General features: G+C 26.8%; 12 protein-coding genes and 1 long non-coding RNA gene across 27 annotated transcripts in view; 5 read left to right on the top strand and 8 right to left on the bottom strand.

Annotated features, from left to right (window-relative positions):
* Window positions 1-6,030, bottom strand: part of LOC113554656 — a 7,141-nt gene extending 1,111 nt beyond the window's left edge. The window contains exons 1-4 of the mRNA XM_028188586.1: window positions 5,807-6,030; window positions 516-666; window positions 174-310; window positions 1-114 (exon numbers count right to left, since the gene is read on the bottom strand). The exon at window positions 1-114 is cut by the window's left edge and continues 18 nt beyond it. Coding sequence (XP_028044387.1) covers window positions 1-114; window positions 174-310; window positions 516-666; window positions 5,807-6,013 — 609 coding nt within the window. The 5' untranslated portion in view covers window positions 6,014-6,030. The remainder of the gene's footprint in view (window positions 115-173; window positions 311-515; window positions 667-5,806) is intronic.
* A 6,533-nt stretch (window positions 6,031-12,563) lies between these two features.
* LOC113549614 lies at window positions 12,564-17,364 on the bottom strand. The gene is made up of 2 exons (XM_026951001.1): window positions 12,712-17,364; window positions 12,564-12,622 (listed from the first exon to the last, which is right to left on the bottom strand). The coding sequence occupies exon 1, from the start codon at window positions 17,297-17,299 to the stop codon at window positions 12,725-12,727; it is 4,575 nt and encodes a 1,524-aa protein (XP_026806802.1). The 5' UTR covers window positions 17,300-17,364; the 3' UTR covers window positions 12,564-12,622; window positions 12,712-12,724.
* A 151-nt stretch (window positions 17,365-17,515) lies between these two features.
* On the bottom strand, window positions 17,516-24,230 carry LOC113549615. 2 transcript variants are annotated; one of them, XR_003404936.1, is made up of 10 exons: window positions 24,021-24,230; window positions 23,427-23,814; window positions 23,147-23,367; window positions 23,010-23,079; window positions 22,361-22,922; window positions 22,153-22,296; window positions 21,776-22,081; window positions 21,033-21,425; window positions 19,588-19,633; window positions 17,516-17,686 (listed from the first exon to the last, which is right to left on the bottom strand). XR_003404936.1 is itself a non-coding variant. In XM_026951002.1 (9 exons), the coding sequence occupies exons 2-8, from the start codon at window positions 23,768-23,770 to the stop codon at window positions 21,051-21,053; spliced, it is 2,022 nt and encodes a 673-aa protein (XP_026806803.1). In that variant the 5' UTR covers window positions 23,771-23,814; window positions 24,021-24,230; the 3' UTR covers window positions 19,271-19,633; window positions 21,033-21,050. The 2 variants fall into 2 exon arrangements, 1 of the variants encoding a protein (XP_026806803.1); XM_026951002.1 differs by lacking the exon at window positions 17,516-17,686 and having other exon boundaries at window positions 19,271-19,633.
* Window positions 24,231-24,391: 161 nt separating this feature from the next.
* Window positions 24,392-26,949, top strand: LOC113561356 (pre-mRNA-splicing factor Syf2). Of its 3 annotated transcripts, none has more exons than XM_026967716.1 (5): window positions 24,392-24,546; window positions 24,651-24,721; window positions 25,930-26,070; window positions 26,141-26,433; window positions 26,500-26,949. In XM_026967716.1, the coding sequence occupies exons 2-5, from the start codon at window positions 24,653-24,655 to the stop codon at window positions 26,663-26,665; spliced, it is 669 nt and encodes a 222-aa protein (XP_026823517.1). In that variant the 5' UTR covers window positions 24,392-24,546; window positions 24,651-24,652; the 3' UTR covers window positions 26,666-26,949. The 3 variants fall into 3 exon arrangements, with proteins under 3 accessions (XP_026823517.1, XP_026823515.1, XP_026823516.1); XM_026967714.1 differs by having other exon boundaries at window positions 24,619-24,721; XM_026967715.1 differs by having other exon boundaries at window positions 24,398-24,546; window positions 24,630-24,721.
* A 76-nt stretch (window positions 26,950-27,025) lies between these two features.
* On the bottom strand, window positions 27,026-35,881 carry LOC113560663. Of its 4 annotated transcripts, none has more exons than XR_003406129.1 (9): window positions 35,627-35,874; window positions 32,167-32,323; window positions 31,410-32,091; window positions 31,142-31,281; window positions 30,993-31,080; window positions 28,568-28,660; window positions 28,269-28,480; window positions 27,567-27,629; window positions 27,026-27,454 (listed from the first exon to the last, which is right to left on the bottom strand). XR_003406129.1 is itself a non-coding variant. In XM_026966675.1 (9 exons), the coding sequence occupies exons 2-9, from the start codon at window positions 32,275-32,277 to the stop codon at window positions 27,432-27,434; spliced, it is 1,299 nt and encodes a 432-aa protein (XP_026822476.1). In that variant the 5' UTR covers window positions 32,278-32,323; window positions 35,627-35,881; the 3' UTR covers window positions 27,101-27,431. The 4 variants fall into 4 exon arrangements, 3 of the variants coding, with proteins under 3 accessions (XP_026822476.1, XP_026822474.1, XP_026822475.1); XM_026966675.1 differs by having other exon boundaries at window positions 27,101-27,454; window positions 28,379-28,480; window positions 28,568-28,657; window positions 35,627-35,881; XM_026966673.1 differs by having other exon boundaries at window positions 27,101-27,454; window positions 28,379-28,480; window positions 35,627-35,877.
* Window positions 35,882-40,844: 4,963 nt separating this feature from the next.
* Window positions 40,845-41,845, bottom strand: LOC113549076. The gene is made up of 2 exons (XR_003404908.1): window positions 41,515-41,845; window positions 40,845-41,411 (listed from the first exon to the last, which is right to left on the bottom strand). It is a non-coding gene; the product is annotated as an uncharacterized LOC113549076 (long non-coding RNA).
* A 193-nt stretch (window positions 41,846-42,038) lies between these two features.
* LOC113548938 (proteasome inhibitor PI31 subunit) lies at window positions 42,039-44,513 on the top strand. Its single transcript, XM_026950046.1, has 5 exons — window positions 42,039-42,339; window positions 42,985-43,134; window positions 43,793-44,004; window positions 44,067-44,243; window positions 44,308-44,513. The coding sequence occupies exons 1-5, from the start codon at window positions 42,196-42,198 to the stop codon at window positions 44,435-44,437; spliced, it is 813 nt and encodes a 270-aa protein (XP_026805847.1). The 5' UTR covers window positions 42,039-42,195; the 3' UTR covers window positions 44,438-44,513.
* Window positions 44,514-47,220: 2,707 nt separating this feature from the next.
* Window positions 47,221-58,639, bottom strand: LOC113548947 (Golgi-specific brefeldin A-resistance guanine nucleotide exchange factor 1). Of its 3 annotated transcripts, none has more exons than XM_026950057.1 (35): window positions 58,442-58,639; window positions 58,281-58,367; window positions 56,851-56,950; window positions 56,600-56,704; window positions 56,308-56,535; window positions 56,148-56,248; window positions 55,950-56,078; window positions 55,418-55,523; window positions 55,249-55,356; window positions 54,965-55,173; window positions 54,719-54,896; window positions 54,519-54,634; window positions 54,300-54,441; window positions 54,126-54,238; window positions 53,733-53,935; window positions 53,529-53,652; window positions 53,253-53,461; window positions 52,088-52,324; window positions 51,878-51,977; window positions 51,543-51,719; window positions 51,351-51,474; window positions 50,566-50,708; window positions 50,386-50,501; window positions 50,168-50,327; window positions 49,895-50,093; window positions 49,676-49,806; window positions 49,416-49,608; window positions 49,212-49,351; window positions 48,985-49,143; window positions 48,721-48,918; window positions 48,335-48,448; window positions 48,039-48,234; window positions 47,730-47,967; window positions 47,561-47,655; window positions 47,221-47,360 (listed from the first exon to the last, which is right to left on the bottom strand). In XM_026950057.1, exons 2-35 carry the CDS (start codon window positions 58,365-58,367, stop codon window positions 47,320-47,322), a joined length of 5,019 nt encoding a protein of 1,672 aa, XP_026805858.1. In that variant the 5' UTR covers window positions 58,442-58,639; the 3' UTR covers window positions 47,221-47,319. The 3 variants fall into 3 exon arrangements, with proteins under 3 accessions (XP_026805858.1, XP_026805857.1, XP_026805859.1); XM_026950056.1 differs by having other exon boundaries at window positions 49,212-49,354; window positions 58,442-58,638; XM_026950058.1 differs by having other exon boundaries at window positions 49,212-49,354; window positions 55,249-55,344; window positions 58,442-58,638.
* Window positions 58,640-61,009: 2,370 nt separating this feature from the next.
* LOC113547802 (glutaredoxin-2, mitochondrial) lies at window positions 61,010-66,148 on the top strand. 3 transcript variants are annotated; one of them, XM_026948309.1, is made up of 4 exons: window positions 61,010-61,228; window positions 65,373-65,599; window positions 65,676-65,780; window positions 65,862-66,148. In XM_026948309.1, exons 2-4 carry the CDS (start codon window positions 65,459-65,461, stop codon window positions 65,958-65,960), a joined length of 345 nt encoding a protein of 114 aa, XP_026804110.1. In that variant the 5' UTR covers window positions 61,010-61,228; window positions 65,373-65,458; the 3' UTR covers window positions 65,961-66,148. The 3 variants fall into 3 exon arrangements, with proteins under 3 accessions (XP_026804110.1, XP_026804112.1, XP_026804111.1); XM_026948311.1 differs by having other exon boundaries at window positions 61,013-61,228; window positions 65,479-65,599; XM_026948310.1 differs by having other exon boundaries at window positions 61,021-61,228; window positions 65,476-65,599.
* Window positions 66,143-75,764, bottom strand: LOC113547800 (SUN domain-containing protein 2-like). 4 transcript variants are annotated; one of them, XM_026948305.1, is made up of 6 exons: window positions 75,532-75,764; window positions 69,849-70,151; window positions 68,907-69,094; window positions 68,767-68,845; window positions 66,699-66,890; window positions 66,143-66,634 (listed from the first exon to the last, which is right to left on the bottom strand). In XM_026948305.1, the coding sequence occupies exons 2-6, from the start codon at window positions 70,140-70,142 to the stop codon at window positions 66,227-66,229; spliced, it is 1,161 nt and encodes a 386-aa protein (XP_026804106.1). In that variant the 5' UTR covers window positions 70,143-70,151; window positions 75,532-75,764; the 3' UTR covers window positions 66,143-66,226. The 4 variants fall into 4 exon arrangements, with proteins under 4 accessions (XP_026804106.1, XP_026804107.1, XP_026804108.1 ...); XM_026948306.1 differs by having other exon boundaries at window positions 66,699-66,887; XM_026948307.1 differs by having other exon boundaries at window positions 66,699-66,884.
* A 244-nt stretch (window positions 75,765-76,008) lies between these two features.
* On the top strand, window positions 76,009-79,610 carry LOC113548035 (60S ribosomal export protein NMD3). The gene is made up of 9 exons (XM_026948681.1): window positions 76,009-76,149; window positions 76,236-76,521; window positions 76,582-76,716; window positions 76,898-77,006; window positions 77,086-77,236; window positions 78,098-78,240; window positions 78,313-78,464; window positions 78,985-79,280; window positions 79,347-79,610. Exons 1-9 carry the CDS (start codon window positions 76,106-76,108, stop codon window positions 79,546-79,548), a joined length of 1,518 nt encoding a protein of 505 aa, XP_026804482.1. The 5' UTR covers window positions 76,009-76,105; the 3' UTR covers window positions 79,549-79,610.
* A 2,749-nt stretch (window positions 79,611-82,359) lies between these two features.
* Window positions 82,360-127,125, bottom strand: LOC113548977 (protein CBFA2T1). 2 transcript variants are annotated; one of them, XM_026950102.1, is made up of 9 exons: window positions 126,967-127,125; window positions 117,425-117,542; window positions 101,547-101,669; window positions 100,273-100,406; window positions 99,636-99,782; window positions 96,571-97,047; window positions 94,863-95,043; window positions 91,490-91,668; window positions 82,360-87,189 (listed from the first exon to the last, which is right to left on the bottom strand). In XM_026950102.1, the coding sequence occupies exons 2-9, from the start codon at window positions 117,537-117,539 to the stop codon at window positions 86,716-86,718; spliced, it is 1,830 nt and encodes a 609-aa protein (XP_026805903.1). In that variant the 5' UTR covers window positions 117,540-117,542; window positions 126,967-127,125; the 3' UTR covers window positions 82,360-86,715. The 2 variants fall into 2 exon arrangements, with proteins under 2 accessions (XP_026805903.1, XP_026805902.1); XM_026950101.1 differs by lacking the exon at window positions 126,967-127,125 and adding an exon at window positions 126,185-126,401.
* A 16,555-nt stretch (window positions 127,126-143,680) lies between these two features.
* Window positions 143,681-144,179, top strand: part of LOC113548318 (enoyl-[acyl-carrier-protein] reductase, mitochondrial) — a 1,693-nt gene continuing 1,194 nt past the window's right edge. Inside the window, exons 1-2 of the mRNA XM_026949130.1 lie at window positions 143,681-144,034; window positions 144,091-144,179. The exon at window positions 144,091-144,179 is cut by the window's right edge and continues 145 nt beyond it. Of these exons, the coding sequence (XP_026804931.1) occupies window positions 143,849-144,034; window positions 144,091-144,179 (275 nt within the window). The 5' untranslated portion in view covers window positions 143,681-143,848. The remainder of the gene's footprint in view (window positions 144,035-144,090) is intronic.

Raw genomic sequence — 144,179 nt, 5'->3', positions numbered from 1 at the left:
ACATGGTATAAAATATTTTTCAAATTTTTTTGTTACTGAAGGATTTATTGAAAATTCGAAATAAACTTTATCCCTTGCAATGCTTGATCCATCAAAAGCAGCTTTGAATTTAGTCTGTAATAATAATAATATTTTTAATCTTAATTTTGACTCAAGATTTATACACATCTTACTAAGGTGTTAATGCTTGGATCTGTTGAATTCAAAGGTACAACTCCACCATTTAATAAATAAAAAGTGCATTCATTAAATCTATCAAATCCAATTATATAGTTATCCATAACTTTGTTTAATACTGTAAAATCAAACCCTTTAACAAAAGACGTAATATATAATATATGTATTTATTTATGACTATTGATGTAAAATATCGATTTTAAAGTTATAATTTATAAATCATAACTACTACATGTGTCACTGATATAGTAATAAATATTGTCTCACTAATACGCATTCGAATTTCGAATTAAATGTTTATTGCTATCTTAGTACTTAGTGGTAATTAATCAACTTACAATCTGGAGATTTTGGATCTTTACTATAAAACATCATACTGAGTGCTTCCAGATACAACCCAATTTTCAAATTGGGAATTTCAATTTTCATTGTCTCGACATAAGCTTTTAATTTTACGTAAAAGTCGTTAGGAACATGATAATCTGGATGCTATGAATACAAAAAAAATAATTATTATATAATCATATAATTTTAACTATCAATATAAAGATGTGGATGTACTATTGTATGTATTAGGTAATTATATTTAATATTAATAAATTAATACATTAGTAGTTTAAGTATTTAAGATTAATATATATTATATACACATAAATTGATTTATATGATTGAAAAATTAAAAGAGGAAAGCATGATACTTTGTTTGGCACAAGTCTAATTATTAGGGTTCGGATTTGAAGGCAATATAATCAATAAAAAAAGCATTTAAAATGTGAAAAAAGGCAAAAAAATGCCTTTAATTTATATAAAAAGTAATTAAAAAATGTATTACAAAATTAAATATATCAACTAGTTGATATTAAAAAAAAAATTCACTACCGTGTACTTTAATAAGTTGTCTTCAGTAAAACGTTGACGATTTGGACAAAAGGCATTTATATGTAAAAAAAGCAAAAAGAAATACATCCATCGTCTTATAAATTAAATGAAACACATTTTTATAAAAAAATTATTTTTCTATTGTTATTATTAAAAAAAAAGGCTTTTGCCTTCAAATCCGAATCCTACTAATTATGAATGTAATATCTACTCATTTGTAGTTTAATTTGTGACATACACTTAGGAGGATGTCAGCGCATGGTTTGTTTTCTCTCTCTAGTCCACGTGCAACATAGACAAAACGCATTTACGCAGTCTGAGTAGAACACGCTCAATTTTGATTCTAGAGTAAATATACCTATTATAAAATTTAATTTTGATAATATTTCTGAGTACAACACGATGAGTATTTTCCATTATTCTCAATACAACGTTAATTTTATCGTTTAGCTATAAATTATAACATTTTTAAATAACCTTTAACTTTTCAAAATTTTATTTTTTTTAAAAAAACTCACCGTCTTGTACTCAGAAATATTATCAAAATTTAATTTTATAATAAGTATATTTACTCTAGAACCAAAATTGAGCAAGTTCTATTCAGACTGCGTAAATACGTTTTGTGTATGTTACGCGTGGGCTATAGAGAGGAAACAAACCATGCGCTGACACCCTCTTAATTATTAGTAATGAAAACTCATGTAATGAATACACACCTTAGAAAAGATATAATTATTAAATATAATAAAATCAGTAAGATACGTAAAATACAAAATGTATTTTTTCTATTTTCATCTTTTATTTTTAATATTCGTCCAAATCCGAAGTTATGAGATCCTAAGCGTGGAGTAACTATGACAACTATGTTAGACATATTTTTATAGATGCATTCAATCAATATGTTATTTAGTAATTTTATTGAATTGTATAATATCTTCTAATAAATAGTATGCAAGACTAGTCTATTTTTCAGTGAACTTGGGGCTTATTTAATTTCTTCTAATTTATAAATAATAAAAATAATAATTTATGGCAATTAATATGCAGTTATTAACAGTAAATATTATAAAATTGTTATTTATTTTTTGTAATTTTCATCTGATAATGTTTCAACTAAATGTCTTAGACCTAAATTTAATTTTGAGCTTTTGCCGCAAATATTCCATTTATTATATTATTAATATTTTATTTTAATATAGGTACCTATATATTTATATCCAGTACTTGAATAAGGGGGTGCTTAGGCGGGGTTTAGTAAGTTCCCACAAGAAACATAACAGGTAAGTAGGTACATATGTAAGTTCCCACACGAAAAAAAATTATACCAAACACAAACTTTATTGAGACTTAGGAATGACAACTTAAATGAAATTGGTGTGGTTAACATTTAAACAGTTTTTATTACAATTTATAAAAATGGACCTAATTATTGATTGCATGTTGAGTGAAAAGGGAAAAATTCTTTTAGTCCATAATAATTATAAATTTTATAAGAAACATACCGCTAAAACAAATATATGTACGTGGATGTGTGTAAATAATAAGTGCCGTGCTAAATGTTACACCGATAGTGAAAAATTAATTAAAAATAAAAATACATGTTATGTACATACCCATGAGGAAGAAACTACTTTAAATCGGCAGAAAAATAAATAATTATTGTAAAAGAAAAGCAGTAGACAGCGCTTTGATTTTTTTCTATTATTATATTTATTTTATATATATACAAATATTATACACATTATATTATTAATTTTTATTATATATTATACGGACTAGATTCAATTAAAAATTGAATTGAATGTTTTTTTATGCAATACAAAAACAAAACAAATTTTAACCACACCAACTACGTTTAAGTTGTCAGTCCTAAGTCTGAATAAAGTGGAAAGGAAGTTTGCGTTTGGCAAGGCTGAGCATTAATGAATTAAAAGTTAAAATTATAAATAATTTATATAAACATTATTATGTGTCTGAAATTTTTTATTTTGAAAATTAGAAAATTTTAACTTTAAATTAAGTTAAGTTGCTTTTCTTTGCCCAGCCTTGGTGTTTGGTTTTTTTTTTTTCGTGTGGGAACTTACGTATATCCAGGGGTAATTTTTACCTGCTATATCTCGTGTGGGAACTTACATTCACCCGCGCAGGCAGGGGGGCGGAGTTCCTTTATATATATATTCAAATAACACTAAAAAAACTCTAGCGTCAATAAAAAAAAAGTTTTATGAGCATATGAAATTTATTTTTTTACAAAATCAAATAAAATAACGATATATTACAATTTAATTATAGGTAATAATATAATATATCCTACTAATTATCCTAGACTGACAAATCATCTCCATTCAGAAACGTTTTTCGTATACAATGATACCTGTCATTACATTTAAATTTAACACATCGATTATAGTGACCTACTCATCTCCATCTCTATTATACAGCAGAGCGATACCCACTTGCCCACCTTTATTATTTTCTACTTAACATGTATGACTTGGGTATAAATATCAAAATATAATTTATTGTTTTTGGAATTTAAATATCTGTAAATAGCTGAAAAGTAGTATTCGAAATATAAGTATGGTTGGTGTAATAGCGAGGAGAATGGTGAGAGAAAAGCCACCACTGGGCTGTGTTAAGTAATTGTGCACTTGAAACGCAGTTTTAAAATTGTTGGCTTGAGCTCCTCTACTTAATAATTTTTCTCAATTTGAACATTGTTTATATAATTTATTATTATTATCAACTTTTAATTTATTACCGTATGAAAATGATTTCGTGATATAAAGAGGCAATTAATTTAAATGTTTTAAAAATGTCTTAATGTAGCTATAATATAATATAGCTGCAGTTTAGTTGTGTCCCTAAGTTTTTTTGGATTAAACACAAATTTGGTCTAACTAATATAAATTAAAATTAAAAATAGCTACACAAATAATTTTAATAATATTAATATACATATCAGGCAAATATTTAAATAAAACAATTTTTATAAACTCAAATTGAGAAAGTTACAAACATTTAAATGATAGTTACCGTTTTTATAAATTGTATTCTTATGTAAAATATCGATTTGAATTTATCAGTACACAACTTGTGTAAGACTTCATATAACAGTTATTGGGACATAATTTACCCTATTAAAATAAAATACCCTATTTTTATCATTCGGATACAACTCGTGTACGAGAAATTTCGTTGGGATAAAACTCGTTAAATGTGGATGTAATGTAAGTAAAAGTTTCAAATCCCCTTGAATAATAATTATGAATTACAAGTAACTAACTTAAATCATCATTCTTTGTTTAAATCCTAAATAGTATAACGACGATTTTTGCGGTTCTCCAGTCATTATAGTTTCAAACACAATCGTGCGAGCCTCATCAACCCCTGTGTCTGACTTACTCAATTGAACAAAAGTGACTGATAGCAAAAGTTTTACGAGTATAAACTTCATGTAAGATCTCTCGAATAATAAAGTGGATTTGTCCATCCTATTTCTTTTTTTTTGTTTAAGATTTTTTAACGCACTTCTAAAACAACCTTTCCATTTTTAATTCCACATACCACTAACTACATGCTCAATGAACCTATTAGACGGTTATTGTCTTACGCCAATGTGGATCCCTCCTTACTTAAGTATGTTCGTGAAATGTAACGATTATGTTGTATAATCTGTACCTTTATTCTAAACTTTTACTATATGTTTTCTCTGTTTTTCTATATGTATAATATCTTACTATCTTATAATTATTTTCTAATGTATTGTATTTTTGTAAATAAGAGCTATGCCCGTAATTACTTAATAAATAAATACATTTTTAATTTAATTTTATATTACCAGCTCAATAACTCGACTTCGCACATGTGTTAAATAATCAATTCATATATAAATTATTTTTTTATTATAATTCAACTATTTAAAACATAGCCATATAATATATAATAATTTTTATATTTTAACTTAATTTATGATATTTATTACTGAAATGACGAATAGAATGAAATTGGAAATAATAAATCACTTAGGAGTATTTGGAGTATTCGGAATAACTTAGTGAAAATTTTTTTTAATAATATCGTTATAAAACAGGAACAAAAAAGAGCTTGTTCTTTTATTATATAAGACTTAGTAATACAGATTCTTATATATTAAAAAAAAACTATATTTACATATATTTAACACACCTAATAGTGACACACTCGATACCTAATTTACAAAAGAGCGAAACCCACTTACCTACCGGCTACCTTGATTTTATTTTACAACACAAATGGCACCACTTCTTCAGAGAACAGAGGTTACAATATTGTAACCACGGATTTTTAAGATTTTTGAATTTCTATTATAACAACTTAGATAAGAAAGTTTAAATTTACCAAAAAACAAAATTTCAATCATAAATCATAATAAATAAATAAAATAAAAATTTAAAAGACAAACATTTAAAATAGACTATAACACAAAAATGAGCCCTAAGTATTTTAAAGTTTATAGATTGTACATTTACTAATGAAAAATGAAAAAAAAATATTTATTGAAAATGTATAAATATTTATTTTTTTCCATTATAAAAATATTTTTGAGACAAAAAAACCACGGGTAGTTGTAAAATAACAAAAAATATAATAATAATAAAGTCCATATACCTCAAAAAGTCTTCGTAACAGGATGAAAACTTATTTTTTTGAATGTACCTATATTTAGTTAGTAAATAAAATTATTCGTTGTAATAAATACAGTACTTACAATATTATAATCATAATATATTCCTTTCAGAATCAATCCCGCAACAGGATATTCGGTTACAAATTCTTTCACTTTTTGAGCCTCAGCTATAGTTTTTCTAGGATCAACCGCCTCAAACCAAGATTGTAAGTGATCATGACCATAAAATAAATACACATTAGGGCTAAATTCTACAAGTTGTTTTATGAGGTCTGTAATATAAATCATAATAATATTAGTATACATTAAATACATTAATTATCTGCTATAAATTATAATTTGATATTAGTTATACACACAACACATATATACATAATAATACATTATATTGACATATAGATTATAGATGAGATACTTAGTATGATTAAAATAAATTTAGTGATATTAATTTTTTTTAAAATCATTATAGGTATTAAAAAGCGATTATCTATATATTTAGTTCATCAACCTATTTTTAATAACCCCACATAAATCGTTCTTACTAAAATTTGAAATCTTTTACACAAATGGGCACAAGGTAAAACAATATTTCTAGTAAATTTTTTCTAAAAAAACATAAAATCTTGACAACAAAAAAAATAAAAAAATTATAGACATTTTAAATTCAAAATTCGATAAAATTGAATGTTTAACTAATAAATTAATGATTTTTGTTGGCATTAAAATAATATTACTCTTAAAGAGTTGAAAATGTTTGTTACTATGTCTATATATCTAATACTTTCTATTTGTTATGAAATAAATATGTACTAACGTATACATGTATATATATATACTTATAAATTAATAATTTTCAGCTATATTTATTATTTATAGGTAATATTATTTGAAAAATTATTCACCGCAGTCTATGGTGTTCCCGATTTATCAAAACATCCATTTAAATAATTTAATAAATAATAATATTCTAGGCACTTGTTCACTTTTTATTTTTGATTGTTCTCTTATAAGTTATAAATTTTGAATTTGTAAACGATTACGACTATGATGACTTTACATCAATCGGATAAAAAAGACTGATACGGTCATTGGTCACTTTCACGATAGAATACTATTAATAATTTAGTTTAAATAGTTATTCATTATATTATCTTAAAACTTATAAATATACTAAATTAATACAAAACCTAAAACTAAAAATTTAACAGTTCATAACTATCTGAGTGTTTACTTTGAATACTTACGCTATTATTATAAAAATTACATTATTATATCTATATTTAACTGAATATTTTTATAATAGCTTATTAGATATTACCTATATCCGTTTTATCGTAGGAAGGATAAATTACAAATTCATCATTACATGTTACTCCATCAAAAACTAAAGCAGTGCACGCTAATGGTATTTTTTTTAACTTCACTGCATCTTTATGACAGCGATAATTTTGGGGATCAATGTCACCTAAATATCTACATGATGAGGCACCAAGTTCTAAAAATAAAATAACAATAATTAATCAAGTATTAGTAGTATTACCTTATAGTATAACTAGTATAAGGTTAAATGGTTTGATAATAGTATGAGGCTTATACTATTATCAAACAAAAACGTAGATAAGAAAAAAAATCTCCTCAGTTTCAACTATTATAGGTTCTCGTAGGTATTCAAGCCATGTGAATTCATGTCAAAACAAATACAGAGAAATATAGGTTATAAACATCAGCCTTAACTATAGTTTTCTATACTACATCACCATTTTAAGAAAAAACTATTTGTAAAACCATAATACATTGAAAATAGACTTAATACTTACATATAATATTTACATACCTACAATAGAACCACTAGAATCCCTCTATTCGTCACCTTCATGGCTGGGGGTATGGTTAGAACGCGAAAAAGATAGGATTATCAAAATATACAGAAACATTTTAAGAAAACTGTGTGGGATAAAAATATAAGCGTTTAATCTTATTTTAAAAATGTTTAATTATTATGTAAAAATATTACAATTTAACAGCTACAAATTAGATAATAATGAAATTACAACTGTTTGAATACATGTTGAATACACTTGATGTGATTTTTTCTGATAAATATTGTTCACTATTTTTTCGATTTCAACATCAAATTTACTTATGTGCGTTCTGATCATATGGTGTAGATTATCTGATCATCTATAAAACTTGATCGGTGTAAGTTTTTAATTTTTTTCATATGAGAAAAGGCCTGTTTGCACACATATGTAGATCCATACATATGTTATTATTTTAATATTTTACAACTATATTTTTAATTTTTGGAAATGATAGGGTGAGTTCAGCAAAATAAAGTAAAGACGATTGTTAAAATACGTTTTTAAGAACATCTTGAGATTGCAAATCTTTTATTTTTGTTTGAAGCTCAACAGGAACATCATCAACATCAATAATTATAGGTACCTAAACGGATTGTCGAATAATTGAAAATATTGTGAACATCATTTAAAATCTTGAAAACGATTAATAAATTCGTAATGAAATGAAGAAATAGATTCAAACAATTTAATTGATGAAAATGAAAATTTTGAAAATTTAAAAATTTTTTTACAAGGAGGAAAATGTGGTAATTCAAGCCTCAAGGAATTATAAAACATGCTATTCAGTTTGGAATAGAAAGATTCCCAAACATTAGTATATATAGGTACTATAAAATATTATAAAAAAAAAATAATGAATATAGGTTTAAGTTTAATAGGCACTTATATTTACCAGCCGCTGTAATGGCATTGACCAAAATGCTTAAATATAATAAAACAATAAATATATTAATCACTAAACAACTCATTTTATTATATTGAATTAATACCAATTACCAATTAGACATTAAAGTTATGTATTAATTTTTTACGCCATTACTAGTAATAGGTATATAAATAGATTAAATATTTGGTATTTGATTAATAAATCTGACAACGCAGTTGAGTACATAAGTATACATGGAAAATATAGGTCCATAATCACTGTCATTGTAATAATTAATTTTATATTTTTGTTGTTCATTGCGACAATACTTTTATTAAAATTAAAAAAATAGATTAATTATCATCTTTTGTAATTTATATAATAATCGATATTTAATACGCACGTGCGAACATTCTAAAAATGACCCGCAAAATATACATGTTGATGCTTACATGCAGTAGCGCTCTTATAAATTTAAGTTCAATTTTTTTTAATTCTTAATGTCAATCACAAACCAGAAAAACTAGTTATTTAAAATTTGAAAGCAATACTGGTAGCTGGTAGGAAATTGAATTAATTCAATGGGTTAAACAACAACAAAAATTTTTTTCACTGCACTTAAAATCTATTTCTAAAAATTATGAACAAAAATAAGTAGAGCAGTAGGTATAGCTAAATCATAAAATTCATAAATGAGAAATATAAATTAAGTTTTTAATAGGTATTTTTATCAAATCTAATCTATGTTATACATTATCTTATATGTAATAAAATTAATTATAATATTATATTTTTTTGGAAAAAATGTACCTCCCCCCACTTCAGATTTCTAGATCCATACCAGTCTGAATGTCTACGTAGGTACCTACTCTTATATGGACATTTTAGACAAATATTCACGAAGGAAAATACAATAATTTTTAATTTGTCTTTAGGGAGATCTTTTGATGGTTTTAAGCCACCCCTCCCTCCTATTACCGGGTAAATTAAGCTACCTACCTATCCTTTATTTTTTTTACTTTTAAATTACCTATTGTATTAAGGATTTAGATGTAGTAAAATTATCAAATTAAAGTTTAATACAATAAAAAGGTAGGTAGATGGGCACCACTTGTTGAGGCAACTCCTATTTCGCCAAATTTAATTTTCAAGTAATTTAATATAACTTGTTAAGTTATAAGTTACAAATTACATATTAATTATAATTAACACATTAATATAATTATATTAATGTGTTATTTATAAATGTACCTACAATTGCATACGCCATTATTAAGAGGAACTTAATGTTCAAACTAGGGTAGTATAGTATTAAGATTTCAGATAGTTTCAAACAATAAATATTTCACTGCCTCTATTTATCACTTTATAAATCACAAAATTCATAACCATATTTTAATAAAAAAATAGTTTGAGAATTATGCGGCGAAATGGGTCGGCGGTAAAATGGAATAAATTTGGTGGCGAAATGAAACGGGACACTACTGTCTTCGTCTGCTACATGGTAGATGTTAAATGGGTATCGGTAATGGTGAATTTAATAAAATTATGTTCAATAATACACCAATACACCGTAATATATTTTAATATTTGTAGAGGAAAAACAATTCTGTGCGGAGAAAATCTATCAGCTTATATTTCTTATTACATTTCTTAATATGTTTTTTTTGTTATTATCATTAAAGTTGTAATTTATTTTTATTTTTATTACGGTAAACTGATTCAAGTAATGCCAAAAATCATTATTGGATTTATGATATTATTATTTTATTTTGTGTAAATACCCCCTTATCAATTAAAACAACTAGTTTAAATAGGTTAATGTAAATTCGTAATTTATTACGGTGATATTGATTGAGTCTATGCTACTTTTATGTGTTTGAATTGAATCCAGCTTATTATCTTAATATCTTTGAATTGAGTCCATATAGATGAAATGTCATAACTACCTACACAGTAAAATTCATTAAAAATTAAATGTTTTTTTTTTTCATTCGGAACATCCAAATATTTTTATTCTTGTGGACACTCTTCTGGGAATACATATAAAAAATTAAATAGCAAAGTAAAAAGACCATGTAAAGAAACATTGGAAAAAGGAATAATTTTACAGGAGCAGACAAATAAATGTATAAATAAGCAAATTTGGAAATTCAACTTTTTAATTATTAACATTATTATTATTAAAAACAATGTAAGCAATCAATATATATCAATAATAGGCTGAAGGGACTCAACTCTAACAACCTAATAATATTGGTAGGACTCAACTCCGATCACCCAAAAGTATTTGCGGGACTCAATTCAATGTCAGCCATTTATTATATCATAAAATAAATAAACATTAAACATGTTTTTGATGTCTTTACGTGAAGTAAAATTTATAATGTATACCTATAAAAGTTTTAAATCTCTGAGAATAATGTTTTAAATTATAACAAAATGATAATGAATTAATGAACACTAATATTCATCGTTTAAATGAGTAATTTCGTCAAAATTTGAGCTCCAAATGTCATAAATAAAAGTTGTGTAAGTATATGTATATATATTTTTAGGAATGTTGGTTTCAGTGCCTATACTTATGATTATGAACAACCTTGTATTAAAATTATGAAGACTTATTTGTAAAAATTGAATATTTTATAAAGTTTTAACTACTATAAAATAATTTGCAAACTTTTGTGTTTGTGACGAATTTTATAACTAAATATTTGTAAAAAAATTGTGCCTTGGTATCTTTAATATTTTTAAATGACTATAATAAAACTTATAGAAATAACCCAGTATTACATTTAAAACTTTAGATTAAAAAAAAAACATTTTTATAAATTTCTAACAATAAAATAATTGAATATTTAAGTTATTTTAACGAATTTTGTAAACATCATGATTTCAGACGCTCGTAAAAAATTTATAATGAATTGATATTATGATTTTTTTTTTTAATTGCATTAATATCAACTTATTATAAGGAACCTTTAATTAGTTGAATTAAATATTACCAAAAGAAAAATTATTTATATATATTGTGAATTTATTCCTTTTGACTAAATCTGTTTAATCCTTGGACAAATTATAAACAACCACATCAGTTTTTTTAAATTATATTATACTTACAGTATTTCATAATAATATACATAAACATATTATGCAACAATGTACAAAAATTGAAAATCATTGTTTTTTTGTTTTGTTTTCATAAAACAAATAATAGCCCAGTCAAATTAGGAAAAAGTTCGGAACTAATTCCACGAAAGCTGGAGTTTAATTTTTTTTTTAGATCATACCTTACTTATAAACATACTAAAAGTCCTGACACCTACCCCTTGTGCGTAGCCCCCCACCCCTCTTCAAAGGGTGGCGCACCCCTTTCACTTGTTTCGCTTATAACTCGTTAGATTTTTAACTTACGATAAAAATACCCATGACCAAAATTAAAGACCATACAATTTACCATAGACTTGTGCTACTTTTAATATATATATGTTGCGATAAGTGTTATTTTTTTAAAAAATATAAAAAATAATTTTTTTTTATCTTTTTTTTTATTGTGTTTTAGCCAAAACCGTCAATGATACGCTGAAATGACCTATGACAAAAGTTAACGAGCATATTATTTTACATAAGATAACGTTAAATTATTTTAACAATTTTAATTAGCATAAGTAAAAATGTTTTTTATATAAAAAGTGACGATGTAATTGAACAATTTGTTGACAATTACAAAATATAAGAATCAGAAATCTAATTACAATATACTAAAAAAAAAATGTCGAAAGCTGAATTTCGGTATATGAGCAGTTTATACCTTATTTATGAACATACTAAAAGTCTTGACACCTACCCCTTGTGCGTAGCCCTCCACCCCTCTTCAAAGGGTGGCGCGCCCCTTTCACTGTTTTCGCTTATAACTAGTTAGCTTTTCAACTTACGATAAAAATACCTATGACTAAAATTAAAGACCATAAAATTTACAATGAAAATATATTATTTTATTTTACATACATATTTATAAAATTGAAATAAAAAAAAGTTAATTATGAAACTATTAATTACATACAGTAATTTATAAAATATTTACAAAAATTGGAAATTATACATTTATTTTTATTTTTTCAGACTATAAGCTATGAAGTTAAATATAAAAATAGTGTTGGGTTTTGGGTCCTGAAACAAAATTAATTAATATACTTAATATTTTCATATTTAATTATTTAAATTATATTATGTATTGAATTATTAAAATCATACAGTACCTTATTAATTATATTATGTGGGTCTAATTTTTTTTATTGTCGGTGTGTTGGTTTCTTCTTTTTGATTTCCAATTAAAAATATTTCATCGATATTGTCCTCAAAGTTGTCATCAATATGGTCCTCTTCTACATCATCTATGATCGGTTGCTGATTTAAACATGAACCTCCGTGACAATGCTTGCATATAACCGAGCATAGCAATCCTGCTTTTCGACAGCTACAATTTTGTTCACATGTTTTTGCGCAGGCACAACTGATCACTTTTAAAAGAGTATCCGGCGCTGGTGGCTTTTTCGTGAAAACTGGATTTAGTTTGCCATTATCTTCTTTCCATCCCCAATTCTGTGGATTTAATCTATTACCACGCCACAACTGTATTTGCAAATACACTCTATGTAAATGTTCTCGTGCCGCATCGATAGTAGGCGGAAGTCTAGCTAGTTGTACTTGTTTTTTGTTGGAAGCTGCGGTTTTGTGAAAAATATGATGTCTTAAATTATTTAAAGATGTAATATGGGCTGGAGCTTTATATAATGCTAAAAGATATTTTTCTCCAGCACATTCAATTTCTTCGGGCGATGACGATTCATTATTAAATATTAATAATGAATCGTGTAATTCCGGGTGTTTTTGAACTGTTTTCAGGTGTTTTATTTTGCCTGTCTGAAATAATGACGAAGTAGTATCACATCCACCCACCGCATGGATAAACATAAAATATTGAATCTCATTTTTAAAATGTTCTTGTAAACTTCCAACAGCATAAGATCTTGTTTCTATTTTTCCTCTACCCGGTTTTTCGAATATTATTGTGTTTTTTGGAGGACTTAATGTTAATAACAGTATAAGTAAATCAATATCCTCTCCTATGACCACTACTTGGATATTATCGTCGGTGTTTCGTATAGCTGTATTGACAATAAGTAAATCAGCGTCATCTTCGGCTTGATGAACAAGAATACCCGAAGTCAAAAACTTTTCAGTCAACATTGTTATAAGCCTTATTTTGTTCTCGGTGTTGGATAAAAATTTTTCTTGAGTGGTTAGTACATCCATTGACTCTTCAAAAATTATGTTTGTACTCGTATACATATTTTTTCGTCGCTGTCTTTCTGAATTTTTAATATTTAATTCGGTATTTGCGTATCCATCAAATACAACTATGCAGTTAGATCCATAGTGTCTTTTCACGTAGCTTATATAATTTTCTATGATATTTCCATACGTCGAAGTTGAAGGCCATACAACACGATGCAATAAGAAACCTCCATCGATTACTACAATAACATTTTTGTCCAGAACATTGTATGTGTTTGTTGTAGTTAGAAACACATCATATAAAATTGATTTTTTAGATTTTCGCATTTGACCTGATTCGTCGAACAATGAAAGAGGAATAGGTGATAACTCGTATTCAAAACATTCTTTGAGCTCTTCGTCAGTCTTAACTCTTATCATTATTCTTTGGAAGAGTAATAAAGGATCAATTGAAAAAATGTCATCTCTAATACAAACCGTTAGTTTTTTAGCAAAATCTAAAGGGACTACGCGATTTGCTCGTTGTAACTTGACATCACTAAAATTATCACCTATAACATTGTTCATCGTCTGTTGGCCGACTTCTTGTGCTTTATAACAATTAATTTGTTCATTTCCTACAAATCCTGTTGAAATTGACATAATTTCGTGTAATTCCGGAAAAGGGCTATGTATTTTTAACCAATTTGTAAGTATACCGATATGTTTGTTATCGATTTTCATGCGAGAATCTCGTTGATCAACATGTTGCTCTGACGTAAAATTAAATGTGTTTGTAAATTGTTCAATTTGGTCGGTTATTGTACTTGCAACTGGAGTGCCTATAAGCCAACGAACTAAAACACTATTTTGAAAACCTCGACCATTGATTAAGCCACCAGATGTTTTCATAGACCGCATTAATGTTTGTTCTATAGTCATATCTGACCATGTGCCACACCAAAACTTGCTTGATCTTTTAATTGTGAAGTAACCTTCATTGCAAAATTTTTTAAATTCTCCAGGATGCATGTGTTTTTCTAATTGATACATATCCTGTAGATATAAATGAGCAGATTTGGCGTATTGAAAATGTCCAGTTGAGTGAAAAAAGGGTATCATTTTTTCCACGCATTCTAAATGCAGATACCAATTTCCCATGCGTTCGGCATAAATAAATTGACGAAGAATATGAACTAAATAAAAATATTGTATCCAAAGCGTAGCAGTTTTACCTCTAGAAGCAATTATTTTAATTTGATTTTCTACTTTACGTATGAGATCTTGAATTATTTCTTGGTTTTCTATATCTTCCAAAGTCAAAGTTGTATAATCTGTATTTGAAATATAATTTTTTAAAGTGATTTTATATTCTTCGGTTAACTGAGTTTCGTCCAAAATTATTTTTGAAAGACAAAGCTGAGTTAACATATGTGCGCGTACTGCTCTTGAATATGCATGTCCTGTCATCATTTTATCAATTGAATTCGCTGCATATATAGTGTTCCATAATTCTTTCAAACCACTACCAGCCATAATGTAACCAATTGAACCCATAAATGACATAAGAAGATGAAACCCACCAAGTCTTACTACTATTTGTGGATTTAATTTAGAGGATTCAACAATATTGCGTGCTTTTATGTATAAGGGTTGGTCAAAAGTTACAAAACACGTTTTTTGGTTTAATTTTTTACTTTCTTGAGCTGCGAAAATCAAAACCGAATGAATACAATCGAGTGAGCTTGGTGGTAAGTTTACAAATGGCAAAAAACTTATTTGCGTTTCTTGGTATTCCTGAGAGTCAGTTATAGTTTCCATAAATCCATTCCAACCAGGACATTTTATAACACCAAGCCACTGTGCGCACATCCAGTGCAATTCACTCGGGGACAAATATGTCACATCATAAACAGTAGGCCTAATATTATTAAAATCTTGAATTATTATTTTGTTATTCATATTACCCGTTTTTTCAAATGAAATAATTGGAATTGATGCAATATTGGCCATAGTTTCTGCAGTAACAACAGTTTTTAATTTTTGTATTCGATCATTCCACTGTATAGAATTTTTGGGCACTACACATTGAATTCCACCCATTGTATGAAAAGTATTATAACCATCGATCGTATTAATATTGAAATCAGCATTATCAAAAACAAATTGTGAAAAACTGTTTTGGTTAACTTTTGGTTGTGGGTATAGTAAAGATGATGACTCAAAAACATAAACATCGGTGTATGAAGCACAAAATCCAAAGTTTGAAAAAATATCTATAGCACGTTTTGTACCAAAATGTCTATGCAAATAAAGACCAAGTCCCAATAGAATCGATGAAATGAACGAGCGAGGCCTACAACAATTTATTATGGCATGCGCCAAAGCCACAAATTTATTATCATATTTTTGAGATTTTGTTTTTTTATTTTTACCACAAACTTCAGACAAAAAAAATAATAAGCTCTTTGGTACGTCTTGTTTTACATTATCCATGAATTGATTTGGTGGAGGAAATGAATCGATCTCATAAACAAATGACCTTATATCCTCTCGTATAATAGTAGCTGCTGCTTCGACTATTCTTAACCGTTCTTCTTCTTCATTTGCTTTTTTTGAATTATACCACGCATTTGTTAATACTTTAAATCCTGTATTTTTAAAACACACTACTGCCTTTTTTCCACGGCTCGTTGTAATAATTATATCGTCGCCATACTTATCAATCAATTTATTTTTTAAAGTTTTTTCATCGCACGTTCCTTCCATTTTTTCATGCAAAAAATTTAGACCAAATTGACATTCATTTTCAGATTCTAAAAAATCACATAAATTGGAAAAAGCGTTTGCTAGATCTTCATCTTGTGGTCTCCCTCTTTTCTTATTTTCATCGACTGGATTTGTCGAGCAAAATCTACGTTCACACGATTTATGATACTTCGATTCTTCAGATACCAAACACATCACACTATTCAACCGTTTGAGCACCTCTTTACCCCATTCATCATTTCTTTTGTTCGCTACGTCCATAATTGAGGTTTTAAAATGAAGGGTAGATACTTGTACTATACTATCTCGACGTTCCTTACTCAATTTTTTTTCCAATTCTTTTGAACATTCTTTGTCGCAGAATAAACAATTTTCTTTAAATTTAAATATATAATTTGAACGTAGCTTACCTTTGACAAGTGATATGTTACTCGTACCTTCTTTTTCATTAACATATTTCCTTATGGTGTCTGGTCTTGTGTAATTCTTTCGGCAATCTTTGTGAACAAGTACATTTTCTAAATTCACTAAAGACTTCCATTTATTATCGAATCGCGCTTTACTCGAATTTATAAGATTTGCTATGCCCTTAGCCTTTACAGATACACATTCACTTTCAACACTTAGTTCTTCATCACATATAAAACATAAATTGGCCATTTTTATAAACACTTTCTGAACTGAGAACGTTAATTTAAAAATAATATTTACTCGCATAAATATATCGACTGTAATGTAACAGTTACAGTGTTCACTATTGACTACACAAACATCGACTGTCGACCGTCTACGTATATGCATCAGACACCACCTGGCGAAATACCAGACGCCCTTCGGAACGCCACTACAATCCGAACAATACAACAATAGATCCCCTCAAGATTCAACGTTCACTGAAACCCTGTTTGTGTACACGTGTACTATGGCCGGCTCACCATCCACAACAATTCCGATTCTACGAATTATATCTTTTACAACCATTGCGATAATATAAATAATATAATATACACGTTAATATAATCCAATGACATTATTCATACTGTATATTTTATAAAATTATACGACTATTTCAAATGTACGACTTACAATAATTAAAATTATTAATATAATTTAACATTACATTATGTAAAATAATATGCTCGTTAACTTTTGTCATAGGTCATTTCAGCGTATCATTGACGGTTTTGGCTAAAACACAATAAAAAAAAAGATAAAAAAAAATTATTTTTTATATTTTTTAAAAAAATAACACTTATCGCAACATATATATATTAAAAGTAGCACAAGTCTATGGTAAATTGTATGGTCTTTAATTTTGGTCATGGGTATTTTTATCGTAAGTTAAAAATCTAACGAGTTATAAGCGAAACAAGTGAAAGGGGTGCGCCACCCTTTGAAGAGGGGTGGGGGGCTACGCACAAGGGGTAGGTGTCAGGACTTTTAGTATGTTTATAAGTAAGGTATGATCTAAAAAAAAAATTAAACTCCAGCTTTCGTGGAATTAGTTCCAAACTTTGTCGATTTTTGGTCTAATTTGACTGGGCTATAAGAATTTTTCCATGCATCCGATTAACTGTCTATTTGATTATTCATCAAGGCTTTAGTCCAATGCCTATAGCGGATAATCAAAGTTCCACTAAGTTAAGGGATTGTAATTGATTACCGATTTCTACCTATTCTGAGACTTATAAAGTTTGTTTTACAGTAACAACAAGGTCAACAAGCTATACTTCAGTTCGCCATTGTGAGTCATGGTGAAATGTTATGCAAGTATAGAAATCAGAATCATAAATTATATCATTGATTATAAATATTATAGTATTTATGATGAATGGTATTACTATTACGGAGTACATGTATATAATTACATTTAGTATTTTTTACTTTTGTACATCATACATTTGTGTGAATATAATATTTTTGACCAAAAATATATTAGATATCAAATTAACTAATCATAATTATTCTTATACTCTATTGGAATTAAATTAGGTTTATAACAAAAATTAAAAAGTAAAGATTTATATGATAAATTTTATTTTATATTAATAGTATCTCTATTAGCCAGCAAATAATAAAATATAAATGACTGATATTCATCACCACAATGGTTTAAAATTACATTTTTAATATAAGACATTAATATTTAGTTTATGATATCCTATAAAATAAATACTTAAAATAATGTAAATTCAGCCCTCCAAAAAATATAATATAGTTAGAGTATTAGCATATAACATACTTTTAAAAGATTGTGCAGTAAACTGTAATCAATCACACAATTGAAATAAAAATCTTCAAGGTAACATCAGAAGCAAAAGCCATTTGTTACAAAAAGCTATTTGCCTGACATTTTAGTATATCTAGTATACATTTTTTTGGGTTTTTAATCACTTTTGGTATTACTATATGGCTCAGTTGAACACTGCGTAATATAGTGGCGTATACGAGAAGTGGGTGTTGAATAGACAGACCTTCCATTGCCTTTTTAAAGTTGTATCATACAGAATAAGTTATTATTAATGAATTGTAGAAGGAGATCAAGAAAATAAGAACTTTTATTGTAATTCTCAAAATATATTGATTTACAAATCTCACTAATTTTAAATTATTATTATCTAATACAAATTATATGTAGTTGTTTAAAAAATTAAAAACCCCCTTAATTGAAAAATTCTTCTATACGCCACTAGTATGACAAATAAATTATTACAATAAAAAGAAAATTTGCAATTTAATTTCTTAACATATTACTAACGAAAACAAAACAAAATATAATAATATTGCACATATATGACGCAGTAAATCTTACAATTTTGACAAATAACAAATTTAAATAATTCAGTTTAAATGTTTATATTAATATGGGCCAACTGATATTTAAAATTAAAACTATAATTTATACATTCTCAATATTTTTAGCCAAAATTATCACAGAAAACAATAACTTTAAATGTTATAGAAAAAATACTGATTTGAAAAATTCTTAATCTCATTTTTCATTTAGGTAAGTTATAGATAATAAAAATATATTTACTTTAATTCTATATAGTAAAATATAGTCTGATATTTCTTATTTAATAGTATACCTAAAACATATTTCTTATCTCTTGACCCTGCATTCGCGATCTTGTCCTTAAAAATAAAATATAATATATTTATCATTACAATAATTTAATATTTAACTAGAAATAAAATATACAATTTATTATGCATGCACACATTAATGAATAATGAATATAATATATAAGTGTATATAACATTTATGTACAGGCACAGATCTAGAAATTAAATAAGGGGGGAGGGGGTAAATGAAAAATTTACTTCAAGCACATAAAAGCATAGACATTAAGTTTAAGTTTTAAAATATTTTAAGTAGGTACTTAAGGCCTAAGAGAGGGGCTTCGGCCCTCATAGCCCCCCACTTATGTATGATTTAGATTGTTAAAAATTTAAATATTAAAGACATTTGATCACAAAGAGATTAGTCAAATTAATTATTTCCAGTAGGCAGTAATGGTGTAATAATTAACATAAATTATGTTTTTACATTTAAATATTATGTATAATTAGTAACTACTAATTATATTACATACATTTATACAATGAAGCTGAATTAATAATTATAAATAAATGACATGAGTTTAACATAAATACAGTTTTAATGACTTAGATTAAAGCTATTATTTATTTATTTTATTTTATTATCCTACAAAGAATTTAGTTATATCTTTATATACTTATTTAGATATATAAAGAGATTGAATATTTTTTAAATATTTTAAATAGAAAAAATTCTAAACAGTAAACAACATTTTATGATAAATAACTTTACAAAATGATATCTATCCATATACAGTAGAATTTGCTTAATTGGGGCACATTGGGCCCCATTATCTGACTGTCTTAATTAACCGAATAACTAATAAACCAAAACTATTAAAGTGCATGTATGTACTTTAATAACTTAATTTAAAAATTACATATTATTATTATTATTAGTAGTAGTAGTACATTATATGAAGAAAAATAAATGATTGACATAATCGATGTAATATGTACATTATCTATAAGTAAATTGTACATATTATACAATATACATATGTATATAAATAAAATATAACAAAGCCATAAACATTAGATAATTACAGATTCGATAAGAATGTAGATAATTTAGGTCAGAATATCTAGTTAGACGCTTTTATTTTTGTCCCTTACAACAGATGGTTTGTCCTAGATAAACGAAGTTAAATTGCCTTAAACGAATACATTCGTTTGGGATTATGCCAATTTGACCCAATTAAGCAGTTATCCCCTTTATGCGGTGTCCCAAACAAGTAGATTCTATTGTATTATATTATTATGATTAAAAAATAATCTTTGATGTAGGGCTAATAAAATGTTGTAAAAGTTAATATGCATTAAAAAACTGATTTTCAAAAATATTATACTTTCCATCAACAAAGTAAAATGTAAAATATAATTAACAATTAATGTTATAACAAACATGTTTTATAATCATTATTTATATTACCAGTAATTGTAGTGAAGTTTATATCAACAAGAAGTCTTTGAATGATTTTAAGGATTTAAGCTGTTTGCGTAGTGCTGATATAAGATCAGTTGGTTGCACTAATAATGATATGTCTAATCCAACTGCATTCAGACGGTCTCTAACTTCAGTTTCTTTAAACAATAAGTTTAATGGGCGAGAATTTATCTCTGTTAGTGTCCAAGAAGTAAATGATAATCCATCTAAGGTAGGAGTGCGAGATGATAAGCCGTGAGCAGCAGCTAAACTATTTGGTAGTATATCTTTAATTTCAGCTGTACCCCCTTCTTGGATGATTCCAAGATCTTGGCCTTGCTCTTGTCGACGTACTACAAATACACGTCCACAAGGAACACGTCTAATAATTAATTCAACCTGAAATTACAAACATAAGACAATCTTTGATGTGTTATCACAGTAAATAGTAACTTATATTAAACGTAAAGTAGAAATTCGGTAGTCTGATCAGTACATTAAGCTATTAATAGCAATAGCAGAGACGGCAAAAAATAATTATCTAAATATAACAAATGTATCTACAATTTTATTATCAAAGATACCTTCTGCTTTTATCATGTTTGCTGTACCATGAGTATTAATTGATATTGTTTATGAGAAAAAAATATATAAAAAAATTTCCAATCCAGTAATCCAGATGACACTTGGTCTAAATTCATCCAGACTATCGAAATTCTATGACACTTATATAGAAAAATTATACCAACATAGAGGCTTGGCCAAGCTCGTATTAATTTATGAGCATCTGTTGAACATGTTACAGGTTTTCCAGCAACACTCAACAATTGATCACCTAAATGTAAAGCATTATGCAACATGGGATGTTCTTTCTGTTTCCATCCAGCAATCCAAACAGTTTGAAAGACATCAACCAAAGCAATAGTATTAATACAATCTTTACGTCTCAATTGTAACCGTACACCAGCCAGATGGGACATTTCTTTTCGTAGTTGGAGGACTTGCTTTTCACGAACAGTTAACCGACTTGGACTGAATAAATCTCTATTTTCTGTCTACATTTATTATACAAAAAGTTTAAGTTATCAAGTAATGATAAATATTTTTAGATCCACAAAAAACTTACAGGAGTAAATGGTGTTGGAACTGGCTGTAACATATTGTGTGTACTACTATTTACTGCTACACGAATTCTATCAGCTCCTAATGCAGGATGTGAACTATCACCGTTAACTTTTCGACGAGCACCACGACCTCGACCAATTGGTAACTACAAAAGAAGAAAACAATTTTAATAATATTTGGATTAAATATCCAAAATGGTTGAATTTTACTTGAGATCTTATTGGTAATATTGCAATATCTGCAGGTACTGAATTGGACGAAACAGGTAGTGGTCTAGACTGCATAGCTGTAGGTAATATTAAATGTTCATAATTACTAGTTACTTCTTGATCAGTTACTGGAGGTATAATATCTTGTCTTTTTGTTCTTCTTCTATGCCAACCATCTTCTGGTTCAGCAATTCTGACTTTAATTCGTTGACCTTCATTTTGTACTTCACTGGTAGATCTTTGTGGTATGTCATCAACATTAGTTGTTCTATCACTAAATTCTGGATGATTACTAGACCTAGCACCACTAACAGATTCTTCTAAAATAGATGCATTTCGAACTGGATGGTGTCTACTATTCAACCTTGGAGAAGCAACATTTTCAGTTGTAGAACTAGTTGATCTACTGGGCCTAGGAGAATTTATTAATGGTTCAGATGATGTTTGAGATGATTGCTCATTTGTTTGGTTTAAAACTTGTTCCATTTGATTAAAATTGAATACTTGATTGTGATTTATTACTTCTACAATGGTAACATTATTCATTGGTTCACTGGGACTTCTACAACAAATAAATATATAATTTTTAAATCAATAAATAAAAACATTTAAGTATTATTTTCGGTCACAATATTTAATATTTACTCACATTGGATTAGGGCTAATAGGTGGAGTTGAAAAAGTTTGTTCAATTTCTGAAGAAAGACCATCATCTATACCTAACAACCAAATAACAATATTAATTTAAATAACAGTTTCTATCAATTAATTCTGGGTTAGCCACACCTATTGATTGAACTACTGAGACAACGGGTTCAACACCAGGTAAAACATTTGTTGACAAGTCCCGTAGCGGTGGTGGAGGCAGTGGAGAGTTGGGATCTCTAGTTGGTAATAGAGGGGGTCTGGACTCTGGTGGCTTGGTATAGACATTTTCTTTTGGGGACAATATATGCATTTCACGCAATTTCATGTCTAAACCTTGGACCCAATCCATCATCTGATTCCTATAAAGGTAAAATGTATTATTACTCAAGTAGTGAATAATAACTAAGTGCACACTAACCATGAAGGAGCAGCTAAACGCACAACGTCTGAGGTGAGGGTTACAACAAATTCATACTGGTACTGTTGTTGATGATCACCTGCCATCACTGGTAAAGGACAAATAGTAGCAGAAACATGGACGGTATCGGATAATGGTACGGTATTATCTGGACGATGAGCAGCTGCTTTCTTTTGATCTACATAAAACTCTAACACTGGTTCTGTATCGTCGTGTATACAAAACACAGTCCATAGTTTCTGTCCACCAGTCAGTTTCAGAGCAGACTTCTTGTCAACACCAGCCGGTAGTTTTCTCAACCACGAGTTTTTGTGGATTTCCCTGAACTGCACTCCACTCATCATTAATTTAGTGACAGCAGTGAAGAAGTGTTGATTACACAAATAGACTAATATGGAAAACATGGAAAATAAATATTATATGTTATCATGAATACTCGGGAATGAGAGGAATGCCATATAATTACCCATCAACATGGTAGAGGAGCAACTAAATAATGAAGTCATTAACTCTATTGAGTAATAACGAGTATTGATTTTTAGCAATAGTTAAAGTAGAACATATGTTTTCTTAAGTGAATAAGAAGGTACTTACAGTCATAACGTTGATTTCACAAATATGTTTGCAATTGGACTTGCTATGATGACGAAGACTACGATAGCATTCGCCATCGACTTAAAACGTCGCGACATCCGACGCGCAATACGTTCAAATCTGTGAAAATCATTTGAATTTAAAAATTTTAGTATCTTGCCAAAGGCGAATTGGAAAACGTCTTAACACTCTTAACAGTTAACACTTTTAATATTGACAGAATAAATTTTATTCTGTGATATTGACTGTCTTGTTTTGTTGTTTAAGTTATCGTTTGATTAACAATATTATCCTATAATAAGCTTATCTAAATGGCTACACTGATAATATTTTTTTGATAAATATTTTACAAAACAAAAAGATAGTAAGATTTCCCAATCATTCGCACTTCGCGGACTCAAAACAGTACCACAATTAAATGTCAACATTATTCATTTAAAAACATTTAATATTTATATCGTACTCTAGGGCTTATTTTTATCCAGTAAACTAGTTTCCAATCCACCTTCTCAAATATTATTAACAAGTACGTGAGCGTGACTATAAACATAATATTGTTCTATGATAATGATGTAATAGATAGTTTACCACTATAAAGGTAAACTGTAGTATTTATATTTTACAATTTAGTCATGAGCCAAGCTATCCAAGCTAAACAAGCGGATCGTTTGAAGAAACTTAGAGACCTCCACATCAAAAGAGTAAGTATTATTATTTTTAATTATACAATAATATATAAAAATTGACGACTGAGATCATTGATGCAAATCACAGGGATGCTTAGCACACTAAAATGTAATGTCATATTCTTACTCTATGATGCCAACACTCTAAATCTAATAATCATCTTAAATAATAATTAAAAATCTTGGATATGTACTACTACGGATTAAGATTGACTATCAAACTTTTATTATTTAAATTTTATTTTAACAATTATTCACATCAAAAGAAATATCCTCAATAATAAAACCATTTTAAAATAAATATTCTGAAAAAGTGTACGCAGTTTAATTATTACTTATTAATTAATAAAAATAATTTATTTTGCTTAAAATATGATTAATTTGATTTTTTTTAAATGTGATAGAAATAATATGGTTAATGAGATATGTAAGGTAAATTACTTCACTAGTCCTCTAAAATTGGTTTGATACTCAGCACTCAAGCCTCCCTAATATTTTGGAGTAATTTGTGTTGATAACTAAGATTTATTATGAATATACTTACAAAAAAATTTAGTGTAGTGTCAATATCAAATGTTCATTCTAATCGTTGAATAATGAATTTAATATGTTGTATTATTATAACATCTCCACCAGTGGCAGATCTAGGATTCAAGAGCTCTCGCTTTTCCCCTCCCCCACTTATTTCTATTACTGTCAAAAGCATTTTTGTTTATTAATTTTACACTGAACAATCCTAAAATCTAAATCATGAATACATGTGTACAATCTATTTTATTATTATTATTAGTGCTCGAAATGGACCGGAACAGTGTTCGGTGTTCCAGTTTGTAATATAAGCTTTTGTGTCAATCCCTATTGGTTAAATTAGAATCTAAAGGTTCTGGTTTGGGTAATATTGAATTAATAACAAATAAACAAAATTGACTATCTGTATCTATATGTTATCTATATGTATTTATGTTTCTAATGACTTTGATTATAAAAGGTTATGCAAAAAAAAAAATACTAGGTATATTATAGGCATATATACATAATTTTATGAGCGTTATGATTTCTTAACATTTTCCATTTTGAGTTCTGATCATAATTGAATAGCAAGTTATATTTTATTATGTTAATTTTACTCGTACATATTTCACATAGCAAATATTTTAACTTAATTTAATATTATAAAATAATTTACTATATTAGGTATGTAATTCTTATTATCTCTTACCCAGAATGAAGCAAGAGTGAACAACCATCAAGAAGTTGTTGAAGAAGACAAACAAATGAAGTTGCCATCAAACTGGGAAGCGAGGCAAAGAAAAGCAGAATGGCTTTTAAATGACGATAAACTAAGACAAGAGGCTAAAGAAAAAGTATGAAATTATATTTTATTAAATAGTTTGATTGTATTTTAAATATTTTTAATGGTATTAATGATTTTAGGGACAAGATTATAACCGATTAAAACTTTTAAACATGACCGCAATGGAAGCAGATGCTATTGATAGAAAGAAAAAACGCCAAAATCCTGATCCTGGTTTCTCTGATTATGAAGAGGCTACAGCTCGTCAATACAACAGAATGATATCCAACATGAAAGTAGACATGGACGCCTATCAAAGACAAAAAGATAAACTGGGCAAAGCATTCTATGCAGAGGCCAATACTTATTTGCATGATAAAGTTAAAGATTCAAAAGAAGGAATCGACAAGATGGTCGATGATTTAGAAAAACAGTATGTGTATAATTAATTATTGTAAACTTAAAAATAATAATTTTAATATTTGTTTAATATTTTTAGAATTGCAAAACGTAACAAGTTTAGTAGGAGAAGAACACATAATGATGAAGCAGACATTGATTATATCAATGAAAGAAATATGAAATTCAATGCAAAATTGGAACGGTACTATGGAGAGCATACTACACAAATCAAACAAAATTTGGAAAGAGGAACTGCTATTTAAATTTAAAACACAACAACCACATAATTATATATATATCAAACATAAGTTTTTTTATTATATATATTTAAATAAAAATGTAATAACTAATTCAACAAATTATTGCATCAACCCATGTTCCAAGTCTTTTTGTGTACAAAAAAAATAACGCATTGGTCAAAGTTTAGCAGTTGAATTTGATGGTTTCTTCTAAATGCCCATTGTTCTTTGTGAAAAATAAATATAAATATGTAATATTTATGGTGTATGTATAACAATATTTTTAATAAAATACTTAAACAAACTTATATGATATTTTAAATAAAACAAGTCTTAATTTTCAGCAAACAAAAAATATTGCTGTTTGATACATTGAACTTAACAATTTTATACAAATAAAATGTTATTGATTTTAATTAATGTAATTTGGTAAATCTTATACTTATAAAAATTGTGTAACTTTATCACTCAATTACATAACATTATTTAAATTTCAACTTGTATAAAAAGTATTTACTCATCAGTTTACAAAATTATTTTTAACATTGTACATAGTGTATCTAGAGCATTGACAATTTTTAATAACAGTATAAATGAGCAATTATCAAGTCCTCTATAAATATCCATATACTCCATTTAGATATTTGTAATGTAAAATACGATGCAAAATAAAAAAAAAATAGCCCTATACTTTTAAGTATCACATTAAAGGCATTAGGAGAAATTGAATTTCGTTCAATCAAACGAAGACACTGATGACTCAGTTCAACAAACATCCAAAATCAATACTTCAGTATAAACTTGTAGTTTTTCCTGTTAACAAATATTTTACATGTAAGTTTTTCAAAATAAAATATGAATAATAGTATGACAAATTAAGAGATTTTTTCAGTGATAGCAACTGACAATTGCTTAAAAAACTCACTTTGATGATTTAATCGATGCGTAACTCTTACATGAATATTTCCAGGATATGGCTGTGGTTTTCCTACAAAATCAGTTCACATTTTATTGGATAAAAAATTAACAAATATAAAAAATTGAACCAATATGAATTAACATTGATTTAATGTACACAACACTAACCATAAAATAATTAGATGGTAAATAAAACAGTAATATTTATTTTTCATTATTTGTCATAGACATAAAACACTATAAACTAGAAAGTATGCTAAAAAAGTGCATCTCAAAAAACTAATTTTAACATCAGGAAAAAAAAACAAAAATGTCTATAAAGTGTTTAATAATTATAAAAAAAAGTTCATAAGGTATTAATAATTTGATTACAAAAAAAAAAAACGAAAAAAATTGTTATTGTGGAACAATAAATAAAATTATAGATTCAAAATACTTATAACTTATAAGATGTCTAGTTCTCTTAGATGCATCAGGGGAGGGGTGCATTCTCAAAAAAAAAAAAAAATATTTTGAACTATTAAATAATATTGAGAAAAAATGAAGTGTTTATTATACTGGAAATTATCTGTGAGCTCTTCAAATTTAGTAAACCTCTGAAAAATATATTGGTCTAGTTGGCCTATGGTTCTCTACGCTATTTTTATATACCCCACAATTTATCCATTTGTTTATAGTTCAAAAAAGTTAGTTATGTTAAAATTCTCACCATCACACACTGCAAAAAGTTTCAAACTCATGTTAAGCATTGTCTTGTTAGATTTGCAGTTAATTTGGTGCACATGGGAATATTGTTGTTCATAACTGATGTAGTAGTACCTAGATCGAAGCGAGCCATATCACATTGTTCACATCTTGGTAATATTGGATGATTTTGGAATGTGCACATAGGACAAACCCAGTTTTGGTTTTCAGAATGTTCTACAAAATATATATTTTAATGATAAAACAATTCATAATTAAATTAATAAGTAATTTATTAAATGATTAAAGTTAAATTGTTCTAACCTTGATATTCTTTGTGCGTTTTCCCAAAAGAAACTTTTTGTCCAGTATAAATTTTATTATAAAATTGTTTATTTGTTTTTTCCAATGGAACTGCTGTAAGAATAAAATGATCATATGAATCATCAAATCCTCTATAACAACTTTTTCTAATTTCTAAATATACATTTATTTTAAATTAACTACCATTCTATTATGTTCGATTCTCTGTTATTAGAATACTAAGGGAAGCAGTTTTAGATATTATGCACAACCATCATACAATACGAGAAATAAGCAACAGTCGTGAAAAAATCATGAAATAATTAAGACTATAATTGATGTGAACAATTCATTCTAATTTAAAACTTCTAATAAAACGTAATTTAATTACAAAAAGTGTTCTGATTCTGTTATCGAACTGATCATTGTTACACTGATTGAATTCCAAGGATCAAACATAAAATGTTATTTTGATATACAATGTGTACATGGCTCAAATTAACATGTCCACAACTGGTGGCAGTAAAGATCTTTAGAATCAATCAGTGAAACGATAATTAGTTTGATAACAAAATCAGAAAGTTATTTAGTTATTTTATTATGCTTTATTAGTTTTAATAAGAATGAATTGTCAATAATAATTATAATCTAAACTATTACATAGTTTTTAAAAGACTGTCGCTGATTCTTCAAATTAAAAGTCGGTCATATATAATATCTAAAACTTCTGCCCTCTGCGAAATTATAATAACTGGATTTCTAAGTAATTAAATAAGAATAAGGGATGACAAAATGCTTAATAAATAATTTTAATATTAAATTTGTAAAAACTGATAACTTTGGACATGGTTAATATTTGCTTATTTTCTATTAGTCCAAAGTAAAGTATGTTTCTTTTTAAAGATAACACAAAATATTTCAGTCCTGTGACTTCAGATTGATATGACATTTTTGGGAGGAAATAAAGAATACATATGTGGAATCACACAGAAATTTGTAAAATCATAGGACAATCATAGAAAACGTCAATGATTTAAACAACATTTTCTTGTTGTCATTCAGTCATTATGGTTTTAGAACCTTGGTTAAGAGGTCAAAGTAATTTAAAAAATTTGATCTATCCAAATTTGTGGTATTAAAAACACCTGTTGCTGTTTAAAAAAAATGCAGTTGTATAGCGCATGGACACACTAAAAGATTTAAAAATTTTAAGATCATCAAAAAATATGTATTAAGATATCTATTCTATATCTTCTCCTAAAAACCCCATATAAATCTTAAGTCACTGAACTGACTATTACATGTTACATTTAAAAGGAAATGCATTGTATAGCCAAATCAGTTATACATTTGTCTTATACAAATTATATTTTTACTTTTAAATTTATTTTTTTTATTAATAATTTTGTTTTTAAAATATGTTTTATCCATATTCTATGTATTTAGAATATTTTAAATGTTAAAATTTATCTTTATATTTACAAGGTGATTTTTTAAGCATGCTCACCCCATTATTATGCTTAAATTATGCATATATTCAAATTCTGATTTTTACATAGTTTCAAGTTGTTAAAAAATGTTTTTATTAAAAATTATATTTTTTATACTTATATATTTTTAAGTTTTTTATTTTTTTGAATGACAATATAGTTTTAATTTCATATTCTAAAGCGGAATATTTTTCTGAGTATTTTGATAAATAAAAATTGAATTTAGTGCGATTAGCTTATGAGTTATACATATTCAAAGTTTAGACAAGTGGAGTAGTAGACAAACATTTTGCGGGGTAACCCCATACCACTCCACTACGCACATCAAAGCTTTAAATACTTATAACTCAAAAACTATTCACCTTAAATCCGATTTTTATGTATAAAAATACTAAGAAAAATATTCTGCTTTGAAATATGAAATTAAAACTATGCTGTCATTTAAAAACATGAAAAAAACTTAAAAAATATTTAAAAATATAATTTTTTAATAAAAACCTTGTTTTTAACAACTTGAAACTATGTAAAAATCAGAATTTGAATATATGCATAATTTAAGCATAATAATGGGGTGAGCATGCTTAAAAAATCACCTTGTATAATATCTACAAAAATAAATAAAATTTATTTTATCTTGTAATGCTGCATTTATTGACAATTATATCAATAAATAAATAAATAAAAAATATATACATAGAAAAACATTTTGAAGTATTCAGTATTTTGTGTCAAACCACAACAAAATCATGTTATAAGTATATCTTTTATTTTTTAATAATTTGAAATGACTACTAATTTTATTTGTTAAAATTATACCAAATTGAAATTTTATATATAACCTTGATAAATTTTTTTTAGGATTTGTAGTGTAGTTTTGCTTTATTTTAACTATATTTTTAGTCTTTTAAATTTTTAATATAGTTTCAACATCAACAATTATCAAGAATATAACCTACCTTGATTTTCTGTTGCTGTATCAACTTGAACAGTTAATTTGTTACATTCTATTCGTAATAATTCAACATCATTTCTTAAACGTTCAATCTATAAATATAAGTATAAAAAAAGGAATAATAAAAAAAAAAAAAAAATTTATTCTACACACCTTTCTGGAATATGAACGCCTTTTAGAAATATCTTCTTCCATCAATGCTACATTTTTTTTCATAATTTCTAGTCTTTGTTTTTCAGCCGACAATTCTAAAGCCAACTTCTGCTTACGTTCTAATTGAGCATTAATTACCACTAAAAAAATGTTATCTATTTAAAATTTACATGCACACATTTTCTAACTTAAAAAACATCATTAATTTAATGTTCATTCTGGAAATTTAAAATCCAATAAAAATGTAAAATATATATTAAATAATTACTTTTAGTTTTAGGTAATATATTTTCAATTTGAACTGATCCAGGAAGTTGAATTTCAGTCATTCGATTAATAGATTTAATATTTGTAGGAGATACCATAACACGAGAAGTAGTCACAGTTGTTTCACCTTCGGGGTCAATACTTATGTGAAGTCTTGATTGATAACAATTTTTAGGGTCAGTTGTTGGATCAAATGAACAAGCTGTATACGTGAGTTCAGAACCTCCTCCAGCTGATAAATCTAAAGGAGGTAAAGGATCTTTAGTAGGCGTTCTTAAGGTGAGGCTTACAGAAGTAAATGGTCGATACTGTGTATCAACAAATGGCACAGAATCTAATGAAAGACAAGATTTGTGTCTATGCTCTCCTTGATGCCGCTGTAAAGGAGTTGAGGGTGCCGAAACAGATGAACATTGACATCTATTTATATTAAAATCTATATCTAAAATTTGTGTGTTATCTATATCACTTCTATTTGTGTTTATTAAATCCTTAGTTTCATCAAATTGATGTGGTCTATTTGAAAATTGTAATTTAGGCAAGGATAGATTATTTTGTGACATTTCAAGAGACTTGGGCCTGTTAGCCATTTTATCTACAATGTCAGATGGATAAGTTTGTTGAACATAATTTTTTTGAACACTTCTTAGATTTGATATACAAGCTTCTCGATTAGTTGAATGCTTAAATGAAAAAAAAAATAACTGTTAATTTTAAAGAAATATAAAAATGTTATTACCATTGATTATTTTTCTTACCTTGAGAATACAATCAGAAACAACTTGATCTGGAACTGTTGGAAATTGCTGTTTGAGCTCATGAAACATTTGCATCACCGAGATCCTAGAATGTTTCCTGTGTTCAGACATTATAGATAACTTTTCAACAGCATTTCGGTTATTTTTTTTTCTTTATCTGAAAATAAAAAAATGGAATTTATTTAGTTTAAAAAATGACACCAGGAATTATGTTAAGTTATAGTAAAAATGTGATCTTCAAAAAGTTTTATAATTATTTATTATTTTTTTGGTTGTTTAATATCCTTTTTGATACTAATTGTGGTCAGGGGCGTATTTTGTCATATTTTTGAGGAAAAAAATGATGGTGAAATCAGAATTTGGAACACAAACTTACTTTCAAAGTTATAACTAACTGAAGTTTTCTATTTATACTATAATTCTTAAATACCCATTTTGTTTGAAAAAATTTAAATTGAACTGCTGCGCAGTGGTAACTTACCGGTAAATTTAACCAAGTATCCAGTGTTCAAACCTCGGTTTGTACAAACTTTTTTTTTATTTTATGAAACATAATTAAACAGAGTAACTTTTTAATATGGCAATTTACAATCTTTTGAATTTTTTAGTATTAAATAATATGTGTAGTTGCTTCCTACACCTGCCGGCTTCGGTCACCGAACTCGAGGTCTACGGCCTCTTGGTTGGGGGCTCGGTCCCCAAACCCCCCGGGGGATGAAAATAGTCCACCTAGGGTGGAGGGACCCTTTTGGGTCTGAGGGGGGGAAATTGGGTAAGTGTAGACCTAAGCTAACATAAAGGGTAACCTAACGGATGACCTAACCTATTGTTTGACATATACAGTAGTGCAACTTTGAAGTGTCGTAACTTCTTAACTATGTCCGAGCGCCAAATTCTGACTTCACCATCATTTTCAGCGTACTTAACTACAGATATTACAATTACAAAAATTGGAAAAAAAAAGGTGTCCTGTAAAGTGGAAATATACCGTGTCAATTATTTAAATATTCTTATCATAAAACATATATTTTATAAATATATAAATTATGTATAAGTAATGTATAACCATATCATAAAATAATAATAATAATTACTTCTTCATACGAATCTAATATTTTTATTGTATGATGAAACAAAAATGGAAAAAATAACAATGAATATGTGCCAAAAATTAAAAAGCACCTAACGACAAACAAAATCAACAAGTTGTTTTATAAAAATAGTATTTTTAATTTGTGATAAATGATAAAATTAGGTTTTTGTAATTATAGAGTTTATAAGTAGGAACTGTTATATTTTTGACCTGCCATTTACAGATTTACACCTAAAAATAACTCTGTTCATGAATAGTTTATTTTAAATGGTGACAGACGTCTTTTTGGATAATAATCTTCAAAACATTAACACCTACAAGTAATATTTTTATGTTAGACTCACGTTGATGAAATTTAAGTTTGAACGAATAATTTGTGTTAGTACAATAATAATATATAGTTGATTATTAAAATGACTGAATATTTGTGTATTTTATGTATACTAGATAATTATTCTTAAATTGTTTAACCACCCATTCTAAACTAAAATATATTTATTGCATCATTATTAGTCTGAATAAAACAATTATTATTATATGAATAAAAAACCACATACAATTTAACTTAAATACAATAGTTAAATATTATTTAATTATTTTGTTAATAATTTTAATAATAAATAAATATTAGGTAAATGTAATAGCATACTATACATTTTTTTAATCTTTTTATTATAATGATAAAATACTAATTAATTAATATGCTAACATTGAATCTTTTAAAATAAATAATAAATAAGTACCTAATACAACAATAAAATATATTTATTTATTTAACTTAAAAATAATATATTTTATTATTTTGGCAGAAAATATACTTAGAGCTTATTCCAAGAATGAGATTAAAACTAAATGAAGGTCATTATGGAAAATAGCTAACATTGTATAATGTATTACCCAACACTGACAGCATACTCTAAAATAACTTTTATAAATAAAAACATATTTCTATTCTATAAGAGAAAAGGTATAATCTTAGAATATTACTTAATTAACGATAATTGTTAATTAGTTACATGAACACAATACATACAATATGCATTTGTATATAATATGTCTTATAAAATTTAAGACAGTATATAATAAAAAATTATGGATATGCCACTGAGTACTTTTAATAATAGTTCATTAAATAAGTACTTTGTTTATTATTGTATAACTTCATAACATATTAAAATATGTAATCATACCAACTTATTAGTTATTTGTGATCACAGTTTCCAGCCAATCACCTAACAATGCTACTAATTTCAACCAAAAAAAATTACTTAACAGAAATAATTTATACAAGTCTAGTATTTTACTTATAATTGGTTAGGTCTATGTTTATTTAATAAACTAATAACTATACATTATTTTTTATACTATTACAGTTATATATTATTACGTACTATTTTAAGTACATAACCATGTTCAAAATTTAAGGAGATAATGTACATGATCTGTAGAGAACTATCTTTGATTAATTCACCAAGGATGTTTATCTTACTTTTATTTATCTATATAAATTTTGAACTATCGAAATCTAAATTAATACAGACAAGCAATTTCTGAGTTGTATAACTGTATTCACTAAGAATAATATCTAATTTCCTATCTGAATATTTAAAAATATAGCCTATATGACTTATAGTTTAATTGAAAGTAGAAAACATTTACAAACTATAATATATATACAATACAATGGACAAAATTGTGGTGATATAAATATAAAATTGAAAACATAGTCATTTTAATGAAGGGAACATCCAGAGATAACATTTCTTCAAAAAGTTAACTCCTAACATTTAAATTTGAACAAATTTAAAAGTTAAGATGAGATAAAGCATACCTGGTTAATCTAGCAGTCTACATTACATTATAATCTATAGATAAAAGAAAGATATGAAGGTACAAGCCAAAACTAAATAATTTGATTTAAATGATTAATTATCTAATATATTTGTAAAAACTATTAATAATAAATACATATAAATAATATAATAAATATTAGAAATATTTTTTCTTTCTATAATGTAACTATGCTAAAAGTGAATACTTATAATACCTAATAGATAAATAATTAATAACAATAATAAACCAATAAATAACATTATACATTACCACCAAGGTACTTATTAATAAAATTAATATGTAAGGATAAATCAAAACTGTAAATTATTTCTAAAACTAAAATATTATTTAATGATCAGTAATTTATTAGGTGAAAAAAACTGATAAAAATAATATATTAGTACCTAATAATTAATTATAACTATTAATTATAGAAACAATTTAATATATGCATAATTAATTAATTATACGTCAACATATAATATTAAATTAAATAATAATTGTCAAAAGTTGGTTTTAAATCTAATTTCTTACCTGATTGAATGTTAGTTGTTGTTTATTATCTGAAGTAACAAACATACATCATTTTATACATCAGAGGTACTATATGTACGTGGTCACGTTAAAAACGGAAAATATAATTTATTTAATTTAAAGTACACCAGAAATATATAATTATTAATTTTAAAGTCCGAAAATTGTGAAATTCTTAAAACTACCATTCACCAACAAGTTCTTTTTCGTCGAATTGTTTTCAATGTTTTCATTTTCTCAGCGGCCTTGAACTAACCAGATCAGATGGAAATCAGTGTGGGTATTCCATATTACTCTATGGGGTATTCACATACAATACTTTATGGAATCTCAAATCTCAATCCTTCACTGACAGACCAACAAGCATGACGTAGTTTTACAGTTAACTACTGAGGAATAGATCAAAATACTATTATTTTTATTATTTATTATTATTAATATTGATTAATAGTTAATTTATTATTATTATATGAAACTAAAAAAAATTATCAAAAATATCAAGCACCACGAATACTGTGTATAGTATAGTAAGTTGGTATAGTGTATTTAGCTATAATCATAATATTGATAACGATAAGTGTCCACTGTCCAGTCCATGTCAGTATGTCAAATAATAAATATTGTCAATTACTCAATTATGTCTTTGTTATACCACAGAGGCACAGAATACATGTATTTTGTCATGACAGAATAATGTATTATAATATTATTCTGTGGTTTATATGGTTTAAACTTTAAGGTCTTAAGTCGTCAATAATTAATACTCGTAATACTACATTACCACATAATGAAAAATGAAACTCATATTTTTTTAATATCATTTATTTAATTTATATTGTAGATACCTATTATAAAAAAAATCGTTCTGCTACCCCACTTCAAAAATATATTTATAGTTATTACTTACCACTAATGATTGAAGACAATGAACATGAATAAATTATATTAATTAGGTATGTTAAACTGCCACAAAAATCTCCAAGACGACCAACCTAAACAACAAAAATAATTTAACTTTTTATAAATTAAAATAAATCTAATCAAATCTTTGCATATTAAAATTACTTCTTTACCTTCAACCTAAAAATATTAATTCCATCTTTCATAACATAACTTGATAATCTCTATGAATACTTTTGTTAAGTTCATAGGTCTACCTAGAGAAAATACTAACCGGGACAATCCACATAAAAATAAAAAGGACATCCTTAAACCTCAGACTTCATAAATTAAGATAAATTCTTTAGCCAAAAATCTCTTATATACTGATACATAACAACATTACAATTAATACGTTTTGCTGTGATTAGACTTACAGCATTCAACTATAAGCTAAACTTATCAATCCTTTCAATTAATAAATCTTTGAATCCTCATAAATATTACCTAGTATTATTGCTCTGTGCTAGTATGTCAACAATAGAACCTTATAACCATGACCTCAATAATCTAATGTTACCAAGTTCATCACTTGCGTCTGTACTCTTGAATAATATTATACCTGTATTCAAATATTTCAACTCTATAAAAATGTCTTAAACCACTTAAAATTTCTTATTTTTATTATTTCTAAAAATGCCTGTCACAATATCTAAAAACCCTCCACATCATCTAAGATGAAAGTACCCAGAAATGGTGAAGTATGATTATGAGCGTTTTATCTTTTTAAGTATATGATTGCACCCAGTGCCAGAATAACAAAGGATATGATTTTTACTATTCAAAGGCGATTCATAATTGTGCATGAAATTGCGTATGACATTGCCAAAATTCTTATTAAACAAAAATAAGTTATATCATAATTATTTTTAATATTTAAATACAGATACAAATATATCCATTCAAAATGTATTTAAATATATCTATTCAAATAAAGAAAATGTTATAATATTAAAAAAATATTATTCTACCGTTAATGGTTACACAAGATTCATGCTCAATCTATGTTATAAAAGACAAAAATTATTACTATAAAAATATATGTTAAATTTTTGTAAATAACACAAAATAGAAAAGTAAATAATTTAAAAAAGTGGACAAATTACATTTAATATAATATTTAAAATAAATTTTAAAGCCCCGATACCTATTTCCAACTATGGCCATATACTTTTGTATATTTTCTGGTATTTAATTTTTTACATACTCTGTTGTTTACAGATAAATTAAATTTTCTTTAATTTTGCCTTGATTATTCTTTAGGAAATGGTTGATAATTTGGTTACTGTTTCTGCCTGAGTTTCCATAAGGGTAGTTATAACAACAAATATTGCTAGATGAGCACTATTAAACTAAGAATTATATTATGTAGTATGGAAACTTTAAGCCCCGTTTGTAGTTCTGAAAATAAATAACATATTAAAGTAAACAATTTTTTTTTTTTTAGAACTTATTAGCAAATATTTACCTAGGATTTAGTGATGGTGTCTCAGTCCATAAAATAGGTGAAAATAAACAGCTAGATTCAATATACGTTTCCAAAAAATTTGAAAAAAGTTGGCTAACTGCAATATTTGAACACACACATATAATATTTAACAAAAGCATCCTCAACGTCGTCTGGGGCAAAGGAAGAAAGTCTGAAAAATGATTTAAGCCATATTTTTAAATCGCTATTTTTATCATAATATACCATTTTTAATTTTGTATTACCATTAATCTGAAAATTGATTTTGATTAGTTATTTTTTTAAATATTTTTGTTAGATTCAATTTACTTTTCACCACCAAGCTTGATCCCAGTGAAAACAGCATGTTTTAATTGGAATAGCCAGAAAAACTTCTTTTGTTGCTTCAATAGCACCAATTTCAAAATCAATTTGTAATACTTAAATTTTAAAAATTAGTGATTGCTTTTTCGCATATTATAGTAATTAAATATTTCTATACATTTATGTATTCTTACATTTATCCTTTAAAAAAAATTATAGCAAAGGTATATAAATGCCATTTTTATAACCATGAATGGTATATAATTGTAAAGAAAATGTTGGAGTATATTCAAATGTTCCAGCTGTAAATAAATCTGTACAATTTTTCAAACATTGAAGATTTTCTTCAGTTGTTAAACAAATAAAAGTTCAAAAACATGGGGTAAATGTGAAAACTTTTTCACTCTAAACATTAAAAAATCATCACTTTATCTTTAATTTTGTAATGACATCTTTTTCTTCGTTCAATATACATGGCCTTTCTAACTGATTTTATATCTTTATGTTCCAATGCAGTACTTACGCTTTTCATAAGTTCACTTCTAATTAATTTTATTGGCTGGGTAGTTATAGAACTCGTAGCTTTTCGTTTGCAACTTTCCCGTAAAACTTGCCTATCGAGTTTTTAAATTGGATCAACAGGATGGTTATGCTCACTAGCATTTTTTATAACGGAATCATCAGTCGTCATTAACACTGTAGACGTACACTGTCTTTTACAGCACCTCCATCTGACATGTCCATCAGCCCGCTGTCTAATGTATCGAAATTTGTGCCCATTTACTACTAATAAATCACTTCCTCTTTCCGAAGTTATACGTCGAATTTATAAATAAAAATTGTGGCTAACGATTTTTACTATGATAAGTACAACTTATAATAAACCTTGTAATAAATTTAAAAAAATTATTAGATAGCCAAATTTTTTTATCAGCATTCCAAAAAAAAAATCAAAAATTTTGAATTGTCTATAAATAGCTTAAAAAAATCAAAATATTTTGAAAATTTAATCGTAAATAGATAACGCTAATATAAACAATTGGTGAAAATTATAAGTATTTACAATGATTCGTTTTTGAGTTACAGCGAAATAAAAAAATCTCAATTTTCTTGAAAACTGATTAGGCGTAAAAATCCCGGTTTTTCCGTTACTTTTTTAGGGTTTTTTTTATGACGCTCTTGAAAACTACTGAAAACCTTGATCCCTCAAAATACCAACTAAATTCATTTTCCTTTTCAAAGAGGGCTTGAAGTCAAAAATCAAAGCATTATTTCTACTCCAAAACGTGATGACAGACACAAAAATAAAATAAACATACATCATTGTAAAGTCAATACATTCTTCACTCCGTTCAGAATCTAAAATATAATAAAATTTAATGAATTTTAACGTTAAAATTATTATTTTTCATTTTACTGTTAATGAGTTATAGTTGCTCAAAATTGGACGATTTGAGGTTTTTAAATGTTCATCCTACTGATTATTATTATTACATTATTACGGCTGTGACCTGTGAAGCATTGTGTAACTACAGGTAACTGTCGATGGGGCTCGGGCAGTTGTTAATATAGGAATGGCCTATCCATTATTTTATTATTTATTTACATTGATCTGCGCCAAAAATGAAAAATCTGTTCAGGAAGATTTACATTTTTTTTTAATGTTATTACTTTTTAGCTTACACAAATACCTTAATAAATTAAAAATTACTATTACAGTAATTTTCCACAAAAGAAAATAGTATAGATGTAGAGATTAAATATTGAAGTTAAAAAAAAAAAATATTAAGTGTCACTTCTAGGTGGCTTCTTCTAAGGTTTAATTCACTATCATTCCAACACATATTTGTATATATACCAGGCTATAGATTGAATATATCCCTTAAAAAATATATGTATCAAATATTTTACATATCAAAAGAACTAATATTTTAAGTTAGGTATGTAATAGACGGCTATTGGCGAAAACGGTAAAAGTTGTTGTCTACTGACACCTTGGCAACATAAAAATTATTTAATAGTCTACATATTATTTATCTTCTATATTGTATTTATGCGTGACAAGAAATTGAAATCAATGAGGTAATTGCTAATAAGTTGTTGCAGTTACTGGACGAAAAAAAAATCAGTTAGTTTGTAAGTTTTTAGAAATAAAACAAAAAAGTATTGTTTTAAAAGACAAAATTTAATTAGTTTAACTCTTTATAAGGTACCTTTGGTGATTGGTTTATAATGTAACTTTTGAAATAATAATTTAATTTATTTTTTATAATCTTATTCATGTTTCTAATTATGACTTTTTAATACTACCTTTTAATTAAAGTACTGACGTACTGTTGATCATATTGAAACTATAGGTTGTTTCATTTACTCAAGTATAAATTAATAAATTAAACATAGTACAAGATTATTATCGAATACAAAATTAATTTATTCATAGAATGTGAATATTTTATAAATTTAAAAAAGTATGCACAAGTAAATTATATTAAAAACAAAATAAAAGCATTTGTATAATTTGTAATATTTAATTACTGCAATCTATTGCTATAACAAACATAATTTTTATTCACTGGTTGTTTAGGACAAATAATAATTTTGTCTTAACGCATCTATTTTCATGTACATACTTCCGATAATTTAATTTTTCTGAACTAGCAGTATCTCTGATGTAAATATACGACAAAGTCAGATGTTTTTAAGAGCGTATTTCAAACAACCTAAATGCCCCAGCATTGGCACACAAACTTTTATCCCATAGCTAATTTATCTATCAGATGAAAACATACGTGCCAATGCTGTGGTAAATTGACACTAGATTACCTGAAAGACACTCATAATAACGTAGTCCTCGAAGTAGGAGTGCTACAGAAGTACAAAATCAGGATAATTACATTGTCAGAAATATGCACATGAAAATGGATGTGTCTAGGATTGAATTACTGTAACCATAGTTGGAGGTAAAAACAAATAATACGGTTAGAAAATAAGTGCATGAGAGAAGTTTGCTTGCTCTTAGATTCTATTCTGCATATTTTAAATTGTCAACCATTTTGATGGATACATCAGTTAACACTGTAAACAAATAACAAATACATATTTGAGATACAATGTTTAAATATATTGATAGGAAGACATAATTACAAGTAACTTTTATTAAAATAAAATAGTAAAATACCAAAATTCAACTATATTGTTGATAGCAGTACGGAAATGCATGACTGTAAACGGAACTATACTATTTTACTTTGGTTTTGAATTTGACGTTCGAATCTGGCCATTGCAATCCGTATACTATGAACAAAAATAATCGACAATCCAGACCAAGGTAGTCGTAATACAATAATTGTAAAACAACTACCCGGGTCGAAACTTAATGACAGAGTTAAAATTTAAAACAATCAACAGCAGATAAATTGGTAGGGACATGAAAAATTATGGCTCATGAACACATGTCAGAATATAAGCAATAAGCAACGTGATCCGGCGAACGATCCATTAACAATTGGCAAACTCTTCTTTTTAGGTTAGGGAGATGCTTACACTTCTTGTATCTATGTTCATCCTCATGTGATATTATCTACTACCGTTGCAGTTACCACCATGGAGAATGAGGATTCTTTATTATCTATGGTTACCATGACAAAACAATTTTGTATTCTTATCTATGATGCTGTATAATATGAATGTATGATACTATTTTAAGAGTTAAGAGTGTTAAGACGTAAATACATGATTACTACAGAATAAAAATAGTATAATTAATACAGGATACAGAATACGGATAATATGAACTAAAAAGGACCTGTTAGATTAAAAATTTTGTCAAATTTAAAATACAGCATTCCTTTAGAACACCATGTCCGAATATAGTTCCAACTTTTGGATGTTAGTGTTTGAATTTTTTAAAAAAGACGTTCAAAAGCCCGAGGACAATTTGATGATATTAGTACATTGGTTGTTGTTGAAAAACGGTTTTCAAATACTTGAACTTGGTTGTGAGGTAACAATTTTGTTAACTAAACTTAATATTTTATTAAACAAAATTATCTAACTGTAATTAATTTGTAGTAATGTAACAAATCTTGATTAACATTACAAATTGTATAACAAAGGAGTTTTTATGTTCAACAGATAGAACTAGTTTTATTATATGTATGGTTTTAGCCTCCGATTTATTTTGAAACAAATAACACTTTATACCTAATGAAGGCATCCAGGGGTATCAAATTGTAACTAGATTAGACTGAAATGTTTTTATGTAAATTAATTAAGATAGATATTTACTAGAAAATTATGTTAGTGTTTATGTATAAAATCTAATTGGCCTGGCATATATTTTAGCCCTACATTTATTAACATTATATTTTACCTTAACCGATGTTATAATTTGTGAACATTATTCAAATCCATTTATATTTATAAATGTTTAGATGTATTTTTATTTTTATTGCACTAATTAATTTTGACTATTCTAGTGTATTTTGGATTTATAACCTTTAACATATTTTCAGTACATAATATTCATAGTTATGGTTATTCTTATACTTAGTATATCTTACTGTATAAACAAACTAAATATATATATATATTTTTATTTTTTACTGTTAGTTTTAAATACTAGGTATCAATGTATGTATATTTTCAGGTTACAAACGATAAAAATGTGCAACCATCTGATATCTTACCTACAAATTGGTCTCAAAATGAGACATATAAGTTACAGTATATACGTGACAAGGAATTGTTTTTGTTGACTGCTGTCAAGGCTGCTGAAAGTCTTGTGTTGAATTTATATGTACCTAAAGTTTTAAATATTTATATATAATTAATAAAAATGTTGGTATTTATTTGTTATCACTATGTCACCACTCCATATAAAATATAACACCCTGCTACCGTATAGCTGTTCGTTGTACTATTTTTTTTATATATCATTAAACAACTATCAAGTATAGGTAAATAATAATAATATTAGTAATAAATTATTTTCAATTAATAGTAACATAGTCAACAAATAACATTCCAAAATTACACCTAAAAAAAAATCTGTTTTCTAAAGATCCTTAAATGTTACATTTTATTTGTTTTATAATAATAATTTTTTTAGGAAAAATTAAATGCTAGTATTAAATATTGCATAAATAATTCATTAAAATACATTTTTAACCATATTTTAAAATAAACTGATAACATTTGTAACATAGGTTAGGTTATATAGATATTATAAGAATCATTTACCTCATTTTCCAATAATAGATCACATTTTTTATTAACCTATTTGTAAGATATACAAATACATAAAAATATGAACACTTCATTTTTTAAATTAAAAAAACTGCTAACTTGGGACTGCTCACCCGATGGCAGGTGATATATTTTGTATAGGTTGATCGCGGATAGATAACAAATAAATACCAAAATGTTAAACATAACTATGATTCTACTTTACTTAGAATGTAAAGACAAAATCTGTGACATGCAGTGCTATTGGAAATATTAGTTCTACAGTGCAATGGATTACTAACTTGGTAAAAAATAAAGATCAATTTGATGAAACTATTCAGTTGTTAGAAAACGAACTAATTGTTCCTATGATAAAAGTAAAAGAGGAGAAGATACATATCAGCACTCAGACCAATAATGAACCAAAGAAGTCTCCTCCCTTGTATGTATTCTTTCATATTTTTTAGTGTAATTAAAATTAAAATTGACATTTATTTTATTAAGAACGCCAGTTGAACGACCTCTTGGAAGATATCCAGAACAATCAGAACCAGGCAATCCAATAAATACATTTCCATCATATGGCATGTCAGATTTGGATCCTTTAGGTGGTTTACGTGGTTTTGGTGAAGGTATGCTCTTTCACCCTAATGCTAGGATTGCAGGACCATCAAATTCAAGGTACGGCTTTTATAATATTTTATATTTAATGTTATACCATTACTTAATAATATTTAATATTTAGGAGACCTCCAATGGCACGTTTTGATCCGATACGCCCTCTCAACCCAGATCCATTAAGAGCTGACAGATTCAGTTCAAATCCAGATCACATGAGACCACCACATTTTGATGAATTTGATATGTATATGTAAAATAATTGTTTTAAAAAATTATTCACTTTATAAATATTACTTTAATTTTAAAATAATAAATGGAAATACCAAAAGATATTGATTATTCACTGAATTTATTATAGATTTGTATTCCTTGTATACATAAATAGATTATTTATTTATTGTATTGCAAAAATTATTCTCAGTTATAAACACTGTCACTCAGCATTGTTAAACATATTAACATACTACATACTGCATAGGTAAAAATCTTTATTAAGTCTAAAATAAAAAGGTTTATTAAGATATACAAAAATGTGAATAACAGTGAAATTTTACAATGGCAGGTTTATTAAAATAATTTTTACAAACAATTATCAATTTATTTCATTAAATATATATATATAATATAATATTAATGGATTTAAATTCCAATTAACCATATTTAAATACCTCAGTTATTTCTATAAATATAAATATTCTAACAAATTATATTATTAGTATATGCAAGGTCATAACTGTGAGGAAGGTCCAGGGGTCCGAACCCCCCAAAATTTTTAAAAGTAGAAATATTTTAGTGATGAATATTGTTTATTGACTATACATTTTCAACGTTTATATAAAAAAAAAATGTTGGTCCCCCTTCCTCCGCCCCTCAAAATTTTTTTCAGTTACGGCCTTGAGTATATGTTTAATAGATTTTGTCTTGTGATGGGAAATGGGAATTGTTTCTTTTATGGACCATTCCAAATGGTACTTTTACAATTACGATTCCAAAAAACTTATTACATTGTTTTAATTAGTGCTCTTTATCGTTGAATGATAATTGTTAGTTATTAACAAGGTAGATATATACAAATCTATCTTGTTTTAAAAGTAGCAAATAACAGGTGTTATATTCGTTTCTCAAGGAAAATAATTATGTGCATTGTGCACTTATTAATTATTAAAGTATACGTACTATGCTATACTACTATAGTATTATGTAAATTTTATAATAATACCTACATATATTCATCACTTGATATCAAGTGATTACCACCGTTAAGTATACTTTAGTCTTTAGGTTACTGTAATAAATTATCATTGTGTGAGTGTCACTAGTAATATCCCTCTACCTTTCAGGAAGTTTCTTTAAGAAAAAATTGAAATATACGTAGAACCACAGTACTAAAACAACAATATTTGATTAATATATTTTATTTTGCATCAATTGGCTAAATTGCTTTGTTAATCTACAAAATATTAATAAGCAATAAATTGGACTATAATTGATTATAAAAGTATTGAGAGAACTAACTTTTTATTGGTCATATTTTATAGATTTACAAACATTTCTAACAAAATTTGCTACTGAAATGTTTGGTGGTAAAAATAAAATTGGTATGTTGATCATATCCTCCCACCTAAATAAAAAACATAATGGAAAATATATACCTACAGTAGTGTCGTAGTAATCTGAAAGGAATTTGGCTGGAATGAGACTATGACTTTGTAATAACATTGTCTTACAATAAAAACTTAAAATTTTTTTAATTAATTTTAATATTTTTTTCTTTGTATTTGAGTACAATAAATATAATAATTGATTAAATTTTTTTCTTTAAATTTATTAAAATTATTACTATTTTAAATTATATACATAGAATAACGGCGATGTACACTTGAAGTTTTTTGGATTACAGCGACACTATACTATATTAGAGTTTAATTTTTGCAAATTGCAATAATATTTTAAAAATACCACAAAAATGACCAAAAATTAAATTTAAAATTGAATCATAATATGAAGAATATTTAAAATAATTATCTTATACCTAATAAATTTCCAGTCTTGGGAATATTCAGGGAAATATTCTCAAATTAAATTTCTGGGAATTTACATATCACTAAGTGGGGGACTATTATATCAATGGAACAAATGTAGAACTACAAAAATTTTAAAATATTCATTCCCTCAATCACTAATTTTATTATATGTAAATTTTTCTTTCTTGTATTTGTTTGAATTTTTGATACTCAATTCAAAATTTAATATACATATATTCTACTTATAAAAGAATAAAAATCTAAATTTGAAATAGTAAATCCAGTGGCACATTTATAATTTATTTTTGTGTATTGTGGTATGGAGGGGAGGCTAGGGTCTTATAACATGTAAATTAATTTATATTCCTAAAAATAACAATAATTATTGATTTTTTTATACATTATTAATTTTTTATTCATAATTCTTTCTCATAATTTTTTAACATTTAATTGTATATTATAAATATATCTAAAATTTAATTTGATTTTATGATTTATACATGTATGTTTGCTTATTATTTTATTAAGACATCGATTTAAAGTAAATCCACTTATTAAACTGATAACATTTGCTGTTAAAATACTTTCTATATTCAATAATATAACCATATTGGATGTCAAGAAATTGAAAAAAAAGATTCTGAAACTATTTGATGTGAAATAACATATTTTTTTTCATTTTTACGACATGATTTATCTCTAGATTATAATAAATTTTTACTTTTTATTGTCAACATAAAATATATTAATTTAATAAATTTAAGGAGGTGTTTCAATCCATCTGTCATATTTAATGCCACTAAAATATATTACTTTAATCTCAGAATGGTACTAACTATATTTTTAAAGGAAAACTATTTAAAATGTTTATCAAAAATTAACTAGTAAACACAAATGAAAATATATTTTCATTATAACCCAAATTTATCTTGAATTGAAAGTAAATTCAAAATCAAAATTACCATTAAAGTAATTTTAACTTTATAATATATATTAAGAAAAATTAAAAATAATATGAACAAATACAAAATGTATATAATATGAAATGTTGAACATATAAACTGAATAATTATAATAATAATAATAATAATAACAATAAATTAAAAATTATTTCAATGTAATTGTTGGTTTACTTCACAATCTTGTTTATTACCTGAAATAAAAATTAATCAAATTATATTAAAAAAATCTAAACATATAACATTTTCATAAGACAATTTATCTTTGTGTAAAATGTGAAATACAATTTAACAAACAATTTTCAATCAGAGTAAATTTAATATTTTTCTGTTTATTAGACATAAACATAGACATATTGAATGTTGATTTTATTTATGTATATTAAACACTTACAATTCTCAGTTTCTTCACTCTTATTTGTGAGTGTATAAGGTTGAGAAATTGGAACAGTTGTAATGACTGCAATCAGTTCATCATTTTGATCATCCCTTTGTAAAATAAATGTTTAAATTGAAATTTTATACTTTATTTTTATGTGAAATCTTTAAATATATTTATTTACTCGACATGTTGAGTATGATTGACAAAACTTTGTATACCCATTACTGTGTTTTGATTGACATTTTGATAAAGTATAGGACTAGACAAAATGGGTGATTGAGAATTCAAAACTTCATTTGTTACTTCCAAAGGAGTTGGCGATATAAGAGGCACTATGACACCTGGTGCAACTGGTGCAACTGGTACAAAAGAACGAGTTACTTCTGATAAATCCGATGAAGTATCTGTTAATTGAGAGACTAAACAAATATTTGAAAAAATTTTAATTTATCATTTCTTATTATATATTATAATAGCTATTATTCATTACCATGATCCTGTGCCTTAATTTGTCTACTGTTGTGATGTTGAAGCAAATCATTGGACATTTGCGGTAAAAATGTATTCACTTTATTCCAAGTAGCATCCCAAAACGTTTGCTTACTATGCAACTCTTCTTTACTATTTGCCTTTCCATTTAACATTACTAATAACATATTTTTCAAGGTTTCTGGAATCGCTTCACTCTGATCATGATTATTTATAAAAAATTAAAATTGAAGATTAAAAATAATTCAATACAAATCAAAAAATTTGAAAAGTATTAGAAATTAATTAATTTTATACCAAAGTGTCACTGTTGTCAGATATCATAAACTTATGCATCAGTTCTAGAACAGTGATCCACAAGTCAACAAATGTTGGTAGTGATTGAAGCTGAGTCAAATGGTGTAAGAAAACCTATGACAATATTTATGTTTGATTAATGTAAAGAAAAATTTGTTTGGTTTATTAAAAAAAAATCATTCAAATCAATTCAGTACCACATTCAATTCATAGAAACTAAAATATTAATTTAAAATGTTCAATAAAAAGATAAAATTCACTCAAGCTATTATAACACTTGTTTTATAAACCTAAAATTTGTTAAAAATTAAAATATACTCAATTTTATTTAATACTAGATTACTAGGAATCTATAAATCTATTGCATAAAATGTAATAATAATAACCTTTGATAACAAAGTGGCAGACCGCATTTTTGTTTCATCCAAACCACTTGGATCAATGTCAGTTCCACACTCTAACAGTTTGTTCATTAATGGAAACAAAACTTTGCGGAAACACGCTTCCCATTCATCACCGTTGAGTGTTGCTAAGTCGTGCATTAGAAGGGCACGTTGTAGGTATGTTACAGCACTCATTCTTACCTAAATATAAAAACATAATATAAAATATAATTTTATACACCAAAATTGGGAATTTGATTTACTCACATCACGTCGACAATCACAACATAGACTGGCAATACCTTGGAGTAGAGGACACCACCCATAACTCCACAAAGATATTAGTGCTGTGTCTGGATTTTCTTCTGCCCACCAACGATATATATCTGCAGTACTTGTGTGCAATGTGTGCATAAGATCAAGAAGCTGAAAACATTTTAATGATTTGCAATTAATTATAATATATTATAATGAATAGATAATGGAAAAATTACCTGAATAGAAACTTGAGTGTAACTACTTGGAATGTCTTCAGGGTCACTGTCATCTGCATCATATGGGTTAGACATTTTGTTTTTGTTTGATTTCAAACTAGTTTTTTGTTTGTTGCCTAATTTTTGACGTACATTTTTATCTTCTAAAATAAGTTAACTTTAACATATATTTAAAAAAAAAGTGTTATTAATAATTCATTATACTTGATTGTAAGCTGGCCCGTGCAAAATTTTTGATGACAGAGACACATTTGATAAAGTTGTATGGTGTAATATGCGCAATGTTACGCACTAAAAACGCTAGACATTCGCAGCATTTAACAAAAGATAATGCATCATGACGTTTAAATGTTGAGCAATCTGGCCAAATTTCTAACGCCCCTGGGTTTGTTTCAATCTACATGCATAAAAAAAATTGGTTTTTAAATGTATTTATTGTTGAATATAGCATGAAATGTAGTTACCTTTAACCACTCTGGTTTACTATCTGGCGGTGAAGATGATGGAGTCAAGACATTATTAACTGATTTCACATCTAAGCCACTATCGTCATTACTGTCACTTATACTAGCCACTTCATTATCAGACCGATTATCTATTGACATTAAAACTTTGTCAGTTAATAATTTTATTTTTTAGATTTTATACAAATGGAAGAATTTATCTGAATATATGAAACATACCTATATTATTGCTTTTAGATACAATAATTCCAGCACCAACATACTCTAAAATAGAAAAGATTAATGTCCAATCATCTCTGGTATGAATATTTGCAGCACACATTTTTAATAATTCATACATTCCAAATGCTATTTGACGTCCAACTATTTGTAAAGCATCTGTGTTGAGCAATAGTAAAACATTTAATGACTGCAATACCTACATGATACAATATACAAAATAACAAATAAAATATTAAAAGTTAAAATACAATGAGTATAAAATTAGTTTACCATTGAACTTATTTCTTCACGTCTCATAAGGCGAGATGCTAACCTCATTAGTCCAACTACAGTGCGTTCCAAAAGAAACATGTGATTATGTTCTATAGCACCTGTCATAAGGTTGTACAGGTGCTGCTTAACTGCTTCCCATAGAGTATTTACTCTATCCCTGTAGTTTTTATATTAAATTTAGTATAGAAAAGAATGATACGTTAAGTAAAACTCACCGATTTTGTAAAACTATTTTAAGAAGCATTTCTAATAGGAAACTAGCAGCATTTTCATTTTCCCGTGACCCAAGTGCTAATACACCTTCTGGTTTATAAAATGTTCCAATTAATGCCTGAAGATAAAAAAATGTATAGAATGTAATTTATTGACATTTATAGATGTCATATAACACATACTTTTACTAAAGCTTCCAAAGATTCTATAGTGAGAAACTTAGATTCTGTAATTAGACTTTCTAAGCGACTCTCAGATATACAATCTCTAGATGTAACAATCAACTCAGGTTCATTTGATGCTTGTATTTTATGATTAATAGTCTCTAAATTGATTATAAATGTATATTAAAAAAAAAATTATTTTTAACTTAAAATGTATTGGTATGCTTTATACAGGATGATTAATATTTTTTTTTATATTTTCTCATCAAAAATAAGACAAGATTTTTTATTATTATATTTTTTAAATAACAACATAAATTTTTTATTTCCTTTTCTGAAGCAGAATATTTTTTAGAGTATTTCGATACAAAAAAAAAATTGAAATTCGGACGAATAATTTATAAGTTATGAGTATTTAAAGTACAGGTGAATGGAATAGTGACCCAAGTTAGGTTACGTTAGGTTAGCCTAACCTAACCCTAACCTTGGGGAGAAATCTCATACCACCATTCTGCTCATCAATACACCTAACTTTAAACACTTCTAAGTTATAACTCATAAATTTCTCATTCGAATAACATTTTTTTTATATCGAAAAACTCCAAAAAATATTGTGCTTTAGAATATAAAATTAAAAATATTTTCATTTAAAAAAATAAAAAATATTAAACATTTTGTTTTATTTTGACTGGAAATTATGTGAAAAAAAAATATTTTCCAAACAGTTAATAGATTTTGAAATAATTATTGTTATTCAATAAAATAATCATCCAGTATATGCTGTATATAGCATATATACTTACCTCCTCCAGAAGCTATGTAAGAGTAAAGTGAACTGAACAAACCAGATTCTGATTTTTGGGAACCTGAAGGTACTGCCTCGCGTATCAATGAAACTTTACCACTGAGTTCAAGAAAATCTTCAGACTAAAAAAATTAAACATAATTATATACATTACACTATAATAATTACATTCATTATTTAGGAAAATTACCTCAACTAAAATAGTAGGTAATAGTTTGCATTTATACAGTTGTAAAATTATGTCAAATATACTAGACCAACCCTCACGAATAATATCACCATACATATGGGTTAAACTAAAAAGAGTGCGAGTGGCCAGCCGAGCTTTAGGGTTACTTCCAAACAATATTGTAACATTTTCTGGACACTATATAAATAGGATCATAAATAATACAATGCTTGAATTTTAATTTAACATATATAAATTATTAATTAAAAATATGATATAGTTGTGTTTATATTTAAAAATGCTTATATACTATTAAACATATTAAACTGATAAAATGTTTTGAATATTATACATACATCTGGGTTGTTTTGTAAATTAGTAAACTTGCATAATGATATTATGAGGCTATCAAATTCAGCACACATTCCATAATGGGCACAAATAAATGCACATTTTCTGAAAAAATAGTTATGATAATAAGTAATAGCAGTTAACTATAAAACCAATGTATTTTTAAAATAAGTAAAAAAAGGTTAAAAATAATTATTTTTATGAACAAAAGTTACCTAAGACCAAATATTGTTCGAGTATAAACAGTTTGATGATTAGACTTATCAAATATAAAACTTAATGCAGCTAAAGTAGGACCCCAACAAATAGAAAATAGTTCATGATCAAAAACTCCACTGGGTGCTTGAATGTAAGACCCATCTTTGCCAGATGCACGTCGTAACAAAACTTTCCATAAATAATTTTCTAAAACTGTACCACTATGTTCTGCAGGCATAACAATTTCGTTTGATCTAAAAATTTTCATTAGATTAGTTGTAGATATGGTACTTGTTTGTTATTGCCCAATCACTGAGTTATACACTATAAAAACCCCGCGACAAAATGACTGTATGATGGCAGTCTTTAAGCTAAAATTTATTATTTATGATTGTTATTTCTTTGTATCTCAATATATCAAGGTAGTTAGATCTAATTAGTAATAAGTTATCTATTTATAAAAAATGGATAAATACTTTTTAATTTTTATAATGTTTAAAATTGTATTTTATTATATTATAATCATGTTATACCGGATTGTATAAAACCATCTTTTTAATTGAACAGTTTTATCAAACCATTAAATATTTATATAGAGCCATTTGAGTAGCACGACTAGCACGGACAGTTGAATAAAAATGTGTTGATTTTAAACATGATATGTTGATGCCAAGATTTATGTTGTAGTTTAAGCTTATCACAAGAAGAGTGATGCCAAGTCTTCAACTGTTTTTAATTTGAATAGGTAAAAGCGAAGAGTGACAACATAATAAAGTTTAATCTTTAATGATTGACTAAAATTTAATATGCCAAAATCGGACCATTAGCTTAATGAAATGGTAACCAATGGTTTAATGACTCAATAACCTAATGAACATTTAGTGAATGAATAACTTTTTATCCATTTAATAGTATGCTATTAATTCATTAAATATTTAATGAATGTTTATGCAACCCGGCATTAGTATATTATTTAAATTTATTAATAATTTCATAATTTGTTAACACTTACAAAAAAACATCTGATTACTTTGTATATAGTAAACAAATAAAATGCTGTATTGACCGTTTCATATCACCGCTGATTTTGATATGATAAATTATAAATAGCGTGATAGTGAGATGATAACAAACTAGTATAAGAGGTACTTTTATATCCAAATAAATTATAAATTAGCTTACTTGATGTCTTTATATATTTCTTCTAACATTGTATGATCAAAATCTTCACCACCGTTCAATTTTTTTAAATTACGTTTAAATGCATCTATTGTCATTGGTTGGTCTATTCGTCTAACATTTTGATTATGTTGGTCGACATTTAGCATAATAATTGCATATGCTAATAAAAATGCACATTCAGCATTTGCAAATGGTTCTCCATTACATTTCTAAAATTCATATAAACAAAATAAATTTGGAAAAACTAGTTAATGATAAACATTACTAATAACTAACATGCCAATATTCTGTAAATGGTTCTAATACAAATGATATTAGAGGTGATTCTCCGGGTAATCGGAATGCTTCAAGATACATTCGAAGTGCTTCATCAACACGTGTACCACATAAATCAAAAGAGCTAAACAAAAAACCAAGACAAATTATAAAATACATACAATGAAATTAATAATTATAATTATATTAAATATCAGAACATACTTAATAAAACTATTTAGAACATCCACATTATTTCTGTTGCTAATATATTCGCCTATCATTTTCTTATCCAAAAGAGGATTTTCTTTCAAAAATGTAGCAATTTCAATTGGATTCAATGGTGTTGATAAAAGACCGTGTTCTTGTAGAAACTCTATGCCTTTTTTTGGTTTTGTGTTGAATTTCTCTGTACCTGAAGTAAGTAACTGAAATAATTTAAAAAATATTCTTCATGAATAAATTAAACATAGGTATTTTGTAGAAATATTAATTGCTTATTATTAAAACAATTTTTATTCATTAAATATAATTTAAAAATAAACTGTAAAAGTCAAATTTTATCTGAGGGATTATAATCTGCAACTATAAATAAAAACATGATATACATCATTTAACCTTTTTTTTTCTTTTAATGGCCATTAATTCTTCATGACTTGGAATATTAATTGAAAATTCTGGTTGCCATCGTTCAAAATGAATTTCAGAATCTGATTTCTGATCTTCGGAAACTAAAAATATTCAAGTTATAACATCAAGTACATAATTAAATTGTAAATGATTAAATATTACCATCATAAGTTGAACTGCTTTCAGACTTTTGAGTGAATTGTGTACGATTATGACAATGGTGTTCGATTGAATCAACTACAGCTAAAAGAGCATCCATGGATAATAAATGAGTGCTATAGATATCACTGAATGGAAAAACATTCTAAAATCAATAGATTTATTATTAATTATAAATCATGAGTAAGTGAAAATTTAGTTTTATATTATTTATTAACTTGCTTTAGATAATAATTTAGTAATGTCATCATATAAATCTGAACAATAAAGTCCACAATCATAATTTAAATAAAGTTCAGTGACCAGTCCTGGAATTTTCCATAGTTGGACAAGACATTCTAAAGTAATAGTGCAAAATTAGTTTCTCAACATTAAGTTTTTTTTACTTGTAATATTGATTTCCATATTAAAATAAAACATACTTAGGGCCATTTCTTTTTTACCATATGGAATTTTCGAATTTTCATTAACCACAGTATTTATTAAATTAGACATATAGTATTCCAGTTGAAATTTTAAATGTTGACGCATAGATTCAAATACTAAGAAAGCAAGTCTTAGACTAGAACTGAATATTGGCATTTTCTCATGAGACAAAAGCTAAAAAATGTATATATTTTTTTAATTATTTAAAAAATATACATATTTTATTTAATTTTTGCACACACAGAAAGAATATTACGGCATAATTGATCTTTTATAATGGAATGCATGTTAATGTGGCATTTAATGGCATATGCTCCGACTTCAAAAGCAATGACCAAAAGATTGAGTCCAACACCAATCATTACTTCAGTATTTTGCTGGTCATGAGGATCACAAGCATCTACAAGAAACTTAATAAGCTCCAAAACACAGCCACTATTGTATGGAACTTCTAAAAATGAAAAGTTAAACATAAGCTAAAATGTAAACAAAACTATAAGATAAAAATAACAAAAATATCACTTACTAGTGTAAGGAATAGGTATTTGGGTAGTAAATCTTACACCTTGGCCATTCACATATTCTTTTTTATTATTATCTACTGAATTTTCATTATTTAAATCTGTAACATTTTCTTTAAAAAATCAATTAATTATTATTTTTATTTGCAATAAAAAACTATAATAATAGTTTACCGTTGTTTAGTAATGGTAATTCATCAGTTGGTAATTCAATACCAGGTGAAGTTTCTCTTTCATAACCTATATCTAATTTTGTTGATTCAGTAACTTTGACATCACACTAACATTTCAAACAGAATAGTTTCGATTAATTCATTTCAAATGTATACAAATTTGAAAATCAGAATAATTAAATAATCAAAAGTTAGAAAATGATATTTAAAATGTAAAATAAAATAAAATATATACATATATATAATATAATAATTTAATAATAAATGGATAATCAAAAATGCTTTTAACAGATATTGAATCTGAATTCTATATTTTATTTCTCTAAAAATATGGTTTCCCTACAGTGTCTAGCATCAGCTATAGGTCCAGACATAATAGGTATCCAGACGCAGTCATTATGCTGTGTTGTTCCACTGCTTGACGCTGCAGGAAAACCGTACCTTAAGATATTATTATAACTCATTTATTTATCCTTAGATCATATGTAAATATTTAGTTAAACTAATTATATTAAAGAGTTATATTAATTTACTTGAGTTAAAGTTGATACTTCAGGTTGTGGTGTATCATCATTTGTATTAACTATATCTACTGAATTTTCCACATTATCATTACAATTACTTAAAGGGTCGCCATAATTCTTCATGTTGAGTCCTAATACCTGAAGAAATACAAAAAAAAAATGTAAGTCTTTTACTATTTCATGATCATATAAATAAGTTTAACTCACTTTTGAAGAATTTCCCTGTTCTTTGCTTAATGTGACTAATCTTGAAAAAAGAAGTTGTATTATATCTTTCAAGCAATGTTCAGCATAGGATCTTACAAATTCTACAAAAATATATAATTTATATTAAATAATTATTTATTTAACATTGTATCTAACATACCACTCAGTCTAACTTCGAAACAAAAACGAAAACAACTCATCATAATCTCACAAACACTTTCATTTGGAAGAAACTCGCCTTCAGGAGACATCATTAAGCAATATAAAACCTGTAAAGTTTTCATTAATACTATAGCATCACTAGTTTTTTCAGTTCCCAAAAATCTAGTGTGAGTAATTGCATCTGCAATATTTTCTACAGTTGTCAATAATTTTGACTCAGGAACACCTAAACAAATGTATATTATAATGGAATAAAGTTTAGTAAATCATCATGTATAATTAAAATTTACATTTTTTTATTAGTCCGTAATTAATAAACTTATAAATTGACATCAATGCTAAACTTGTTACTGGGCCAGTAATCTCTTCACAGCGAATCACATCCAAAAATGGTTCTAAAAATAAAATTCTAACTATAATTATCTAATACAGTCAAATCTGTATAATTTGAAAACAATTGGGATCAGATTTTTTCCATTTTAAATAGATCTATACAAAAAAAAAGAATACATATAAGTATATATATCAGCGAATAGGTTACCCATAACATGATCAAAATTGAGGGACATTAAATCTTCCACTTGATTTATAGCATCTCTTAATTTGAACAATCTTTTACAGGGAGAATACCTTTCTTCATCCTGCAAATTAAATATAATATATTAATAAAAATTATGTTTGAAATTTATTTTTCTTGAAAAAATATTACTAAGATAATGACAATTAGTATTTGATTTTTGAATACAAATTTTTATATATATTAAATACATGTTATAAACTTAGATAAAACTATTTTAAATATAAAAATAATGTGTGAGAAAAGGAGTAATTAAAGTTAAGTTTAATAATGATTTATTATTTAAATAAAATTTTAAAAATGAAACTAATAACATTAACAATTAATTACTAAAATATGTTTATATCCATAATTTATATTATTTAAGTACTTTTAAAAATTAAAAATAGTTCAATGTTTTTTTTTCCAATTACAATATAGTACTTATGGTATATTATAAATACAACAAATTAATTTATGGCTTCATAACAAATATTTGAAAATTATATAATAAGTACTAAGAACGCAGTGGCAACCCCAGATATTTTTTATTGGGGAAGTGATACCGGGCAAATTTTTTTTTCTGGCAAGGCATTTTTGTATGGCTACTGGATCACCTATTAATTTGTTTATATCATATTTTCAAGAAATTATTGCTAAAATGTTTTTAGTATAATATGTTTTATTTTTAAATAAATAATTAAAAATTATACCTTGTTTATTATTATCACAAATGTACTATAGTAAAACTTAAAATTTCCTCCATTTTTTTTTATTTGTATGTAACAAAACAAAACATTTTATTTTTTAATGCATGAGATTTTAGAAATTATGTTGTTAGTATTAACTCTATTAAGTATACATAATAAGTATAATAACTTAAGTCTAAAAGCTCTTTATAAAGTAATTGATACTATTTTATACATAAATATTAAATAATGATTTACAAATTCTTTATTTACTTATATATTTTTAATATTAAATTATAGGGGTATTACAATGGAAGGTTAAAATCAAATGTTGGGAGGGGGCACTTGCTCACCCTGGCTCACGTGTAGTGCCACCCAGCTAAGAAGAAATTAAATGCATATACAATGTTAAAAATATTATCAAATAATATTAATAAATAATAACATTTAATATGGAATAATAGATTTATATTATGAAACACTATTTTATTACCTTACAGTAAATCGAGTAACTAATACTTAAATAGATTTATATGGTTTGAAAATACAATATACTAAGAACACAATTTGATAATAGTGACTTAACTTAAGAAGTAAAATTATTATATTATTAACAGATTGTAGTTATATTGTAAATATAAAATATCACTAAAAAATGGGTGGTAATTTAAAAATGTAAGAATAAATTATTTTAAACAAAATATTTTATAAATTGTTATTATTTACTTGATACGAATTGTGATCTCTTTTTAACGCTGATATTAAAGTAGATAGCTCTCCCTGAACAACATACAATCCATTGGCTGCATACATCTTAAAATTTAGAAAGTGCATATTTACTAAATTATTTGTGAACTCCTCAACATGTTCATATTATTTGCATTTACTTTTAAATTATTAAAATGTTTATTTTTCACTCTTGAAACAACATTTTACTGTTCCTATTACATGATATAATTAGAATAAATTAGAATATGAAGTTTTAACAATTGTCGATTAAGAAATAAAGAATTAATAATTCAAAACTAAAATAATTTTATATTCTAGTAAATAAAAGTTATAATGGCAAATCCTAATAAATACTAAATAGTAAATAGTAAATATTCTATTTGACGTATACTCAATACTCATTAAGATAAAGTATTAACTAACAATTTTTGAATTGATAACACGTCAAACATGATAACACGTACTATAAATTATAGGAGTTTCAATAACGATTTCGCCTGCTTTATCTTTGCTTAATACTGAGTGATCCAATCCATTGGCATTTAACATCGCTCATTATTTCACAAACTATTAATGTTTTTTGAAAATAATATTATAATATTATTAAGCAGTTAAAAAAAAAAATTATGTTTTTTATGACAACATGAAGCACTATTTAGTAATTACTAACTTTATCTACTATAACTGTAGTCTAGTCCGTGATCTAGTCTCTATATTAGCATAAGTAATATCCAGTGGCGTATCCTAGGGCAAAATAGGGCAGTGCCTCAGAGCTTAGGGGCCCTTTCTCATCTATGCTATTTGTTTCTATAATTATTTGGTCATCAATAATCAAAGTATTATCATGTGCATTGTTCATATTAATAGGTACCTTACCTACTACCTGATACCTACTGGCTACTAAGACGTGACAGTTATACCAAATTATAAAGACCCAACTCCCTAGGTACCCCCCCCCCATTTTTGGTGGTGCAAATGCACGTACTCGGTGCTACTTAGTAGTTAGTATGTTTATGTACTCATTGATACCTTTTTAATTACTTATTCTATAGAGCAGAATATATTTTTTCGTAGTGATTAAATGCATAAAAATAGTATTCTAAACGATTAGTATTAATATTGATTATATTTATAATCAATGTAAGTAGGTAGGTAGGTATTTAAAGTTTAGATGAGCTGGAGTTTTTGCAAAATGTTAGTCCACATCTCCACTTATTATTCATCTAAAATTTAAATACTTATAAAAACGAATAAACTAATTGATCAAAATTTAATATTAAATAATATAATAACAATACAATTGTAAAATAAATTGAGTTATTCAGTAGTATCAGGATTGCTATTATAACATCTATACTAAGTACCACTGTGCCAGTGTTCATGGTTGAGGTTTACATTAAAGTAAATTATATATTATAATATGTATACTAATAATACTAATAATAAATGTATACTCGATTGATTTTGACAAAAAACAATTGAGAATATTTCAACTGAATTAAAACGGTAATAACTGATAAATCTCATATGGAAATTATGTTTTTGTTTGTATATGTAGTAATTGTTATACAATAGTGAGTACCATATATTACATAATACATATTTTAAATTTGTTTTGCCTTAAAAGTTTTTATTATAAGATTAATGCATGTAACATATAATAATAATTAATAAATAACAATATTATTATATATCTTCATGTTTTTTTCCTTTTCATTTATGCACAGGCAAATCAATTGTAAATTTATAACTGGTAAGTGACTAGTGAGTGGTAGTTATTTGTATTTATTTATTCAATTCGCCGACGCCGACAAATTTATTCGCATTTGTATATCTTTGTCATCTATAACAATAATTACCAAATCTAGAACGTTTCGCTCTCATAAAAAATCGAATTTACGAATGTTACCCGATAAAAATTAAAAATTAAAATAGGGATTTTGGTATAGACTCTGAAGGCCGGAAGTTCATACACATTAGAATTGTCCACTATAAATGACAAGGAATTTCATCCTTCATTAACAGATTTTTATTTTTTATTCATACCAGCTAGTAGCTGTAAGTAGGGCTGTGCAATTAATTAATCGATTATTCGAGATTATTTTTAACGAATGATACATAAATGCATAATTGGTTAATCGATTGAAAAAATGCAACTCTAAGCGGGACAGTTATGTAGAGTAGTTAATGAGTTATACTTATTTAAAGTCTAGTCAGGCGGAGTAATGAACAAACATTTTGTGAGGTTTAAAATTGCGGCGAAAACATGAATACTTTTTGAATAAATAAGTGTTTTATGATAAATGTGTAGTAATTGTTTATAACCACGGAAATACCACATACTACAATATTATAATTTACATTTAAATCTTTCATAAATTATTAAATTATTTATGTAATAATAATTATTAATTGTCATTATAAAATAAGGACGGGCACTGGGCAGTAAGATACTAAAATAGTAAAATGGAAACTGATTGAAAATAATTGAAATGTTGTCGGGTCATTCGCATATCGATATCAAATATTATAGATCTATAGACTATAGTATTTGTCAGTATTCAGCATCCAATTCGCCTTATAACTCGACCAATAAACAGCGGCGAATTTCATGATAACATTTTTATCATGTTGAATTGGATTTTATGGTTGGCAATGTAATGGCCGAGGGGCATGCCTATCATTAAATTGCCATCAAATGGTAGAATTGGTAGAATCCATTTCATATTGAGATAAAATTATCATTATTTCAACGATATAAGGTTATTACATAATATTAATTATTTTAATAATTAGTTTTCATTGTTATAAATATAAATTATCGTTCGTTATTCATTATTCAATATTCATTGCTTATCGCCTATTACTCATTTGTCATTTGTTTCTGAACGTCGAACCTAAAAGTATTTTGATTCAAAAATCACTCCGTAATTTGAAATTCAGTAGTAAGTTTAAACATTTTAATATTATATTTACATTAATAGTATAAGGGATTAGTAATATTTATATCTTTAAGCTGACTAAATATATTGTGTGATTTTGATTTTGGTTTGTTGAATAGGATGGATATAATATAACTATTTAAATTGTTGATAGTTTATTTGGTATTGTTTAAACCATTGTTTAAAACACAAATTACAATAAAACAGTTATTGTACATTATTGTATTTAAAATTATAAATTAGTATTATGCACTTAAAAATAATTTATACAACTATTGAATAAGTACTATACAATACACTCATCCCATATGTTTTGTTGATGTGTCATATAAATATAACACACGACTGCATAAGTAGTGACAAAAAAATCAAATCTAATATTTTATTTGTTCACTTTTATTGTGACTCCCACAAAATGTAAAGGTGTAACACTCGGATAGCCACCATTGAAAAAATCTATTTCTTTAATCTGTACAAACAAGTGGTAAATACTTATTGTAAGACAAGTTTTATTTACTGTTAGTATGTTAATCGACAATCCTAATTGGTGTTGACAGGAATTATAAATACTAGTGTTTTAAGTATGTATTTGTAATAATATCATTGTTTGTATTGATGTATAATGCATCTATCAGACATATGTATTTAATTTTTGTATTTACTTAATTGTATTTATTTATTATAGTGTTGTCATTATCTTACTGGCGTATAATACGGCCAACTTATTATTCTAAAGAATTTGTTTACTCTATTGTTTTAATATAACAATTAAACTGTTTTTTTATTAAATTTAAAGTCAAGAATATTTTCTAGGGCACTTAGTACACGTCTACAATTTTAGTTTAGAGTATAAAATATGTCTAAATAATATTCTTCCTTTTAAATTTCATAAAAGGTTAACTATGTTTTGTTAAGAGAACACTATACCCGTGCATGTTGTCTTATAAATGTAAAACATAGCAAAAACTGTTCTGTGTGGGATAAAACCACTCAGGTTGTAGTGATTGACTCCAAATTGATGTACAAAATAGTTGAGAACCTAACCCTGGACCTAACCTAACTTATACTAAAAAAGTTCTTATTGTTTTAAAATCCATAGAATTGAATAACTTTCTTTGTAATTCCAGTATCAAATAATAAAAAAAAGATATTTCACAGCCAAAATTGTCCTTTTTATGCACAGATATCTATGTTTTTATGTGATGAAAATTTTGTTTCTTAGTTATAAGTTTATGACTAGCCTTCTTGATTCTTTCCAACGCAAAACAGTTTTTGCTATGTTTTACATTTGTAAGACGGAGACTATACATGCCGGTGTAGCATGTTCTTTAAAACAACTGAGTGAAACAAATTCTTCTTAACATTTAATGGGCCATGTTGCCTGTTAACAAAATAAAGACAATACATACAAATTAAACATAATTTTAAGTACATAATTTAATTTTTATTAGTTATGTTTTAATGTAGGTATAACTTAATTATATTTATCATTGTTACCTTATTTAGGAATACATCTTTGAAGCTTAGTACAAAAGACTAAAGTCGAAAAAATCTAATAACATAAAAAAATTTTAATTATATTTTTCACATATTAATTATATTTAAACATATAATGTTTAATCCTAAAATTTTTTTTTGAGTTTTCGGCACTTACTAACTTCTGCCACAAAGGTACAGAATTTAAAGTTTTAAAACTTGTCAAATCGTGAGTTAATTATGTGGTTAGAATTACTTATAGAACTAATTATGTGTTTATATGGTATTCAAAGACATCTATTTAAAATTTAGAGATTTTTAATGACTTAATGCAATAATATCTAATTACCACCATAATTCATGACCAAGGCTCAAAAGTTCTAGCAAATGCATATTTTTTTCAATAAATCATAGAACATCAAAAACAAGATACAAATTTGTTTCTCACTTCCTGATTTTGTACATGAAATTTTATTTTGAAAATGTATGTATACGTATTTATGGTTTCTAGTACTATATAGTTAATTTTGAATTTTGAATGCTGGGTTGGATCACTATAGGCATATTTTTAAGTATTTAAAATGCTCATAACATGTTTTATAATTCAATATCAATAAAATCCTCAGACATCCTCAATAATAATCACACCTATGTATTTTATAATAGGTTAATTCACTCCAATTTTAAAAACAGCAGAATAAAAAAGATCATTATAAATGTAAAACTTGCTATATTGTACGAACGTTTAAGTTGAATAAAATAAAATAAATTAATTTGTTAAAATATCCAAAAGACACAAAATCATTCAATATTACTCACCTAATTTCATTATATTATTATAACATGGTTTAAATTTTAACATAAATAAAAAATAAGAAATTACCTTGGTTTTAGAGTAACATTGATACATTGTAATATTATAGTAATGATTAATAAGTTATTTTATTATTTTCAATCAATAGTAACCTCACAAAGATCTAGATCATTATTTTGAGCCTCATTTTTAATTTTCAATTGAAATAAAATTTGTAATTTGTTGAGGGAATTAAAGGTAGCAGATGTAATATTATATTTTTACCGTTTCCTCTTTGAAAAAAAATTAATATTATAAATTGCTCATTTTTTTTAAGAGTAGTTTTATAATTGAAAATACCTTTATCTGTTTTTAACTGTTTCAAAATTATTTAACTTTAAAAGTTCAAAAAATCAAAAGTAATTTTGAGTCATTGTCGTCTCAATGTCACATTTTTCATGTGTTCTACGTATAATTAGAAACTAAAAATATGTGGTTTGTAATTTTTATATTGGGTAGTTTTTTATATTTTATTCAATCTAAGAAACAACCCAATGGCAAACCCAGTTTTAATCGGCAGTGGGACAAGTGTTGCCTTGTTTTTTCACCCCCACCAAGTCAACCATGTAGTTAAATCACAACCTTGTACAAGTCAGACATCAAGTTGTTTTCTTAACTTGATTTTAGAATAGTATTATTATCATACACAGTTAAGCACAATTGTCTCTTATAATAAAACAAAACTGAAGATTTTATAAAAAGAGTAGGGAGACATTGCTGAGTAATATGAAATCAATAAAAAATGTTAGCAATAATTACCTTATAATAAGCTTTAATTGAGTACCTATACAAGATCCTAAGCAATCGACTGTCATAAATTAAGATAATTTTTATAAGTCAATAAGCTTTCTTCATCCTTTGTTTCTTCTTCTTTTTGGTGACATATTGACTACACTTGGTTGGTTAAGAACAAGTTTTAATTTGTGAAACTTTCATAAATTACTTTTTACACAGGTTCATCAAACTTTTTTTCTATTAATTGTATTTCTTTTTATAGTGCCTTTCATTGGGTTGGAAATTAATTTATAAGAAAAGTAACTTTAGTTTATCTATCATCTGAAGTCTAAGATGTTAGTTTTTAACTGTCTGTTAACCCCTTTTATCCAAATTTGTAATTGATAAAAAATAAGAGCTTTATTTTTATTTACAGAAATATATAACTCTTTTTCAACCAATATTTGAAGTCTGAAGACTGAATTAAAAACTTTTATTTCAAAAAGATAATTCAATATTAAAATTCTTTTATTATTATTATCAAAGTTTTTAATAAAATATTTTGTTTCTGATGATTAAAGATTATCGATAGTATTGTACAAAAAAATGTTTAAATGTTTTCTGAATTTTCAATATATTAGCATTAAGAAATGACTACAATTAAATAGTGAAATGTTATTTTAACCTAATTTATTTGTTCATATAATCATTTATTGATGTACAGTCGTGGTTTTTTTCTTTACTAATAAAAAACAATTTACTTACCTACTATATTAATTTTGGTACCTTGGAGAAATTTTTCTAAGGGAGGGTCAAGCTGCAATTATTAAAACCACAAGGGTTAATTTATGGGTTATTACTCACTATTAAATTTTTTTTATTAATAATGATAAAATAAATTATGTGTTGTTTGTTATTCTTTAATAATATTATTTAAATACAATATTATAAACCATTTATTTGTATTTAATTGCAAATGGATATCCAACTTTAGTCTTAACTCATAAAATTAGAACTTGCATGAAAATGTATTATAAATTGAGTTAACCAGGCCTAAGATTTTAATTTGTATTATTGTATATTAACTAATTAATGTGTTGACAGACAAAATTACCTTCAAATACACAAAACATACCAATTACATAATTTCTACTGCGCCTTTTGTGAACGCATATAACTAATTAAACCTAATGGGTTCGCTTTCCAGCAGGAGAATACCTTCACCAACTCAAGTAATGGCTGCTACACAGTTTGTTAAAGATGCTATTGCGCATGATCCTATTGTTATTTTCTCAAAATCAGACTGTGGCTACTGTCAGATGGCTAAAGAAGTAAATATTTTTTAATATTTATACAACAAGACTAATTATAACTAATGTCTAATAACAATTAATTTAATTTTTAAAGTGTTTCGATAAGTTGAAAGCTTCTTACAAATCTATCGATTTAGATAAGAGACCAGACATGGATGATATTCAAGATGCTTTAGAAGAAATAACTGGTGCCCGTTCGGTAAGTTTATTGACACAATTAATCAATAAATTGGTATAAAATATTAAGCATTAATACAGTTCATTGTATTTATTATTATAGGTGCCACGTGTTTTTGTAAATGGTGTATTTATTGGTGGTGGCTCTGACGTAAGAAAGATGTCTCAAAATGGCAAGTTGGAAGAGCTCCTTAAAAAATAACTAAAATAAACATAATACTTGATTTATTAGAAACATTTTAGTCCAAATAAATATGTATACCATTTTCCAAGAATATTGTTTATTTTCAAAGTAATAATTCAATGTACTAATATAAAAAATTGTAACTTAAATTATTTGTACTGGTTTATTTTTAAATTTAATTTTAATAAATGTCAAGTATAAAAAAACATCAATTTAATTTATTATCAAGTGATAATAATCTAAAAACTGTTATAAAAAATGTATTGCAGTTTTTAGTTCTTTAATTAAATTTGGGCATCCCTGTCATCATTTGGAGGAGAGACAACATCATTATGAATAGCAGCCAACATTGATTCAATGTCCAAATGATCTGGTGTTCCAGTCTCAGTGCCTCCAATCTCTGCCATATCACTTATATCTACATTTGTAACAGGCATTTCTTGGTCGACTTGCATTAATTCGTTTTGTCCAGACATATTGTCACAAGTATTTTGTGTTTCTCCTTGCTTAGGAACAGCTGAGTCTTCAACTGGAATATTGTCATTCAACAACATATTTGTGTCCATTGAGTCTTTGTCAACTAAATGACTTCCATCATCTTTCTTAACCACAACCTGTTGATTATCTACGGAGTTTATTACATCTGTTTGGAAAACTGGTACATTTTCTGTAGTAACTTCAGATTCCTTTTCCTAAACATTTTAAAAAAAAGGCATAAGTGGATTTAAACATTTATGAAATTATAATTAGTTAAACCTCAGTTGTTGAAGATGGTTGTTGGTTATGATCTTTTTGAATATGTTCAAGACAATCAAATCTGCTATCATAAGATACAGAACACACTTGGCATCTGTACAGTCTTTTTTTCTGTTGCTGCTGTTGTAGTTGTTGTAGTTGTTGTTGTTGTTGTTGTTGTTGTTGCTGTTGCTGCTGCTGCTGCTGCTGCTGCTATGAACATACAAAGCAAACAACTTTTAAGAACCATAAAAAATAAAACATATTTTATTTTATAAAGAAGAATATTTGCTGTGCATTGATAGATTTTTAATATTTACATTTTTGAATAAGTTACTTATTAATATTATTGAAATTATTTAAATTTAAAACATGTTTATATTTATAAAAAAAAATCTATTTGGTCAATCAACAGGAATTATTCTTTGTAAAATATAAATATGAAATCTTTCCATTATCATGTGCAAGATAAATGGCAGTTAGATGTGTTTAATGAATTTTAAATTCAATTTAGTAAATAACATTTTGAAAAATAAACATTATTAAATTATCCTTAATATCAATGCAGTCTTATCCCTTACATCATTATCAATCTAGGAGAATTAAAGGTAACTCACTGAAACAATGTTTACAACTTATTTTTCATATTAAACTAAGACAATGTTGATTTCTTGCATAACTATAAAACATATAATTAGAGCAGAGAATTGTAGCATTTGCATATATATTTTGCAGTCATAAAAAAATACATTTCATACTATCAGAGCTAGTTTTGAAATTTTATTCTGCATATAAATATTTATTTTGTTTTTAGATCATATTTTATCCATTTTCTACTTTAGGAGACATATTTTAACTTAAGAGGATGTATTACTCATCCTCGCATGTGTTGTCTCTGTCTTACATACATACAATATAGCAAATTTTGGTTTAATAGTTTCAATAGTGCGCTGTTAGTTTTGATATTTGAGTAAAATGACCTATTATAAGATTTAAAGGCAAGATTATTATCTAGGGCCCCACAGAAGCCATTTATTGATATTATTATTCTTAAAAAAGTTATGATCTTTTGAAACTGCACATTTTAAAATGATCATAATTTACTTAAAAATAACAATATCAGTAAAAAGCTTCTGTGGGGCCCTGGATAATAATGTTACTTTAAAATGTTTTAATACATTAGTTCACTCTAATATCAAAACTAACAGCACAATATTGAAAATGGTAAACGAAAATTTGCTATGTTGTACATGTGTAAGACAGAGGCCAACACATACAGGTACTACGTCCTCTTAGTAAATAATTTTATCAATTTTTCTCTATTGAGGTTTAAATTTTTTATTTTTTGTCGTACATATGGTTTTTTAATTGTTGATGAGTATACGTTTTTCCTAGAAATACCTGAAAATTGCCATATGATGAATTTATATTTATTTTATTAATAAATAGTATAGTTCACAATATAACGTAGAATAAATAAAGCTAATTCAAAATAATAAATTCTGTCATACAAAATACAAAAATAAATATTTTTATTTTTATTTTTAAAATGCATATTTGGTGATTTTTAATGGATGCAAGTCCTCTGTCCTACATATAATTAAAGCAAAAACAGTTGAGATTTAATTTATGTAATTATATATTTTAAATACGAATTATACATAAATCAATTTACAGTTATACTACATTCCAATCAATTAATAGTATACAATGGAACGTTGCTTATGAAAATATGACTTTATAGTAATATATATTAGAAGTTAAAAGCATACAGGGTTAACTAAAAAAATAGGTAAAAGAAACATTTTCTAGGTTAAAAATACATATTTTAATAGTGTATACCCGTGAGTATATTTACCAATACACAAATGCATAAAGAATATTACAGTTTATAAAATATTACAAGTATTTTAACAAAAATTAATAATGATTTAACTAATGTACCTATTTATATTTTGCAATATATATTAATTACAGTATTTGTAAAAACCTACTTAATAAAATAAATTATTATTGAGCAAATAATAAGCATTAGTGAATTGTGCAATATTTTTTAAAATACATTATTTTATATTGAATATTTTATTACCTGGGTTACTGTTTTAGTCATAACAGTTTGATTAGAATTTTCACCATCTTTTTTTTTCAAATGAGAACGCATATGGAAACTGAAATATAAATACAAATAAAGTATTGGTATTGAAAAAATAATATTACTAATAAACATACCGAACATGACCGAGGTCTTTAGATTGGAATGTACAAAAACCACATTTGTAAATTTTCATTTTAGAAGCGTTGTCTTGTTTTATTTTTAATGGAGTACTACTTGAAGAAGGCTCTCTAACTGTCAAACCACTAGGAACTTTTCTTTGACCAACCTCTAAGTCATCAGTTCGTAAGTGCCCATTAACAATCTAATAAAAAAAAAAATTGATTTACTGTAGTGTACAAATAACAAAAAAACAAATAATAAACAGTTAGGATTTGTATGCAACAGCATGTTTTTTTATTACTCCCAAATGGAGTTTCAGTGAGTAATGTCCACAATTATTTTGATATGTGTCCATAATAATTAAATTGATCAAAATAAAAAACTTATTTTTTTTTGTCAAACATAAATTCTATTTTTATAAATACAATCCCCTATGGGCTATGGCATAGTATGTGATAAAAGATTGAATAGTTTAACAGAGAAAAATAAACACAATTAATAAAAAGTATGTAGCAGTAGGTATCAATATAAAATCCAAAATAAGACACAATTTGTCAGGTATTAGTATATTACATACAATTCTAATCTTTTTCGTGTACTACGAACACAAACTGAACAGCTGTCTGTGTATCACCATTTATTAGAATGTTTTTCAGTGATTTTTATTTTGAAAATGCCGTAAGCCAATAATTAAAGTTCCAAATTATCACACTTTGTTGTAGAATTTTCAAGCGATTTTTTTAACAAATCAATACTACGACCCAATCACAGTTGTATCATGTAACACGTATTTACACTATAGAATGTGAATTATTAATTGTATTACTAAAATAATACCTAATTAAGTAATAACAATTAAAATGTTTATTTTGATAGGTAAATAAAATGTGTATTTTACAATTTTTTTATTGCATACAAATCCTAGCCCTGATAATAAGTATAAAATAAATTCTTACATTAACAGATTTAACAGGTTGATCAGCAGGCACTAAACCATATTTCTTTTGTACAGATGCTAACATTGCATTTTTAACAAGTTTCAAATCATTTTCAAGCTTGTCCATATGGTTTAAAAGTGATGTGCATTTCTTGCACATATGATCAGCGGGTGTTACAATAATGACAAAGTCCTCTCCTACAAGTTCACCAATTTTTTCAGGGTATGGTGCATTACTGTGTGGTGTAATGCTTGAACATACACGTGTTCGTTCCCCATATAATTTTACATCACAAATAAAACAAACTGCCATCGTACCTACCTGAAAAAATAACATATCATTATGAAAATTAAGAATAATGTCCTACATAAATATTATAATTATTCTATTACTTTAATTTGAGCGAGAATTAATATTTCTGTTGTTACAAGTTTATATATAGATACATTTGTAACGAAATTTATAACTACAAAATAATATGAGTTTAATAATTGTTATTGATTAACATGTTGTGACACATTAAAAAAATAAAATAGGTATCTTTATGACTTAACAATATTTATTATAACCCAAAGCATTGTCTATGCTTTTACTAATGATTATATAGTGACTTTTTCAAAATATTATCCTTGATTCAGATTTTTAACCATATGTAAGTAATGCTGATTAAAACACACTTTAATTAGTTCAATCGGACTGCCTTATAAATCAGGTGGGTGGGTACAAAATATAGAACTGTAGAGTTCCAAGTTTTTACTACAATTTTATTAAACACAAGAATGTTAATTTCATATTAATGATTTATATTTAAAATAATATATTTATTTATTGCTATTTAAAAAAAAAATATTTTAAGGGGTGGGATGTAGATCAATCAAATTAATTGAACAGACTGTATCAATTTTATTCAGTGCTACTTCCTAGTTATTATTACGCATATAGTATTTATATATATATATATATAAAAATGTAATTACAATATTTGATATTCAGTATATGTTGTAAGTTATGGAGAAAGTTAGGAAAAATCAAGATACTTTTTACATTGAATTTGTTTTAATGCCTATCATCAATTTTTAAGAAAAAAAAAATTATAGGGGTTTTCACTAATAATACCTAAGTATGATAATATTAATTAATTTAAAAGGCCACACAACAAAACCATTTTAAAATACACAACACAATATTTAAAAAAAGGTAGTCGAGTATGTATTGTTTTGATGTACATAAAACGTTAAGTGGGTTAGTGTTATTTAATGAAAATAATTAAATGCAAAAACAGATTCTAAGTGGAAACGGAACGTTAACATCAGACTTTATCATTAATACCATTAAGTATATCTCATGATAAAGTTTTTAATACAGCTATACAAGTCATTTATTTTATTTTTAGTGTTACGGTAGGTTGATATAATTTTTTAGAAAATATTGCATTTATACCATTATTGTATTAACTTATTTATAAATTAAAATTTAATAACATCTTTCTTATAAACATAAAAAAATAATAGGTTCATAGTATAAAAAGATGAAATCTTAAAATAAATAAATTGTAGGTATAAGTATAGTAAAATTCATAACATTACCATATACATTTAAATTTTAAGTTCATACAAATAAAGTTCTTAATTTATGAAAAAATAATTAATATTGTTAATCATTCTTAAAATATGTAATTTTGTTCAAATTTGAACTTCATAAAATGTTAATAAGCAATAATGTGTTTAATGTTTTAGTTTAAATACAAAATACTATTATTTTATATTAAATTTTTAAAGTTTAGCTACAATTATTTTTCTCATCTTAAAATTACATACAAAAAAATTATGCTCATGGATTTTTAATAATTTTGTACAGACATAAAAATAATTTATGTAGGATCTTGTATTCAATTTTCAAAAATATTGAGCTAAGGAATACATATTTCTTTTTATTGATATTCATAACAAAAAATAAATAAAAAGTCAATGTATAGAAAATATTACTATTTTATAAACCAGGCATGAATGCAGGAAAAAAATTTTGTATGGGGGAAGGTTAACACCCAAATTCCCTACATTCGCGTCTATTATGAACATTTTAATATATAGTTATTCAAATTTAGAATAGTTATTTTAAAGGTAAATATCCTAAGTCATGGAAATTTAAACTTTAAATGCTCATAAAAATTAATTTGAATTCCGATACTTTTTTTTTTAAATATACATAGGCTGCAAAACCAAAAACAATATAATAATAAATTTTAGAAATTTTGACAGATGTTAAAATTTAAATGTTTATAAGAAAATAATGCGAATAAAATGTTGTTATTTTTTAAAATGGGAAACAAACTATTTATTAGAAACTTTGTATTAATTTTCCAAGCATTTTCATTTTTTTAAATTATTCATAAATTATTTACTGATGTTTAAAAAAAATAAAAAAAATGTTTATTGTCAACAAACAGCTCTAGTCAAAATATTTGGAAAATTATAAAATAAGCACTAGGTGAAAATTTTAATCGTCTATGGTAAATCATTTTGGAATTACAAAATAAGTAAAAAACAGGCAGTTTAAAAATTCCTATTTTAGCCAATAATAAAAAAACTACTAGGTACATAAGAAATTTTAGTATCATTTGAATTTTAATATCTCAAGAACACATTAGATTGAATATTCAAAACCACCTTTAAAAATCAGACTACATCCAAGTTGATCCTGAATTAAAAACTGTTGTACTAATTGAGTCCCGGTTTTTTTAGCTACTACACTAAGTAGTTGGGTTCATTTTTTTTATTTGTAAATTTTTGTTTTAATAAAATGTAATGTCATAATATGCTATTGTTTTATTAGCAATAACTCATATAAAGTAATCTTTCAATATCTATATGAGAAAATGTAAAAGGTTTTTATCAATATGGCATTATAGCAATGGCAGTCTAATTAAAATTATGTCAAATGAAAGTAGAAATCGGACTGTATCGCGTTTCCTTAGACAATAATAGGTCACTAACATATTCCATACAGGAAAATGCCAAAAAGTGTAATAGCTAATATAATAGGATGGTAGGAGTGTCTCAGGGGAAAAAATTACATATTAGAATATTTTAAATAAAATTTATATAATCACTATATATTATGATATAAACTTTTATAATATGTTAGTTTGGTGTAAAAAACCAAAATTAAAATGATAAAATTTACTATTTACTTTATATTATACATTTATAGACTTATAACTCATACCTAATATAAGTTAGGTTGCTGTGGAAACCCGTGGATAAAATAATGATAAAGTTAATAAAAACGATAATTTTTGGTTTTTACCTACGGGATTGGCAGTAGATTCTACACACATATATGCATATAGGCGGTTAGAGCGGGATATAATTAAGTAAAATACGGTGATCTCTTTTATATACTATAGTGCAGTAGGTCAGTATAGGTATGAGTGTGTCATAGACAAAGACAGTGTACGTCAAACAATATTAAACAGATTTTTATTTTTTTTTTTTAAATGGAAATTTTAAAATCTAATAAAGGAAACATGAAAATTGCATATGAAGGTCTTATATACACAAATATTTTTAATTTTTAGTTAATAATATTATAAGTTATAACTGTACTAGATTTGGAGAAAATAAAATAAATACAATAATAAGATTTTTAAAAAGCTATAGCTCAAAATATTATGTTAAAGCTTAGTTTTATTTAAAATATTCATTTGTACTTCCCCCTCTGGAGACTTTTTCTCTATCCCCAATTAAATAGTGGTTTATGAAAATTTAGAAGAAATGAAAAGTCAGTCATTATCAATATCTTTAATAGTTTTTGATTGTATTTTACATTTATTTAAAACAATCCTGAACCCAATTAGTGTAGTAGGTACAAACGATTAGATATTAGACCCTAGTACTTGGGAACTAATTCGAATGTGAAAAATCAAAGACTTTTATCAACTACTTATTGTGTAACCAAAAAAAAATATCACTGAACTATCTAGAGAGTTCAGTGAAACACGCATTGTTAAATCGCTTCACTCAAAATCTTAAATAATACCAGTAAACAATTATTAACAAAAGATAAAAATTAATATGATTATTTTAATGGGTCAATTAGATCTTACTGTACACTTTCATTATGATCGGGAAAGGCTTCTTGAATAAACAATAGTCGTCTTGTACAGTACAAGTATCTTTTACAAGACTGATTAATATTAGGTGGTTAAAACTGGGAAACATAGAATGGAGAAAATTTACAAATGCTATCTAGTCGTTTGCGCTCTACTATATAATTTATATCTTTATAATCAATAAATTTAAAACATTTCTGAGGGACATAGCACAAGTATTTTAATAGTTATGATTATTAACTAAAATGAAATGAATGGAAAGACTACAACAAATAAACAATGATAATATAAATAATTTTTAATAATATATTAAGTACCTAATTAATTATAAAAATGTATGTTTTTCATTAAAACCACTTTTACTTACATTATACAATTATTAAAAGAATATATTGTTTTAAATCTAAATATAGTTGAGTGGTAATAATAAGACATGATAGTGTATGTTGTAGTTGTACTGTTGTCGGTAGAACGCATACAACAAGATAGCCTTTACGTATGACGTATGTTTGCACAATCAACCTTTAATATTAAATTATTATTATGCCAAATAATATTAAATACAATAATAATCATGATAAAACACATAAACTACAAAAAATGCACTTTAAATTCTAATATATACTAATAAGTATTATACATCGTATAAAATAACATATCCGATAAAAATATGATAAAACATTACCACTTCTTTTTAAATTAAAAAATACAGTTAACATTAACAAAATAGATACACTGGGACGACTTGGTAATAGTATAGGGATGAACAGTGGTGAAGCATGGGTTAGCTATAACATAAAAATAAAGATCTTTTTAATGTATAAGCTATACTAATACTACGGATAATTTGCAAAAATGCTAAGGTTAGGTTAGGTTATGAGATGTAGTATGCAACAGGTAAAAAAAACAACAATAATAGCCATTAATCTTCGATAACAATAAGACATGTCTTAAGCAAAGGTTATGCCGCATATACTCATTAACCCTTTTGCACAAGCCGCCAGGTAACCACTACAAATGAGTATAAGATCTAAAATGGGAATAATACAATGGCGTAACAACCAATATTTATATAATTTTAAGGTTAAAACAAATTATACGATGGATAATATATCAATTATATAAAACAAAAATAATTAAAAATTCATGCATTCTTATTTTTATTGACATTTATACTTTATGCATATTAAATTCTAGGTATTCTAAAGCATAATGAAAAAATGCTTTTTAAAACGAATAGTATCAACTGTGGTCATTTCTTATGGAATTCGACGTTTCACCTTCGACTTGAATACAATATGATTTACTTTAAACGAAATAAATTATTAGTGATTTTACACCAAGTATTGAGAAGTAATTCAAAACTTATCAACATTGGGGCGTGGGATAAACATCACATAGGTGTTCACATACCCGTTTAAATCTAACTCAAAAGCGCATGTAGGATAGTAATGGCTAACAACAAAAACATGTATAAGTTTAGTGCAAAACACACGTTGAGCAGCAAAATTAAGATGTAAGTAATGTTAACAATAAATTAAACTAAACTGCTGTTATATTGATGAATGATTTTAAATAATTGTTACTCACCTTCGTAAAATTCACAGCGCGGCGTTTAAGCCGACAAAAGTGTTAGATCGAGAGCGACGCGGAGAAACCGCTGATCGGCCGATCCCTTAGCAAATGACGCTTAACAGAAAACGGATAAAATCTGTAAACCGTATAAACGTTAGAAGCACTGATCAAGTTAACTGCCGCCAAAGCCGGTCGCCACTCGCCAGACGCCGGTGCCCGGTACTCGGTAACCGGTAGTCGGTAACAGAGTAACAGACGTAGAAAGCAACAACCAACGGCAAAATTGTGAAAGATGCACAATAGTTGATGAATAGATCAATATTAGACCTATACACCTGGTATGTGGTTGTTTAGTAAACAAACATTATACATTGACTTATTAAGCGTTACCAACAGAACTACAATGACTTTTTCATATCGATCATAAATGAGCTCACTGTATATTTGTGTTATCATATTATTGATGATATTATCAATTTCGTAGATCGTAGAACGTAATTTTTGATTTTATGGTGGTGACATGCTCATTGACATACTACTCGCATGTTCATATTGCCGGTCTTGAACTAAATTAACTCAAATTTCGAAAATGGACTACGCTCCGACCTCCGTACCGGCAACGGTGGCCAAAATGTAAGTATTACTTATCCTACTTTCGTAAAACTTAAAAATAGATTTGCACAGTTTTTTTACGATTTTGCTTGTTTGTATTCTTATAGATTATGTTGCCAGTGTGGTGTGACTATGGAGCCTAATCCGGCCAACATGTGTGTTTCTTGTCTTCGTATACATGTAGACATCACACAAGACATACCCAAACAAGGAACATTGCAATTTTGTCGCAATTGTGAGCGATATCTACAACCACCATTTGAATGGATATCCTGTGCGCTTGAATCGAAGGAACTATTGGGGCTATGTTTGCGTAAACTGAAAGCATTGAATAAAGTGAAACTAGTAGATGCTGGATTTATTTGGACAGAACCTCATTCCAAACGTATTAAGGTTAATATAAGTTATAGAAATAATAGTAAAAAGGGACTTAAATTTTAAATTACATTTTAGGTTAAACTTACTGTGCACGGAGAAGTGATGAGTGGCATGACACTGCAGCAAGTGTTTGTAGTTGAGTTTACAGTTGCAAATCAAATGTGTGATGATTGTCATAGGTCCGAAGCTCAGGATTATTGGCGTGCTTTAGTAAGTATATTATTAAATAAACAAAAGTAAAATTTGAAGTTAGTTTTTAAGGCATTATTATTGATAACTCAATTATTAAGTACAACATTTTTATTTATCTTATTATGATTCTTTACTATATTAATATTTGTCATTAATATAATTAATTCAGCATTAAAAGTTATAAAAATTATGATCACAGGTTCAAGTTCGACAAAAATCAGATAACAAGAAAACATTTTATTACTTAGAACAGTTAATGTTAAAACATAAGGCACATCAAAATACATTGTCTATTAAACCAGAATCAAGTAAAGTATAATATTTTTTTTATTACTTCTAAACAGCAAATATATACTATTGATATTAATATTATATTATCTATTTCAGATGGTTTAGATTTTTTTTATTCAACAGAATCACAAGCTCGTAAGCTTGTAGATTTTATGTCTGCTGTGTTGCCTTGTCGATATCAGCATTCTAAAAAGTTGTTATCACATGATATTCATAGTAATACTTATAATTACAAATTCACATACAGGTATTTTTATAGCTATCAAGGTACTGGTGTAAAATCTTATTTAATGCAGTAGAAATATTCTCATATTTTATTGTTGTTGTTTTTTTTTAAATGGTTTATTATTAAATGGTGAAGATCTGCTAATCTAAATGATATTTTATTAGGTTATTATTTTATTAACTATTGTTCACATAGAGGAAAAAAAAGTTGAAAACCCAAAACTGTTTAAATAATAAATACATAAAATATATATTTTTATTTACAAATAAACTATATATATAATCAATAACTAAATTATTCGAAATTAAGTATTAGTTGCTCAATAGATTTTTCTAAGATATTTTTGGTTCAATAATAAACAATATAATTTATGTCTATATAATACATATTATACAATTTGTTTGGTGTAATAACATCAATTATTAATAGATAAGATATACATAGAGAACAAAACTTTTGTTACCTTAATTAAATCTGTACTAAAAGACAATTTTCAATAAAAAAAATAAGGTTTCATAATAGAGTTATCATTAATAGTTGAAAATCACAGAGAGATATTTCATTCAATTACTACGTAAATAGTCTATAAACTAGTAATTTGAATTTTTGATTATTATTTAGTTCAGTAGTCGGTAACTTTTTTGGACTTGAGCCACATTCACAAATTTAAAAGAGTTTAACCGGACAAAAATAAAAATGTTATATCCTTAAGTTATTTACAGTGAAAAAAAATACTGTTTAAAACTTTAAAATAATGAAATCATTTCATTGAAAAGTATAAAAAAAATTTTTTGTTCTTAAATTTAAAGCAAGCCACCAGTTGCTAAACTACTAATCTAATTTGAGTTACTTCTAAAAATTAAATATGTTTTTATTTTCTAGCATAGAAATTGTTCCTGTTATGAAGGATAGTGTTGTTTGCTTGTCTAAAAAAGTTAGCCAGCAACTAGGAGGAATCAGTCCACTTTGTATTGTATATAGAGTAACTAACTCTATTAAGTTGATTGATCCTTCTACCGCCCAATGTAATTGTTGATATTTTTCCATTCTCTGGAGGTATACTACTATGCTATAATGGTTAATTATATTATTTTTAGTGGCTGAGGTGAGTAGTTCTGCATATTGGAGGGATAGTTTTCAAAGTATATTCAAAAGTAAACAATTAACAGAATACACTGTAATGGATATTGAACCAATTATGGAAAAAGACAGAGTGCAATTTCCAGGCCAAGGTCAACTTTCATACAAAGTAAGTTTATTAGTAGTTAAATAGTACTATAGATGAAGAAATAAAAGCGGAAGGTTATAGTTCTATTTTGTGAATTGCAATTAGTTTTATACTTGTTTATTAATAAATAATAATGATTTAATTTCCTAAAAATTGTTTAATTTCAAATTATAAGATTGTATTTATTAGTTGTCAAATAACTCTAAATAGTTCAAATAATAAGACATGCTTTTATCGATGTTAGATAATTTTATGTATTGTAAAAAAAATAGCAGATTTCTTCTTCATTACAAGCAATTATTACACTTTTTAGTATAATCAATTTCCTAATAAATTGATTACTTCTTATTATAGTTATGTAACAATCAATATTTAATAGTAAAAACTTTATTAGTTTGAACTTTGGACATTTAAATCCTCTATGTAGATTTTTTTAATTGTCATTTATAAACTACAAATTATTTTCATTATTATTTTTTTTAAGAATTTTTATTATTTAAATATATTTGATTTTAAAATAGTATGTAAATGTTTAATTTAGCATATGTTGGCTGATGTATGGGTAGTTAGATCTTGTGATTTGGGATTGACCACAGACACTATACATTGCCGGTCACATTTAGGACACTTGCTCAAACCTATGGATACAGTTTTGGGTTATGCTATTGCTGATAGTAATGTTAATGATAGCAATTTTGATAAATTGCCAAAAACATCATTGCCAGATGTAATACTTATAAAGAAAAATTATCCTGACCGTGCAAGACATCGCAAACGTACCTGGAAATTGAAACGAATGACCACAGATACAGAAATTAATTTTGAAAGTGATGACAAGTTAGTATCTTATTTTAATAATTAAAATTATAAATTTAATGAATAATACTTATAATAAATATTTAGTGACATGGACGAATTTATGGATGATTTGGAAGAGGACAAAGATTTAAGGCAAAATATTAATATTTACAAAAATCCAGATATCGGTGTTGAATCTGCTGTGGAAGATGATAATGATGATGATGGTGCACCACGTATTAGTCTTGAAGAAATGATGGAAGATTTATGTATTTATGAAGATGACGTGATGGAAGTATATGAGTAAAAATTTTTCTTTTTTCATTGTATAAATTTACAGTGTTCAATAAAATCGCGTTGTTAACAACATTTATTATATTTTATTATATTATAAAATAAAACTTATATAAAATATTTACATTTGGAAAAGTTCTTTTATAAAATAAATAAATAGTATTCATAGTACATCAGGTTATTGATGTTTAAATAAATAAATAGAAAAAAAACTATACATTTTAAAATACAAATTAATATTTGTTATTCGGTGCATTTTATTTAAAACAATTTATATACTATATAAATATAACACATAAAGTCATTAAACATTATTAATAAATGTAAATATTATAATATAAGGTAAATTTTTTGATTAATTTTCTAATTTAAAAAATAATATAAGTCATAAATATAAGAAATAATATAGAAATATTATGATTGAGCATTCATTTAATGATTCAGATGTTAAGTACTGAGAAGAGAATTCATTAAAAAAATATTAATGCTTATAATAAGCAAGTATTATATTTGAAGAGCAATTGAAACAAATTGATTTATTATTATTTTATCAATATTTAAATTATTTTTTAAAACATGTCCATATTCCTAAATAACAAAACAGTGTATTCTCAGCTATACAGGGTGATTTAACAAGGATGCCTGCATTCTTTTTCTTGAGTAATAGAGTTGATCAGAATCTGATTTTTAAATACTCTCGAAGACGTTTCCAAATACTAAACTTTTTTTGTATCACTGCAGGACTTTTCTTAAGTGGTACATTAATTTCAAGTACTCAAAAATATGATCTTCAAATGTATTTTAAAATCCCAAACACCAGATTTTGAATAACTTTATTATAAAAAAAAGGGGGAGTGGGAATTGTTGGTAAATCACCTTGTATACAATTAGTATACAATGTCAATAATTAATTATCTATAAATCACTGGTACAGTATAGCTATAAAATGCAAACAAAAGATTATAATATATATAACATAATATTATTTTTGTTCATTTTTTTTTTAAAATTTTTACCAGTATTTTTTCATAAATTCTGTAGCCAAAGTATAATATTGTATTGTACTTAAAGTTAATTAAATCAATCTTGGATACTTACCTTGTTATATGACCATGTCTTATGTAAAAACATTTTATGTTGAAATAACCACTAGGTAGTACTTTTCATATTATATTTTTTTTTGACAATAGTAAAAATTAGATTTTTTTATAGAGAATTAATATACAAGAAATTCTTGCAATTGTATGTATTATACAGGGAAATATTGTAACAACGCTGGAGATAATGGTAACATATTTTTATAAATTTTAAATAGTTTCTTAAATAGGTAGGTAGTTTAAATTTGTTAAACTATAAACTATTGACAATTATTTATTAGCCTACTTGGCTCTTAATCTTGAACCATGATCTGATAGAAAAAAATCTACTTCAACTGAAATACATTTTTTGGCTATTAAATAATTCTTCTGTTAAGTTGGTATGTTAACTGAAATTTAAACAATTAAAAAATTAAAAATATAAAAAAATAATAATTATTATTATATTATAATTTAATTTTTGGCATTATATATAGGTACTTTAGAAATTTCTGTTCTATTAGTACCTCCTCAGCACGTTATATTTAGTGTACATACTATATAATAGTGTTGAATGTTTTTTTCTAGTATTGTAATTCATATAATAGTATGTAAATGTTATCCTATAGGCTAATAATAAATAATAATCATTGCTATTGAATCCTTAATGTATACTTGTTTTAAAATATATTTTGCGAAATAAAATAGCTAATCTCCGAATTTTATTTTTAACATTAGTTACACATTTAGAGTCTAGGCCATTTTAGATTAAAATCTATTATCACTCTTAAATATTTGAATGAAAATACCATTTTAATCGATTTATAAACACCAATATAAGCAATATATTTGTGTATTATAAAGTTATATTCAATAGAAAGCTGTGAGCAAAATAGAGACTATATATAATATATATATTCTAATAACTTTAATGTTTGTTTATTGATTTAATCAAAGAAGTCTTTTCAGTCTAAAAAAAAAAATCAAAAATTGTTATTTATTATTCCTTTTGACATGCATAAAATTAGTTAGATCTATCAAAATGTTTTAAAAGAAATAAACTTGTGCGACAATATTGTCCGTTGTTATAATTGTATATTTGTATACTGTTCCAGAACCTAATTTAGTGGTTGGTTTTTACTATTTTTCAAAGTTTTTAGCTAGTATTATTCGAACGAGATAATTCTAAAATAAGTAACTAGTGAAGTCTCCACCTAACCACACGTATATTTTAATACACGATACGTACAATATTATTATGTAACTATTTGATAAAATAAAAATTGTTTTTCAAATGAAAAACTAATTTAAATTTTAAATCAAATTACTTTAAAGCCTATCAGAATAACGTCTACTTAAATTAATAGTTATTTAAAAATAATTAGGAAAATATTGGTCTTATTTCAAGGTTATTGTAAAGTCAAATTTAAAAAAAAAACACTAGTGCAAACTATTATTGCATGACACGGAAACAGCACCTGAAACTCTGTGTCCTCGTGGCCCTTATAAAGTCATCAAGAACTGCCAATGCCAGATGGAAAGTAATCGACAGGGCACTTGTATAGGTAAGCGAGTATTAACAATACAGCGATGTACAGTGCAGGTGTTACGATGATACACAGCAATGAACCTATGTGTACAAATTCATTATACACATATTATATAATATTGATGAATATCGTTTATTAGCAATAAACACTAATAATAATTGCATAATATTGTTATGTTACATTGTTACAACTAAAGTAATATTTTATATTTACAGTATTGAAAAAAAAAAACAAAAAAAAAAAATATGGTGTGTGTATTTTGTTGTTTTAATAATTTCCCGTAGTCCGTACGGGTCGACAACAAAATTGACTAGACTATGAAATAACAGTGCCGTTGTTATGTATTGTTCAATAGAAATTACAATAAATGCGAGAAAAAAGCTCAAAAACGAGATCAACGACTAGGTAATTTATAAAAATAAGTAATAATACATAATAATAGGTAATACTATTAAATAACACAAATTTCTAAACCTATTAGCTGCGAAACATAAAATGGAAAGATTTTAGTATTAAGTAAGAGTGAGTAAGTTCATATTACTATACTAGCATATACCTTTTTTTATACACCGTTATATTATATTATACCATATAAATATGTAGATACTATGATAATTGTTCTATATATAGTCATATATATAAATATATATGTGTGTGTGTGTCATATGTCACTGCAATAGAAATAGATTATTTTATAACTATTTATTATAACGGTGACTTGGAAGCACAATTTTATTTTTAGACCGAAATATTATAGGGGTGTCAAATTTTGAGAAGTAGCAACATAATATTATTACATTTTATAGATTTTCTTTGCACCTACCAGGTGCAAATAAACTTAATTCCAGGCTCTAGCCCCGAAGATATACAATATAGGTACAGGCATATTATTTACGAAACGAATATTATTATCTTCTATATACCATACACAATATTTGTGTGCTAGAATGCTAGATAATAAACTGTTATGCGTAACCTATGCCTTACGTCAAAAGTATAAATTATACAAAGTTAAAAGCACTTATGTTATATCTTATCTGTGCGCGCTGTACAAGATTTTAGTCGACAAAATAATACAATTATTAGATTTTATAAAATAAGGTAATAGGTATTAAAGATATGGTTTTTTTTAAAGTTTTTTTTAAATAATTATCTAATTCGATATTTTACGTTTAGAAATTCAATGCTCTAAACGGTTTGTTCTTTGTTAAAATATTAGAGATACAACGTTAAAAACCAACAAATGATCATAAAAAAGGTTGTTGCCTACATTTTTATACGTATATAGAAGTACAGAATATAAGTAATGTCATACCTATTTTATATTCTGATAATGTTGTAAGTACTTTATTGGCTTGGATATGTATTAAATACTTACGAAGTTTATTGTATGCAATTAGAAATTAACATACCTATTTAGACATTTAGTATAGCGTATTATACACGCTCTCGTGAATTCAAGTTTACATTATTTTTGTATAAACATACATCATAGACTAATATCGTTGTATTACCACAAACATATTTTAAAACTGGGCTATTAGGGATTACATTTTATTTAGGTATATTAGAGTAATAAAGGTATTATTTATAATTTTGGCCTGGTCGGATAGATTTTTAAAATGTTATGGACCAAGTCAGGCCGTGCATGCAAACAACTTTTGGAGGTCAAAATGTAGCGCTCGAAAGCGACTAGCTACTAAATTATAATGTAATTTTATATTTTATGCACAGCCTCGATTAAACCCAGTTTCCATTTACGTATACGGTGTACGCATCTGATACATTATACAGAAATTGTCAAATTAGTTTTAAATGATTTATCATCGTCAAGAAGATAGCTTTGTAAAAGTTTTAGAGTATATTATACTATTTAGGTACTTAAAATGAGACTGTAACTGAGATCACAATGTTGGTACAATTGTACAAATATTATTATTCAACAAGTAGGTAATATGTAGTTTCAATTTATTTTAAATTTATATAAGGTACTAGGTACTGTACATTATGTCATTATACATACAATATACTATAATAATTATAGTAGATTTAAATGAGCATGAGTGAGATTTGTTTTGTTTATGTATGACGCGTCGAGACCGTCGAGTATAATATATTATATTTTATACAAAATGTCCATCAATCGGCAGTAGTGACTAGTGATGTTTTAAGTTCAAACGGTTGAAGAATTTTAACAACAATAATAATGATCATAACATTCATAACAATTATTATCAAGTATTACGAGTATACGATTAAAAAACGCTAATGATATATTATTAAATGCCATATGTGACCGCATATAGTCCTAATACACAAATTTATCTACCTAAATAATTATTTAAATATTCTCATTTACAGTGTGTGCGTAGAGCGTAGAATTATTAATTGTATTACAATATAATTAACCATTTTTTTCTGTTACGAGTTTATAAGTACGGTGATGTTTATCCTAGATTTTAGATCGACTAAGAAAATAAATAACATTTTTCTTCTAATATTAGTATAATACTATAATACATGCTTAATAAGTAATAATGTATTTGTGTACATGTACATACAATTAAGTTTTACGAAAATGTCGTCAACAATAACGATAGAAGTAAAAAAAAAGTATTCAAATAAACGAACTAAATCCTCCCTGGTTAAAACAATAGCATTTATGATTATGACATATTGACATCACTAATAAAACAGTTCACAGTGTCATTACTGTTTACAGCTGATTACGTTTATAATATATCTTTAGTCCTAAATTACGCAAAGTATACGGCCGATCGCAAAATCCTTTGAACCATTACAAAATTGGCCGTAATCAGCCGTACAGTGTACAATGTAAATATAAATAATAATACATATCCAATACTTCAAATTTTTAGAAACGAAAATAACTGAGTACTATATGTTAATAACGCTATATGCACGTAAGACATGGGCTACAAAAACCGATAAACAGAGCTAAGCAAAATTTGAAAGAAAGGAGTTGCAAGATTTAGGCCCCAAAAGAAACAAAAACACATGAGATTAGAACGAAGAAATAATAAGGATAGATGATTCAAACATAGTGGTAACAATTAAAGCAAAAGAATATAGTTGAGCAATATACGTGTGGTGGGACCGAAAAGCTGACTTGAAATCATGTAACATAAGTATTTTGTTTAATGTTTCTAAAATAATAATAGTATTATATTGAATATTTCATCCCGTATATGTAGCATATTATGACGTTACAAAAAAATCGTCTTATAGATAAAATGCGGCGATACCGCGGACATGCATGGCTTGAACATTTAAAATAGATAAAATTAAGCTTAAAAGTGGTTATGTAAAACAAAATATTATTATTAAATTGTAAAAAAAATCGTGTAGAGCACTTTTTGAACTTATACAATTTTATACAGTATTATAATTTATAACATCTACCTATTCTATACTTATAGTGTGTCTAATGTGCCTATACTATATTATTTAGAAGATAATAACTTATAAGACTATCTTTATCTAGTATAGTGTTATTTTTAAATCCAATACAATTTTTAGAAATAAAATCGTAAATCTTATACTTTCAAATTTTATTCTGAAGAATTTGACAAATCAGGGTGAGATAAAGTAAAAATCGAGTATATAATAATTGATCGTTAATATTGTATTCATTAAAAGTTTTAAGTGGAATTCGACATATCTAGATGAAAGGTCGACAATAAACTATTCCAAGGATAAAACTCGGAAAATACATCACAGTTAAAATCGTAAAAGATTTAATTTTTTTTCATTCGAAAAAATTGTTTCAATAGAACTATATACCTTCGAACCGTTTAAACGATATATATTAGTAAATGTGCAAGAAAGCAAAGTACACGAAAGCTATATGGGTTTGATAAGCGTATTACGTGCATAACAACACATACAATGTGTGCTATATAATAAACGGATGAATTTTAACCAGGTGTTACTCGTTGATGGGTAGGGGGTAGAGGGACTGTGACTATTTTGTTGGTAGAGGTAGACCCAAACAGTTTCCGTTATCATCATGTCTTTATCCAAGGAACACCGCGTGTTCGTAGTAGAGATATTTTTGTCGAACTATAGCAAAACCAGTCATTGTAACATTCAAATTGTGAGATGATTTCTGCACGAGTGTTCTTAAACTTCACAAAATGCCTAACCAAGTGTAGCTGCGTGAAAATGGCTAGCATATGGACGATATCGTGTTCACGATACTGCATTCATTTCGATGTTAAAACATCTTATAAATACAATACCAATATTTTGAGGTTTTTTTGATTTTCAAAATCTATCTGTTTTTTTATGGCACCCCCTATACATAGTTTGATGTCTAAACTCCGATCATCGTTTTTTAATTCCCTATTGATAGTATTCCCGCGGTACGAGACTGGTAGTGCTGCAGGCCAGAAGACCTGCTTCGACTCGTCTGCGGTGCATGTTTTGGCGGTGATAATGGCGGCGACGTTGACGGCGGCGGGAGGCGGCGGGTCCGGCGGCTGGGTCACAGTCATCGTCGGCGTCGTCGTCTACGTCACCGCCGCCGAGTTGCTATTGTTGCTGTTGTTGTTTCGAGCTGACGGCCGTCGTTGTCGTGGTAGTCGACGTGGTCGTAGTCGCCGTGACGGTGGTCGTCGTCGCAGTGGCAGTGGCTGTGGCAACCGATGACTGCTGCGACGCATATTCGTCTGTCTTAAGTAACGACGACGACGACGACGACAATGATGGTGTGGCCGCTGCCGTCGATTGCGCTCGATTTGTAGATAGATCGTCTGCAGCCGACGATGACGAAGCTGCGGTTGTGGATGATGACGGCGGCGGCGGCGGCGGCGGTTGTTGTTGTTTCTTACCCGGTGACGAGGCCGCATCGACTGTGGTAGTGGCGGTGGCCGCAGCGGCCGAGTGCACACAGCATGTCTGGTGGTGTGTCTCCCAGTCTTTATGCTGACAGAACGAACTGCAATACTGCGCCGTGTTGCACCCGCTGCACGTCTCGTTCGCCTTTCGGCCGCAATTCCAACAGCTCTGCACATAATACACACACTCTTCGTTATTACATATGTATTATAATATAATAGTATACAGACACTGGAGACTTAAAGAGATACTACACTATACTATGGGACAAAAATATGTCTATACGCGTTCCAAATTTGTATAAACTTAAATTTTATTTTGATAAAAATTTTGAAAATAATGTATATGTATTCGAATAAATGAGCGGTGTTCTAGAATTTGGATAAAAAGGTTTTGATCCATCATTTGTGATTATAAATCAAGTAAAATGTCAGGCATTTGAATTTAATCATTACTAAACACAATTATTTTTATTATTAATTTCAGTCACAACAATGTTTAGGAAATCCTTTTTTATAAAACAACTCAATGTGATATTACTTACCCAATTCGATTATTCGTATAATTAATTATTAAATAAGTTAAGTTAGTAACAAGTTGAAAATATTTTATGTTATTTAATATTCAAAAAATGTTTTGTTCTATTTATTTATTCGGGATCCCTATATTATAATCTACTCAAGGGCCTACCACATACTTAAATCCTCCCCGAGGAGACTACAAAACTATAATCCATGACAAAATATTATTACATTGTACATTTTAATATTTATATTTATATATATTTTATGAATTCAAACGATCCCAAAGCAGTACTACTTTTTATGTTTTTTATAATAACGTAATATTTTTTATAAATAATACCATAATCATAATCCATGAGCGGTCAAGCCCCATATAAGTACTTATGAGTTACGAGTATTCAAAGCAATGGTGTATCTGATTTGCCTATCTATAACGCCGCGTGATCAAATATATTGAAATATATTGTAAAAACTAACATGCTTCGTTAATAATGAGATAGTATATTATTGAAGTAATAAAATAATAATAATTTTTTATTTTTATTGTTTTACACTTTTTAAGAATATTTACTTTTAAATGTATGCATTTTTAAATTATTGCACAAAAAGTACAAAAATTAAAAAAAATTATAGATATAAAACATAAAATTAAAAAAAAAAGGTTTTTAATCATTTAAAACTATTCAAAATAAATATTCTCAAAAGTGTTAATAGTTTTTTATTATTAATTGATAAAATGATAAAAAAATTGTCTGATATATTATTTTATAACAATGTTATAGTGTACGTTTTTCTATTGAGAGATTTATACGGTCAATCGCTGCAGCACTAACGTAAGTCACACGATTCACACAGTCAAAATGCAATAAATATATGTTGTCTTTGTAAGAGATAACGTTGTACATAATATATTATTTACAGATAAAGTTAGGTTGTTATGGTTGTTCAAAAATATTACTATTATAACTAGATAAAAACCTATACAAATTAGCTTTGGTACGTTGAAATAGGATTTTTTGATAATCATTATTTGGACGTAATAATGGAAAAACTCACGTCTATATTGCTTGAAAGGTTTTGATGAAACATTATGTTCAGAGTTAGGATATATATCCACATTGCACAGCATGTTTTTTTTTTTTTTTGATTTTTCCAAATAGAGTTTTAGTGAGTAATGTCCACAATTTATATTATTCTAAATGAAAATGGTACTATTTTTATTTTGCATGTTTTTGCATATATTGAGTTTTATGCATATTTAGTATAATCGTATTTATTGTATTTGAGCTTGTAATAATTAAATTGATCAAAGTATATAACTTGGTTTTTTTGTTAAATCGGTTGTATCGGTTATATATTTGGAGATCTGCTTAAATTGATTTTTGACATTGGTTTTCACTGCGCTTGCTCAATAAGCCAATCTGAATCATTTAAAGCGTGTTTTAATCAAATCAGAACTGACCGGCGAATCAGCTAATCGTGAAATTCATTGATAACTTTCTTTCTGTTCTAAGTGTATTACACTCCAATCCTACATACCTAAAGTAACTATACATATCAATTATAATATATTATTACGTCTTGCAATAAATCATATAATTTACTATTACGATGCGTAGTATTACACACACGCAACTACGCAAGTTATGTAACAAAATATAAGATAGTATACGTATGATACAATCTGCTGTTATGAATCGTTTTAATAAAATTCATTTGGTGTATACCTATAATACATCGTAACCGATATCACCGATTTTATTGGATATTACTACAAACAAAAATAAAACGAAATAATAATAATGATAAAAAGTTTATTTTAGGGTTCCACGTGCAGTGTGTCGGCCAGCGTAGCAGCTAGCGGTTTGCGTTTACTCGCACCGTCGTCCGTCACATACACTACATTATAATATTACGAGTTTACGTATGATATACGTGTGTGTGTAAATATGTACAGAATGATGCAATGAGCTTTCCCGTTTTCCCACGTGTTAAGCTATATAGTTTATGTTGCGATAAAACTAGAAAACACGCGGCAACACGCCCTGTATATTGAAAGATTGAGAGGAGTCTGCATGTGCGACTGCGGACCAGATGGTAACAATGCGGTAGGATAAATACTTACACACATACACATACACACACACATAAACAAATATATACATACATGGTGCATGGCATGTGTAACGGAGATCTGCACAATATTACAATAATATTTTGAAACGGTATATGCAATAGAAATTTATTAGAGGGTTGAAGTTTCGTCTGGTATATTATACAGGGTGATTCATGGTATTTCAAGTATGCTTATCTCCTTTTTATTCTCCAATAGTGTAGTTATTCAAAATATAATTTTTGGAATTTTTAAATATACTCAAGATCATAATTTCAAATTCTTGAGATTCGTTGTCAGTATTCTTGAAAGAACCTTCCTTAGGTTAGGTTAATGTAAATAATTTTTAACCGTGAATCTTTTAGTGAATGGTTTTTCTAAAAACCTACTAAAATTAAAGTTTGAATGAGTAGTTTTTTAACGATTTAACTTTTTAAGGAAAATAGGTCCACGGCCACGATAAAGAGTTTGAAAGATATACGGGGCAAAGGTGATTTGAAAATTTTAGTGATTCATATTTTATACTAATTTATTAGTATTTATAATTTATTAAATTATACATTATATAAGTATAATAAATACTAGAATCGATATTATATTTATTTAAAATTGTTAAGAATTATTATCTTTGATATATACATTTAAGTAATAACATATACGTATTACAAAACCTAACTGAAAAATTATTTGTTCGATTTTCGAATTAAATAGAATAATCATGATCCACTAACTAATTTACATAAAGCGTGGGGGAGGGGTATCATTTTAAAAATACAAGTATGTATCGCCACGAAACACTATGTAAGTAACATAAAAAGTCTTAAAAAATTAAAATACTATATTTTTCAAGTATATTTAAAAATTTTAGAATCACAGTTAAAATGATTACAAAAACAAATTAAAATTCGAAGAAAACTTGCAATCATATTTTTTTGTATAACCTAACCTAATGTATGTTATACACCACGAGTTTCGTAAGTGTCGTTGTTTATTGTTTATTTGTTCAAACGTTTGTCAAACACGCGCGATGCATAGCACACAGCTGCAGCGTAACATTTATGTGTACCAAACACGTACCTTTATATACCCAAGTAGGTAGCGAACACTATTTATTATTATTATTATTGTTATATACACAGTGTACACAGCTGGTGTTGGTAAGGTAAAAAGATTCGTTTTTAAGACAGTTTTCGTTTTATAATCACACTTTTCGAGCACATCAATTAAAATAAATATCTATATATAGACCGCAGCGAGTGTAATATGTAGGTATATTGTCCGCGATAAAAGTTTGATACGTTTAATAATCCCGATAAGACACAATATCGAAAAGTCTAAATGCTATGAGTGACGAAAAATTTAAATCCTAATAATTTGGTTAGGCTTAGGTTAGCATAGTAATAGTATAAAGTGCTGTGCATACGTATATGACATATCTGAATTAATAATCAGCTAATATATATAGATATCTTTGGAATAAGATGAATGAAATATTATCAAAATAATAGTGATACATGAGTAGTTTCTGGTGGTGAGATATTAACAATAAATTTTGATTTACTTGTCTTCAACAATCACCATGGATAAATATTTTCTTCGAAAAATGTTTTTTGTAAAGACTATTATGAGTATATCATTATGCTTTTCGTGAAATAGTAATATAATTCATACATTTTAGTCTTACAGAAACAAAAATGGGGTGTACGTCATTCAGGCGATAAACAATATTATTATAAGCGCATTACCGTATGTCATCTGAAGTCTAAACTCATACTTCACACATGGTTTCACTGAATTTTGAAAAATCTCACGTGACCATCATTTGACTTACGTTATATTGCGAAATCAGCGATGGCGATATCTGTAGACTGGCTGTGCCTGAACTCCTGCAGTTATTGCTCATTTTCGTTCTTTCCGTAGCCACCAATTCGATCATTTTGTTTTCGGCGGCCAACACGAGCTTTTGCAACTCTATCATAGCCTGATGTCGTATCTCATTCATAGAGTCCTCTGAAAAATAAAACGAAAAAAAAAATAATCATAACGTCACATAAATCGTTAAGTTAAGTAGATATTAAAATATGTGGATTTCATTTCTCCAACACAAAGTTAATTTCTACGACGCATACGCATACTATAATTCAAATGAATATTGATTTTTTTCTTAGTGAATTATAAAATGCAGATGTTGGTATTTTTTTTAATTTTTTTATCCACTTCATAAAGTTAATTAGTCATTTTTAGTAAGGGCAATGGCGATTGGTGCATGACAATTATTTGTAGTTTTGACCGATAAACTTGCAGCGCTTTTACGTGGATTCATTACAGATATATAATATGTATTTAATGTAAATGTAGCCTACTTGAACAAATAACAATAATTTTGCTCATAAAAATAATATGAAAAATGTTAGTAAAACAATCAATTTAAAAAAATATTGATAAAATTAATAATTATTATTGTGAAACTTATAAACACATACACGTAAATAATAATAATTAATAATGTAGGCGTACAAATATTTTTCTGAATTCCATGCGGTACAAAGTACAAATAAACCGTTTACCTTGAATAATGATGTTTTTAATATTCTTGAAATCTTTGTATAAATGGAATCAATATTGGTTGTATAGTTGAATATAAAATGTAGTTTAATGAATAATTTGTACGTTTGTTAAGTTATATAGAAAACGAATGATATTCGCACAATATTTATATAATAATATGTGAATAATTAAGTTTTTAATCATAATATTTTACGTAAGATATAATACGTATTATACCTCCAAATTATATTATTTCATGTCAAAACTGTATTTCAGATTCTGAGTTGAGCGATAAATGTATTGGTCCAATACAGTTGGTCTTACAAATATGTGTGTTTTTTTGATTTATATATTTTGTTTTGTGTTATTTGTCAGCTTTTGGATTAGTAAAAATACACGAATTTTCCATTTTAAGGGTATAGTATCTAGTAAAAAATCAGATTTAGTACTTAAGGTTCAAGACTCTTTTTGTTCTAATTATAGATATTTTAAAATATATTTTCTATTTTTGGTTATTTTTTTTATTTATATACTATTCAATTTTTGTCTGAAAATAAAAAAAAGCTTGAAATTTATATATATAATATAGTTCCTTATTAATTGCTTGTAAAACAATTATAAATATCGAAAATGCATAGTTACATTTTTTAAATCGTAATAAATAACAAGTACATGTTATATGTATAAAATTTAAATTTAAATAAAGAAGTCTCACAAAAATATTTAAATAATTTTGTAGTTTTACTAAACTAGTTTAACGAAATTATTGTATCGAAAGTCAAAATAGTATTATAATAATAAATGAAGTATTCATTTTATAATTAACACTTCATAATTTATAGCTTTAAGCCTAGCAAATAATAATTAACAAAATATATCGGATACGGGATAAGTAAAATTAAGCAAAACGTGTCAACGAATAAAAGTTCTTAGGTGAACAACAACATTCGATTGATGGCAATTCGAACTTATTATGTTTTTCTTATAACAACACCGAAAACTAGCAATTGTGCATACGTGTTATATGCATTTAACTACCAAATGAATTACAACAATTTTTTTTTTATTGATTTATTTGTAAATTCTATTATGTGTATTCGAATTTAAACCTATAAATATAGTTCTATGTAGGTTAAATTGTTGTTTGTTTTACACGTATCAATATCGTATTTATACTGTACTTGATGTGTGTATATGTTTTAATATTATTAACCATAATAACATTAAGCTGTTTTTCATATTAAAACAACTATAATAAAACAAAATAAATGAATAATTTATACACAAATTGACATAAACATTTTTCTATATTAACTGTATGTCAACTTTATTTTAACACTATATTATTATTTAGGTACAATTATATTATATATAAATTATTCTACGTACCAATAGTTTTTATATTTACAAAATTCATAATTTATATAATAAACATTATTTATATAGTTATTTTATTTTATTTGACAAAAAGAACGAAATATATATATTTATTTTATATTTACATAATAAACTTATAAGGTATGATGAGTTTAACACGTATTTATCGTTATGAAATATTATCGGTTGTTATATATAATAAAAATAGTTATAATATAAATAATAATTATTCAAAGAACATTGATTTATTTATGGATCTATTATAATAATCGATATAAAATTATTTTCTTTTGTAATTTATAATATTTAATTTATAAGATTATACATTTTTTTTAAAATTATTTATGTATAAAACGCGTGTCGGGTTATATTCAAAATATTATGTTAATAATAATGTTTTACAACAAAGTAATAAATAACAAATCGATATACGCAACGTAAGCTATCGCTTGGCCAATGCTTCGATACCTAATGGCAAAAGAGAAGCTAACGTTTACCGTGCACCAGTTGTGGAACAGCACTCACCATCAAACCCATATTGCTTACACAATGCAACACCTATATAGACAATAAAATCAAATACTCGATTAACTCGGCAAAATTCTCAGCTCTGGCACTTTTCCTCTCTCCGTTTTATCTTTCTTTCACTCTTTATGTCTATAATTATCATTTATCATCAATTAATAAATTTGGAATACAAGTAACCGAGTATAGAAAACAACGTTGGATTACCATTTTCGAAATTTATATTATGTAATAAATTATTAAAATTATTTTTAAACGTTACATGAATTTTATGTTAGCTAATATTTATCATAAATTTTAAACTACCGATTTGATGTGTTTATATTATCATTTTATTAGTATTATGTTACATCGCTTATAATAAAAGAAAATTTGTCGTTTAAAAAAATGTTTCAAAATGCAACTTTAATTAAAAATAGTGAAACATCAAGTTTAGGCAGTAAAAGTAGGTATCTACAAAAATATAAATAACATATTTACTATTTTTCAATACATTTTATAACTCATTTCGTGTTCTCGAGAAAACGAATTTAAGATCCAATTGTTTACAAGTGTGATTTGACTGAGTTATTATTTATTTAATATACATAAATCAATAAATAACAGAAAATGAAAACGTGACAATTATTAAACGACAGTATATTACAATATTTCTTAAATAATAATACTTATTATTAAATGAACGTAAAGCAAACACCATCGTCACAGAATGAAAACTAAAATTCCCTTTTCATGAGTTTAAAAATAATTCTTACCAGCTTTCTTTTTGATGATTTCGATCCTTTCTTCCGTATGTCGTACTGTCTGCGCTAAAATTTCTTCCGTCGACTTCTTTCTATTCCAGTCCGGAAAACTCGTCTCGGCCATGCCCCGCTCTTGGAGTATTCCCAATGCTTTTTTTGTCTTTTCCACCATACTTAATATACAGTTCAACATCTACATAATTCGGCATACGTTAATGTATTAAATAAAATATATAATAATATATATGACATTAAAAATATTGCAAAGTCAATTGATGTGAAACTAAACGCATTCTGAAGTTCTATAATTTACAGGAATGTATTTTTTTTATCCTGCGATTTATTTTAAATATATAGATAGTTAAGGTAGATGTCTTAAATGTAAAACCATACATAAAACCAAACCACCTTAGCATATAGATGAGGAGCTATCAACATTTAAAAAATAAATTAAAGTTGTCTTACATGGACGTTTTTTTACATTAAACAAACGTTCGGGAAAAACATTAATTTGAAATATTAATGATCTGGCAAGTATATTATGCATGCATACAGTTTTATATGTGGGCAATGGGTATAAAAAATAAATAGAATATTTTATGTAGATTGCATGTAATTAACCAAAAAATGCTCGGCCCATTTTTTCATCAATATTGTAGTTGTTCAAAATCTGATTTATGAAATGTTTAAATTATTGAAAATTTTTATATTATACTTAACTACTTAATAAGTGTCATGGAAAGTAACAAACTTCTGTTTTCAAATGAGAATCTCACTATTCGTAAATTATTTTATTATAATTATTATGTATAAATAAATTATGTATATCAAAGTTTTTAAAATATTATCCATTAAATAATTTACAGTAAAATAAGGGTTTCCATTTGAAAAGTAAAAATTATTTTTGCTATAAGAAACAACTTAATAATACTTAATAAGTACGGAACAATTTCAAGAATTTTACAATAAGGTCTTTAAAAATGGAGGCGAGCATACTTAGTGAATCATTCTGTATAATACGTATATTATATACTCTACAGCCGATACGACAATCCTCGTAGGTGTGAATTTGATATTGCGTTTGTACATTATCGAAACTCGTTTACACGATATATTGTTCAATAAAGTTTGAAACTATAGGTTTTCACAGTAACTTTATATAACTACATTGAAACTCTTTAGTTCTTATTTTAAAATAACCACAGTCCACAAGTGCAAACATAATATTGAAGAAGTGTTTAAATATTATTGTTTTGGACTAAAACTAAACAGAAATATCAAAGTAAAATACTAATAACTAGATTTGTAAAAATAATTTATTTGTAACTCTGCTTAGTTTATATTTTTCTAAATACTCTTTTCATATTTTATGTTTTCATTTTACTAAATTTTGGCGTGGACGCAAGTTGATTTCAACTCCAAACTACAAATCCTCAGTGTTTACGTTATTTTTTTTGTTGATATTTATCAATAATTTTGTTTTTGTTTCTTATATCTTAGAATTTGATATACTACAAGAATGGTTTTAATGGTTTAAGGTAGTAACTTATATATAATAGTATTTTTTTATGATGAACAAAATTTATTTAATTAATTGATAATTAGTGTGTAACCATATGTTATTTGGATTTAAACTGAGATATCTTAATGAAAGAAAGACGAGGACTCTGTTGGTAAACATATACTAAGGTGTAATGTAACTTACGCCGAATGTACTTACCACATGTATGTTCTTCCATTCATCCTCCACGTGACCTTTATGGTCTTCCGCTTCGCGTATATGCAGCAATGGCAGTATGTTGTACGGGTGCGATGGAGGTGGTGGCAGTGGTGGTGGTGGTGGTGGTTCCTGCGGATGAAGGTGCGGATGATGGTACATGAACGGTATGGCGTAGCCGAGATTCGGCCGCTTGACGCACGGCTGCTGGTACTCCAGGTCGGCCGCGTAACCACCGGTCTCGTAGTAGCTGTCAGCCGACAGGTAAGGTCGCTTATGGCCGTTTCCAATAATGCCGTTGTTGTTGTTACTGCTGCTGTTGCTGTTGTTGTTGTTTCCATTGGTGTTGTTGTTCTCGCGTGGCATAGGGGACGGCGGAGGGACTCGCTCCACTTGGTGAAAGATCTCTGACGGTTCGGTAGCCTGCGAATCTCGGTCTAAATACGCGTTCTCGTGCTGTTTCAGGTACTGGCTTAATGTCTGCAACAATTAATTATAAAATGTTGTTTTCGTTTTATGTCTACTAGTTATAACATTTTCACGAATTACGTGAAAACGAATTTATGATATTATTTTAAGATGCTATTGATAAGCTATAGGTTATAGGTATCATGTGCTTGCGGCATTAAAAATGACAGTTAAAAAACTTATTAATATTAATCTAGTAATATATTTTATAAAAATTGTCTGAGTGTAATAATTAGAAGATCAATTATTACATAATATATTTTTGATTTTGTAAAGGATTTCTTAAGGATTATTATCATTACTATAATATAGATTTTAATAAATTAGAAACTATCCACTCATTCAAATTTTACTTTAGATACATCAACATTTTCAACAAAATAATCTGCTTAAAAATTTACAGAAAAAAGAAATTGGCACTTAAGGCGTTCTTTAAATGGTAGAAATAATCTAACATTTGTTATTTTCTAAAACCTACTTAAAGTTGAGAAACCTAATTTATTTTACCAATGCAGCTTTTATTATATCATGCCAAATGAAAACAAAACGAATGGGATCTGTTTCAAAATGTTAATTATAATAAAAATAATGTTAAGGCGGTTAGGTTATGTTGTTGCTTCAAAATTATATCCTGAATGCACTTGACGTTTTTGATGATTTAACGTATTTTGGCGTGATACGATATTATACGGTGGCGTTATAAATGTACAAATCCACCAAACCCGAGTTTCGTAAAAATAAATATTTCTACGTTGGTTTACTGTACAATAATACGCGTGATAGGTATAGTGTATAACAATCACGCACCAATACAATGAGAAATCGAACGAGAAAACACAAAAAATGTTGACCTTGCGTTGACGAAAAAAAGCTATAATAATTTCCCCCTAACTACAAATAACCCATCAGTGACCTCGTTTATGTCCTTGCGAACATGAAAATTGCATACGGTTTTAAGCACCGACGACGATAAGGATTGCGCTTGCGCTTACGGAGTTATTTAAGCGACGCACGTGGAACATGTGCACCCACTCCCCTTGCAAAGTCACTGACCGTTTGGACGAAATTCATTAGAAGTAGCCCGAACAACGGCTGTTGCTGCAACACATGCGAAGTCGGTAATGGACGAGACACAACTACACATTAGAGGTTCATTTTTAACGGTATTTTTTCTTTTTTTTCGTACCCTCTCGTGGTTTTGGCTATCGCGTTGTCTTATAATAATAATAATATAATCTCGCTATAAAAACGACAGCAATTTTCGTCAGCTCGACCCGTCACGCAATCGAAAATGCCATTTCCGAGGCTCTTCCGTGAAGTCCACTAGATGATTATTATATATTGCTCTCTATATCTTAATTAAATCATTTAATGTTTCCCGGATAATATATTATATTATTATGAAGTATAAAATCAAATCAATTTTTTAAATAAAGTGAAATAAATTTAGGAGAAGTTGTTTTCAATTTATTTTTCAAAACGTTGAATATTTAAATGTATAGCTAATAATAATGTCCAATTATTGAACTATCAAAATATTGTTTGTTTGGACCGTTATATTATACTTAAATGTTTTTATTCATATACATACGATACTTTTTTACACATTATTAGTACATGTCACATAAACAATCTCAACGTGAAAAAATATATTTAAAATTATTCATATTGTTATTACAATTTTGATTTTGAAATCAAAAGTTGATATATTTTATAAGACTTAATACATAATACATAATAATGCAATAGAGTTATCATTCATTTATATTCTGAAATATACCTTAAGCTGTATGAGAGATATCACATCGGGAAATATATTATTATACATCAGGTATACTCATACAAGTTCGTATGGAAAACTATAATACATACGAGTAAAGTAACAATTATTCCTTTTTAAATTACCAACTCCGATATTTGTTTTACCGATGTAACTATCAGCCGCCGGCAACTTTCAAAAACCGTGACAGACGGCTTACACATTATAAAAGCATAAACCTTTGTTACTGTGATTAACAGTTTTGCTTAAACGTCCCGGCATGTTTAAGTTATTTACCAAATGATTTAGCAGGATTCTCAGAACTTGAAAACATAGATAAACCATTTGAGCAAAACAGAGAAACACAGTTTGTTTTTTTCTTATTAGTGAAAATAAAATCTAACAGTTAAAGTTTTAAAATAAGAAAAAAGTTTCCAGACAATTCATTTAAAATTGTATTACTAAAAACTGCGATTTCTTTTATCAATATTAAAATGATAAATAAAATATCATCAAATATTGTTTATCATTGGGTAAATAAATTCACCATAATTAATTAGAATCCCTAAATAAATTTTAAAAATAAAAATAACTGCTCTGGTCATGTTAAGTTAATTAACATTGAATCGTTTTTAAAGAAAGCCTTAAGTATACAATATATAATAATTTATTAACACTAGAAAAAGATATTTTGTTATTTTTGTATCATTTTGTTCATTTCATCCATTTATAAATATATGACTTATTATAATTATATATTATATATTATATATTTTGATTTATAATTATTATTATTTATTTGGTTTTAATATTTACTTAATATCATTGTAATGTTCTTTACCTGTTTATTGTTACGAGCCATTAACAACAGATCACGTTGTAGTGAAGGTAAGTGAGTCCTTAAAAACGGCAGTACAAATGGTCGTAATGGGAAATTTGTCATTTCTTGTATATTATGATGAAATTCTTCAACACTTATCAAATTATTCTGTAAAAATAAGCGACAGAATAAATATATTACAAATTATATTTTGATTACATTAAATAATTAAGCGAATACCGGTTTATCTATAGATCTAAGTGCTTTGTGTGTCGTATTTTTAAGAAAAACAAATAAGTTAAGAAATGTATTAATTTTCTGCCTTGTTTCTATATTATTATTTTTTTACTAATAATATGAATAACTTAGTTATTATAATAAAACATTAATATCATATAGGTGTATAATTTTTAAATATAATATATTTGTATTTTATCAAAGTTATACAGCAAAATATAAAACATCAATAATTGATAACAACATATAAATATCTAGTCATTCTAAGAATATAATACATTATGATTATGCAACTTAAGAAGTCTAAGTACAATAGTAACTAAATATCGGAGTATAATACTTTTTAAATTTTCTTGGATTATTTTATTTTATAGACTAAATTCATAGAAAAACGTAAAATGTAAATCGTTTGAGTACTTACCACTAGGGTAAAGATCTGACCCTTAACTCGTTCACTAGTCTGCGACGATATCTGTCCACTGAATTGCACCAGTGTAGTCAGAAACCTTTTGAGTTTAGAGTGATTCCTGAACGTGTCAGACGGTGGACTCGAACCTATATCGACAATAAAAGTAAACGTTTACTATAATAAATAGTATAATGACCTTATGGTTTATAGTTTTTAATTCATTCCTACTAAGTTAGACTCGGCAATTAGAAAAATATATTATATCTAACATAATTTAGTATAATATAATACAAATTTTCTTGACTAATACACTTATGCATTCGTACATTAGCAACCCGATTAGTGTACATCTCAATTAACATACTAATATTTATTAGATCATGTTAGTTTCATTTTTGTATTAGTACTTATATGATAGTCATTTAATGTGGAGAAACCTACGCCAATGTGAACTGTGGATACCTCAAAAAAAAAAATTTATGGCAGATTAAACATAGATTGGACTAAATAATTACATCACGGCCGACGGCTCACGCTTGTCATAGTACAAAAAGTTACATCATAAGGGTTAACAGTATTTACTTAAAAAAATAATATAATATATCCATTAAAAGGTACATACAATAACGCTTTAATATGAAATTATAGTGTAGTATAGAGTATTAGAGTTAGTGTTATAAATTAACTAGATATGTGTGTACTTAAGATACTGCATTTATATTTAAAAAAAATTCTAATTTTTAACTTTTTTCTTGTATCGCTGTACACATATTGTTTATTATACATTATTTAATTGATTAAAGAACCAATATCTAAATTAAATGTATTCAAAAAGATAATAGACCTTAATAAATGCATTTTAGATTTAACTAATAGGTGTAAACTGGTAAAGAATAATCAATGAAGTTGATACACGAGTCTCACATCAATTATTATTATATAATTTATATGTAAAAAACTTGTTTGTTTAATATTTATATAGACATTACCGGAAGAAAAAAATGCTTCAACAAATAATTTTTGAAAGCATGGTTGACATTTAAACACGTTTAAAAATTGTAAAGCAAATTGCTTTTAAGTAATACAATTATATAACAAAAAAAAAACAAAAATCAATTGAATAAATTAATGCGATGTGTATCTATGGATATAACTGAATTATTGGTATCACAGAATATAATATATTAGCATACAAAATATAATATACCCATTACTGTTATTAGGTTAGATCGGCGATGCAAATTACAATAATAATTTATCATTGTCCCATAAAACTCAATACGTACTTTCAGATTCAACGTCGATTCGCGTTGGTAACGGGTGCGTGGGGCTCAGCAAGTGTTCGCCCGATGAATCGCTAGTGGACGTTGACGAGAAGCCCGCGTCTTTGGATTTGATTTTTGATTTACCTAAATATAAAAAGGAATTGATAAAAAATAAAATCTGTAATCACTAATATACATAATAGGTATATTTATGTGTTATAATATTAATATTTAAAAATTTCCAAAATCGTGTACACTAACTATTGTATAAATTTAAGCATAATATTGATTATATAAATATAAATTTATAAGCGTAGTTTTATAGTATATAAAATACAGATGTATATACCGTTATATACGTATTATTCGTAGGTACATATAACCGTTTTTTTTTTAAAAAAAGCACAAAAGCCGCCGCTCGTCATCTGTATATATATATGTGTGTGTGTGTGTGTGTGTGTGTGTATAATATATTATATATATATGTACATCCACCAAAAGCCACGCCGGCTTTGCCCGCCCAGTACGTGTCCGAGTGTTCGTGACACGTCCATTAGCGAAATTCTGTTGTGTCATACACATAAACACACCGCCACACCGCCGACGCCATCGTTTCTGCGAGTTATTAGTTTTGGCTGCAACTCCTGCGGTTGATGTGCCGCTAGCTGCCGCCGAGCGTCGGCAACGGGAACGTGGTTCATCGGCGGCAGTGGTGGTGGAGGTAGTGTTGCAGGAGGTGGCGGTGGCGGTTGTGACGTGGGTTTCGCGCGGGCGTGTGGTAAAGGAAAATACGTCAGTGCGTGGGTGGGGGTGACATGTATATTCGCCCCGAAGAAGTTTTCGGGGCCTCAAGCTCGAGCTGCAAGTATGCGAGCGTTCCTGCGGTTCGTTTCTGGCGCAATACGCGACGTTTTCTTCCGTTGTTTAAATAATTATGTATGATAGGTAACAAACAACAGTATTAAAACATAATACATGTATAAAGGTACCCAAAATAAATCATATATGTGTTATATAACTATCTAGGTGAAATACCTTTTGTAAGTGAATTCAAAATTATATCACCAAGATAATTGTTAAGTAATAAGTACTTATGTCCTATACACCTACACTATTAATTTATCTTACACGGTTTAGCCCGTGAGAAATTAGATAGCGCCAGTGATTTATCCTGTTTTAAAATCCGTTAAATGTAACTACAAATATTTTTAACATATTAATTCGAGTAATTTAGATATATAATGAAATACTTATAAGTCAAAAATTAAATTAAATTATAATATAGGAATTTTATTTTCAGTAACCGATGACAACCCTATTAAAAAAAATAATCGTTTTTCGTGAGCTATGTTTGTGTGAGCCCGGCTTTAATATACGAAATTTAAAAATTTGCTTCAAGGTGCGCACCTAGCTCCTAGGATATAGGATTGACTATGTGCTAAATTTCAGAACCATGACTGCAAAAGATTTGATTATAGATCATATATACAGTACACACACACAAAAATAGTTTTAAAAAATGTATGGTTAAAAGTTAATGTTACAAACAGATAACTAACATAATTTTATCGGGAAAATATTACAATTATTTGATCAATATCTGAGTTGAAAATTATATTCCTTAAAAAACTACATGGAATATTTCTATTGTCTTATGAATATTTATAAAAAAAAGGCTTTTGATTATTAAATTGTATTAATTAATTAATTTATTATTAAAATATCCATTTGAGATTTGAGGATGAAATAATACTGCGATATAGTGATGTTTATGGACTGTATAAATGATTACATTAAACACACATAGATGACAATATTCTAAATACAGTCCCATATGTTCCGGCCTAAAATTAATGTGTTGAATTTGAATTCATATAGATGTATATAGAAGCTGCACTGCTGCAGGTGTGGTCTATAGAAATGTCTAATTAATAATTATTATTTTTATTTTTGTTCGCCGATGTTTATCTACTGCATAACACATTGCATCTGCGGAAAACGTACTCACTATAGAAATCCTTATTCATATCGCAATGTGCACAGGTGTTTGTGTGAGCGCGCATTAAAATTATTCGACAAACAACCCTCGACACTCCTAATTTTCACTTCCGACCGCCGACCGAAAATACCTTAAACTTTTAACCCCCGCTAATCACATACATAAATACATAATTTACTTGACGATCCATTTAACGTAATATACTCATTACTTCAAAAACTATTAATGTTTTTGAAAATATTTTCTTAATATAATTTTAATTCAGTAAAAAAAAATTTTCTAAAAAATACTTTTTACTATGTTTTATTATTATCATTTAAATTAATTAAATTCCAAAATTTGACTTTTACAAATTGAAGTAAGTACTCTAAATACTCTTTTGAAATATGAAAACGTATGTTATCATTAAAAAGAGTTGAAGAGCCCTTAAGGAATGATAACGATACAAAAAAAACAAGTAAGACATATAATATTTTTTCAAAATTGTTATTTTGTAACAACTTAAAATTATGTAAAAGAAAGATTTTCAAAAACATTTATGTTTTTTGAAATAATGAGTGTCTTATGTTAATAGATCATCCTGTGTATTATATTATGCTCATTATACAATACATATTACAGGGGCGTCATTTCACATTTTTTCATGGAATGCAAAACCAATATTGAAAATCTAAATACCAGTCACTCGCATGGTCGAGTCATTCCATGAATTTTTTTCAACACATTTTTTGTGTAAATGTAGATCATTTTATAGAAATTATAGTATAAAACAAAATAAATAACAATAATTTTGTTCATGGGATGCATTTGCATCCCACAAATGATGCCACTGGCATATTATAATTGTATATACGTCTTTCGACATGCATGGCGTGTCGACTTGAAATATAATATTTTGGTTTCGTAAACGACTTCTTGGAAAACATCAAAAATTCAAACACGGCATTCGAGTTTTTCAAACTCGTTAGAAATATAGGTACTCGTTTGTTTAAACTTTTTTATTCTTTTTCTGGTTAATTTACATTATAAGAGATTTTGTTCATATCATAATGTCTATTAAATAACTTGTTTGCCGAACTTGAATTTTTAATTTCCCAAGACATATTACATTTTTTATTAAGGTTTCAAACACAAAAAAATCGAAGTTAAATTCTCAAATATGTGTTTAGAAAAAAAAAACGTTTTTCTTATATTAATTTAATAATATTTAGATGCTCTTGGGTCAGTTAGAAAGTTCTCGAGTGACTATAAATATACGCTCACACGTTAAGCCACAGAACCCAGGTGCGTGCCATGTGGGCCGAAGGTCTAATAAATGTGTCCAACCAATCGAATATGAACTTCTCTTTTTCCCGGTGTTAGCTAAGAGGTTGCCGACGCCATCCCGGGTAATCTAAAATTGTACAAACAAATCCAAATTGGAACGTCGTAATTCTAGAGTAACTGATGCGAAAATGAGCAGTATAAACGATACCGGTACAATATTTAAGTCCACATAAATGCTGTGTTTTATAGGTATAATATCCTAATTTTAGATTACCTAGATAACTGATTTTAGTCGTAGGCTATAGGTGGAATTAGGTACTATTGTAGCAGTAGCACGAATAATTGTTCAACTTGATTTAAAATAATGTATTTTATTGACCATTTTTTTCTTTTTACGTAAAATATGGTTGAAGGCCGAACGGTTATGATTTAAATTTTACCCCAGAATAAATATGATTACTTTATGAAAATAATAGATTAACTATATACTTTTAGTCTTACTTAAAGGGAGTAGGTATTTCTTATTAATGATATAATTAAAAACGCGTGTATAATTAAAAAAATCCTAGTGTTGTAGAGTAGGTGTAACCTAATTATGTTATTGAGTTTATAACTAAAATTGATGTGTTGAACTTGAATTTAATGATGTATGTTAGCGTATATGATGAAAACCGATTTTGAGCGAAAGCTGTCAAATTTTTTGATAATCAAATGTTAACAAATATTTATATTTTTTTTTGGCGATTCCCGATGATTTTGAAATTTTTACTTTTGGATCTCAAAAGTATCAACTAAATCTAATTTGGTACCAGGACCTTTTTCTACTATAAGCGTTTTCAGATAAAAAAAACATACGTCATTGTAAAATCAATACATTTTTCACTTTTCTTAGAATCTAAAATTAAGTTAGTTAAGCATGTTTTTATAACTTACAAGAGTATGTATTTATAAATAATTATTTTAATTCTAAATAAATTAATAATTAAAAACAATTAATACTTATATAAGTTTTTAGATAATGTATTTATTACTTGTAGGTGTATACATACTTATATAAGTACTTCGTATTTAAATTAAGTTAAGTGTAATAAATGACTATGTATTGCGTTATTGTTGTTTTCTTTGAGAGTTAAACAAACTCTTTTTCTATACTTATTAAAAACATAGACTTGTGATCTTTGCATTTTCATTTGGCTTCAGTTCATTTAAGTAAAAGTTCAGCACTCTGGTGGTACATAGCAATAATTTATTTTGATTTTATACTTATTATCATAGTGATTACTCGGATATTGTCAAAACCATTTAATTTGAAATAATATATAGTTTTGAATTTTCAAACGTGAAGTGTTCTACGCACTCATTCTACCCCTCTTTCACACTCGTTAATTTTATCTCTCTCACATTTCTCTTCCCACACATTCGTCTTTCTCTCTCTTTCTCTCTCTCTCACCCAATTTCCCTCCGATTCTCCGACCACAATTTTCTCTCCGTAATCATAACTGTCAGTCAGCCTGTCTAAAGTTTGAAGCCGAAATTAACGGAGGAATTTTTCTCGTGGCGCACTGGCGGCAACGGGAATAAGCAGTTCAGAGTTGTTGATCCACGTAGTGCGGGGGGAAGTGCATTTATAGAGATAAGAACGGATACGTGCCTAGTAGTCGTTCGCAGGACTTGACACGGATCATGGCGTTTGTTTATTTTTCTAATGGCACTGGTAAACATATTATTGTTGACGTAACCCAGTGTGTTTTTATATGATAACACGACCGATGGTATAAATATATATATAAGCTCTCTTTCAGCAGTTTTCCAACGTAAATACATAATATGCGGATAAAAATCATCGAGAGACAAACTACAAAAACTAAATATATAATATTATACACACACTATAGTGACCCATACTATACCCACTCAATCACGCGCAGAAACATAAATAAACGTTTATGCATACAACATACTCGTACATACACTACGGCACATCGTATATGATATATCATAACGCACAATACGATATTTAAAAATAAATCAGCACAGCTGTTTCGCGACGATGACTACTCCAATTTCGTCTATCGTGAAATTAGCGTAAATCCGTTGACTTTACGACCTATATTAATTTATATTACCGTTTGGAATACGAATATATATATATATGTTCGGTGCATTATACCACCGCCACCGCCGCCGCCGCCGACACCATCGTGCAACAGAAGTTCCTAATCGATTCCTGTAAAAATTGGTTGCATCTGGGAAGTTAAAGTTAAGCTGTGACCGGTCGACCGATACCGTTAACGTGCACCTGAGCTCCATCACATTGCGAAATAACCCTATATATACCCGCCACCGCACCTAATCCCTTGCTATCCATTCAACCCCTCGCCGCTGGCACAAGCTGCTGCCACCGTTCCCGTCATCCTTCAACATTAATAACATATCCAGATACCATTATAATATATAATGTTTTATAAATGTATATATATATTATATATATTATGTAGGTTATAGTCTAAAGGTATTGGTATTATAGCGCAGCAGTGTAGCCTGTAAGTGTACTCACTTTACAACAATCATTGTCGCATTTCGAAAACACAATAAATAGGATATAATATTATGAGTACAGAAAATTGTTCATTATCTAAGTTGTCATAAAATGTTAATTTTGAGATAAATGATTAACAATCACGAGTATCTATAATAATTCTAGCTGTAAATAATTTTAAGTACGAGGTATCTATTCGTTTTAAAATTAAAATCATATAAAGTTACAGATGGTCTGTTTTTAAGAAGTGCAATTTAATCAATGGCATGAGCGAATGAAGTCAGCGTACCTACTGTTCATAGGAGTTGTACACTTGTATGAGTGTTATAATGTGCACCCTTAACTGTAATGTATCTTCCGCACATCTCATACTTTATTTTCAATTTCTGTTTCACTAAATGCTAAAAGTGCGCATTCAGGTCCAATAGTCCATCATATCGGTTTATCTATTTTAACAAATTTACTGTTCAACGCTTTTCTATTTTACATTTTTTTTTCCATAATATTTCAATAGTTGGTGGAAAAATATCTTGTAATTTTAAACAAATAATGAGAAAGGTGCGTAGAAAATGGTATCAGACTATGGAATAACTTGTTATCGCGGAAAAACAATGGACACTTACTAATTTTTACGAAAAATAATATCAAACAGAGTACGTTAGTTATAAAATAATAAATATTAGGTACCTACACATTCATAATATAATTTTATGAATTACAAAAATATCCCAATAATAGTATTTTGTGAATTACTATTGGACATATACTTTTATTATTGTATTATCGTTATATTATTTTAAGTTATAGCAAACTTTTTTTAATGAACTCATGTGGGTACTTAATTATTATTTAACAATATGTATATTTTATACTTATTAATTGTTTTAGAGCCACAATATGAGTTTTAGACTTGTGTAAAATCAAACCGTTAAATTATGATTTTAATTTTGGTAAATAAATAATTTTCCTCCCCCTCCTCCAACTAATCAATTTTTACCCAAATAGGCCACTAATTTATGATGCATATATATTTAGATTTTACTAATTTCAATTAAAACTGATAATATCATTGAATATGCATTGTAATTAGTATGCATTAGTATGTAGTAGAAACTATGTACATTCAAAGATAATAATATGTACCTATATATGTATGACTTTGTATCTTACAGCTTAATCGTTGAGTATATGTATATAAGAAACATGGCGCGATAGTAGAGTGGTGGTGCCGTCGGATTTATTATATTATTATTATTATCAAGGTATTATAATTAAACGATTAAAGTACAACGTACGAATAAAATACATATTATTGCGTATGAAAGACGTATGGTTATGCATCACGATAACCCACTAGTTTATTTTTATTATTAATACTATTATTGTTATAAATTATCAATAATAAACATACACACACACACACACACACACACACACACACACACACACACACACACACACACACATACACACACAAAAATAGATTTACCATATTTTATCGATTATTATTTGTTTTTATTATATTATACTGTAATTGATTAATAATTTTGCATGTAAAATATCGTAAAATTTTTTCCCAAAAACGGACATTGCCAGAATTTTTTAGCAAGAAATTTCAAATAATAGAAATTCATTGGTTAAAGACATCTCCGAAAAAAATTCATTTTTGAGTTAATTTAAAAATCTTGAAAAATTACGAAAATTTGAAATATAATATTAACATTTCAGAAGAAAAATATAACGAAACAACATTAATTATTAATGAATTATGTAATAATATTATTAAAGTTGAAATAATTACTGAAAAAAATTCGGCAAAAAACATGCAAATTTTTAGAAGCAATTAAGTCTCTAACAAAGTTTAATCATGCAAAGACAAACATTTTCCATTAGACCAGAATTTTCTATGACTTATGAACACATTAAAACGCACAGTTTTTTACACGGAATATTATTCTTATTTTTATTTTATTTTTAGAAAAATAAATACAAATATAAGCAGACTACACATAAACATATATACCTCTCAAAATAAGCTCTATGCTTCAAGGGAAATTGCAAACACATATCTTACATATTTATAATTATAAGTGTAAATTTGAATTATTTGCTAAATAAATTAATATTACTATTATTATTATTATTATAAACAATATTTATTCAAATGAATATATTATTTTTGAAAAACGAAAGTCGAACTAAGATTGGTATTTATAATTATTCCATCACGCGTTGAAAGACAGTTTGTTTCCGAAATACTCAATATTGTCTTGTGCGTTATTGTGGATTTTTCTTTTTCTTACAAGTCATCATATTTATTATAGGTCTCGACGGGGCTATTCAAAACCATAGCGATGTTTATTGCCAAATTTAGTCTCCACTCTCCATAGCCACGTTTATCACTGCGAATTGTTTCACTGCAAACGCTGCCACGCGATAACGCCCGCATGGTTTTGTTGCCGCTATTCTTCCCCGCTACTCAACCATAACACACATTCCATCGCCTTTCAGTACTTTCGACCATCAGCTCGTAAGAATTATCTTACACGGTCAGGTAGATATCGCACGATAATATTATACAAATTATAAACACTCGTTTCATGTCAAAAGGGAGAATACAGGATTATATCTTGATCTTTTATGAGATCAAAAGGTTAACAATGGTTAAGTTTGCAGAGTCGGCATATAGTCAGAAATGACTTAGAACAGACATGAAATGCGCCTCTTCTCCTCTCCAAACATTCAATTAATTGCATTCCTAGTAACATTCTAAAATAAAAGATTATACTTATCATAAATAAAATATGAAATATCTAATAATTAAAAAACAAAATTAGAATATTCAGTTGATATACATTAAATTAAGCATTATTTGAATATAATTACCTACTTATATTAAATAATATATATATTAGTATTATTGTCATTGCGATTGTAAAATTGGGTAGCTTATTGTTTGAAGGGAATTATACAGGGAATGAAAAACAGTTGAAGGGTATCATTCCCTTAAAATAAACGATTCCTGATAATCTTTCCAAACCATTGGATTCATACAGATGAGAAAATGTGCTGGAAATGTATATGTGTATGTATTTTTCAATTTTTTAAATTCTCATTTGACTGTCGGAAGTACTGCAATAGTAAAAATCTTTTAAACGTAGAGCTCATGCAATTAACGAAAATTTATATGTGATATTAAAAATATTTTACAAGAGATATTTAATTATAAAATAGATTTATAGATTATTTATAGATTATTAATTTATTTCCGTACGTATAATTTCATTTAAATTTAGTTTTAAATAAATCATAAAATGTACGAGTAATATCTATAAGATCGATATTTTCCATAATTATTTCACGAGGTCTTTAACCTTTAATTTTTAATTAAGAAAGCATGACCGGAACTTTCATAATTTATTTCTATATTTTACTTAAATGAATTTAAAATTAACAATAGAAATCTATAGACGTTGACAATATAATTAGTGATCATTATTTTTTGACCTATAGATGGTAGACAGTATTCGCTTTATATTAGATGAATTTACCAAATTACTAACGTCTAACCACACTTGATGAAAAAAATTCTCCGCTCTTGATGTTGAAAAATTATACGATTATTAGCTATATAAAGAATTTTGGTGGATGAAAATGAACGGTCTAGGTTCTAGACTCTAGAACCTTCACGATTATGTCCATTTTACCCGTAGGTATTATCATTAATATTATTATATTGTGTTATTATTTTCATTATTTCAAACTATTTTGTGTCACTACAACAGATATGAAACATGGCGATTTTTACAATTTAAAATTTGAAATAAACATCGTTAAAGATAAAAAAACAAACTTTAATGATGGATTTAAAAAAAAATATATTAAACATTGTAGCCCGTAGGTACCTATGAATAAATATTTTAAGTATTCAAATTATGTATTAAATTATTCAATTATTTAAAATGTTTAACAAAAATCAATTTCTTGAAGTTCATTCTATTTCCTTGAGATTCGACATTACAAGAGTTTACTGCTTTAATAAACGGCGAAAATAAAACTATAAAAATGTGGAGAAAAAAATAATATGCGCTGCAAGAACGATACAATAATATATTACGTACACGCTGCTGGAATGTCATCTATCAAGATTAAACACGTCTCGTTGGAAGTGTAGGCAAAGATCCATAGAGGGGATGAAATCCACGGTGGAGGGGACAGGGACGGGACTGGTGTGTATTTAATATTTGGAACTCGACGGTTTGTCGAGTGTCATCTAAATAGCGAATTGATTATTCGCCAAGCAGAGCAGACCCTCTGGCGCCCGGCCAGTCACCACTGCCGCCACCCCAGCAGACCGCCATGGAGGTCCCGCGATATATGCCCGCTGTTCTGGTCCGCCGCCGGCGACGATCGTGCGGTGCGTGCAGTGTGCACAGCTGAACTTTTTCAATTTATTTCCAAGCACGCGAAATTCGGTTAATTAATATGTACGGGTTTTTTCGTTTTGTTTTATTGAAAATTAAAAAAAAAACTCTGAAACCAATACTGATTTCAAAACCACCAAAAACCGCATCTTGTTCACAACCATAGTATAATATATATATACTATTGTATATTTACATAACGTCGCCGTCACAGTCGTTTGGATATCCCTTCGAATTCTTAATATTACTTTGCCGCCCGCAGATATATCATTTTGACGCAACGATTGTAATTATATTACTCTCGCCTTGAATAATTATTATTCTAATGATGATAATAAATGAAAGATAAAAATTAAATTCGAAATTGAAAACGAGTTTTTTGTAGTTGTATTTTTATGTAAATAAATATAGGACACCGATACCACCGCAAAATTGTTCTCTATAAATTTCGATAATAATAATATTATTATACTTATACAGTAACACGCAGTACACAATCTACTATTATGTTATAGCCAATATCTATTTATTATATTCTAACGTTTTAATGTATTAATAAGTTTCAATAGTTTTATATTATTACAATTTAATTAATACAATTATATTTCATAAATTCATAAAATTGTAAGTCCCTATATATAATATACTAATGGGAACTTAAATAAAGTTCAACGTGTAACTGTGGCAACGAATAAAACATATTTTTAAGATATGCCAGGAAAAAGAAATTTAGACAAGATATCGAAGGGATTTGCGAAATACACCAGAGGCAGTGGAATGGATCAAGAGCTTAGACGTGTTACTGTAATTCTAAAACTTTTTAAAAATAAATTTTTTGTTACCATTACTTAACACTAGATTTTATAGTTTTATTATTATAACCGTTATTATTATTTACAATTTGTTGATTACCATTAATTAATCTTATTATGCATATTATTTATATTATTTTAAAATGATGATTCATTTAAAGCCATTCGAATAAATGAATATCATAATATTCAATGTTATTGCATTTTTTTTCACAATAAACACAGAAATACATTTAATTTATTCATACTATATGTGACGGTCATCCATGAATAATTCACCTTGTAGCTTTGTAGGCACATTATTATTAGAGTAGGTACCTAATGAAATTGTTAAAACAAAATCGTTTACACACTGCTATTGCTTGGTCACAATAATTTCTTATGTGCAGCTGTTCACGTATGTTGTAATGACAATATTAGGTGTAGGAATATATTTTCACGTAGGATTATCATAATAGACAAGTACTCAGTACATACAGAATACCTACTAGATACATTATGTAGTATAGTTTAGATACTGGGATTTTCCTAATTTTTTATGATTACATTGATAAACGAAATGTCTTACACTTCATAAGCATACATTTGTATATAATTCAGAAATTTTCAATTAAATCTTTAGTTAATCATAAAGTGTCCCAAGTCTCTAAATAATTGGGAAACAAAATTACCAAGTTCTGTATTTACCCATATAAACCATTAATTTGCACGAAAAAACAGGTTAAATAATGCATAAATGAAAATTTTCTATTTACCCAAATGATACTCTAGAATTCCTTCTCTAATAAATAATTTATTATTTAATTCACCCAAATAAAACTCCCCCACCCCTTGTCAACGGTATAATAGCGACGCATAGCTTTAGATTGTTGGTTTTTGTATACAAACTGTGAGCTACACACTTGAGACGACGAAGGACCGGTCTGAGACATAATGACAGCCGAAGATGGCAATTAATAGTTTGGTAAATAATTTATATCATTTTGTGGTGGTCTCGCTGCAATTCGTATAATTATTCATTTATACCATTAATTCTATAGCGAATTTACCGATGGCCGCACAGCATTGTCAGTTGTCACACACCATATTATTATAACGACAACATCGACGATAATCATAACTACAGCCTTCTCGGCCTTGTATGCTCAATTAATTAAAATCCTTGTAAAAATAAACAAATAAATCGCCATAATAACTGTTAATTGTTAATGTTAATTCATATAAATTATTAGGTACATCGATCTAAAAAAGCGGTGATTTACTCAAACCAAAAATAATGTGTTTTTGTAGAAGAGTAGACATCAAAACTTTTTCATACTGTTCGGGAAACTTTATAAGGCTCAGAGTCTCAGACTATACAAGCTATGTTACGAAATATTTTGTTTTATAATTTCCTATATTTCCCTCCCCCCACACAAAAATACGAATAAATTAACAACGTGAAAACACTTAATAAAATGAATCGAGAATGATGATGATTATTATTGGTCGGGTGGCACGCGTAAAAACTTTACAATAGTTCAAGTCCGGATAAAGTCAATATACACTGTGCAATGTACACACTCCCGGTGTATCTACTGTTATATATAATATTCAAGTATGCGTATCGGATTTAAGCGGCAAAGTTGGCCAAGGTTCCGCTTTCGGAATTACTTTCTAAACTTTAATTAATAACTCTGGCCACCACCACCACCGACACTACTAATACTACTACTACTACTACTACTACTACTACCAAACTATATAATACATAATATGTACCGACATACAGTGCATCGAATTTCTACCACTAATAATATCTAGGTGGTGTTAGTATACAACCTATACATATATATTATATCTATATGGATTTCAGATAAATCATATTTGGTACGTGGAACGACAGTGGCGGCGCTGTGGCGGGGGCGTAGGACTTCTGGGTAAAAGGGTTTACAATCGGCCGAACATTATAATAAATTTTGGGTTTTAATAAATGCGAGAGAGAGGTGGTGGCGTGAAAGTTATTGGAAGGAGACCAAGAATGGCGCCATATTTTACTAAAGAACGTCAATCGCAGGTGTCGGAGAGCAGGGGTATGCGCGTGTAACAGACGTGCTGGCTTCAATTTGCCTTATAATAATATTTTGCTTTTTTTTATTATTATTCTTTTTTTTTCCTTATTACAAAACTTGACACTTAATTTTCGTTCGCAACGCTGGTTTTACAACTTACGCTCACATAATATCTCGAATTGTATATACGTTCCTGTGAGCAGCTATTTCGCTTTTATGGAATTGACGGCAGCGGCGTTTCGACTAGAGTAATTTAACATATATCTGCTGGTGTACGTGAACGATTATGTTTCTATTTCATACATGTTTTTCGAGAGAAATTTAAGGAATTATGCGAAATCATTATTACTATTAATCATTATTTTAATCTTATTACTTTATTCATTAATAAATAAATCCTCCGTCATTATTAATATTAATATAATTTGCAGTTCACACTATATCTGAGAGTATATTGAAATAAAATGATTAAAACTGTTTAATATCAGATTACTGAAATTAAATATAATATAATATAATATAATATAATATAATATCGTTTAGATATTATTATAATATTATATTCCGATGGAAAAATTAACTTGAAAATCACATAAATTCTTAAATTATGTATTTATATATATTTTATACAGCCATATTTTTGTTAGTACTTAGTATTATACGAGGTGATTCATTAGGCAAGCTCACTCGCCTTTAATTTTTTTTACGAGTATAATAATACATATTTACTTACATTTTCAATTAATTAGATTTTTCACTAAGAAATGTCATGTAGTTATTAAAAAATACACATAACCGGCATGATTTTATAAAATTATTTTTGATATTTTGATGCCTGTGAAGTTAGCCACAAAAATTCAAAAATGTTAAATAAAGTTTTTTTGATAAGTCGTAAATAATTTATTTATAAGCATACGTTTTTAAAATAAATGACAAATATTTTCTACTAAGGATGTTTGCATTTAGTATGGTTGGTAGTGGAACTGGTGTTGTTGAATTGGTCATTGTTTTGTAAGGGAAGGAATGATGTGAACATTTAAAGATAGGTCATGTAAGTTCATGAGAATTAATACGAGTACTTACTAATTAATGACATGATTTTATGGATTTCAAAAGTGAAGAGTGGCTAACTTAATAATATCCGTGATTTTTCATCAAATTAGTTGTAGAAACTTGAAATATTCCATTATTACTTAAATAATCATTAATTGTTATTTGTTATCACATATTTTTCAAAATAATATTAGTCTTATTTTAAATTATTTATACCACCACAGTCCATTCACATTATTCTACCTTAAGACAATTGTTTTATAATGTTTTGATAATATATTACATGTAATCCTTTTGGAAAAGATCTACCATATTAATCAATAATAATATAAAAATATATTGTTAATAGTAAGTAATATAAATAAATTATAAAATACTATTAGAAATAGAAGTTGATACATCTATTCCACTCAAAATCATTTTACGTATGCAATGAAATATCATTAGACTCAAGACCGTCAGCCTAGTATCCCGAATTCAAAACTTCGAAATCAGGCCACACTAAACAATTAGTAATCAATTTGTAATAATTTGTAACCACAAAATCAGAATTTATGACCTGTATCTTAACCCTCAATTTTATGTTACCTTTTTTCGGGTGCTGGGCTGACGTTAGCCCCTAATTCGGGATACCAGACTGACTGACCTATTAAATGCATTTAAATATACAGTGATATACCCAATGGTGGAGTAATGGAGTATACTCGAAAACTTATTTAATGGGTACTGTAAAGCGATTTCATTGATTATTAGTCAATTGACTTTAAAGTCATTTATCAATTTCAATAGGTATAGTTTTTTTTTTTAATTATTATAATTTATAAATTAAACCCCAATTTAAATAGATATTTAAATAATAATTTAGCAGAGTATGAAATGTAATATATATTATTTAATATTTATATTATATATACATATGCATGTATGATTGAATATTTTTATCTGCCGAAATTTTACAAGTACTTAACAACCACATAACAAAATAATGATCTAGCATCTAGCATCTAGTAGCTATGCTAGTTCATGTTTAATCCTTATTCGTGTGTATATATGTATAATACTAAATTAAAATCATATAATAGTAGTATAATAATAAGCATTATAATAAAGTATTTGATTTCTAAATAAAAAAATGATAATGGAAAATTGTATATATCTATATAAATAACATATTATATTATGCACGACAATGTATCTAACATACCAAACTATTTGTGAATATTGTTTTTCCTCATTTTTATATTTGGACCTTTTCATAAATCTTATGACCACCAATGCATTATTCAAATACTATGATACTTTTTATTTTAGAGTTAATTTCAATAAGTAATAGGCAATGAATTTATTTGTTTAAATAAATATAATGGGATAAATAAGTAATTAAGTATCAATAGTATTGTAAGTTTTACAATGAAAAGCTATATTTATGCATACTACAAGTACCTACTAAATATATTTTGTAAATTATTATATTATATACGATGCCGATAGCAAAGTTTGACGATTGACAATTTTACAAATAGCTGATTAGACAGACAGATGTTTAAGTTTTAGTGTGAAGCTATATATTATTATTACTATCTACTAGGCGTACTGTAGAATGCACCAAGCCTATATATTATATTTTAACATGTATGTACTACAGCTGTGTACACTATAACCTTAAAAATTATTTTTATATTCTCTATATAAAACTTATAATAATAATACTAAGGGCAGTTACAAAATGTAAGATAAACTTAAAAATATACTTACGAATGTGAATTCTAAATGCAGATTCCTTGTTATTGTTGTTATTTATAGCTGTTTCGTCTGTGAGAATACCTGAATCACGTTCGATCGCTTCTTCCTTTATCATTTTAGGTTCCATTAACTAGAAAAATTAACACAGATAGTAAATTATTACGTATCAAAAAAATATGAAAGTAATTTGGCTAAGTCGAACAGCTTTAAAAAAAATATTTAAATAATTTGAACAGAATATTGTTTAGGATTTAGTAAGTTATTTAATTAATACAAATCACTTATCATAATTAAATGATACTATAAGGACCGCAGCCCTCAGGTAAGCTGCTTGCAGTACAATTTAATCAGCTTATATTGTATACACATTATAATAATAATACGGATTTCACCTTAATTATATTATTATTTATATTATGATTTTTTTTTTTTTTTGAGAAATTTTATTATTTTTTGTTTTTTGTTTAAATTGACTTAAAATAATTTCAAGTAAAATACTCAAAGTTCTTTGTAATATTTAATTTTTACATTGGAAGAGACTGATATTTATTCAATAATGCTTTTTCAAAAAAAAAAAAAAAAAAATGAAAACCTATGCATATTATATTGTACCAAATGAAACATTGGAAAAAAAATGTATAAAATACTTTACAGAGGTACAATATAGGTATATATTGTATAGTATTGAATATATACGTCTGTTAAGCGATCAAAGCATACATTATCGAGACTGAAACACAATATTTCAATCATATGAAAATCCAATTAACGTTTACTAGTAAAACGTGTCAACCTCAGATAATTTTTTTTTTAAATATTATTACATTGCAAAAATACTTATAGTAGATTCAATACATAATATTATATACATGTAATGTTGGTGTATATATTCTGAGTGATTATTTTATCGAGAAATTACTCATTATTTTAAAATCTATTAACATTTTTGATAATATTTTTTTATATATTTTTTAGTTAAAATAAAATATAATTTTTAAAAATAAATATATTTTTTTAATATTTTTTATCGTTATAATTCTTAAGTTTTTACATTTTCAAATGGCAACATACATTTTTAATTTCGTTTTATTAAATATAACATTTTTCAGAATTCTTATTTAAATATCATTCATCTAAACTTTAAATATTTATAAATCATAAATTACTCATCCGAATTTGGATTTTTATGTATCAAATAATACTCCGAAAAATATTCTACTTCAGAATATTAAATTAATAATAATGCACGTTGTTATTCAAACAAATAAAAAAGGCTAAAAAATAAATTTCTAATAGAAATAATGTAAAAAAAAATATTTTAAAAACGTTAATAAATTTTTAAATAATGAGTATTGTTTGATAAAAGAATCACCCTATGTATAATACTGAATTATTATTATTTACTAGTTATATTTATATATAATACATTTAAATTATCGATTATTCCATCAAAATCAGTAATAAATACATTTGAATAAACACGATACTTCAAACTAATTTATAATAGTAATTTTAAAAATCTATTTTGTTTTTAACTCGTATGGTTGAATAATTATTTATAACAATATTTTTTATTTAAATGTATGATTGGCTTTTCCTATACACTATAATAGCACCTGCCCGTAACATACAGCAATGATATAAGTACTCAAGAAGTAGGACAAAAAAATTATTTGATAGTAAAAGATAACAAAAATATGTCTATATCAAAATATTAATAGTTTTTATTTTAAAAACTCTCTGAATTACAAAATAGTCTGAAAAATATCTTTGCTAATGGAGCCTGATTTTTTACAAACCCACTGATAACTAAGGTTCGAATTTGAAGACAAATGCCTTTTTATCAATGATAACCTTAAGTCTTGAACTATATTATTTGGAATATGAAAGAATCATAAAATATTATGTCATAAAAGATATAATAAAATACTATACAGAAAATATTACATTTGGGACATTACCAACTGAACCTCAGTCACAACGTTTTGTAACTTATCAGTTTTAAATATTTTTGTATTTCTAATAAAACGTTGTAAATAATAATTTATTGTACAAAGAAAATATTACCAAATAATAATAAAAATAAAAATAGAATTTTAACCAGTTTTATTTGTGTGATTAAGGTTCATATTATAGGAGTGATAATAAAATTCTGCTTTTGAAAAATAAAATCATAAAATACAAAAACTAAAGCACATATTTTTCTAAAGCTGGTTTAGATGTTCGAAATATATAATAATATGTCAATAGTGTAACCCAAGTTGGAATATAAAAGATTCAATATTTTTTAAATGTTTTAGTTATTCATAAACACGTAAACTGCAACCATAAATTGTATAAATTAGTGAAATGAACGTTGATGTTAAAATCTATAACTTTTTTGATAAACGAAAATGAAATCTTCTCGACTTTAATTTTTGTACTTATCTGTATGTAAAATAAATAAAACACATAACATGGCTATAATTTCAAGTACTATTTTTATTTTAAACCGCTTATTGAGAATTTTGATTGCCATTTCTATAGTTAAGCATGATTTGAAAGGTACATAATAAGACTTTAGGTATTAAATAAGTACAGTACAGAAAATCCCTGAATAGATATCCAATTTTTTGCTGATTATATATGTTTTTTTCATATACAACAGACAGTATTATAGTCGTTGAGGGTACGTAATTTATGCATTAATAATTATTAAGTACAATAAACATGTATTATGATAAATTATTCAAAAAATATGCCTACTGATGACACTTCAGAAACATTTTTTTATCATTTCATGTATAGTTATTAGTTAATAAAATTAAATGGTTTAATTTTATTTGAGCACGGAAAAAGAATTAAAATCTAGTATGTTTAAAGGCATTTTTTTCGATAAAATGTATGATAACTGCAGCAGTAGTTAGTAGGAAAATCACAAGCGTAATAATTAATCTCAATTATATTATAAAATTGTTTAGATCCTAAACTTTAGGATATTAAATTGTCTAATATCTAGAGATTCTAATCCTGTTAGTGTTGTGTGGATGTGTAATTAATAATTATATACCTATAGTGACTTGTAAGTATATCGTGGTATAAGAGTTATATTCAGGAGCTTTTTCGATGAAATGATTTGATGCAACGGAGAAATTTACATTTTAATTTTTAGGAATGGTTTTTGCAGAAGTTTTTAGTCGATGTCCTTATGAATTTGGCAGCCTTTAAAATTGTATGACTGAGTGATTTCTCATACATAAAACACAAAAAACTAGATTATCTTTTGAGTAAAATGTTGGTAGATTGTTGCAGTAGATATTATAAGCTATTATAACCAATAGTCTTGACAATTTTAGAATTGTACAATTTCGTACATTTTATGTGGTTCTTATTTCTTTATTTTAGTATGTAGAATTTACATTTTTTCAAATAATGGTGTGGTACTGACAGTCTTTTTCAATATCGATGAAGAAGAAACTTAAAAGACGTTTGGTTTGGTTTTGTATATATACATATATTGGTGACTTGAGAAGCACTGCAGTCTTTTCGATTATTGTTTTTATTTTCTCGTTGTATACAAAGATTCATCGAACGTTTTAGCAGTTTAATAAGTATCTTAGGATTTGTCGAGTTAAAAAAAAAAAAGGCAATGGAAAAACTTGGTTGTATTGCGTCGTTCAACTTATACAATGTATAATGATAATGTACATATAACACGCGTATGGTGCAATTTGTCCGACATGCAACGTCGTGATGCGTGAGTGGCAGTCGGCTACACAATATAATATAATATATATTATGATAAAATAAAAATATATATTTATATTATGTGTTTATAAACGTGTTATTATTATTATTATTATTATTATTATCATCGTCATTACGAATACGACGACGGCGATAATATCGACCAAAAGCGGCGTGGAAAAAGCTTCTTCGAGACCGCATTTTCTTGTGCCGATGTGTATTATTAGATAAACATTAACCAGCTGCGAGCAGCCGCCCCAACTCGGTCGTCGTGTTCGCGCGCGCTGTGCGTGTGTATGTATGTATGAGCTGTCGGCGGCAGTCGGAAATCGTCAGTATGGAAAAAAGGACACATGTTTTCTATCGACCGGCGACTATATACACACAACAGATAGGTCCTCCGCCGCCGCCCGCCGCTGCCAGCACTGTATTCCACAACGGATTATTTCATGATGGCTGCGACGGCTTCGCGTATCGGGTTGATACTTTTAAAATCGAACTGATAATAATAAAATCTGTATAATGATATAATGTGTAGTACTCAACGCTAATCTAGAATCGAACGAACCGCGGAACAACGTAAAAAAATTAACGTTAATTGAAAAGTACAAAGTGTGTGTGTGTTTTGATAATACAAGAAGTATTAGGAAATGTATATTAATGTACATATATGATGTTATATATAAAAAATATCGATTATATTATCGAACAATAATCATTTTTTTAAATCTATTAATATTTTTTATCGTAATTTTTTACTTTTATGAATGACAACATACATTTTTAATTACATGTTTTGAATCAGAACAGTTTTGAGTATTTTGATTCATAAATTCGAAATTCAAACAAGCAATTTACGAGTTATAAGTATTTAAAGTTTAGGTGAGGGTGAGCGAAGTAATAGACAAACATTTTGCAGAGGTACCAATACATTCCGCTCACTAAAACTTTAAATACTTATAACTCGTAAATTGCTTGTTTGAATTTCGATTTTTATGTATCGAAATATGAAATTAAAAATTGTAGTTCAAAAAATAAAAAATAAAAAAGTATAATAAAAAATATTTTTAAAAAATACTATTTTATTTTGACTGTAAATTATATAAAAAATATTTAAAAAAAAAATCAATAGATTTTAAAATAATGAGTTCGATAAAAGAATCACCCAGTTTATTATACATAAACGAATCAAATCTGACCCTTAAGGGTTAATTTCGGTCGGTAAATCCTTCTTTGTTAACCCACAATTCACTGAAAAACACGTGGTTTGAAGTTTGAATGAACAAAAAAAAAACTGTATTTATCCTCAAATAATACACAATGTGAAAATTACAAGCCTATATAAAACGAAAGAGAAATTATTAATATGTATTGTTCATGGAAACGATAACAATAAATGTTATATTATAATGCGTAGGTATAGGAGACAGGGTTTTATCAATTTTTATTATATTATAATTATATGTAAGGCTCTACCAGTCTACCACTAGTAACCAAGTTACGTTATGACATGTATTTTTTTAATTTTTTTTCAACAAAAAACAACAGTTATGCACTTACAAAATACAATAAATCATAAATTCCTTATCGTAAAAATTGTTATATCCGAGTTTAAGCAGACTTTACAGAGATAATATTATAATTCAATCAATTGTTATTTTTCGATAATACCTAATATTTTTCACTCTAAAATATTTTTTTTCATATAACATGAAAACAGACATATTATAAATTATTATATAAACATACAACTATGTGCTGTACATATTGTCAACATTAAACTATATTAAGTAATATCGTAGTTTATGATTAGGTCAAGATTTTATGTAACTGACATTTCAAAGTTAAAATGAATAGCTGTACAGTAAAAATTAAACTAAATAATATATATTGTGTATATTACTCGTAACAATATCTCAAAAATAGTACATATCAAAACGCAAAAATGTATATAAAATAATAAATTTTTATATATTTGGGGAGGCTTATTAAAAGTTCTAAAATTAAATATCAAAAATAATTCATGTATACTTATTAGGTAAATTTCAAAAAGAAATATTTTTCAGTTTGACCTATAATCGCTAATACCGATGATTAATCGAGAAATAATATTTTGATGTTATTCAAATATAAAACCATGTTGTACAAACAAACAAAAACACCTAATACAAATATTAAATCATCTTTATTAATTCACCAGTTATACATTTACGAACACGTCGGACGAGCGCGCTAGAACTTTCCCAACGCTACACCACCCGCATCGTACTGCCACAAACATACATATCAATGTAAAGTGGTATATATTATAATATTAAATACACCGTTGAAAGAAAATAAGTTCTAAGCCTTTATGAATAATATTAATGATTTATGGTGAATTTTATTATTTATTTGTTTGTGATTGAATTCTATAATATAACATGAAACAGTCGTAAAGTCGATAGTAAATTTCGTAGTAAAAAAAAAAAAAAAACATTTCGTAGTACAAAAATTCGAGTGAGTGATTGAGGTGGATCGCAAAAGTTTATTGGTTAGGGATGATATTATTTTTGATATACTAGTAATTGGTATTTGAGAATAAAAATAATTACCATGTAGTGGCGTAATTATTATACTAATATAAATATTTGGACACTTTCAAAAAATAATAAATGGAACCCTGCCCCTAAAATTTGCGTTAAGTACAACATATAAATTGGACGTAAGATATATGGATCATTTAATTAGTTTCAAAACACTTAACAGATGTATAATTTTTACTTTATCAAGTTTTTAAGATATTTTAGATGAGATGAGATAAAAAAAAAATTACCACCTATATTTATTATTGCAATTTAATACCTGTACAAGAATATTAATAACTATTAAGAAATATTTATTTTATCGGTAGTTTTTTAAAAGTACTCATAATAATAATTATTAAATCGAACAAAAACAAATTATAAAAAAAAATAATTCTTCGATATTCTTTATTTTTCTTGGAGTTTAATCTATTTCAAGAGTATTAGTTAAGGATTCTAAATTTTCTTAGCCTTTCCCTTAGATGGCCTTTAATTTACCACTGATGTCATGGTTCATTAATTTCCGTAGTTATTATACCAAAAATACTGTACCAACGGTACCTAATTCATAACAGAAACAACAGTATTTATATTCTCATTAGACCAAAGAATATATTTTATTTATTTGAAATTTGATTATATTTTTTATTAAGATTTAGATTGAAAAATACTGTTCTAGACAGTATTTGATCAAAAACTAGAATTAATTATTATTATTATTTACATATTTTATAATTTAAAATTGATAAATTTCAATAAATAAAAAATAATAATTATTAAAACGTCAAATAAATAAAAAAAACTAATTAGTGATGTATAAATACATTATACATCGTTAGTATAAATGAATTTTGTTAGCTTTATTTTTATTTTCATTATTAAAAAAATATATTTTTACTTATTATTATATTTTAGCAACCAATATGAGACCAATAATGAAGTTATATTTTTAAGTTTTAAATTATAATTAATATAATCTTTTATATTGTAATGTAATCAGTTAAAGATATTTATCCAACAATGGTATTATCAAGTGGTAGATTTATCAAAATTACCATCTATCGGTATAATTTTCAAAAATAGCGGTAGACCTAATATTAATACGAGTACATAAGTATATTTCAAAGCGATGAGTTGTGTAAATTATAAATTAATATGAGCTTATAGCTATAGAACCAAAAAAGATCAAGATCTGACTAAAATTTAATTTCTGCGGTTGATATTGTGGTCTGTACATGGGTACGATTAACGTCACTATTTTTACCAAAAAAAAAAAATATAAATTAACAAAAATTATATTATACCAAGTTCCATTATATTATATTAAATGAATAGTCGACAGGCAAATATTACCTAAGTTCTTTTAATTATAAACCCTTTAAATGATTTATCACTATAGAGTATATACGATATAAACTATGGATAATGACTGTAGTAAAGTTGGTGATAATATTATAAGTGAATCAAAGTATGTAATAATCTGAAAAAAACAAAATATTATTCTCTTGACATATATAAACAATAATATTATGCGCATAGAAAACTTCATCGTCACGGTTATACTTGCAGCAATAGTGCGCTGCAGTGCCTCCGAAAAATAAGGTTTTAAACATAATAAATAGAAAAATAATATCGACTTCATGACAAAATTATCGAATTTGGTAAATGGGTTATTTGAATACTCGGTTCCACTGTATCAGCTCCATTATAGAAGATGAAAACTATAGACATTCATAGTGTCGGTTAAACCAATATAGACGGTGCTTTTCGCTAGGGCTCTCGATATTCTGGACATTAAAGTACCTATTAAATGCAGGCAATCTATCATAAAAATAATAGCCAGTGACGAATTTTGGTTTTACTTGGGGGTGAAAATTTATTATACAGGAAAAACTTATCACTAAAATTTATCATAAGTTTGGTATCCTGATGGGTATAACATATTATATTATACTTTTGCAGCACTTTTTATATAAACTACAATTTTTACAAATAATTGTGTTTTACGCAAAAAATTCATAGAATACTAAAAGCATTTTTTTATCTTTAAAATGTTGAGGGTAGGTGACTCAAAAGACTACATACCCTGGATGATAATTATATTAATCACTAATAACATAGAATCGTGAAAACTAAATAATGTATTTAATACCAATAATATTTTATGAATTAATTGGACAGTTAAAGATTTATTTAAAATTTTTTAATATCTTGTAAATTTTGTAATTAACAATGATTTTTTTTTTAATAAAATTAAAGAATTGTCTTAGTGGCAATTTTTTAAAGAGGTCCCAGCATTTTATTTAGAATCAAAGTTTAAAAAATGTAACTTGTACATATAATTTTTAAAATGGTTCTCATTGAAATCGGTTCATTTAGTATAAACGAACGGTGGTCGAGCGGTGACTTCGAAATACTGACTACAGGAGAGATAGAAATGAACAATAAAAAATAAAATTAAAATACGTAAAACAGATCTCACCTGCCGGCGCGCGTTGCTGCAATTATTGTCCATCGCGAACGAATCGAACCTTTGAAAACCACTGGCCCTCATGGTGTCCCGATAGTTGCGATACATATAATTACCTACGCGATATCACGATAATATGATATAGAATTGCCCTACGCGTATATCCTGGGACAAAAAATATGAGATTTTATGACAGCTACGGTCGACGGACGGACCTCAACTGCAATTGGCGACAGAAGCAGAAACTATGATGGCGACTGTTCTTATATTTTTGGCGTGCACAAAAAGACCTCGCTGACTCAGTTGAGCTTACCGTCCCTATCATGACACAGGTACGTGGCTGCGAGTTTGATCAATTGGCGCGTTTGTATACCGCGAGGCAGCAGCAGCACGTGCTGCGTTCGTTTCTTCCGCTCTCCCCTCCCTACGCTAACATCACTCCGCCACCGCACGACCATCGTCCGACACTTGTTACAATAACATCGCGCAGACACCTGTTCAAACGCCTTGCGCGTTAAAATTATTTTGCGGCGTTGTATACAGCGAAACACACACATCCACCCTCAGACCCAGTTCACCTACTCACCCAGGTACCTACCAACTCACCAACAGATTTGTGTGACGGGATCTATAATATATACATTACGGTCGAACTCGATAACTCTATAGGTGTAATATTCTCTCCAGATCTACATAATTAGCCACGTGTAAAATTCTACGATAATAATTATAATAATAATAATAATAATATCAATATATGATTATAATATTGTAATATGGTTTAGAAGACTTACTAGTGTCGGGGTCAGGGGGTGAACGAGACTTATGTGGCGATGTGTATCGTTGTCGTGATCCTAGATCGCGGTGACGACGTCGGCGGCGGTGAAAGTGCTCGTGACTACCGGCGTACACGGTGTCAGGGCGCGTAATGCCGCCGCGGCTGCTGTCCGTCCACGGCGGCGGCGGCGACCCGCGGGACGCTGTCGCGCGCACCGCATATATACGGACGATAAGTTTTGCCGTGCGACGCGCGCCGACGCGGACGGGACGTGTATAATACACCACGCGTATATTATTTTATATTAACAGCGGCGAAATAATTTTCATCTCTCAGCCTTTCCACCCGCCCAATCACCCCATCTCTCTCGCCCACTCACACTCGTTCACTCTCACCCTCTCTCACTCTCTCGAAAACGGCAGCCGGTCCAGACGTAGACACGTAGTTTATATATATATATATATATATTTATATGTACCTCGCTATATATAGTATATAATATCAGTATATACCTCTGCCATTGACATTGTTAATTAAAACCGCGGGATTTTATCAAAACTACCACCACTACCGCTACCGTGGTATACGAGTATATGTGTGTGTATACAACCCAACCACTGCAGCCTGCCGAGCCACTGATATACGCATATTGTGTACGACGTATATACCATGAGAAGTATATAGCGCGGGGCGCTGGGAAAAGCGCTTATCACAGACGTCACATGCACGATCAAGCCCGCTCTACCCGCCGGCCGACGAATGTCGTCACGTCGTCGTCCGTGTATAATAATAATAATTATTATTATTAGTAGTACGTACAGTATGCGCGTTATAATATTATTATTATTATAAATGCTGTATAGTGCCCAGTTTAATTTTATGATGACGATAATATTTGACCTGACGACGTTTCAGGTAGGTATAACGATAAAACCTATAGCTTTGAACGAGTAATAGCGCAAATAGTGACATCACAAGCTTTGCGTTTAAGGGACAGCTGATATACAATACAGAATTCAATTTAAAAAAAAAAATAGTTTTTAATTAATTGCGTTTAATTTTTTGATATTAAAATATTACCTAACTATTCGTATATTACTCATATTATACGTGTATACCTACCATATAAGTATGTCATACGGTGAAACGGATATAAAAGGAGTCAAAGTATAAATATGCATTTGATAAAAGTGCATAATCTTTATCTTATCTAGTTATTTTAGAAATAAATCGGTCTTTATATACTCACTGAGTAGTGATCATTTTATCCATTACTTCAATGAAATTTCTTTTTTTGTAAATACATAGATACTTTAACACTTACTGCATTTTTCAGAAATAAAACCAACTCGTTCACTTATAATATTCTGAAATAATAAATATATAATACTATAATATGTTCTTATATATGTGTGTTAGCGTTAATGTATGAAATTCTGTAAATTACGGGTACTTTCAGTTTATGTATTGAATGAATCCATAAATAAATACTTCAACTAGTTATTTTATATACTAACTAGATATTTTATAAACTAATAATATCGGTTTAGTTAATGTATTTAAAACTATTTTTGAATCTATTTGTAAAATATAAGTATTAATTTTGAAAAAATCAACGCTGATTTGTACAACATACATTTTTTAGAACTATTAAGTTATTATTATCACAATTATTAAATTATTATTATTTTTAGAAATTACAATTTATTTATTAGTACACGAACTTTTTGGATGGCATTTAGTTACAATAAAGTACCTTTTATTTAAACATATGCACTGTTTTTTAGTGCACTTTTGTTGACATGTGCATTTGAAAAACCCTTGACCATTACCTATAGACTACCTATAGTGATTGGGATTGGGATTCGGATTCGGATGCCTTTCGGGACATCATCGATGTTATCTATTTCACTACTCCAGTCCCGGTTATCTACCTAACGATATCTATAAATATCATACATTAGCGAAAATGCAACTAATATTCTATATATAAACTAGTAAAACCGTGTAATTTATATATTAACGAACATATTTAGACATTTTATGAAATAAATAGTTATCTAAAAAATAACGTATTATATACATTACTGCTAACATATATATATAAATACCTAATAAAAATAATGTTATTATAACTGCTCAGTACAAAATACAAATACAAAGGGCCGGATTTAGGGAAAGGCCTGGCCTCCTAAAAGGCCCTAGGTCCTTCGGATTCCATCACATGGTGGAATTTCATATAGGTACTAATATACAACATATTACAACAAAAATCATGACTTATAATACTAAGTTCAATATATATCATAATATATCCATAATATAAAAAATTAATATATATTAAAATCAATTCATAAAACAAGTATAATAATATATATGTGTGACAGATAATTAGTGTCATGTAGAGTATTGATAATCCCTACTGAATATGGTCAATAGTTCAATATGGACATATTATGGTATTATCAAATTAAATTTTAAATATCTAAAATAATCTAAATATTATATTTAATATAATTAATTAACTTCTGATTTAAGCCTATGCCATCTTTACGTTATATAAATATTTTTATTCTTTTTAATATTGATTTTTTATTACACAATCTGTAAATATATTTTTACAATAAGTATAAGTGTTGTAAGATATTAGTGACTTCATATATATCGGAGGTATATAATTAAATTAGGCATTTTACTAAATGCCTATTTCAAGTCAGGCAAATAATAAAAATGAAACATTTTGTATTATTTTAAAAATTTAACAATATTTTCTATTAATGATTTATTGCTATTTTATATAAAAAAATACTATGTATTATTTATTAATATGTAAAACATGTAGGTATATAAAATATGTTTAATTCCGTGTCCTTCAATACTATTGTTTTAAAACTTAAATCATAATTAATATATACGATTTAAGTAATTACTAATTAGATGTGATAGTACCAGTATAAAAAATGAATAAAAATGTGATAATATAATTACAAGTTTTTGTTAATTTTTAGTTATTACTTGTTGTTACATAGTAGCATTTGCTGCATTCCATGGAATATTTAGCATTTTTTTAAAAACATAAACACTGATTGATTTGAAATTTCCGCTTTCTCATATCGTATAAAGTACTCACTACTCATACTATAGACTATAGGGTATATAATACACTCGTACTATCGTCTACATCTATTTTATTATCGCCTAATTAGTATTTGCTATATATAGATTTATGATTTAAATTTTAAAACAATAGTACTAATAGACACGAAATTAAACATATATACAAGAATGAAGAGATCTTCCAATGAAGACAATTCGACGTGTGTGACATAGTTATTAAAATTAAAAATAAACATTATATAAATAATAAATAAAACGAATTGAACACTAAAATCAATAAATTGGGTCTATGTAACTATTATATGTTGCAACGCACATACCTAATAGGTACTTACCTATAGATGCACTTTTAGCCATACTACTCATCTTCGTTAATTTTTGATTATGGGGATAATCCAAATTGAATTCAAGTTTTTTCCGAGTTAAAATATCCATACATACGAAAATTATATGTTATGATATCTATAGTTAAATTGAACATTGGAAACTATTTTTCTACAGATTTTGATACACGAAGAAAAATCTTCAAGTAGACAACTTTTCTCTAAATTTGATATCCACTTTGTGTTAACTTTATTTTCATTTTTTTCTTAAAAAAACAACTTTGAAAATCCTGTTATGTTAATTTTCATACACAAGCTAGTAAATTAATCATTATTATATTAATTCCAATGCCAATATTTTCACAAAATAATCTTTAAATTTGTTAAATATTATATTACAAATCAATTTTTATTATTTTATTATAAATTCAACTATCACATACCATTATTTTGTATTTTACACATATATATATATTAGATATTGCAATATAAAATATATAATGTAATAAACAATTATAAACATTTTCTAGACAGACGTGCTATATAATATGGAGAAGGTTAGGATTTTTAAATATTCTATTGTAAGACAAAATAATATCAATAATATTAATAAATAAAATAATAGAAGATTATATAATATTTAATATAAGAAGTATATTAATTAAAAAAATATAAGATAATAAATTGTATCATGATATTTGTATAGCCAGATAATTAAAAAAAATTACACAATGTCAAATTTAAGCACACGTTCGTTTAATGAAAAAGTTTCCACTTGATGAATTTTTTTTAAGTTAAATAAACGGTATCCATTTCATAAAATGACTAATTATTCGAGAAAAGGTCGATTTTACTAAGTGGCTACTGTCCACGACACATATTATAAACATATAATAAATAGTTGTTTGTATAGTCTTTTCGTTATTATTTATTACGATTGTATACAATTATGTTTTATATACCTAAAAGTTAGCTATAATAACTAATAAGTATTATGTCACCACTTACCACATTTGTATACGTGATTACCTAATACAGTAAATAGATACAGATGCGTGTGGGTGATGAGTCAAAATCAATTTATGAAATGTAGCGATTGTTGTACAGTATCGACATTTTTAATGTAGGTATAGAGTCTTACGTATAATATACGCATTTTATACTTAGAGAAAAAACGTTGAACGTGAACAATATTGATTTTACAATAAAAAGTTTTTTTATTTTTTCGAAATACGCTTTATTATATTTTGATAATGTATATATATTTTTTTTAATTTTACATTTTTAAAAGCGTATTGTAATTTTAAAGAACTACGATAACAGCGAAATGTCAGCAACCGTGGTAAATTGTCGGAGAAAATCTTACCATTCATACGTTTATGTGCCAGATGGTAAATTTTTAAATAACTTAAAGCAATATATTTGTAAATATTTTTAAATATAGTACAAATTAAAAATTAAATAGTGATTAATAGTATAATAATTAATTAAATTCAACAGTAAACAAATAAATAAATAAATTACTCAGCCAAGTCGCTCATCTCGTGCCTATTATATTATATACAAGCAAATTATTTAATACAATTTAATACAAATTAACAAATATGTTAAAAATAATTTTAAAAAAGGTGAAAATCTCAATTTTTAATTACTAAACTCATTATTATGAATATCATCTATTTTAGAAATGTTTTAAAATCGTTTCACCCACATATTTATTATAGTCAATATAATATATATTATAACATTGCCAAAATATCAAATAAACTTTTCAGATGTTTGTTAAAAATAATTAACTATAATAAATTTAACATTTACAAAGGATTATAATAATAACAGTACATGTTAAATACTAACCTAGTGAAAATGAAACTATATATGTGTTGTACTAAAAATAGAGGGTTGTTTTCCAGCTTTAAATAATTTATAGAGCTTTGTCTAAATAAATTTTATGCATACACAGAAATAATCTTTTATACAGAGAACTGTATCCAACTATATGATAATATTATTATTTTTAAATTGAGTGTTTCATTATTTAATTTAAAAACATATTATTATGTCAGGAAAAATTAGGTAATATGTATATTTAATCTTTAAAAAACAGATAACACACATTTTTTAAAAATTTATGAAAATAATATATTTCTCCACATTTGAAATTAAAGAAGTTGGAAGTTCCAGTAGTTCCAACATACATATTATTTTTTAATTATTATATTATGGGTGTTGTAGTGTTTTATCCATACCGTATAGCACACCAAAATATTGAGAATATTGTAATATATGTATAAAACAATTCAAAAACCTGAGTATCAGGGTGTCAACAACTTTAAAATCACTAAATGTATAGTAGCGATGATTATCACCCGCATAATACATTATAAACTATAATAATTAATAATAACGGTTTAAGATAACTAAAAGAATATTATACTCATATTAAAATATTAGCATTATACATTACAAACTGTTTACATTTTAATAAAGGAATCATTACATTCAATTACTATCGTACTTAAAATTATCTACATTTTTTAAATAACTATATAAAATATACCTACCACATTAAATATTTTACGATTCGGATTCGAAAAAAAACGTGTACCATTCGCATTGATATATTATAACATCTGTATTCGTTCTTCGCGTACGATGTTTAGATTAATTTTTTTTTATATGTTGTTGAGACTCCAAGGTGTTCGAAGGGCTATGTGATTCAATAAAAGTAGAATAATGTAATTATTACTGAATAGATAAAAAGGATAAATAAATACATATGATGTATATTGTTTATCTGTATATATATTATATTGTATGCAATAATTCAAATAATATTAGGTGAAGAATAATTATAATTTAACTGCAATACTGTATAGTGTACATAAATTATTGTCACTAAAAATTATAATATTATAAAATCTTATGTAAGGGTTCCCGACAATAAATTTTTATAATTTATAACTTGCGGAAAACAGAAAGTTCATTTTTGTTAGAACAGACAATATTATGTCGATGTTTCTATTGGTAATTAAACAAATAAATTCATTTTTCATGGATTGTTTTTCTATACAAAACAGAACTGTAGATTTTTGGTCGCATTGGGGTATTGGGTCCGTTATTTTTTAAGTTAGTCAGAGTTCGCATAGGTATTAAAGAGTTCAATACCATTTTATTGTGCGCAAAAATATATAATACACAATTTGTAATATTATATAATACGTCAATTATCAGAATGCGTAAAACGGAAGCAAATTCAAAATAAAAAATTATCGATTTTGAGTGCGCTTTTTTTTCCTTTCTGCCTGCATAATGTATAAAGAGAGACATATCAGTATATATGGTGCATGCGTCATACGCGATATAATGTTATATTTAAGGGAACAACTAAAAACGGGTTAAGATCGTTAAGTTCATATGCGCGTGTACACACACTTATATATATATATATATATGTGTGTGTGTATTCGTTGCTCATTTGACATAAGCGGCGTGTGCGCGGCATATAAAACACACATGTCGGACGGAAAATTTGTAACGTGCCGCAGCGCGCGTGTGACCGAAGCTGTGCGGCAGCTGCGTGCTATACCGAATAAAAAGCCCGCCGCCGCCACCGCTACCCCGCGAGGGAGCTTTGTACTTTTGGAATATTGTCGCAGCTGACTGTGGGGTAATACGCGGCACGAAAAGTTTGGAACGCAACATGCTCGACTAAAACGAATTATGTATTATATATCATATTATAATAATAATATTATTATTGTTATTGTTATTGTAATATTGCGAAAAAAAACACGGGTGGTTGATCACGATGACGATTTTCCAGAATATTATATTTTACACATAAAACAAAATGTTTAGTTTATCATTAACGTCATCACGGGTTTAGTTTACACAAGAATTACGTATTAAAAATTAACCGATTCGATATTAAAAATTAATTCCATTTCCGTATATCATCGTATATTTGGTAAAAACCACAACTCATTATATGTACATAAAACTCCATTACTTACCTAACTTATCACCGGTCGGTATATTCATCAAACGTAACACTCATTATTTAAAAAATTATTAAAATTTTTGAAACAAATTTTAGTCGTTAAAAAAACATTTTTACTATTCTTTATCATTATAATTTTTTAATTTTTTTTTTTTTTTGGTTTTATGACAATATTTAATTCTTTATTCATACATAAGCAAAACATTTTTCGGAGTCCTTCAATATAAAAAAATCAAATTTTTAACGAGCAGTTTATGAGTTAGTTTATTAGTATATTAAAGTTTATATAAGCAGAATGGAGTAAGGTACCCCATAAAATGTTGGTATATTACTATGTTCTTCTAAATTTTAAATACTTTTAACTAATAAATTATCTATTTGTTTGAAATTAGATTCTAGTAAATCTAAAAACTACAAATATTATTCTACTTCAGAATAAAAATGTTATTTTGTATTTTCAAAGACCTTAGCGTTTTCTGAAATATTGAGTGTCTTGCCTTTAATAGATCACTCCGTATGGCGTTTATATACATAATTCAATATTTATGTATTGTAACGGAAAAACTCGTATACTTAATTAAATATGATAATAACATACTTCGATGTCTACATCAGTTTTTTTTCCTAGAATTTGAACGCATTAAATAGTAAATAACCTTAGCCCCCGATGGCTCAACGGTATAAAAATAATATTTATTCATTATTACTTTATGTTTTTAATCAATAATGTCCGCTGAAGTTAATTATTTTTTTAAAACGGTTCTGATGTATACATATTTTATATTAATGAATCGCTTTAACTTCAACGTTCCAAAGCGTTATTACCGTGCAACGGATAAATCGATTAAAATATCAGACATACTATTATTGTATATTATATGAAAACTATTAAGAGTGATAAACTTTAAAACTTATTTATTTTTTTTTAAATTTAAAATAACAATATATAATTAATGTATGTACATTTTTAAATTGTTATATAATATTATCATAATATCAAATTGACGAATGCACAAGCATGAAAAAGGCTGCGGTTGAAAGAAGCAACCTAGCTATTGATAACATTTGCTATTATTTATATTATATATTAACACTTATTGTAAGAGATTGTTTCATTTGCGTGTGTGGATTACTACCATGAATTGATAATGTTGATAAGTTTTAAGTTAGAGGATTTAGGTGAGATGATCATGGAATCTTTTCATTTGGCTTCTTTAAACATTTTATATGTTTTAATTTTTTATATGTGTGTAAATTGTGTAATGCTAAATTTTGGGTATATACAATTAAAGTCAAAGGTATTGATTAGTTCCCGAGGTTGATGTTTTGAAAAGATTGAATTTTATTTGTATTTGTTTTTTTGAATTCCCTCACAATATTGATATCGGTAAGTCAAAATTGGTTTTAAGAGAGTAAATAGAGAACATAAGCTGCTATACGCAGCTCAATTTTGACGGAAGTATGTTTGTTGTCATCTATATAGACAATTTATAAGCATGTTTTAATTATCTGTTTTTTTTTTAATATCACTTAGATATTATAGTTAGATTTAATATTATATTAAGCCTGAGTTGAGCATTGGTCTAAAATTATTATATTAAAATGTATTACTGCTGAAGAAAGGGTGATTGGAAGGTCGTAGAGTGTAAAATTAGGATAATAAGAAGTTAATTTAAGAGTGAAGGTTGTACACGTAGATTAATTTTAATTTTAATCTAAATTTTGTAAATCAGTTTTCTGTTGGGTTAAGATAATTTTGAAAATAAGGAGAGAACATGTAAGGTTTAGTATTAATTGATATTAACTTCTTGTCATACATATACTAGGCCACTGATGTATTTAGCGTGGATGGTTGCTCGGATACAAACATATTATAATAGGAACATAAAAAAGAAAATAAGATAATAATTCAAGTTTCTGTGTGTATAACTATTATGTCTTAGAGCGCCGACCTAATAATATCGAATTTTAACACATTATTAACCAGTTGACAAGTCATAAATGGGTAAGTTTACTACATTTCGTGAACGGGTGTATAGGGTAATTATTCAAACAATTTGTACAGACTCGTTTTTTCGTTTAAAAATTAATTTTTGAAATTTATAAGAACTTACAATTTAAAATACTTTACTATATTAATACTTAAATTTTTTTTATATTATTTAAGGAGTGCTCTGTGACTGTAGAAACTTTTTATTTTAATGAGTATCATAACTTCTTATAGTAAATTGTTAGGCAAATGATTTTTTTTTTTTATGTTGATATTCCTCAATTAAAATTAAAACAGTTTCTGAGAATCTGAGTTATTAAAATATACATTATAATAAGAATAATAAATAATAATCCTTAAAAATAATTGTATAAAAATGTCATATTTAATATAGTGCTTATTATTTAGACAATTTTTATAAATTATAAAAATGTTATTAATTATTATTTATTAGTAACTAGGTATATAATCAAATTTTAAAATCATCATAACTTCCGTGTAACGGAACCTTTATAGTACACAAAGTTAAATAACACAATAACTTATAACTAGTAATACTACTTGTATTCGAATTTCTTTTTAAATACAAAAGTATGTTAAGTGAATTTACACAAATAAAGGTGATTTTTGATTGAATAAAAAAATGTTGTCATTACTACTGAACACTCCTTAAATGGTATAAAATCCATCCAAGTATTTGATAATATGATTTTTTAAAATACTTAAAAATACCAAAAATAGGAATTTTAATAAATTCATTACGTATTAATGAGAAAAATCTGCATGATCAATGAGTATGATTGGTGGATCATCTTGTACATCAGTTTTAAAAGGCTAGGATAAACACACAAGTCTACAAGTTTTCTAAAAGGTTAAAAATGTATTTGTTTGATTTTATTGTTTGTATAATATTTTATATGCCACTTACATGATAATATGCATGTATAAAGTATTGCTATTTTAAATTTAAAATAAAAATGTTTTTTATAGAATCACTTTTTATTTTATTAGGTATTTATATATTATACAGTAATATTTATCCCATTCCTGAACGGCTCTAGTTATATTTCAAACCAATATCAATATCTAATTTCTATTATAGTATACCTTCTTAATATTGAGATAAATATGGGATACTGTACAACTTTTTTAATTAAACTATTTAATTCTTGCGGTAGTGTTTAAACACACGACGAAAAATATATTTTAATATATTACTAAAATATGACCGATAAATCAGACGACTTGATGAGGTACATAATAATAATGTGGCTTTGTTGCTTTGTATATTATGTCCATTTCCTACAAGTCTTTTATAACATAATAAAACTTATGATTCATGTGTAACCCATGGCCACACAATGAAGTCTATAACAGATTACAATTTACCATTATTAAAAAGGTTTACAAAATATATGTACATATACTTATTGAAGTTGTCGTATTGGTTTTGACGTTTGTATCCTTTGACGAAAATGGTAGCCACAAAACCAATTTCCTATGTGTCATTATTCGTACAAACGTTTTCTATGACACTACTCTGCACTCTACCCTATGCAAATAATAATAATAGTTCATATTATAAATAAATGTGTATATGTTTAGGTTCTCTACTATTTATATGAACAGATCGTCAGAATTTAGAATTCATGTTTAAAGCTGATGAAATCTAAAAACTATAAATTTCATTTTCATTTTCATATATGCCTCTATAATCTAAATCGTTATAATTTTAAATCCACTTATCATAGTGTATAGTCATAAATTATTGTTGCTTGTTTAAAATAGTATAAAAATTTAAAAACTTCGGAATTACCATTTAAAATAATTGTGTTTGCGCTCCACTAAAAAAACCCCTCCGCAGGTTGTATTAATCACCATACACATTGCACGAGCAGATTGTTAGAAATAAAGCAATAAGATATTTAGGTTTAATTAAGCTCAGTTGTACTATTTTTTTTTATGACCCATTAAATTATTCGCATGTTTATTCAAGCACATACGTTAGTATAGTAAAAATATTACATTACTACATTAAGGCTGGGAGACAATTTATATTCAATTGAAAACTAATATTGTAATTTTTAAATTTATTTACTTTGAACAGCTTACAAAATTAAATTTCCATAAATCATAACATTATGAAAATTATTATCGGTTCAATAAAACATACTTTAACTTATATAAGTTGTGTAACGTAATATTATTCATACTTTAAAACTTAACAGTTAGCACCCAAATAAATAATATCTTAAATCTTTAAAAAATAATTTGATTGATTCAAGAAAATACTCAAAATTACATGCTTTTGTATTATAAAATGTTTATCAATATAATTTCAGAAGGCATGTTAAATTTATATCTGAATGCTCCAAATTGTGTGAGCTCCAAAATAAATGCGGATTTTGTGCATTGGCCGTAGAATTAATAAATTCTGTCCAGCTGCACGCTGATTTGTTCAAAAAGTATGTCAGTTCACATCTGCCATCAAGAAAATAAAATAATACAAAAGCTTAAAAAATGTTTTTATGACTACCTTCATCAATCTTGAAATGTCTCAAGTGAGCTGTTCACACATTTTCATAATTCTTCTTTCCTTATAGATCTTAAGTTTTCTTTTTTTCGTCTTAAAACTGAGGATATATGTATTATTTATACTACCAATATATACGTTATTTTACTTTAGAAAATCAAACGTAATTGTGCATGTTTAGATTTAAAAACAAGTACCCAAATTTGATTAAACAGTACGTAAAAGTATTAAATTGAAATTCATGATAAATACGCTTTTGTTATTTAAATAATTCAATTGATTATCACTGTAAATTATAATTTTGATATTTTTTAGAAAACATCGTGTACCTATATGAATAGAAGAAAATAAATATTAATGTAAAGATCTGAAGCTATAATTGTATTTTACGTGTAAACCAACTTTCATTTTATATTGCGTTCACTGTTTTTGACGTTTCAATATTTATCACATTTTTTAATAAAACTTAATAATACTGAAAAATTGTATAAATATATAAATACATATATTGTTTTGTGTATATTTATTAATTTATTATATAAAATAATAAATTTAGAACTACAATAATTAAGAATATGGATCGCAGAATGCAGATACTATAGGTGGACCATTCCACGTTTATTACTAATACAACGTCATACAAAAGGAACGATCGCATTGAAAAACATCTACTTTTAGCATAGATAGATTTAATTTGCATACATGCAAGATGATTCACCAAGCATACTCACCTTTAGTTTTTCATTTAATAATGAATTTATTAAAATAATGATTTTTGAAATTTTGAAATATATATATAATATATACTTATAAAGAGTAAGAACCATATTTTCAAATTCTTGAATATCTTATACCTACTGGCTACTACATAAAAAGTATTTTTTGGCGTTACAAACGAATATTTTCATAATATGGTATACCTGTAGGTATATCCTGACATAAGTGAAATATATTCGTGTAGGTGATATGAGGTTATAGTAACCCGCTCCTTCGCATAAATACATACGGAATGGTTAATTCGATTTCTGTATTCAATACTGATCCGATTTTTAATAGATTTACTAGCCTGTAAGAATACACACGACTTCCATAAGTAAAATTTGAATTTGAATCAACATGCTTTTAATATATTATGTCATGTAATATAATATAACATTTGATATATTTTTGTAAATGTCCTTTGTATTAACTATTATTGACCATTTAGAAACTAGAGATTTGTAAGTTAACTATAAATAGGTATATTATATATAATAAAGGAAAATAAGTTTGGCCATCTGGTCACTAACTTACGTTAGGTTAGGTGTGTAAAATTCGCATATCGTAATATCTCTCTAAAATTTATTACGTTGAAATATGTTTATAATATAACTACAATTTATAATAAGTTATCTATTTCTGTTATGCTTTCTGCAGTATATATGTATAATTTATCTTATTCTTTGAACCAAAACTTAGTTTTGTCCTTTGTGTATATGGAAAAATCGATGGACACAGGTGCTCAGCAACAATATGGTGTACGTACATGTGTATACTGCATTAGTACAATATATAACATTATTGATATGCATGGAAAATATTTGTAAAATTAGTTAAAGTTAAAAATTAAAATTAATTTTAAATGATTTAATCATATTAAACGTTTATACATAAAACATAATATTAAAGCATAAAATAATTAAATTAAAATAGGTATGAAACAATCAGTCTTGCATTTAAAAATCAAAAGTAAAAAAAGAAAAGCTATTGATCCTCATTTTTAATGCAATCTAAATAATTTAAAAAAAAACCATTACTTATTTAGTTTAGTTATTCTAGACATCAGTCATAAATTTGTACATATTATACAATAAATATTAAACTTATGTATTTTCTGAACTTTTAATTAATAATCTTCATTATTAATTATTCATATATTATTTAAATTATTATTTATTTATTGCGTTGAGATTACGGGACACCATTTGAAAATTGTACATTAAAATATTTGTTTTAAATTTGAATCAAAATGTATGTATACATCAACCAGCTAGCAGCAAACTAGCATTGAAAAAAAGAAGATTAATTACTTCGAATTAGTTCTCATTCTCTCACTCGAACTTAAAATATCAAAACAATCTCAGAAGTGGAAACATCTTCATCCTAAATACAAACGCTTTTGCTCCAGCTTTGAAAATCATTCAATCCGCTGATCCTTACTATTGACTCCAATAATATCCCAGAGAATCAAGGCCGTATACCTAAGAGGCAATTCCCCTGAAATTTTTTTGTTTAATACGCAAACTTAGAAATTATTTCATCATTATTTTATACACTAGTGTTCTTATTAAATTTTTCTGGGCATGGTCCTGCAGACAATCACCAGAGAAGGCTATAAAGAAATTGATACACTGATAACAAAAAAATAAAGGTGCAAATATTTTATTTGACTAATTATAAATGAGCTACATTGTCAATTTACTAGAGTCCTGTCTCCTGCGTCTATTTATAAATACTGATTGATATCTACAATAATAGGTACCTATATCGGCTATATCAAGGTTTATCAAGCCCCGTGAACACAAATTCAAGTTGATATTATGATATGAATAAATTAAAGAAAGATTAATATTAATATTACTTTATAAAATTACTAATAATATAATTACTACTTAAAATTACTTTTGATATAATTATCGAGTAACTAATAATTCGTTAATTTTTAAAAATATAATATTACAGTATTATTTTTTTTTAATTATCATATTAACTTTACCTTATATTATTTGAATTCTGTTAGAAATACATGAACTTATACTACTTACTTAGTTAAAATTATTGAGTACCAACATGTTGTCAAGATATATTCAGCTAGCATACCATATGAATAGCATGCAATTCTCGCAAACAATGAAAAATTATACCAAGGTACTTATTCAAAGTTGTAGCTGACTTATTAAAAAAAAAACGACGAAATCAAGTCAAATCTTGTTAGTGGTTGATAATTCGTATGACGCTTACTTATACCAAAACTGTACTAATATTGTTCTATGTACAGGTGTTTTTGAAAAAGATCGTCCCGTTTAAGTTTGTTGGAACAAGGGGACACGATGCTCAAAAATGTGATACCTAATCCCGTTTTAAACTAGAAGTATGGTCACCCTAAGTTAAGTGTTATACCTTATACCAAATCGGTAAGTTATTACCTACATTACCTGCACTGACACGTCAGTAATTATTACCAAGGGGTGGCCATATCATATTAATTTTGAAGCGGAAACGGGGCACTCTCAGTGTGACCATAATATGAAAAATTCTCTAAGATTATTACCAATGCGGTGCTGCTCCAACTTAATCCTAAGTATCTATGATGTAAAAACAAACTTAAGAAAATACTAAATAGTGGTTAAATTGTTCAATTAATATTTTGTATAACGTCATTCTTCTTCTATTATAATTTATACTACTTATGATAGGTATTATATAGTTATAAGTTATTATAATTTATAAATGTATAAGCGTGTTTTCAAGGAGGTAGGTACGATATCAAATAGTTTATTAATACAAATCGTTTTGGCGATAAACGATAATTTTATATCAAAACTATTAAAAACCTTATTGGACTCGCGACCCACTTTTTTAGGCCTACATATTTTTCGCGACTAACGTAAGCTTTGTAAAAAAATTAAAATTACTTAATGCTTTGCAGTAGTACTATTAAAACTGAATAAATAAAAATTACATTTTAGTAGGTATTTTCATTTATTAATTTTCTAAGTTTAATAATTAAAAAATTATTTTTTTATTTTATATAATTTTATAAATTTAATTTTTATTTTAAAAATAAGACTTATCGCTGCCCAATTTTAAAGCTTACGTGACCCAAAAATAGGTCACGACCCACTGGTCTATGGCACTCTTCACTATTCACTAACCAACTTTTTCAACGATATAGTACTATAGTGTTTCTAGTTTCTAGTACCCACTTAGAGGTTTAAAGTTTATTTTATGTATCCTTGATGGTTACATTTTTAATACAAATCCATTAATAATATATAAATATAATATTATGTTCAAATATGAAATATTGAAATATCAATGCGGATCGTTTTGGCGATGAAGAAATTTCATAATATAACAGTAAAAGTACAGTAAACAATCAACAAAACAAATCGTTTGCTTTCATTACCCCCACGAAATTCGTTTTATATTAATTTTATATAATATACTCTTCGTAGATTTTATTACGAACATTGAGCACTATTTTTTTTATAGTGGAAGGACGTCGAACAACCGTGGTTAAAACTTAAAGCGAAAAAAAAGGTCTGGAATTATCGTATCCGCCAGAATGCGTATCGAGCAGAAGTGATGTCGTTTTTACATTTAATGCTGAATTCATTTATTTAATTTATTGGGTTTTTTATTTATAATTATTACATAAACTATGACATTTTTGAATAAATATTGTGAAATGTTTTTTTAAGAATATACGACTTCTAGACATAATTGTTTTAAAAAATACTTTTAAATTTTATATATACTTAATAGTTATTAGGTTTATACCAATAATATAATATCAATGCTAGCGTATTATCTATTAATACATTTATATTTATTACGTTAATACGCATACATTAATATTATAAATTAGAATGTTTCTTAATAAATATATGGTAATGTACTGTTGCGTTAATCACGGTCTTAAAATCTTCTAAATATACCTTGACCGTGGTGTTAGTACACTAAACTGATATCGGTTATCATTAATCATACATTCATGATTACTATTTTTTTTTAATATCATAATTTCGACAATTTCGTACGTTGAGTGCTGAGAAATGTAAATTTGGGATCTATCTTCTATAGGCACGATTAAGTGTACAAGTTAAAAAGAAAAATATTTAGAAAACCGCGTCGTGGTTTCAGGTAAACAAATCTTTTTACGTTGTAACCATGTTCCACAAAGTATTTCGGTCGATCAATTCAGTAAGCCAAATCAAAGTTTTGCGATCTCTCGTATCCAAACACCATCGACGTGAAATGCACTGTCGTAAAATCGTGTACGAAGAATATGGAGATCCTTTGAAAGTGGCCAGTCTTATAGAAGATACACTACCTGATAAGCTTGACGACAAACAGGTATACAATTGATTATTTTAACACAAACAGTTCGTTTACATGTTAATACGTTTAAGGTTTTGGTAAAAATGATTGTTGCACCAGTGAATCCTGCCGACATTAACACTATTCAAGGTGTATATCCCGTAAAACCACCATTACCTAC

This window comes from Rhopalosiphum maidis, chromosome 1, assembly GCF_003676215.2.
Source record: "Rhopalosiphum maidis isolate BTI-1 chromosome 1, ASM367621v3, whole genome shotgun sequence".
NCBI classification, from domain to species: domain Eukaryota; kingdom Metazoa; phylum Arthropoda; class Insecta; order Hemiptera; family Aphididae; genus Rhopalosiphum; species Rhopalosiphum maidis.
Note: the sequence above shows the minus strand (reverse complement) of the source record. Positions and strands in the feature narration are given on the sequence as shown.

Coding starts and splice junctions, on each gene's coding strand:
- LOC113549614 (XM_026951001.1), bottom strand. CDS start 17,299: ATGCATATACGTAGACGGTCGACAGTCGATGTTTGTGTAGTCAATAGT.
- LOC113549615 (XM_026951002.1), bottom strand. CDS start 23,770: ATGATGAGTGGAGTGCAGTTCAGGGAAATCCACAAAAACTCGTGGTTG. Junction 23,368..23,426: donor CGTTTAGCTGCTCCTTCATG/GTTAGTGTGCAC, acceptor TTACCTTTATAG/GAATCAGATGATGGATTGGG. Junction 22,923..23,009: donor CCTATTAGCCCTAATCCAAT/GTGAGTAAATAT, acceptor TATTTGTTGTAG/AAGTCCCAGTGAACCAATGA.
- LOC113561356 (XM_026967716.1), top strand. CDS start 24,653: ATGAGCCAAGCTATCCAAGCTAAACAAGCGGATCGTTTGAAGAAACTT. Junction 26,071..26,140: donor GACAAGAGGCTAAAGAAAAA/GTATGAAATTAT, acceptor TAATGATTTTAG/GGACAAGATTATAACCGATT. Junction 26,434..26,499: donor GTCGATGATTTAGAAAAACA/GTATGTGTATAA, acceptor TAATATTTTTAG/AATTGCAAAACGTAACAAGT.
- LOC113560663 (XM_026966673.1), bottom strand. CDS start 32,277: ATGTCTGAACACAGGAAACATTCTAGGATCTCGGTGATGCAAATGTTT. Junction 32,092..32,166: donor TTTCTGATTGTATTCTCAAG/GTAAGAAAAATA, acceptor TTTTCATTTAAG/CATTCAACTAATCGAGAAGC. Junction 31,282..31,409: donor TATATTACCTAAAACTAAAA/GTAATTATTTAA, acceptor ACATTTTTTTAG/TGGTAATTAATGCTCAATTA.
- LOC113548938 (XM_026950046.1), top strand. CDS start 42,196: ATGTCCGAATATAGTTCCAACTTTTGGATGTTAGTGTTTGAATTTTTT. Junction 43,135..43,792: donor GTCTTGTGTTGAATTTATAT/GTACCTAAAGTT, acceptor TACTTTACTTAG/AATGTAAAGACAAAATCTGT. Junction 44,244..44,307: donor GCAGGACCATCAAATTCAAG/GTACGGCTTTTA, acceptor TTTAATATTTAG/GAGACCTCCAATGGCACGTT.
- LOC113548947 (XM_026950056.1), bottom strand. CDS start 58,367: ATGTATGCAGCCAATGGATTGTATGTTGTTCAGGGAGAGCTATCTACT. Junction 53,653..53,732: donor GTTCTAAATAGTTTTATTAA/GTATGTTCTGAT, acceptor TTTTTTGTTTAG/CTCTTTTGATTTATGTGGTA. Junction 53,462..53,528: donor CATTTACAGAATATTGGCAT/GTTAGTTATTAG, acceptor TATGAATTTTAG/AAATGTAATGGAGAACCATT.
- LOC113547802 (XM_026948309.1), top strand. CDS start 65,459: ATGGGTTCGCTTTCCAGCAGGAGAATACCTTCACCAACTCAAGTAATG. Junction 65,600..65,675: donor ACTGTCAGATGGCTAAAGAA/GTAAATATTTTT, acceptor TAATTTTTAAAG/TGTTTCGATAAGTTGAAAGC. Junction 65,781..65,861: donor AAATAACTGGTGCCCGTTCG/GTAAGTTTATTG, acceptor TTATTATTATAG/GTGCCACGTGTTTTTGTAAA.
- LOC113547800 (XM_026948305.1), bottom strand. CDS start 70,142: ATGGCAGTTTGTTTTATTTGTGATGTAAAATTATATGGGGAACGAACA. Junction 69,095..69,848: donor AACCTGTTAAATCTGTTAAT/GTAAGAATTTAT, acceptor TTTTTTTATTAG/ATTGTTAATGGGCACTTACG. Junction 66,635..66,698: donor AACCATCTTCAACAACTGAG/GTTTAACTAATT, acceptor TAAAATGTTTAG/GAAAAGGAATCTGAAGTTAC.
- LOC113548035 (XM_026948681.1), top strand. CDS start 76,106: ATGGACTACGCTCCGACCTCCGTACCGGCAACGGTGGCCAAAAT. Junction 76,150..76,235: donor CCGGCAACGGTGGCCAAAAT/GTAAGTATTACT, acceptor GTATTCTTATAG/ATTATGTTGCCAGTGTGGTG. Junction 77,007..77,085: donor GTCTATTAAACCAGAATCAA/GTAAAGTATAAT, acceptor TATCTATTTCAG/ATGGTTTAGATTTTTTTTAT.
- LOC113548977 (XM_026950101.1), bottom strand. CDS start 126,280: ATGTATCGCAACTATCGGGACACCATGAGGGCCAGTGGTTTTCAAAGG. Junction 95,044..96,570: donor AATGGAAGAACATACATGTG/GTAAGTACATTC, acceptor CGAATTATGTAG/ATGTTGAACTGTATATTAAG. Junction 91,669..94,862: donor AATCATCAAAAAGAAAGCTG/GTAAGAATTATT, acceptor TTTATTTTTCAG/AGGACTCTATGAATGAGATA.